Here is a 144,179-nt window from a genome sequence, read left to right on the forward strand (position 1 = left end):
CTCACCTCTTTCCCACTTTGCCTATATTTTCTAAAAGAGAAGTTCCCTGGGATATTTAGTTCCCAACCTTGGTCACCGTGCGACCATGTTTCAGTAATGGCTACTAGATCAAACCCATTTAACTCTCTTTATGCCATTAATTCATCCATCTTCTGAATGCACAAAGCATTCATATACAACACCTTTAATTTTAACTTTTTCCCCCCTGATGTGCTCCTAGTCACTAATGCCCTATTACCTTTGTTAAACTCTGTCCCTTCCTGCCACACTGCTTGTTTTTACCCAAGTTGCTACTCTGCAGCTTTGACTTTTTTTTTTTTTTTTTTTTTTAAGACTGACAAAATTACGTTTATGTGAACCCTCCCTCCCATTAGTTTAAAGTCCTATCTACCGCCCTAGTTATTCGATTCATCAGGACACTGCTCCCAGCCTGGTTTAAGTGGAGCCCATCCCAATGGAACAGCTCCCTCCTTCCCCAGTACTGTTGCCAGTGCCCCCTGCTTCCCACACCACTCTTTCAGCCATGCATTTAACCATCTAATTTGTTTGTTATAAATTGGATAGCCAGGTGGTGAAGGATAGAATACTAGAGCCTAGTCTTCAGTTGTTTCCAAGCCTTTATTCACAGAGCTCCACATTACACCTATCTCACACACCAGATTAGTTCTCTTATAAATGGATACAAGAGTGTTCCCAATTGATATGCACCACCTGAATACAATTAACATTGATATAAATCACACAAAATTAACAGATTCCCTTCTCTAAATAAAATTAAACTTTATATAATACAAGCAAAAATTTTAATCAAAAACTTCAGTACTCTGTACGACTTATACTATTCAAATCATTACATTGTGAGGCAACCCTTCTCCAGGACCCTTAATAATGTTTTCGTACATGTACTTTTTAGTAAAACAATCCGACAGTTGATGGCTTGAATCCACTCATTTAATTTTAGAGATGTCCTTTCTCTCCAGCATTTGATTCAAGCCACAAAGGTCAATCCATAATCTTCTCACATTTTTCATTGTGGGATAAAGTACACTCTATGAATGATAGTATACCCATTGAATGTTATGTCGACAATCTTCAGTACTCCCATTGTATAGGATGTCAATCAAAACATTTGCCAAATAAAATCCCATATCCACTGCAGCGACAAGAGCCATTGTTTCAGCAACCAGAGTACTTTTAACAACCTTTTTCATTTTCTTAGCTTCCCAAGCTAAAGGACAACATTTCACATTGTCACACCTAAGAAACACTATGAAACTATCTGCACTAGAATACCCATCTGGAAGATTAGCATGTGAAGCATCACTGAAGTTAACAAGCTTCTTTTCTTTGGGTCACCTAAAGATGGGAACTTAAGTACGCATTTATCTATTTTTAATTTTTGTAATGTTTTATTTGCCCTTAAAACATTCTCTACCATGGGGTGCTTAGTTGAAGTATTTAACTCCAACACATTAATACTAACATCTGGTCTAGTCAGAGTGCATAATCAGTTCAACTGACCAATCAAGCTTCGTAATTGTTCTGTCTCTTCTTTAGCGATATCACCACCTTTCTGGTGATGACCTAGTACGATTCACTGGGACGGGAGTAACACATGAATATGTTGCTAAAAAAAGCCAAGAAGATTTAAGATTACCTTTCCAGCAGTGGGAGAATCCACTCAAATATCTGTATCACCGAGTTTCTCTTCGAAACCCCTAGCTACAAACCTCACTTAAGCCTTATAAGAGACATCAGAAAGGACCTTTTCAGTACAAGCCCATCCAGGCGACAAAGCTGGTTGACCCTTATCTGTTACCTCAGCATAAACTCCAAATTCTTACCAACTATCTAACTCCCTTTGTTTTGCCTCATGCATTTATCCTCAAGTTTATTGGCAGCCACCTAAAACTTCACGATCATGAGAACTTTTGCTTCTAGTTCTGTTACGTGACTGTTCTGTGGTCTTTGTTTCATTGTCTGACCTAGTCAAGCTGCATCTTCTACTTCCACTTCTATGTCTGTAGGGACTACTACTGTGAGATCTCCCTCTTTCATCTAGTTCACGATCGTTTTCTGACTGAGATTCACTTCCGGACTCCCTATCATTACTTGTACTCTCCACTCTTACCCAGTTCTGCCAGTCCATGGACCTTGCTGCATGGCTATCATTCTGAACACAACCAAAATTTAAAGCTACCAGAAGCTTTGCCTGTGCATCCCAAAATTTTCACATCCCACCATTCATTAGTCCCCATTGGAGCACGTCACCCGTGTACCCGCTTTGGGCAATTGTTCTGTGGATGTGTTTCTTGATCACTGACATTACCACTGTCCAGCCCTTGATCTACCTCAGGAACTTCATCAAAAGAATCATGAACATCTGAGGCACAAGGTGCCTAGTTTACTTCTATCAACTGCTGAGTCCGAGATTTTATAATTAATCGTGAGGAATGAACATCAGTTTGATTGCCATGTTGGACAATTACTGTCTTACCATCACAACGTATTGCCTTACCAGGTCCTTTCCATTCCTTATGGCCCTCTCTTTTATAGTATACCAAATCTCCTGAATTGAACTCTGTCTCAGATGGTCCAATATGTGCCTCAGTGCTCTATGAGTTTTCTGATACCTCAGCCTTGATAAAAGCCTGTCTCCCTGCATACATAGCATTTAAATGCTCAGAAAAAATGGCACCTTCTAGAGCAGGAGGCTTATCACAAAGAACAAGGTAATTTGGGATTGTGCCCATAGACTAGTTGGTAAGGATTATATCTTTCAACCATCTGAAGAGAATTCTTCGCATGAACTGCCAATACCAGGGTAGTTGACAAGTTACACACTGCACGATCAGCCAAAATGTTATGCACCATGATATCAATCACAGCATGATTCCTTTCACAAAGACCATTGCTAAAAGGGCACTCAGTTGCTGTATTCATGACAATTATATTCATATTCTTACACATATCCCTGAACTCCACATTAGCAAATTCACCTCCATTAAATCTGTCAAAAACTTTGCTGGTGTCCCAAGTCCAGTCCCAATCCATTTTAATCAAGAATAACCTTCTCCTTACTATATATTAATGGAGCAATACTAAATCTCATAGCCAGGTCAATAAAGTGCATGAAAACATTTCTGTCTTTGTCATATACCTTTAGATCCATGGCAACTACCTCATTAAAGTTACATGCTAATGGAACCCTTACAATGGGATGTGGGGACATCAGTCTATACTTGAGATTTCACAGTTCTCACGAATCCAATAGCCTCGTATACACATCAACTACACCTGCATCTTTCAGCAGGATCTTTAAACATTGACAAGTAGGGTGGCAAATTGTCTACACAACTTTAAGACAGTTTGTTTCTTTTCTTTCTCATCCTTATCACCTGATGCCATTAATAATTGCCTAACATGCTGATGAGAAACATCAGGTTTTATTAACAGATATAATAATGACCAGGTAAACTGCAAATCAACCAATTTGCCAAAAACAATTGCCTCATGTTCTGTCAAGTTTCATTTTTGCCTTTTTCATGGAAGGTTTACCCAAAAGCATGGGTATCTCTCTGGAAACTATATCTGTACTTATGCCTGGAGTAAGCCATTTTATCTTACATGGAATTACCACTGAGTGACCTCAAGGTATTGTCATCTCCAAATCTAAAACATGTCAAACTTTTATATTCCTTAACCTTGCATCAATCCTCACTACTTAGTGAATCAAGATAACATTTTAAACCAATCTACCCCACATATAGTTGAAATACATGCACTATTTAACACCACATAATTAAAAGAATCTGCAATTAATACATTCATCTCAGGATTAAAACTCCTTGTGACCAGTATAATCTGTTCATAGTCATCATTATCTTCAATCTCTTCCTCATTATCCTCTTCCTCATAAATCATTTCAAAGACCCTGCATCTTTGCTCTGGGCAATTCACCTCAATGATACTTGGAGTCACATTGAAAGCATCTACTGATTTTTCCTTGGGCATTCGTGGAATTCATTTGCCAGTTATTACTATCCCAATTTTGTCTTCTGTTGATATAACTGGATTTCCTGTACCTACTTTCATCACCAATCTGGCTGTCTTTAATTCTTCTGTCATATTGACACCTACATCCAGTCTCTTGAAAATTTTGAAACCTGGATTGGCAACTGTGTTTAGTGCTGGAACATTTCAAAACCTGGTAACCACTGAATCTTCCATTCTTTGCATCATAGCAGAAGACCCCATTTGTTCCACGAAGGCTGAAGGGAATGACCATTTCCCCAGGAATTTTTTTAAGGCAGCAGCCATTTAATCCAACAGCATTTCCTTTTCTAAGAACTGTCATCAGTTAGGACCAGTTGCTTGTCCATATGACACCTTAGTCCAATCTAATAATTTAAACACTATTACCAATCCAGGGATTTCCAATTGGTACTTTATACAATGTTAAATATATACAATATACTCTTCCATTGAATGACCATCCATTTTCCAAAATCTATCAAATTCTGACCAGGCCTCATAGGCACTTAAAACAGGTCATCTTTCTTGTAGATTCAATCCAGAAATTCTATTGGAAAGGTAAAATCTCTATTATCCAAAAGATCTGCATCCATCTCAAAGTGATTTTACTTCATTCAGGAAGCAACAATGCCAAAGCTATGCTTTATTTTCTCTTTGGCAGAGTAGTAACCTGTGACCACATATCAACCTCATTCTTCCACAGTTCAAACTCCAAGAACATCAGAGGGAAATCATACCTTGACAATTTAAACTTGCTTTCTGCTATTTTCCACAATGGCCACTAGACTTTCAAGGTCTCGGTCTCCTCCCCCTCCCCCCCAAAAAAAAAACCTGCACCCTGCTACCATGTTATGCTTCCAGACCTTTATTCACAAAGCTCTACATTACACCCAGATCAGCTCTCTTATAAATGGATACAAGAGAGTGCCCAATTGATACACACCACCTGAATACAATTAACACTAATTGATATAAATCACATGGATACAATTAACATGTTTGTCCCTAAGACAATTTGCATGTGACTCAGGTAGTAATCCAGAGATTATTACCTTTGAGGTTCTGCTTGTTAATTTGGTCCCTAGCTCCTCAAACTCCATCAGCAGAACCTCATTCCTAGTTGTACCTATGTCGTTGGACCACGACAACCGGATCCTCCCCCTCATGCTCCAAGTTCTTTTCCAGCCGCGAGGAGATTTCCTTAACCCTAGCACGGGCAGGCAACACAGCCTTCGGGACTCCCGATTGCAGAGAACACTATCTATCTCTCTGGCTATACTATCCCCTACCAATACCACATTCCCTTTTACTCTCCCCACTTGAATAGTGTACTGTACCATGGTGCTGTGGTCAGTTTGCCCATCCTCCCTGTAGTCTTTGTTCTCATCCATACAGGTAGCAAGAAGAACATTTTTGAAGATATCAATCGCATCTAATAAAAATGCCTTCTTTGTCTTTAACTGTTAATCTCCTTATTAGCTGGATGAACATATCCTGGGTTTAGTCTGATTATTGTTAACATGTTAAACAGGTACAATAATACTCATCATTATGGCCACATTTGGTTGCCATCTTATTTTAATGCAGGTCCATCCCGAATAAAACTTCTATATTATCAATGTATTTTTTGGTAAAATTAAGTTTACTGCATAAATGTTTATTAAGCAGATAACATACGTGAAATATGAGAGAAAGAAAATTCAACAATATAAAGTAGCTGGTAATATAAGTAAAAAATATGGGGATGGGCCCTAAAATATTACAATAGCAATCAAACTTTTGCTCCAGCATTAGTCTAGATAGGAAAAAATGTTAGTTTGGAGTTAATTCAATTAGAATGAAAGTAGCATTCAGTATTATGTTGTGCAAATAAATATCATTACTCTTCCTTTCATTGCTTCTGATTGCAATAATTTTTAACTTTCAACATGCAAGTCAGTAAAATTATGCCTTCCATGTTATTTTAACTTAATACAAATTAAATTTATTCAACAACACCACTAAAGTTGATGCTTCTGTCACATCTCTTGTGTGAAAATCTTCTATTGCAGTCACATTCAACTGGTAAGCACAATTAGCAAGGCAATAGTTGCAACTATAGTCACATCAGTGCCATTTTTCTAAGAACAATCCAGAAACTTCTATTAGTATAATGGGGTATTTTGCCTTGAAAAATTTACTTAAGAGCATATAAATTGATGGCATTTTAATTCATAATATGGTCAATAATTTGTAAGCACCGAATTTACTATCCTGGCAAAACTGTGGCTAAGCACAGTGGGTGAGGGTAGGCCACAATGAATTATGCAATCTAAGATCTACCATCTATTTTCAATCAATTCCAAACATGATGAAAGCTTGTTCATAGAGCTTGGCCCTTCAGTCTGGCACTGTCTCTCACACTCTTTCCTCATGCCGGCACGCTCTCTCCTTATGTAGGTGCTGTTTTTATTTCTCACTGGCCTTGAATTGTTGCTCCCTCTCTTCCTGTAATCTGCATTTCTCTTCTCTTTGTTGCTTTCGCTCTTTTTCTACCGAATGAAACCCTCAATCCTTTAGCTGAAATTCTCTCTCTCTCACTATTTCTTCTGCCACTAATTGCACTATTTCAATTTCTGCCTCTTTTGATTTGGTTGACAGTTTGAGATATTACTGTTATTGATTTCTCTTTACTTTAAGGTTTGATCATTTTAAATTGCTTTGGTCACCAGTGCAAATCACTACCCAGGTTGCTGCCACCAATGGTTACTCATTTTGGCTTGTTCTGGGGTAGCGGGCTGACTAATACTTGTTTTGGTCATTTAAGCATCGAAACAGATCAAGGATTACAGCTTAGTCCGCACTAGTCTTACAATAAATTGCTTAGGCTTTTCTTTCAACAGACCATCCTGACTGACTGACTGGCTTCTCTCTTTTTTGTTACTTCTGACCACAAGAAGTGGATGGGCTGTCCCTCCGAATTCTTCGCCGTTCAGTGATTTGCCAGTGGTCCTGTCAATAAAACTGACAACCTCCTCCCCCTACCATGATAGGTCATCCCAACAATTAAATGTATGGATATTCGTAGAAAAAGCTTGAGACATGATAACGAATTACTGCCCCGATCAAAGTGGAAACAGACCTTCAATGTCTGGCTCATAAACATATAAAGACCTCTTTGTCTCAGCAGCTGCAGCATATGAACCCATTTTAATTTAAAACACACTACTTAAATGTAACATTTCTAAATCCTTTCTCTCGAAAAATGGTCAAAAAAAATCCCAAAATATGACAAATACTAATTAGTAGCTGCTCACATTTTGTCTAGATTCTGAGTATCTGTTAATACCTAGGCTGTGTACAATTCAATTTACACCTAGAACAAAAGTCCCTGGGGCCAAATTTCCAATCAGCCCACTCTGCCACCAAACGTGTGGTGCAGTGGGCTATAAGTTTGCCCACATTGTAGCTGCAAGGGGCAAGTTTACTCTGCAACTGATTGTGCTATCACTGTCCTGGGAGTGGTTGATGTTGATACTGATGGCTTAAAATGGTAAAGTATTCCATTCCCAGTTCTAACGTCACTTACTTTGATGAACTAATATGAGTCTATTTTAATCCTATCAGTGACAAATCACCTTTACAGTTTTCAGAATAGAGTCTGATTTTTTTTAACCTTCCAAGTTTGATAAAAATTATTTTCCATATGCTTTTAATACTGACTGTAACTAGAACAAGAAAAAATGCAGAAAGATACATGCTGTTAATTGGAAAAAAACTGGCATGAAATTCGATTGCTCCCCTCAATAATTTAGCTATCCTTTTAAATATGGATAGAGGTTTTATTATGACGTTCAAAATGAGTATCAATTGATATGAAGTGGAAAGACATAAATTTGAAGAGCCTGTTAGTTTTTGAGGGGAAAAAAGTAAATTTTCCTCTTCCTATTTATACCTGTAACTATATTCATTGACAACTGATTCATTTAGTTAATCATTTAGTATGCAGCAACCAGCAAGTTAGGGGCAACCATGACAACATAAGAATTTTTAAGAACAAGAAAAAGCCATTTGACCCAACAAGCTTGTACTTTTTTGATTGAACTCAATCAGATTCACTTACCTTCTCAGCAAATCTTTTAATTGCTTCTATCTCCAGAGGCAAATCTACTTACATCATGATTCCACTCACTCATTGGTCTTCCTTAGTTACTTATTCTACGACTCTGTGTGAAAAGTTTCACTTGACTTATATCTTACTCCTAAATTTATTTTTTAACTTCTGTTAAACCTTTACTCTAGTAACAATTTTCCTGGATCAACTTTGTTAATCCTATTCATAATCTTGTGACAGTGACTGTGAATGGGATGCATGATCTCTCCTTATCCTCATTGACCTCTCTGCAGCCTTTGACGCAGTCGACTACACCATTGCTCCTCCAATACCATTCCTCCATTGTCTTGCTCGGTGGAACTGCCCTTGCTTGGTTCCACTCTTACCTATTTTATCATATCCAGGGCATCTACAGTAATGGCTTCTCTTCCAGCCCTCATACCATCACCTTCAGAATCCTGAAAGATTCCTTCTTTGACCCTCTCCTCTTCCTCATCTGACCCTTGGTGACATCATCCTCAGACACGGGGTCAGCTTCCACGTGTGTGCTGATGACACCTTACTACATCTCTACGACAGCTCTCTCGTCCCTCTACTACCTCTTTGCTGTCAGAGTGTTTATTCAGCATCTAGCTATAATTTCCTTCAGCTAGACATTTGGAAGACCAACGCCATCATCTTTAGCCCCTGCCACAAACACCATAGCCTTGCTAATGACTCCATCTCCCCTCCCCGACCACTGTCTCAGGCTGCACCAGACTGTTAGCAATCTCGGCATCCTATTGAACCTGAGCTGAGCTTCCGACCCCATATCCTCTCCATCACAAAGACTGCCTACTTCCACCTCCATAACATCACCCGCTTCTGCCCTTAGCTCAGTCCATCTACCGCTGAAACACTTATCCACGCCTTTGTCATCTCCAGATGCTCTCCTGGCTGGTCTCCCATCCTCCACCCTTGGTGAACTTAGCTTCTTCACCATTGGTGGCCATGTCTTCAGCTGGCTAGGTCTCATATTCTGGAATTCCCTCCTTAAATCCCTCTTCCATCTACCTTCCATCTCTTCCGTTAAGACCCACCCTCCTTAAAACCCACCGCCATCTCTCCTATTATCTCATTCTTTGGCATGGAATCAATTTTTTTATTACATCTCTGGGAAGCACTTTGGGACTTTTTCTACATTAAATGTATATAAATGTAAGTTGTTATTGTTGTTGAAAACTTCAATAAGGTCAACGCAAAGTTCCTTTCTCAGCTAGAGATAAGCCAAACTTATTTTACCTTTCATTGATTCTTGATAACCCAAATCATCTTGATTGCATGCCTCTCTAAAGGGCCGAATGCCACTGAATACATCACAAGAACAGACTAACATATTGATATAACTCCAGGTAGGTAAAGTTTATGTTCTGTAGGGGTGGAACTGGAAGGGGTAGGCCCCAGCAGTTCCTTGATCAGAAAGGTGAGATATTATTGGAGACTGAATGGTATGCTTGGCTAGCACATTGTCCGTAACCCTGGGACCTGGGTTTGAAACCAACTCACACTGACTGGACGAAAGTTTTCTCTCTGCTGGCTCTAAAGGGCTAATACAAAGTGAGTTTGGGCCAGTGGTATGGTTGCTCAGAAAACAACTGCCTACAGTCCATCATAAATTTGCATTATACTGGCAATTGGAATAAAAGAAGATTCGCTGGTCCAAGTGGAAATGTTCATACTGGTGCAACGGGTAGTGGTCTTCTGAGATTGACTTTGACGCAGAGCATAGGCAGCATCATTGTACATCTGACACATTTTGCCACAAATGCCATTAACCTGTTAGATGCAGAATGATGCTGCATACACTTTTCACTAACTGAGATCCTCAGTTGACTCAGTGGGAAATGAACTAAAAGAACATGAAGGGATCCCAATCAAATTTTCCTCCTCTCCCTCTCAATGATCCAGCTGAAACTAACAAAATTGCTGTCCAGAAGAAACCAATTTGTGGTTGACAAATAACACTAGATTTGAACTTAAATTTCCTGGTAACATTAATATTGTAGTTATGAGTCAAATATAATTATTAGTATCATCATTATTCTTGAAAAAGCGGTCCAGCATTTCTTACGGTATGAACTATACTCTCAGATAGTTTTAACCGGGAAATCTGAATTTGGTTATCGCAAAGGTTTCGGACACTGGGGGTTTCAGATTTACAACGTCTTTACATTACTGATGCTGATATAAATTTGCTTAGGTATTTGTCTTTTTATCTTTCATTTGTTGACACCTGACTTAGGTTTTAATATACTTCAGTTTGTTTCGCCATTGCTTCATCGTCGCTGGGTCAAAATCCTGGAACTCCCTACCTAACAGCATTGTGGGAGAACCTTCACCACACGGACTGCAGCGGTTCAAGAAGGCGGCTCACCACCACCTTCTCAAGGGCAATTAGGGATGGACAATAAATGCTGGCCCTGCTAGCGACGTTCACATCCCATGAACGAATAAAAAAAAAGTTAATGATTTTGTCTGCATCAATCCACAATTTCAGACCATTCACTGCAAACAATCACCACTCCGGAATAATTGTGCTCCAGGTCACATTTGGAGAACTAAAAATCCAGGTGGGTAAATATCAAAGTGTGATATTGTGTTACTGCAGCATATTTGAATACACTGTCGTAGTTAATTGAAAGAAGAAATTTTAAATGTGTGGTTTCAGTGATTTAAAACTTTTAATTGGATGCTTCCTAGAATGAAAAATACAGCACAGTATTTGATCTACAAATATTACTGTTGCACAAAGGTGATAAATACAGGGATAATTGATTTTAATCAGATTTCTGATTGTAAATTTTTTTAAAAATCAAAAATATTTTTCACGCTCTTTTAATCTGTCTTTGGAGCTATTTTCTGAAATGGTCACTTCTAAAATATTAAAATAACATGGCGTTTCATGTGTATTTTTAATATTTTGGACGTGGTAAACTCGTGTTGTTATATGCGTATGAGATGAAAAGCATTTCAGACATGTTAATACACTACAGCTGGAATTCTATTTTTGCTCCCACAGGCATTAGTAACTACTGAGCTTAAAGTAAAAGGACAACTCTGATCAGTCTGCGAGTAAACCAACTGTACTCAAATCAGTCCCACTTGGCAGACAAATCGTGCAAAGACCTCTTCGGTGATATAATCAGAATGTGTTCTCTTCGTTGAAATCTATTGCTTAATGATGTGTTTTTAAAAAAAATACATCAAGGAATACGAGGATTTAAATTCTCTTCCACTTGCACCACTGCAAAAAATGTATTTGTTTTGTATTTTGCAATGCAGACACATTTTATTACAACACATACTGATTGAATCTGATCTCACCATTTGATGAGAGGGATCTCTTTTGCAGCCCACCACGAAGAAGCAAGAGCAGCAAAATTAATAGTCAATCCGCAAATTGCTAAAAATAGAACTACCAAAGCAGTGAGATACAACGTACCACCAAACCAACTTCATTAACTTAAAGATGGCATGCCCACAGTGACTGCTGCCAAATAGGATGCAAACAATGCTTCAATGTGAGAGAACATGCATGGTGTCCACAACAGTGCAACTTTAAAAAAAAAGATTCAAGTTATACTTTACACTGAAATAGTTCATTCCTCCAGACCCCTTTAAAGCTCTAGTGCTGCATAAGACTTTCTCTGCAGCATCTAGGCCATGCCATGGGGCAGATCTTTCCCCAGGCGGCTGGCCGGTGGAACGTGCCGGTGAGTTGCTCGATAGTCCTGCCGGGCGGCCCGGCCCATTTTGAGGACTGGGTCATATTTGTATCGATCTGGCGGACTGCAGCCAGAAACCGAGTGCCCCGGGCAGCCCGCTGGCTCCTGGTTACGATACTACAGAAAAACTTTCTAGTCACATAATCGTTTAATTGCCATATTGAAAAATGTTTCAGGTGTTAAACAGAGTTTACAGAGTATCCAGCATGACATTCCATTCTTCCTTACAATATTTCAGCAGTGCCAGTGAGATCTGCGCATTGATTGAGATCCACACAATGATAAATAGCCAACAAATAAACCACCATTACATTAATTTCATGACAAGTTTTTGGAAATATCATTCTAACTCAATTCTCAACAACTTCATGTTAACTGTTCCAATGTGATAACAAAGGTGTTGCTAATGGAGTCACTGAAACTGTTCATGAAGTGATTGATGGCTAATGGTTTATAAATAATGAAACCACAAAAAAATACTATCTGATAATAAAGGCACTGATTTGAATATTGTTATGACTGAGCTTGCAACTTTAGAGTTATATTATTATTCTTGGAATTTAAAATAAAGCATTAAATCACTTGATCTTCCATATCTTAACTCTTGATGTACACAATAAACAGGAATTGTTGGCAGTACAAATAGTGGACTAATTCTTTAAGGGTTGATATAATGCTTACACAATGTGCATGCTGCAACACAAATTCAGAACAGAAATGTACCCAAATTTCATTTTCCGAATGTAAAAGGTATTTTTTGGTTAGGAAGCTGCAGGTCAGATTGTTCCAACTGGACAGGGCTTACACTGTGAAGGGGTCCGACTTCATGCTTTGAGCACTGAATCTGCAGCTTTTCATCCTTCATGTTTTTTCCAAGAACTGTAAGACAAACAGTATTGATCCGTACTGATAATATCTTTTTTCTCAGCATTATTTTCAAACTTTGCAAAGACTATGTATTTGTCTGCTTTGACAAAAATAGAGAGGATTAAGCCTTGCTTTCGAGGACATTCAGCTTCATGGGCTTTGAGATTGTGAGACCAGGCCATCCCTCGGTTCCAGCTCGGCCTGATGTCCTGTTCATGGTGCACGCCATTGATCAGTCGTTGTCTGAGGAGGAGTAGACGCACAAAGGAACATTATACTGTGTTTTTCCTTTCCCTCTTTTTATTGTAGCTCTATTGGGAGAGGGTAGTCCTTTGTATAAATGCTGTGTAATACCCATAGATATGGCCTGTAAAAGGTGCAGATTTTCGTTGTCTTTTGCGTAAGCAAAATTTGATCATCTTGCCTTTCTTTAGGCAGTATGGGCTGAATTCAGCTTTGTGGATTGACACTGAGCAGTAATAGTTTGTCTTGAATTACATAAAAATTTTGGGCATCTGGTTGTTCTTCGAGCCAGCGCGGACACGATGGGCTGAATGGCCCCCTTCTGTGCTGTATCTTTTCTATGGTTCTATGGTTCTACTATACAGCAGAAATTAAATAAGCACCATTTAGAGGGGCTTGATTTTCAATTAAATAAGTATTTATAGATGGTTGATCATGCGCCTTTTATACAATATTTTGTAACTGGTGCAGCACCATCATTTAGCACTGAACTGATGCCAAAAGTACAGTGTAACTTGATCAAGAGAGCATTGTTGCTGCTATTTACAAGGAGATCTGAATCAATAATGAGGTGCATCAACAGCAGTATAAATGCCGCTGCTGTGAACCTGCCATGAAAGTTAAGGTTGGAAATCTTTCTTAAAAAATCCTTGCATACACAACTCTAGTAGTACTCCACTTTCTAATCTTTGACAATCGCTGACTACTCCATCACCTCTTTTTAATTATAATGATCTTACTGGCAGTTGGGGGTTAGTGAGCAGTGCTCTGTACATTTGTCTGAGGTTGCATGTTGCAAAACTCTCTTTTTTTCCCACTCCACAGTGGTAGTAGCAGACAGTTTAGAAGTCACTCCTTGCCCATATTGCTGTTAAAACAAAATTTATGCTATTGTTGCTTAGTGCAGAATAAAAGGAGTATAAGTTCGTTTGATAATATTACAACATTCTGTTGGCACATTCCATGCAAAAGCAAGGATTCTTCAGGTGCAAACGTATTCACAGTAACAACTTTGAATTAGAGGGAAGAAATGTAGAGTCTGCAACACCTGCAATGTCATAAAAATTTGGAGCATCTGGTTGTTCTTCGAGCCAGCACGGACACGATGGGCCGAATGGCCCCCTGCTGTGCTGTATCTTTTCTATGGTTCTATGGTTCTACTATACAGCAGAAATGAAATAAGCACCATTTAGAGGGGCTCCAACAAACTTGAATGAAGTGAAAGATAAACAATAGAAAATAAGAAAAATGGGAACTAAAAGATCAGGGAGTTAATCTGGATGGGAAGAATGAACAGAGTAAGAAAGCTATAACAGTAAACATATGTTCCCCCACTCCCCCCTACAAAAAAATGGAAGATGCTGCTGGAATCCTTTATGCAAATAAGCGGACAAATGACGTGAAATTTAATACTGACAAATGTAAAGTATTAAACACTCGCAACATAATTTGTGACATAAGTAAAAAAATAATGGAATTAAGTCAGTCGGGATAGACTCAGAAAGAGGCCTGAGAATAATACTGAACATGTAAACTCTGTCCCTCTCCCTGGCCACTGTCTGAGGCTGAACCAAACCGTTCACAACCTTGGCATCCTACTTGACTCTGAGATGAGCTTCGGACAACATTTCCGCCCCATCACCAAGACTTCCATCTCTGCAACATCGCCCGTCCTCATCCCTGCCTCAGCTCAGCTGCTGCTGAAACCCTCATCTGTGCCTTTGTTACCTCTAGACTTGACTATTCCAATGCTCTCCTGGCTGGCCTCCCATCTTCCACCCTCCAAAAACTTGAGTTTATTCGAAACTCTGCTGCCTGCATCCTAATTCGCACCAAGTACCGTTCACCCATCACCCCTGTGCTTGCTGGCCCACATTGGCTCCCGGTCTGGGAACACCTTGATGCTAAAATTATCATCTTTGTTTTCAAATCCCTCTATGGCCTCACCCCTCCCTATCTCTGTAACCTCCTCCAGCCCTACAACCATCCGAGACCTCTGCGCTCCTTCAATTCTTGCCTCTTACGTATTCCCAATTTTAATCGCTCCATCATTGGCGGCTGTGCCTTCAGCTGTCTTGGACCGAAGCTCTGGAATTCCCTCCTTAATAACACTCCTCGATAACACTCCTGTGAAGCTCCTTGGATGTTTTACTACGTTAAAGGCGGTATATAAATGCAAGTTGTTGTTGTTGTTGTTGTTGTTGTTGTAGTAGTAGTAGTAGTAGTAGTAGTAGTAGTAGTGGTAAAGGTGAATATCAAAGTTAATACATCAGTAGGATTTAAACCCAGAAAAATGGAATACAAGTCCACCAAGGTTACACTGAGGCTATACGGTTCACTGATCAGATCACATCTGAATGCATTGCTGGTCTCCATGCTATAAAAGGAATGTGCAGAGAAGAGCACTGAGAAGGATTCCAAGTGCAAAATAGATGAGCTATTCAAACACAACTGATATAGCTAAAAAATTACAGCGTAAACAAGAGATGGTTAAGGCGGGATTTTGTTAAAATATATAAAATATGAAATTGCTTCGATAGAATAAATCCTGAATATTACAAGAAGGCTGGTGGATCCATAGGTCATAAATATAAACTAGCGAAAAGTGAATTTAAATCATAAATCTAAAAGATTTTAGAAAGAATCTCTTCACAGAAAGGGTGATAAATATCTGGGATAATCTTCTGGGCAAGGTAATGGAACTTTAGGGGCCTTCAAAATGCAATTGGATGCTAGGCTGGAAGAGTTAATACAAGAGGAACAAGCTTCATTGAATCTTTTCTCATCTTTGAATTTTCCCATGTTCTTTGTCCCCCAAATGTGCTGCTGATTTTGAGCTGACTTGTTAAGCCTGTCTCATTTGGAATGAGACTCATTCGTTTGTGGATTAAAATGTCACCTACTTCTTACTCAAAGTAAATGGATTTTGTTTAAATGGATTTGCAGTCAGTCTCACCGGCCTTGATTTTTTAGCTTGCATGCACATTACGATGCTGTGCCACCAGCAACCCTGATTTAGAGGTGCTGAAGTGGTGGTTTTCCCAGACCTCTCTGCACACAGCAGCATCGTAGTATGTATCGGGAGCACTGTAAATAGCTGCTTCCAGTGACACCAGCCACCATTTTCCAACTCACAGGTCCTAAACTCAGCTCAGCACCAAAATTTCTAAACCACTCCCTGGGCTCAGACTCAATAAAGGAGAATTTTCACAGAATGTTAGAAATTACAGCACAGGAGAAGACCATTCGACCTCTGGTGCCTGGACTGTGCTGGTGCTCTCTCCTGTAACCCCGTTTATTTGATCCCAGATCATTTTATTTTGCTCCCTTTCAAATACTTATCCTAATCCCTTTTAAATGATGCTGTAATCTCTGTCTCAACAGCTACTTTTGGTGAAGCATCCCATGGTCCCATATCCCTCAGTTCAAAAACTTTTATGCATTTAAATTTAGTTAGCTCCGTTAGATTTAGCACAGTTATGGAAAAGGACAAAGATAGAACAGGAGCTAAAGTTCTCAATTGGGGAAAGACCAATTTTACTAAGCTGAGAAGTGATTTAGCAAAAATGGACTGGAAACAGCTACTTGAAGGTAAATCAATATCAGAGCAGTGGGAGGCATTCAAGAGGGAGATTCAAGGGGTTCAGAGTAAACATGTTCTGACAAAATAAAAGGGTGGGACTGCCAAATCTAGAGCCCCCTGGATGTCAAGGAGCATCGAGGGTAAGATAAGGCAAAAAAGGAAAGCTTATGTCAGACACCGAGAGCTCAATACTACAGAAAGCCTAGAAAGTATAGAAAGTGCAGGGGTGAGATTAAAAAGGAAATTAGGAAAGCAAAGAGAGGGCATGAAAAAATATTGGCAAGTAAAATCAAGGAAATCCCAAAGATGTTTTATAAATATATTAAGAGCAAGAGGATAACTAAGGAAAGAGTAGGGCCTATTAGAGACCAAAAAGGCAACCGATGTGTGGAGGCGGAAGATGTTGGTATGGTTCTTAATGAATACTTTGCATCTGTTTTCACAAAAGAGAGGGACGATGCAGACATTGGGGGTGATTTTAAACCCCAAGAACGGGTGGGTTGGGGATGGGTAGCAGTTGAAAGTAGTTGTTTTTTTGAATCATAACTGCAAAATTTTCAGACTTTGCATTCCCAATGCAAAACCTGTACTTTTCTGCGCCGACGTTAAACCCGGAAATAAAGCCGGGTTGCAGTCGCGACCCAAAAAACAATTATTTTCAACTCCCACCCACCCCCAACCCACCCGTTCTTGGGGTTTAAAATCACCCCCATTGTAGCTAAGGAGGAGGAGTGTTAAATATTGGATGGGATAAACATAATGAGAGAGGAAGTATTAAGTACATTAGCTTCTTTGAAAGTAGATAAATCACCAGGCCTGGATGAAAAGTATCCCAGGTTGTTAAAAGAAGCAAGGGAGGAAATAGAGGAGGCTCTGATCATCATTTTCCAATCCTCCCAGGATACAGGCATGGTGCTGGAGGATTGGAGGACTGCTAACTTTGTACCATTGTTTAAAAAGGGAGAGAGGGGTAGGCCGAATAATTACAGGCCAGTCAGTCTAACCTTGGTGGTGGGCAAATTATTGGAATTAATTCTGAGGGACAGGATAAGCCGTCATGTAGAAAGGCACGGATTAATCAAGGACAGTCGGCATGAATTTGATAAGGGTAGGTCGTGTAAGACTAACTTGATTGAATTTTTTGAGGAGGTAACTAAGAGGGTCGATGAGGGTAGTGTGTTTGATGTAGTCTACAAGGCTTTTGACAAGGTCCCACATGGCAGACTGGTCAAAAAAGTACAAACCTATGGGATCCAAGGGAAAGTGGCAAGTTGGATCCAAAATTGGCTCAGTGGCAGGAAGCAAAGGGTAATGGTCGATGGGTGTTTTTGTGATTGGAGGGCTGTTTCCAGTGGGGTTCCGCAGGGCTCAGTACTAGGCCCCTTGCTTTTTGTGGTATATATTAATGATTTGGACTTAAATGTAGGGGGCATGATTAAGAAGTTTGCAGATGATACAAAAATTGGCCGTGTGGTTGATAGTGAGGAGAAAAGTTGTAGACTGCATGAAGATATCAATGGACTGGTCAGGTGGGCAGAAAAGTGGCAAATGGAATTCAATCCACTGAAGTGTGAGGTAATGCATTTGGGGAGGTCACACAAGGCAAGGGAATACACAATAAATGGGAGGATATTGAGTTGTAGAGGAAGTGAGGGACCTTGAAGTGCATGTCCACAGATCCCTGAAGGTAGCATAACAGGTAGGTAAGGTGGTTAAGAAGGCACACTGGATACTTTCCTTTATAACATTACAGGAAGGATGTAATTGCACTAGAGAGGGTACAGAGGAGATTTACGAGGATGTTCCCAGGACTGGAGAATTTTAGCTATGAGGAATGAGTGGATAGGCTGGGGTTGTTTTCTTTGGATCAAAGGAGGCTGAGGGGTTATTTAATTGAGGTGTACAAAATGATGAGGGGCCTAGATAGAGTGGATAGGAAGAACCTATTTCCCATAGCAGAGAGGTCAATAAGCAGGGGGCATGGATTTAAAGTGATTGGTAGAAGGATGAGAGGAGAGCCGAGGAAAAAAATTTTCACCCAGAGGGTGGTGGGGGTCTGGAACTCACTGCCTAAAAGGGTGGTAGAAGCAGAAAACCTCATCACATTTAAAAAGTACTTAGATATGCACTTGGGGTGCTGTAATCTGCAAGGCTATGGACCAAGTGCTGGAAAACAGCATTAGGCTGGGTGGCTCATTTTCCGCCAAAAGCGGACACGATGGGCCAAATGGCCTCCTTCTGTGCTGTAAATTTTCCAAGATTCAATGATTCTACATCCCTTTACTCTATACCCCCTCCCCTCCCACCAACCTCTTGTTCAATGTTGACATTGGCCCTTTTTCAATCACTAACTCCCCTTGCGCATTCCACAGCCCCTGGGTGGTCGACCTAAGACGGACCGAACGACTTGTCTCGTCCCTAATTCTCTTCTGGTACAAAATGTCATGATGTGGTACAAAATGTAGCAGTAAACTAATTAAGCTGTGCTAAATAATGCGGGTGATTGCGGACCAAATGAATGTCCTTTGAAAACCTGTAAAAGTGATGACGCAGCGCTGATGTTGACGGATATGAAAGCCAGTGGCCACTTCCTTCTCACAGCGCCGCTGGTGTAGTGGTATCATGCAAGATTCCCATTCTTGCGACCCGGGTTCGATTCCCGGGCGGCGCATAGATTTTTGCTAAAGCTGCAATATTTTTGTCTTGGTAATTACATTGTTATTATTTTTAAATAATTGTGGCAAAATATTCGCTTTTGTAAATTTATGTTTGGAGTAAATGCTAGATTTTTTTTTCAAACAGGCACTGGGATACCCACAAGAAGGGATCGAAGATTGGAGCCGGACAAAACAGAGGTGAGAAACGAGTGCACCGCCCTCACCAGGCGGCCATGGGAACTTCACTCAAAAGTCCTGGACTTGCAGGAAAAATGCTGTCATTCTCCCACAGAAATTCGACGTTTCTCTGTATACAACCAATGAAAATATGGAGACAAATTGTTTGCTACATTATTAGAAGCTTCCCCTCCCCCCATCTATCTGACTGGGATTTTACCTGCTTGGTGAGTTGTGAAGAAACACCATGACTTATTATCAATTTTCTGGTTGGTGAATATACCATCACCAACAACTTATATTTATATAGCATCTTTAACATAAAGAAGTATTCCAAGGCACCTTTCAGATATGTGTAAGGAAAATGGACGCAGAGCCAGTAAATGAAAGATTAGGAGGGATGACTTAAAACGTTTCAAGGGATGGGTTTTGAGAAGCTTTTTAAAAGAGAGGGAGGTGGAGGTGCAGAGACATTTTGGAAGGGAATTCTGGAAAGTAGGACCGAGGTGGCTGAAGGCTGTTGGTGGGACAAAGGGAAAAGGGAGGTACAAAAGGCCTGAGAGGAGCAGAGTGTCGGGTACAGGTGCAGGGTATATAGGGATAGATTGCAGAGATAGGTTGGGACTAGGCTGCAGGATGAATTAAAGACAAGGACGATGATTTCAATTTTAATATGTTGCAGGATAGGGAGCAAATGTAGATTAGCAAGAACGGAATAATGGGTGAGCAGAACTTAGTGCAGGACAAGGTGCCTGTGGCAACATTTTGGAAAAGTTGGAGTTAATGAAGATGGAGTAGTCAAGACTAGAGATAACAAATGCATGTATGAGAATTCAGCAGTGATGGGACTGAGGTATTGGTAAAGGTTGTCAATGTTTTTTTTATTCGTTCATGGGATGTGGGTGTCGCTGGCAAGGCCGGCAATTATTGCCCATCCCTAATTGCCCTTGAGAAGGTGATGGTGAGCCACCTTCTTGAACCACTGCAGTCCGTGTTCTCCCACAGTGCTGTTAGGAAGGGAGCTCCAGGATTTTGACCCAGCGACGACGAAGGAACGGCGATATATTTCCAAGTCGGATGATGTGTGACTTGGAGGGGAACGTGCAGGTGGTGTTGTTCCCATGTACCTGCTGCTCTTGTCCTTCTAGGTGGTAGAGGTCGTGGGTTTGGGAGGTGCTGTCGAAGAAGCCTTGGCAAGTTGCTGCAGTACATCCTGTGGATGGTACACACTGCAGCCACTGTGCGCCGGTGGTGAAGAGAGTGAATGTTTAGGGTGGTGGATGGGGTGCCAATCAAGCGGGCTGCTTTATCCTGGATGGTGTTGAGCTTCTTGAGTGTTGTTGGAGCTGCACTCATCCAGGCAAGTGGAGAGTATTCCATCACACTCCTGACTTGTGCCTTCTAAATGGTGGAAAGGCTTTGGGGAGTCAGGAGGTGAGTCACTCGCCACAGAATACCCAGCCTCTGACCTGCTCTTGTAGCCACAGTATTTATTTGGCTGATCCAGTTAAGTTTCTGGTCAATGGTGACCCCCAGGATGTTGATGGTGGGGGATTCGGTGATGGTAATGCCGTTAAATGTCAAGGGGAGGTGGTTCGACTCTCTCTTGTTGGAGATGGTCATTGCCTGGCATTTGTCTGGCGTGAATGTTACTTGTCACTTATCAGCCCAAGTCTGGATGTTGTCCAGGTCTTTCTGCATGCGGGCTCGGACTGCTTCATTATTTGAGGGGTTGCGAATAGAACTGAACACTGTGCAATCATCAGCGAACATCCCCATTTCTGACCTTATGATGGAGGGAAGGTCATCGATGAAGCAGCTGAAGATGGTTGGGCCTAGGACACTGCCCAATGTTGTAGGGATGGTGGAAATAAGCAGTCTCAATGATAGATGTGGGTCTAAAACTAAACTTAGGGGTAAAACAGGATGCCAAGGTTGTGAATGGTCTGGTTAAGTCTAACACAGAGGGCAAGGAGTGGGGAAAGAATTAGTTGCAAGAAAATTGAGTTTGTTGTGGGGGCTGAAGACAATGCCTTCCATCTTCTGGATGGTAAGCTGGAGGAATTATAACACACCTAAAACTAGAGGTTGGACAAGCAGTTTGACAGCACACAGACAGTTGAGGGAGTTGGTGGAGATATATTTGGGTTTCAGTGGCGTACATGTGGAAGCTGATTCCATACCTGTGGATGTTTTCACCGAAAGGTAGCAAGTGGAGGAGTGGGGACAAGGATAGATTCTTGGGGGACTCTAGAGGTGATGGTACCAATGGGAGAAGGCTGAGAAGCCATTGATGAAGATAAATTGACTACATTTGGATAGTAGGAATGGAACCATGCAAGGGCAGTTCCACAAAGCCTGGATGATGGAAGAGAGATGTTGGAGGAGGATGGTGGGTTAATTGTGTCAAATGCTGCAGAAGGATAAAGAGGGATAAGGCACCATGGTTACAATCACAGAGGATGTCATTCATGATTTGTTTAGGATTATTTTGGTGCTGTGAGTGGAAATTCTGAAGTCCATATTGATACATTACATTAACTTAAGCTGTTGTATCTTCAGTTTGCAATTTCAGTGAACTGTGAGAATGTATAAAATAAGAAAGGGCAGTTTATTCTTCCATTCTTTTGTTTAGATCCTCTTTTAGGATCAATACTAGCACATAAGAATCTCCAAATATATAGGAACAGGAAGAGCTCCTTTCTACTCTCCAGACATGCATCCAATTGTCATTTGAACCCATTGATACTGTTTGCTTCTGGTAACTTATTTCACAGCTCTATTGCCTTTTCACTACTCTATTACCCTCTAGTTCTTAAAAAAATCTACTTGCCATCTTTTGTACTTCTGACTTCCCGATTTTTAACTCTTCACCACAGTGAACAATTTGCCTGGATTAATTTTGTCCTTCTAATCCTCTAACACCACATTTTTCACCACTTGTTCCCTCCACCTTTGACAGCCACGACGCCCCCCCCTGGAATTTTCTACCATATCAGCTTCCTCCCTGCTTTAAAAAACCTCCTCAGAACCCTCCTTTTTGGCCATGCTTTTGGTTCCCATCCTTGCTTCTTCATTTTTCCCACTTTTTCCTCATGTGTCCATAGTAACCTTCTTATTGTAAATTGCTTTGAGATGTCTTCAGCATGTTAGGAGCACTATAGAAATGAAAGTTATTGTAATTTTGTCAATTCTTTGCATAATCTTGAAAATGTCAGTTAAAGCACCATTTGGCTTTTAGACAGCACTTCAATTAGCTGAGCAATACTGGGCTCATTGACACTTTAGATAGATGGGCGGTAAAGTGTTCAAAAGCTCGTATGCACTGATTAGCTGTAAATTTCATCCTTCACAGGAAATCAAAAATACCAAAGTATGGATGTTTAAGTAAATTATTACAAGTGCAAAGAAGGCCTGTATTAACGAATAAATTAATTTAAATATAAATTTCAATTCAAAGTACTTGAATTGTAGCTTACCCTTTGTTTTGATTTAAAAACTTAGAGGTTGGTTGCACACATAAATAAAAACGAATATTTTGGTTCTAATGCTATAGATCTACAGAATAGTTTTTTAAAATCCAGAAATTGCCATGTTAGTGAATTGGATGTAGAAATCTGTAACTCTGCTTAATTTCCATGAGACATGGAATAAGTATTTTGGAGACGATTCCCGGTTGACCAGGTTTCTGAGCTGGTAAAACTAACAAAATCCCCATTGAATGAACCCGTCAAACAGATAATTGGAGTAATTAACATTTCTTTTTGTTGCTGCTAAAATAAACGGGAAATAACAAAATTAGCAATGGCTTCTAAAAACAGAAAATAGCCCCACAGTTTTGTACTAAGACTCTGTAAAACAGCAGTACAAACTGTTTTTAGACACTTCAATATCTGAATACCACTTTTATAGAGAAAGTTGGTTAAATAATATTTTAAAGGAGTAAATACATTCTCGAAAATCTCTTGTTAAAACTAAGATGGTAACAATAAATGTGGTGCCAGATGTGATCGATACAGTAACCTTATTAAATTACAGCGTTCTTTATTCGCTCCTTGTCCATATAAACTTGATTGTGATCCCATGCACTTCAGTGTTGATACAGCGTTTAACTGAGGTCCCAGACATTCGCATTGCAGTTCCTTCACTAACACCAGAGGGCGGGGAAAATGTATATGTCTGAACAAACATTTTTTAAAAAAGATTAACACTCTGGTTTCTAAAAAAAATAACACTCTGGTTTCTAAAAAGATTAACACTCTGGTTTCTAAAAAGTGAAAATGTCCCCCATAGTTTTGTATTGAGACCCCAGGGGTAAAACAGCAGTAAAATCTGTTTTCAGACACATCAGTATCTTCAACAACAGCGAGTAAAACTGCTGAATACCACTTTTACAATGTATTGTAAAGGGATAAGGAAAATAGCTGAAAATCTCTCATTAAAACCAAGATAACAATAAAGGGTTTATTTCTGACCGGTGAGGCTCTGATTGTGTCGTCCCCGAGACGCTTAAAATCAGAAGGTTGATGCATACGTGAGGGGGAGAGGGAGAGGGCGGGGGCGGGGGGGGATTAGAGAGGGGTAAAGGCGGCTGGGTGGGGGGGGATTAACAGGTAGGTTCTCTGTCAGTCCAGGTGAGTGGAGACAGTGACGACATTGGTACGTGCCGACGTGTGACAGAGGCCACTGAGTCTGCGTGGCGTCCGCTCGCCGAGACCCGCTACCCGGCAACGGGGGAAAAGATACATTCGCTGTGAGCAGGAAGCGTGGCGCCGCTCGCTCACTGCCGATGGGACCAGCCCATTAAAAGTACAACAGCAAAAATCTCCCAAGAGTCGGTTGCTGCCCTGTTGGGGGGAAAAAAAGTTCAGATTAAAACGGTTTTGACATCCGCTGTCACCGCTTTGAATGACAATGTATGATCTGGACGCCGGCGGCGAAGTTTCCGAGTTTAACATTTACTCTGCTTCCAATCAGACCTGCCTGACTGGCGACTGCTCGGCACCACCGTGCGGTTCGTGTTACACCTGCACACTCGAATTGAGACTCGTCTCCGCCAGGCAATGGTTTCCCCGAACGGGGGATTTATCCAAACAGCAATTTTTAACAGGGCTGATCCGGAGGATTGGCAGTTTGGATCTCCTGCAGCAGGTCGACAGACTCCTGCAACCAACGTTAGGCAAAGATTTCACCCATTCCCGATCGCGTAGTAACCCGAGCCTTCCCGAGGATATGAGTACCCTGAGCTCTGATCGTGCGTTAAATAAGGTGGCTCTACGCAAATATATATTTGAAACTTGGGAGTGGTTTGCTAATAGCAGATACTGGACAAAAGCAAACTACATGCTGGGGTTGCTTCAGATGTGTGATGTCAAACTACTTCATGTCATTGGTAATCTGATCCGAACACTTCTACTCAGGAATAAAATCCCTGATTTCCGTGAAGCGAAAGGTGAGAAATAACGATCTCTGAAACCCTCACAGATTCATTGAAATGTGCAATATAACAGTGATCATTCATCACTTCCAAAGGCAGGGAAACAAAGGGCACCAGTTAGTCGCCATCTCCTTTCAGCATTGATGTAAAAGTTTATTGTGAATCAAAGCTGTAGTGAGCACACTCCAGAAACAAAATACATTTTTGGAGGTTTATTAATTTTACCAAATGTAACTTGTAAAATAGGTATCCATGTAGAGTTTGTGCTTCTATTAATCTCTCTTGTTTGTGTGTTTCTCGTTTTTCTCCGCTGTTTCTGTATTTCATTATTTCTGCTGCTCGGTTATAGTTTCTCATTTTCTGCTGTCCTGTCCCAGTGCCACCCCGTACATAACGGAATCTAATTTAGGTCACAGTTGAGGGATTGTGTGCAGTTCTGGGCACCCCATTATAGGAAAGATATGAGAGCCACATGAATGCGGTAGCAAATATTAACTAGCATGATTCTAGTTATGAAGAAAGGCTTAAAAAATTAGGACATTTTTACTGGAACGGAAAATTAAAGGGGGAGGGGAGAATCTAACAGGGTTTCAAAATGATGAAATGTTTTGAGATGGTAAATAGTGAATGATTGTTTCCATTGGTTGGCAAATCAGTAACAAAGGGACATAAAGCCATGATTATTAAGAAGAATTAAAAAATAAATTAGATTTTTTTTCATAGAGGGTTATTAAAACATGGAATGCTTTACCACAAGTGCCTATCAGAGCAGAAACTACATCATAATGTAAAAGGGAACTGGATAAATATTTGAAAAGAAAAAAATGGAAAAGGATACAGGGAAAGAGCAGAGTAATGGGACTAGAGTAGATAGTTCCAGTTGAAGACCAGCACAGATTCTGTGGACCTAATGATCTCTTACTATGTTGTTATTTCTATGATTCTATGCAAATGAAGTACAACACAAGCCTCCGCATAAACAAGTTTAGACATCTTGTTTCATTTACTTATCTTTCAACTCATGATGGTTGACCAAGTTGGTTCCAGGTTCTCAGTGTTCCTTTGTTTCAATACATTTTCTGTTTGTTTACTAAGAGCTCCTATCACCCTTTGTGCACAGATTACTCAATGTTTGTCATTCTACTTTAGTACAACAGTTGGTTGCTATGGTTTTGACATTAATCAAATTCTGATACTGGAAACTTCCATATGTGTGTCCACAGAGGTTTTGATTCAACGGTAAGGTTCACCACAATAAAACTCCAAGACCGTAAAACTATGTAAACTAATTAATCATGGAGGGATTTTGTGTAACCCCACAGTCTCTCTTTGTTAATGCAGCTTGACACACATAACAGGAGGCATGTAATTATAGTTCCATTCATTATAGTTGGTTTGTATTGTGTGCATGTATTCAGTATGGGGTTGGTTAGGTCAATGTGTTGTATGCTACACAATGCTAAATACCACAAATGCCAAGATGCTATACAGTTGTGACAAAATGTTGAAACAGAAAGGATACACTTAAAAACTCTCACTCCTTTTGGTGTGCCCGAGTGTAATACAAAATAGTTATGAAAGAGGTTGTTATGACAGTATTATTTTATAGATGTTCTGTATAAGTAAGGAAACGATAAGGAAACTATAAAATATACCCCTTACATGACAGGAATCGGTACAGTATCAGAGAATCTTATATGAGGGAATTTTGTGGACAATATATGAGAGGCTTGTAAAGGGATCAACTGTATTAGTTGTCGCCTTGACTGTGGATTGTTCAAATGAATGTCACCAAGACATAATTCTGATCCTCACACAGTCACTTCTTTAATAAGCATGCCCAATTATTGGCAAGTTTTTATCTCTTCTGATCTATTGCTCGGAATAAGATTCCAGTATAATATATATTTTGATTTATAACAGGGGCCTGCCTGTGTAGTAATGGGGAGGGATGCACATTTCCTGTGAAAGAATTTGGAAGTAAGGTTGCTAGATATTTTCAGAGATGGTGTTTTTCATTGGGTCCTTTAAAACAAATAGAGGATCATTTTCAACTTCGCTGCCTACCAAGCACAGACATCACACTCGAGATGCCATTCATTGGTACAGATGCAATGTCATCTTAAAATGCAGCATGCTTCTGAACATTTACTGACATAATTAAACTCTGATTGTCTTGAGTCTATGTTTATTTCACATCAATTAGACTTTGCAGCCGTAAAAGGACACAGATGCACCTTAGCAGAATAACAGGCAGGAATTTGCTGGAGCAGGGCATCTCGCGGCGTGCCCAGTTAGTCAGACTTTTTTCTGCACCCTTCAGCTCAAAAGTTTTTTGCCCTGGAAGAGTGAGCTGAAATGGTGTGGCGAGGGCAACTGGGCATCTGGGACCTTGGTGAATGACGGGACCAACAGTGTATCTCCTTAACCATTGAGATATAAGGATTGAGAAATAGTGGAAGGACTGAGGAGGAAGGTGAATTAGAGTGGGTGAATTCAGTGTCAAATCAGGTACAGAAAGAGAACTAAAGAGAGGGAAAGAAAGATTGTTTTAAGAGAGAGAGAAAAAAGAGAAAAAAGAGACAAAGGAAAAGTAAGAAAAAAATATGTAAAAAATTTAAATTTGACATTTTAAAGTTCTCCAACTACAATTCACTGACTGAAGGAATGAGACTCCACACTTGTAATTGTTCACTTTCTGGGCTGGAGAGGTTGATTGGCAGTCATTAACAATTATCACGTCGTCAAAAGTGTGCCACTTCCCCCCCCCTAAGCCACCAATCTAAACTTCCCCCTAAGGTTACCCCCTGCCCTAGCCCTGAACTCACATCTTTCTCTAGTTACTTTCCTATCTCCCCTCATGCCCTCTTCGAGCTCATCTTGACCATAAGACCCACCTCCTGCTCCCTCGACCCTATTCCCACCATACTGCTGACTACCCAACTTCCCTTCCTGGCCCCCATGTTAGCTGATATTGTTAATGGTTCCGTCTCCTCAGATACTCTCCCCCTCTCCTTCAAATCTGTCGTCAACACCCCCCTCAAAAAACCCACTCTTGACCCCTCTGTCCTTGCAAACTACCGCCCCAACTCCAACCTCCTTTTCGTCTCCAAAGTCCTTGAACGTGTCGTTGCCTCCCAAATCCGTGCCCATCTTTCCTGGAACTCCATGTTTGAATCGCTCCAAATCAGGTTTTCACCCCTGCTACAGTATTGAAACAGCCCTTATCAAAGTCACAAGGGAGATCCTATGTGACTGACCATGGTAAACTATCACTCCTCCTCTTTCTCAACCTGTTTGCAGCCTTTGACACTGTTGACCACTCCTCCAACGCCTCTCCTCCATTGACCCAGTTGGGTGGGACTGCGCTCTCCTGGTTCCATTCTTAGCTATCCAGTCATAGCCAGAGAATCACCTGAAATGGCTTCTCTTCCCACTCCCACACTGTTACCTCTGGAGTCCCCCAAGGATCTATCCTTGCCCCCCTCCTATTTCTCAGCTACATGCTGCCCCTCGGTGACATCATCCGAAAACTCAAGGTCACATGTATGCTGATGACACCCAGCTCTACCTCACCACCACCTCTCTTGCCCCTCCACTATCATTTGTCACACTGCTTGTCCGACTGGATGAGCAAAAATTTCCTCCAACTAAATATTGGGAAGACCGAAGCCATTGTCTTTGGTCCCTGCTGCAAACTCCGTTTCCTAGCCATCGACTCCATCCCTCTCCCTGGCCACTGTCTGAGGCTGAACCAGACCGTTTGCAACTTTGGCATCCTATTTGACCCTGAGATGATGACACATATCCGCTCCATCACCAGGACCGCCTACTTCCGCATTCATAACATTGCCCGTCTCTGGCCTTGCCTCAGCTCATCTGCTGCTGAAACCCTCATCCATGTCTTTGTTACCTCTAGACTCAACTATTCCAGTGCTCTCCTGGCTGGCCTCCCATCTTCCCACCATAAACTTAAGCTCATCCAAAACTCTGTTGCCCATCTCCTAACTTGCACCAAGTCCGGTTCTCATCACCCCTGTGCTTGCTGACCTACATTGGCTCCTGGTCCGGGAACGCTTAATTTTAAAAGTCTCATCCTTGTTTTCAAATCCCTCCATGGCCTCGCCCTTCCCTATCTCTGTAACTTCCTCCAGCCCTACAACCCTCTGAAATCTCTGCACTCCTCCAATTCTTGCCTCTTGCGCATTCCCAATTTTAATCGCTCCACCATTGGTGGCCGTGCCTTCAGCTGCCTAAGCCCCAAGCTCTGGAATTCCTTCCCTAAACCTCTCCGCCTTTCTACCTCTCTCTCCTCCATTAAGACACTCCTTAAAACCCACCTCTTGGTCACCTGTCCTTATGTGGCTGAGTGTCAAATTTTGTTTGATAACGTTCCTGTGAAGCCCCTTGGGATGTTTTACTATGTTAAAGGTGCTATATAAATGCAAGTTGTTGTTGTTGTGTTCAATTCTGAGCACCAGACTTTAGAAAGGATGTCAAGGCCTTGGAGACGATGCAGAGGAGATTTACTAGAATGGTACCAGGGATGATGGACTTCAGTTATGTGTAGAGACAGGAGAAGCTGGAGCTGTTCTCCTTAAAGCAGAGAAGGTTAAGAGAAGATTTGATAGAGGTGTTCAAAATCCTGAACAGTTTTGATACAGTAAATAGGAGAAACTGTTTCTAATGGCAGAGGGGTCAGTAACCAGAGGAGAAAGATTTAAGGTGATTGGCAAAAGAACCAGAGGCAATATGAGGAAAGATTTTTACGCAGTGAGTTGTTATGATCTGGAATGCATTTCCTGAAAGGGTGGTGGAAGCAGATTCAGTAATAACTTTCAAAAGTGAATTGGATAAATACTTGAAGGGAAAAAATTCACAGGGCTATGGGGAAAGAGCAAGGGAGTGGGACGAATGGAATAGCTCTTTCAAAGAGCCGCACAGGCATGATAAGCCGAATGGCCTCCTTTTGTGCTGTACCATACTATGACACTATGATAATTCTGTCTGTTTGCTCCTGCATCTATTCAATTGAATTCAACCTGTGCTTGTTTTCATGTGTCCTTACTGAGTGAGTCTGGGAGGAAGCTGGGAGATAAAATACCTGTTCCAAATGACTAAAAAAATGCATTGCTCGTTTGGTTTGGCATATGCATTTTTATTCATTACTATAGTCCTTGCAGGAATAAGAATGTTTCTTGAGCAGAGGAAAAGAGTGCTGAAGTTTCAGTATTTGTACTAGCATTTTGCCATCTTTTTCACGTGCTTGAGAGATATCCAGAAGTACAACTTTCATATCTATTCATTAATAAAATAGAGTATAATAAGAAGTAAACATATCTGGATGTTAGAACTTAGGCAAACCAAACAAAAATCTTATCTTGCAGTAAATTCTCTACAATTTCAGTGTCAGAATATATATTGCTTTACATGTAACACACACGATGCTTGATATATAGGCAGATATTGCAAGGCAGTGCTGCTAGCATGGAGCCTCATTACATGTGAATAAGGATGCAGAATTCTGACTACATTGTTGTAGCCCTATCTCTGACCTGCACTGGCAGCAAAGCCTTGCCGTTTCTGCTCTAAAATGTTAAATCAGTTTAAAACATCATTCTGACTTCATAAATATAATGCTTACTTTCTATTTTCATTAAAGCATAAGAGATATTTTAATGTAGAACCTAGAAAAGAAAACTATGCAGTGATAAAGATAAAGAATAATATGCAATGATAAAGATAAAGAACAGTAAATTTGGAAGATGCATTAAAACACATATTAAGTTAATATAGATCAATTGTTGCATCAGCATATGGACAGAAACTTTCCACAAAAGTGTGCAACGTTAATTAAAAGTATATCAATGTAAATACACCTGGGGTTCTGCAATCCTATAAGAGCCAGTACTAATATTGATATTACAATGACCTACTGAGTACTTGACATTACATCCTATTCAAGGCATAAATGTCGGTCTTAACAATACATAACTCATTTCAAACAAATCATTGTTTAACAATTATCTGGACAGAATTTTTTTTTATTCATTCATGGGATGTGGGCGTTGCTGGCAAGGCCAGCATTTATTGCCTATCCCTAATTGTCCTTGAGAATGTGGTGGTGAGCTGCCTTCTTGAACCACTGCAGTCCGTGTGGTGAAGGTACTCCCACAGTGCTGTTAGGAAGGGAATTCCAGGTTTTGACCCAGCGACGATGAAGGACGGCGATGTATTTCCAAGTCAGGATGGTGTATGACTTGGAGGGGAACGTGCAGGTGGTGGTGTTCCCATGTACTTGCTGCCCTTGTCCTTCTAGGTGGTAGAGGTCGTGGGTTTGGGAGGTGCTGTTGAAGAAGCCTTGGCGAGTTGCTGCAGTGCATCTTGTAGATGGTACACACTGCAGCCACAGTGCGCCGGTGGTGGAGGGAGTGAATATTTAAGGTGGTGGATGGGGTGCCAATCAAGCAGGCTGCTTTGTCCTGGATGGTGTCGAGCTTCTTGAGTGTTGTTGGAGCTGCACTCATCCAGGCAAGTGGAGAGTATTCCATCACACTCCTGACTTGTGACTTGTAGATGGTGGAAAGGCTTTGGGGAGTCACGAGGTGAGTCAATTGCCGCAGAATGCTCAGTCTCTGACCTGCTCTTGTAGTTGCAGTATTTATGTGGCTGGTCCAGTTAAGTTTCTGGTCAGTGGTGACCCCCAGGATATTTTTGGTGGGGGATTCGGTGATGGTAATGCCATTGAATGTCAAGGGGAGTTGGTTAGACTCTCTCTTGTTGGAGATGGTCATTGCCTGGCACTTGTCTGGTGCAAATGTTACTTGCCATTTATCAGCCCAAGCCTGGATGTTGTCCAGGTCTTGCTGCATGCGGGCATGGACTGCTTCATTATCTGAGGGGTTGCGAATGGAACTGAACACTGTGCAATCATCTTATTTTATGATGGAGGGAAGGTCATTGATGAAGCAGCTGAAGATGGTTGGGCCTAGGACACTGCCCTGAGGATCTCCTGCAGGGATGTCCTGGCGCTGAGATAATTGGCCTCCAACAACCACTTCCATCTTCCTTTGTGCTAGGTATGACTCCAGCCACTTGAGAGTTTTCTCCCTGATTCCCATTGACTTCAATTTTACTAGGGCTCCTTGATGCCACACTTGGTCAAATGCTGTCTTGATGTCAAAAGCAGTCACTCTCACCTCAACTCTGGAATTCAGCTCTTTTGTCCATGTTTGGACCAAGGCTGTAATGAGGTCTGGAGCCAAGTGGTCCTGGTGGAACCCAAACTTAGCATCGGTGTGCATCCACGTGCGTGTTTCAATGGCTGCAGGAAATGAGTGAATAGAACTGGGGAACGAAAAAATTGTGAAATTGTGTGGTTTAGAGTAGCAGGCACAGGCCAGTGATACCACATATTTATTGGTGCCGATTAACTCTATTTTTAAAATTAGTTTAAGCATTAGAAAATTAGAGGATTTTTTTGAATAATTAAATGAAGCAATTCATTGCCTACAGAAATAACTATTTCTGCAATGTTACCACAAGGCATCTCCTTCTTTTGCAATTTCTGCTGTCAAATTACAAGTTAACCTATGCCCTGAATCCTTGAGTACAGTAATTACTGCAGTGTCGGATGACTGTTTAATACTAAATCCTGAATTTGCTTACTGCCTAGCAACAAGCTGCATAGTCACAAGTTTGTCATGTCCAATTCTAAAGCAGAGTATCAAATTCCAATTATCTTCTTATTTTGGAACGGCTGGTCAGTCACTGGCTCTCTTTTATAGATAGCTTAAATAAAAACAAGGCTGTCCAAAAAATTAAACCACTTACCCCAATCTATATGCAAGGCTTCCCTTACAAATTGTTCTAGAAAAGTCTATTAAACATAGAGATCCTCTAGGATCTACAGCATGTCATTAATAATTTTCTATCGTACTAGTGGAGCACCAATATGCCACTTATGGGAACAAGGCTGTGGGTATGAGTCTCGTGCGGTTGGATGTGAGGGGGTGGTGGGGGTGGGTGGGGTGGGGGGAGATGGAAAACAGTAGGCTGGGACCGAGGCTCCAGAGTGAAGCTGAGCCTCAAGTTGAGATCTTGGGGGGCTTAGAGTGAAGAGACAGAACATCACTGGGTATATCTGCATGTATGGACAAACCTTGAATGTAGTAATTAGAAAGAAAGAACTTGGCATTCATAGTGCCTTTCATGTCCTCAGGACGTGCCAAAGTGCTTTACAACCAATGAAGTACTTTTGAAGTGTAGTCGTTATTGTAATGTAGGGAAATGCGACAGTCAATTTGTGCACAGCAAGGTCTCACAAACAGCAATAAAATAAATGACAAGATCATCCGTTTTTTTAGGTGATGGTTGAAAAATAAATGTTGGTCAGGACAACAGGGGAACTCCCCTGCTCTTCTTCAAATAGTGCCATGGGACCTTTTATGTCCACCTGAGTGAGCAGACAAGGCCTCGGTTTAAGGTCCATATTCATATTCTGTATAAAAAGTCAATATTGTCTGAAAGAAAAGAAATTGAAGTATTTTCAGTTCATCATTATTGTATTAATCCCTGTTAATGGAATTACACACAGTAAAACACTATATAATGACACTGGTCTAGATAACTGACAGTAGAAATTTCAATGAAAATTAAATCAGTTTCAGATGAGGGGAAAACAAAGCAATTCCTGGACTCGGATTTTAAGAAGATAGAAGAGTTGTCAAGGAGATATTAAGAGCAGAAACTTCCATTATCCGCATTGCGATTGTGTAATTCGACAGTGCTGTTGTGTTTGCTGTAAATTAACAAAAATAATCCTTGAGCAGTTAATGATTAGAGTCCTTGTATGAGGACCGTTAACATTTATCTGTTGATTTCTCACATTGGTCATGAGAGGAAGTACTCAAAGTGGTGTATAAGATTCTACAGTTTGCTGGGGACTAATTTGATGGGTTTGAATTAGATGAAATTGGAGTTTTTTCGTCAGATCAGAAAATACGACAGGCGTAGTTAACAGTTTTTAAATCTCAGCAGCTGAAGGTAAAATCTTGTGTCACTATGGTAATTATAGAAAAAAGTATTGCTGTTGAGTAGCCTGAAAAAGTAAAGCTCAGACACTATAAATATATAATTGTAGATGATATTTTAAGACTTCTTTAGACCGTAAGCACAAAAGACTAAAGCTTAGAAATCACTGTTTGCAATATTGTGTTCATATAACATTCCCATGTCAGCTATTTTGATGGAGATTAATGCCTTGGTTAAAATATTGGACAGAGGAATGTCATATGAATGTGTTAAGCATCTGCTAATATCACAAACAGTGATTTCTAGGCTTAGAATTTTAAAAATATAAGCTGTTCTATCATGGAATGGTTTTGTATTATTGTTGAGATGTGCCAGTTTAGAAGTATTTGAAATATAAAAGCAAATGAATGCCACAATAGAATGTGTAGTCACAGTCAGAGAGTATTGTGCTATAAGTTCTGAAACCTTTGATGTCACAGACTTACTTTTATGTTTCTTTATATTTGTCACGGTTAGAAATGAGAACTGAAGAGCATTCCAATTAAATCACTCGTACATCTTTAACACTGGAACTTGAGAGCTATGCAAATCAAAAAGTAAAATATTAAAAACAATCTTTTAAGAAAAAAATAATATGTTCCAGATAAGGCCAAGACATAAATATTTATATGATCATATTTTAGAATTAAAAAAGTAGAAAAGTTATGTTGCAGATAATGGTAGATGTTGAAGCATCAGTCAACTGCAATAAACCTCTGCCCTAAAACAAGGATTAAAATGGTTGGAACCAGTGTTTTGTAGGACCTGTTATTGTAATTAAACACACTCATAGTGTACTGGGATAATACGTTTTGAAATGACAGTTCTGCATAGCGTCAAGTCATTTGTCCATGTTAAGTACACTTAATTTTAGTAATTCACACATATGCAATTATAGCAAGTCTTACAAACATAATTACTGAAGGAAAGATGCCATCCCTTCAAAGATCTTTAACTGGTTTCTATTCTCTGCACCAGCTCATGACTCAGTTTAGTAACCCCTGATTTCAGACTCTCCAGTAAGACCAGAGTACTCAGATGTCACACACCAACAATAACATGGGTAGTGTAGTTACAGCACAAGCAGGTGGCAGAACATTTTAGAAATATAACTTAAGTAATTCTTTAGGATTATTTTTGTTTTTGCAGTGAACAAGAAAGTGACAGAGAGAAAGAGAGTAACAGAATAAAAGAGAACCTGAAAAGGTCAAGAAGCAAAAGGACACTTGGAGTTTAGTTTGAAATCTGTTGGGATGTCAGACTGTTCTATTGTGTAGTTTCCAACACTTTGAGCAATTCACAAACAACGTTTCACTAATTCTGTTAAATTTATAAATTGCAGTTAAAGCAAGTAGCTATTGTAGAAAAAAGTCTGTGTTCCGCTTTTATTTATGAATGGATGCTGCAGTGACATATTGAGGCATTAACCCCCAATGACTGCAGGTCACATATTCACAGAGCTAACATCTTGTTGCTGAGCTACTGAGTTTTGATAATTACAGACGAAATGCAAAAAAGACAAGTAGATAACAGCATCTTGGCACAAATTCTCCCAATTTACCAAATTACTTTTCAGAAGTTTCACAAAATGATTTGTTTTCTGTCAGATGTAACTATGAAAAAGTAAATCAAGGACAAGTTTGAGATTTGATTTCCATGTACTCAGTTTCCTAGATTTAATTACCTAGCATCAGTTTGTGGAATGTGGAATAATGGGTGTGCAGACTCATCCAGTTACCCATGTCATTATGGGGAGACCAAATCATGGTTCCTCTAAGCGTACCACATTAATTTTAAATAACTTGCTTTTAAGATATATATGGGCAGGTTACCACAGTCCACTTGATCATCACTCCCTGGCATACTGTGGCTGCAATGTCACTGGATCATAATCCTGGGATTCCCTACCTAATAGCACTGTGGGAGCACCTTCACTACACAGACTGCAGCGGTTCAAGACGAAGGCTCACTACCATCTTCTCAGAGCAACTAGGGGTGGGCAATAAATGCCAGCCTTGCCAGTGACACCCACATCCTGAAAATTAATAAAACAAATGACAGATTTCAACCTAATAGAGCCTAGAAGCAGAGGTGTATAAGGGAACCAAGTTTATGTAAGTAACATTTTAAACATGCTGCAAGATGGAATTCTACAATAAGTTTAATACTGTTAAGGGAAGGGGAAGGAAGATTGCTGTCTCACTTCACATTTTGAGGTATTACAGTCTTTTCAGTGAGGTAATGAGATGTGGTCTGCCACTATAATTGCCCGGTAATTATCTTCCAGGCATGTTGGAGCCAGGGCTGCTTCAGACCCATTCTCTGTAGGTCTTTAGATTTTTATCTGTGGTGAAAAATTGTGCATAATTAATTAGATTCACATAAGGAAACAGCAGAATAATCCAGGCTCTGGACAATTCACATACCAATGAAACCTCTTGTTCTTTCACGCAATTAAATCTAACATTTTTTCAATAAAATGTAAGGTTTTTGTTCAGTGTTTAGGGGAGGTACAGAGTAATGATTGTTTCCCTCAGAGATTAGATGTGGAGTTGAATTTATAACTGGTCTTTCACAAATTCTCTGATTTGCTTGCAGAATGGATCATTATAATAAACATTTTGAACATTCTAAGAAAGTTCCTAAATATCATAAGAAGTGCTGGCTTACAGCCTTATTATAATTACTGAGGCTGGTAAAATCCCTTTCAAACATTTTAGACCCTTTAATGTACCAGTCTTTAGGCTATTTTTCTTTTAATGAAAGTGGCAGTACTTTCTGTAGGTCTGTAATCTAGGGAACCACAATAGGCAGTGCCACCCACCCCCCCTCCCCCACCAACTTCGTGACGACACTGGCTGCTGTTCAGAAGCCTCCGGCTTGGTGATGTCACTCGGCCCCTGCCGGGACCACGGGGACCACGGGGAGTGCAGTCGGGAGGGGACCAGGGAGTCTGTAATTGGGATGGCTCAGGAATCGCGGGTGTTGGCAATGGGGGTTGGGGTTGGGGGTGTCGGCAATCGGGGAGCTCTGAAATCGGGGGCTCTGAAATCGGGGGGAGGTCTCTGAATGAGGGGCGGAAATGGGCGGTATCTGAAATCAGGAGGGTTCAAGAGTGGGGGAGAAGAGAGGGAGACTGGGGAATGAGGCTCGGGGGAAGGGGGAGACAGGTAAATGAGTGCTCAGGGGGAGACTGAGGAATGGGGGATCAGGAGAAGAAAGGGAGACGGGTATGGGGGCTCGGGGGAAGAGTTGGAATGGGGGCTCAGGAGGAGAGATGGAGACTTGGTAATGGGGGCTCGGAGAAGAGATGGAGATTGGGGGATGGGGGCAGATGGGGGATGGCGGCTCGGGGAGCGAGGAAGACTTGGGGGATTATGGGATTGGAGGTCAGAGAGAAGGTGATTAGGGGTTAGGGGATTGGGGCTCAAGTGGGGGAGAATGGCTTGGGGCTCAAGCGGGGAGTGGGGGGAATGGCTTGGGTGGGCATGGGGGCCAGCATTTCCCGCAGAGCCAGGAGCAGTAGTAGCAGCCATGTAGTGAGTGGGAAAGGCACTGAGAGAGGAGCAGCCAGTAAAGGGGTAAGTGAAACCTGGGGAGCTTACTGTGGGTAAATAGTGAAAGATTACTTCCACTGCTGGGGAATGGGGACTAGCGAATGGAAACCAAGGATTCTCACTGGAAGAAACAAGGAGGAAGGGAGGAGGAAAGTTCTTGAACTGAGTGCTATTAGTCCGTGGGATACTTCACCACCGGTGGTTATTGAGGTGGAGACTAACTTCATTTCAAAGGGAATGGCATATATATTTGAAAAGGAGGGAAAATAAAAAGATGTTTGTGGAGGTGGGGCGGGGAATGGGGTTAGAGGAGAGACCGCTAGCACCGGAGGTCGAATGGCCTCCTCCTGAACTGTAATTTCTATAATTCTATGAAAACCCTCCTTTATCGAGTCCAAGTTTAGGGAGTAGTTTAGAAATGTTGGTTTTGAGCTGAGTTTAGGACGATGTGCCCTGTGAGAAGTGCCCCAAACACTGAACCCACTGCCCTGTGTGCGATCTCTTGGTTTGATTCAGGTCAGTCTGTGCCGCCTGGTTTTAAAGTGTGAAGTCCAAATACAGATCGGTTCTGACTGAGGTTCCCAGTTCAGAGTTATCACCTTCACATGGAACCGGAGTCCAAACCGGAGTCCACGGTGATAGGGTGAGAGATGGGGTCTATTAATAGAGGCATCGACTGGGGAGCCTGACCGCACCTTGTGCAGTGCAGGGGGATTCTGGCTATGGTTTCAGGGTGAATATCAGTGGGTTATAGGATTACTACTAGTTACAGGTAGTATATCAGGACATTACACTTAATCAAAATGTAACTGGTAATAATATCAGTGAATTATTGTATTACTGTTGGTTATGAGGGGGATCTGAGTGTTACCACTTTACTATTAGTTATCAGTGAAATTTCAGGGAGTTACCATTAAATACTGGTGGAATCAAAGTTCCTTACACCTCTGGTTTTCCTTCTGCGAATCGTTCCCCCACCTTCGGATTCCCCTCTTCCTCAGCCTCAGTTTCCCCTTTCCCCTGCCTTTGGTTTCCTCTCTTCGCTTGTTGACGGGTGGCTCCTGGTTCTTGGAACTTGTTGCACAACAGCTGCTGGCCCAAAACCACAAGTAGAAATTCTCAACCATAGGGAACCCAACCGTTATAAGGTAAATGCAGTAACGTTTGTAGAAGTCATGTGATCAAACATCACATGATCCCCCAGATGTCATTTGGTCACAATGTCACGTGATCAAACCTCCAGGAATGTCTCGAACCAGAGTTGGCAACCCTAGTTGGGGTAGGGAGGGAGAAAAGAGAAACAAAATCAGAGGAAAAACTAATTTCAAGCAATCCACCCCATGTGTCACAAATGGTGCAGAGACCATTATGAAAGCAAAAGGTTCACATCTGGGCAATTTTCTTGAGATTATTTGAGAGTTAATACTGAAATATATCGACAGGGACATTAGCTCTTCTTTTACCTTTTCAAATTTATGTCAGATTTTCTTGAGCAATTTCTTTTAATGTTTAAATAATCAAAATTAAACAAGGTGTACACATTTGCAAAAAAAGACTTGCTGCAAAAAAATGATTGGAACCATCTTCCAGCCGTACACTTTCTTGGCAAGAAACTTCAAGTGGCATAGTGTAATAAATGTATTTGAAAAATAAATATTTGTCAGCTTATTTATTTGGTAAGATTACTGAATGAACTTTATGTTTCAGGTATGGATCATGATGACGACAACATCTCACTGAATGAATCGATTTACAGCTTTAAGACAGATGAACATCCAGAACTGCAGCAGCTGGCTGAGATCTGGCCTGAATATACAATTGTCTCCCCTGCTACAGCTCCAAATAGCTTGATCGTTCAACCAGCACAAGGTATCGGTGAGAAAGTTTGAATAGTGAGACCTGAAAAAAAAGAAAAATGGGTCCCAATTTATACGACGAGATTGGGTTTCACAGATCCACCAATATATTTTTCCTCATTCAAGAGTGAAGAATTTTGCATTTAATAGCTTTTAAAATGAATTCAATGTTTGACAGTGAGAATCACAGTTAAACATATGATTTGGAAAGTAGGGCCTAAATTTTAACCCGACCCCAGCCTGCCACCAAACCACACATTTCTGGTTTTAAGGAAGGCGGGTCGAGGGGTGGGCAACCTGCCCGCTCTTAGGAGGTGGGTCGGTCACTGAAAGCTTTCAAGGAGGCTGCGGGTCTCCATTTTTAAAGCTTTTTTATTTTTAACCCCTGGGGGCCGGGATTCCCGAGCCTTCTGTTTTACGCAGCTGGGAGGAGGCGAGAAGGTGAAATTGTAGGTAAATGCCTTTATACCACAGCTCGTGGGCCCAGAGGAGCCGGAGTGTTTCCCCCAGGCCCAACAAGTCTACCTGCAGTGACCCCCCTGATGATCCCCGACCCCGACCGCCTCCTCCCTGACCGACCCCCATCTAAGACCTACCTGCTTGCATCCACTTCCTTCCTCTTCTCCTGTCCAACTGACGGCTGGCCTGTCGGGCGGGAAACCGACAAAAAAAAATGTCTTCTGGGTTTCCCGTCAGAAATTCGCCCCCCCACCCTCTTCCCTGCCCCGGGTTAAAATTTAGGAGTCCATTCTGACTCCCAGGCCTGATTTACAGGAGCGCAATACTGACTTTGAGAAGACATCATGAAGAACAAGGTGCTGCAGTAATAATAACTGTCCCTGGATAGTTTTAGACAGTTTAATAAATACCAGTGGATTTCCCATGCCATTGCTCACAGGTGTCCTCATTGTAATGTTTAGTTGCTAACTTAGCTTGCCCATTTAAGAGCACTGCTTCAAATAGGCAAATCCAGATAATTGTAACTACAGCATTTATAAAGTGCTGAGGTCAATCAGAGGGCAGTGGTAAGTGCATGTAATTTTTAGGCTCCAGGTGACAGACTAACTTTTTAAAAGTTGTTTGCATCTGTAATTAAGTGTGAAATTTTGAAGTATGATGTCTAGTGTGACATCTGGAGTATGACTGATGCACTAGAATCAAGAGTGCGTGGCTAAACTTTAATGTTGTTTCTATGCTTAATTAATCATATTTTTCCTATGGTGCTAAATTAGAATGGGAAATATTCATTGGGTACTCAGTGTATTTGTTTAGATCTAACTGTTGGCAATATTTACCAGCCAGGGCTAAAAGCTTCCAATAAATTTGTATTAGTACTAGAATAACCTAGAAGCAGTAGTACTATAGAGGATGAAATCTTACTGTCAGTATGACCTAGCTTTGCACAAATGATTCAAAGATCATATTTTGCTTAGTTGCAGCTTCGGCTAAGAGTCATCAGGCAAAGACTGGATTGGCGACAAAGAAGAAACACTCGCCGAGGTGGAAAGTAGATGAGGATGTCCACACTGAAATTGAACATCCAGCTGCGATAATTGTAACAACATCTTTCCAGGCTACCTCAGGGGTCACTCATTACAAGGATTTCCTCCGCTGTCTTCCTGTTAACCTGGCAAAATTTATACTTGGTGAGAGCTGATTTTTTTCAGGCAAAAACCCGGTTGGATTATTTGCTCTACATGGCTTGGGAAATGTGTATGCAGTAAGGAAAAAATAATTTAATAGAATTAATTTTTGATTGGGGAACTACTACATTTTTAAGATAGAGTCCACTGTAATGCAGTACAAACAATGGTTTGCATTTAAATGACCCAAAAGAGACATACTGATACAATGTTTATATTTACAATATTAGCTTGTTCTGCAAATGATCTGGGTAATCTGCTTCAAATCACTTTCTGCATTTAGAGTATAATTTTGTGAGGCTCTGGTAGTCATGATTGCAGATCAAAAAGCCTGATTATTTCTGACACGCAATCACGTCCAGCAAAATTCTGCATCGTAATTTCATAGCAGAACTCTGCTGTACTAAGAGCATGTTATTTCCTGCTCACACTTTATTCTGGATCATGAATCAAAAAAATTTTCTTGATGCATTTTTGCGCTCAAAACAATGTTCATTGTCATATTGCAGTACGATTATAGTTTGCATTACAGAGAAGTTGGTTGATACTATTTTGAGGTGCAGCAGTATTGACAAATCAGAGGGATTTACACTGCTGTGCCATACTGCTACGACTGCTACTGGTTTCATACTGGTATAGCATTGCAGGTGGTGTATTGGTGAAGTGGAATAGGTAGTCCATTTCATTTGGCCTCTCTTCTCTTTCCCCCCCACCCAACACACTCTTGTTACCTCAAATGTACAGTCTCATGGCCATGCTGAAATCTGGTATAACTCAGCCATTGATGCCTCGAGATTGTGAGGGCCGATGCCACACGCAGGGCCTCACACCCTTGCAGCCACGGGTCGGATATTGGGTGTAGGACCGTGTGCGTCAGATTCCTGCCACGCCTGATTTTATGAGATGTTTTGGGGCCAATGAATAAAGCTGCATTTCTGGCATGTAAAGCCTCATTGGAATATTTAAATATAATGTATAAAATTTACTTGCTGGAAAGTGTTATGAGTTTGGGTGGACCTCTGGCCACAGCGCCTTGTCCATAAAAAGTGGGTGCACCAGAGTGTTTGGGAGCTCCCATGCTCAAGGAGGCTTCTTTAAAGTGAGAAAGTAACTTGTTTTTTGCAATTGTACCTTTGGCTGCATTTGCTGCATGTATTAGTTGGGTATGCTGGGTTGGGTTGGGTTTGCATTCTGTCCACCAATGCCCCCCCCCTACTCCAAATCCAAATAAGAGTTATTCTCATTATTCTTGGTTACTGCCGACTTTACTTTTACAAAGAGGTGTGAATGGGTATTCCTTTGGCAGTTCCAAATGCGGCATGTAATTGAAAAGAGCAAGAGGAGTTCGTGAGGAGCTAACAAATCTAGTTGCAAATGATCTCAGGTAAATTGGTCACACCAGTCGCTACATGGCAGCTGTCTCTGGACATGCCAGAGGACACTTCTCTATGCTGCCTCTGCTTCACAATATAGGTTGGCACAAAGTAGTGCCATCTGCTGCACAATGACCTGCAAATAACATCAGGATCAAAGAACATTTTTCCTGTAGAAGGGAAGGTTACCACAGCATGAAGCTTTTATGCTACTACATCTTTCCAGGCTACAGGCATCTGCCACATCAGGGAAGTGGCAACTAGTATTTTTGCAAGAGGTAACACCTTCATCACTTTTCTTGCGGACGGAGGCACCAGCTGGACAGAACAACGACGATATCGGGCCTGTAATGAGGAAAACATCCCAAGACACTTTGCAAAGGGGTAGGAGAAAAAAGTTAGATAAAGTAATAAGTGAGCAAATGCCGAGCTATGGACCTCAATTTTAACTATACCTGCCTGGCACATATCAGGCAGGAGGTCATTTAAAATGGATTGGGGGACTTATCCACTCCTTTCCTGCCCCAATCTGGCCAACTGAAATTTTAAATTGCAGGCGGCAAGGACACCCCCCCTAAGCTGGTGGGGTCCTCTTCAAATATGAAGGTCAGGCTCCAATGATGCCATTTAATCTGAGGCCTGAACGGTGGAGCCGTGATGGTTCCCCTGCCAGGGACAGAAGAGACCCAGCGAGGTAAGTTTTGAAATTTATTTTTAGTTTTCTTGTGGGCCAGGAGGAGCAGGTGTGCTCCCCGGGGCCCCACATGTAAACCTTGGGCCAATCCTGCCCGGGTTTTCCCTTCTCCACCCTTGAGGGGTATTCCCCTCCCTGAGCCCTCGGATGGACATACCCTGTGCCAGCGACCGTTCCTGTGGGGCCCCGGCAGCGGCCTTCTGTTGCCTGAATTCCGGCTCCCACCTGCTGGCCGGACAGTCATTTCTGCCGGGTTGCAGAGACAGGTTGATATGAGCTGAGGCCATGAAGGGATTTGAAGATAATGAGGATATTAAATTTAACGGCACCATTGCAAAATCAACCCCAAGAGGAAGGGGCTGCTGAAAATGCACGTGTGAACATTCACAGTTGAGGCTCACAAATGAAAAATGGCAGTTTGGTGAGGTACTGGATGCCACTGGTGCCCATAGAACCCCAGAAAGGAGTCAGTGGCTTCAGAATAGGACAGGAAAAAATAAGCACAAAAAAACTTTGCATTCCATTTCAAAAATGATAAATTAATATACACTTAAAATGATGAATCTACATAACATATTAACACATTACAGTCAGTTTGTGCAAGCACAAAAAAATATTAGTTTAAATGGTTACACTTCAAAAGATGTTTTAAAACGTACTTCATGAGTAAAAATTTCACTACCACCATTGGTTCGATTAACATTTTTAGAACATGTTGCTCACCATAAAATCATGTCATGTGTGAACAACAAATAAAGGAATTTGCCCGCTGTATAACACAGTTTCACATGTGGAAGGCTGCACTCTTTTCTTAACTAAAGCTCACTCAATGCACTGCAAACTACCTTAATAAAACAAGGAAAACGAGATCCCTTGAGGAATCAACCAGGTTTTTTTTTAATTGGTTCATGGGAAGTGGGCGTCACTGGCAAGGCCAGCATTTATTGCCCATCCTTAATTGCCCTTGAGAAGGTGGTGGTGAGCCGCCTTCTTGAACCACTGCAGTCCGTGCGGTGAAGGTTCTCCCACAGTGCTGTTAGGTAGGGAGTTCCAGGATTTTGACCCAGCAACAATAAAGGAACGGCGATATATTTCCAAGTCGGAATGGTGTGTGACTTGGATGGGAACGTGCAGGTGGTGTTGTTCCCATGTGCCTGCTGCCTTTGTCCTTCTAGGTGGTAGAGGTCGCGGGTTTGGGGGGTGCTGTTGAAGAAGCCTTGGCGAGTTTCTGCAGTGCATCCTGTGGATGGTACACACTGCAGCCACTGTGCGCCGGTGGTGGAGGGAGTGAATGTTTAGGATGGTGGATGGGGTGCCAATCAAGCGGGCTGCTTTGTCCTGGATGGTGTCGAGCTTCTTGAGTGTTGTTGGAGCTGCACTCATCCAGGCAAGTGGAGAGTATTCCATCACACTCCTAACTTGTGCCTTGTAGATGGTGGAAAGGCTTTGGGGAGTCAGGAGGTGAGTCACTCGCTGCAGAATACCCAGCCTTTGACCTGCTCTTGTAGCCACAGTATTTATGTGGCTGGTCCAGTTAAGTTTCTGATCAATGGTGACCCCCAGGATGTTGATGGTGGGGGATTCGGTGATGGTAATGCTGTTGCATGTCAAGGGGAGGTGGTTAGATTCTCTCTTGTTGGAGATGGACATTGCCTGACAGTTGTCTGGCGCGAATGTTACTTGCCACTTATCAGCCCAAGCCTGGATGTTGTCCAGGTCTTGCTGCATGCGGGCACGGACTGCTTCATTATCTGAGGGGTTGCGAATGGAACTGAACAGTGTGCAATCATCAGCGAACATCCCCATTTCTGACCTTATGATGGAGGGAAGGTCATTGATAAAGCAGCTGAAGATGGTTGCGCCTAGAACACTGCCCTGAGGAACTCCTGCAACAATGTCCTGGGGCTGAGATGATTGGCCTCCAACAACCACTACCATCTTCCTTTGTGCTAGGTATGACTCCAGCCACTGGACAGTTTTCCCCCTGATTCCCATTGACTTCAATTTTACTAGGGCTCCTTGGTGCCACACTCGGTCAAATGCTGCCTTGATGTCAAGGGCAGTGACTCTCACCTCACCTCTGGAATTCAGCTCTTTTGTCCATGTTTGGACCAAGGCTGTAATGAGGTCTGGAGCCGAGTGGTCCTGGCGGAACCCAAACTGAGCATCGGTGAGCAGGTTATTGGTGAGTAAGTGCTGCTTGATAGCACTGTCGACGACACCTTCCATCACTTTGCTGATGATTGAGAGTAGACTGATGGGGCGGTAATTGGCCGGATTGGATTTGTCCTGCTTTTTGTGGACAGGACATACCTGGGCAATTTTCCACATTGTCGGGTAGATGCCAGTGTTGTAGCTGTACTGGAACAGTTTGGCTAGAGGCATGGCTAATTCTGGAGCACAAGTCTTCAGCACTACAGCTGGGATGTTGTCGGGGCCCATAGCCTTTGTTGTATCCAGTGCACTCAGCCGTTTCTTGATATCATGTGGAATGAATCGAATTGGCTGAAGACTGGCTTCTGTGACGGTGGGACTATCGGGAGGAGGCCGAGATGGATCATCTACTCGGCACTTTTGGCTGAAGATGGTTGCAAACGCTTCATCCTTGTCTTTTGCACTCATGTGCCGGACTCTGCTATCATTGAGGATGGGGATGTTTACAGAGCCTCCTCCTCCCGTTAGTTGTTTAGTTGTCCACCACCATTCATGACTGGAAGGTGTAACTCAGATATACCTGGAATAGCTTAAGGTGCCACTTACTGGTTTCTGGTATGTTGCGGAATTGGGAAACCCATTTTGACGCAGCCTAGTGGCCAAATTTAGGCTCGTGTTGAGCATAAATAGGCTCGTGTGGAGTATAAACACTGGCATAGACTGGTTGGGCCGAATGGCCTTCTTCCGTGCTGTAAATTTTATGTAAAATTTAGCAACTGCATTACTGCATAAAGAATGCGCTTTCTATTTGGCCAGAGTTGTAATAACACTTCTGGTTATTCTTGCTGTCAGGCTGTTGCCATGTTTCCAGATGATTTTGGATATGAACTTCTAATTAGCTGTTATTTTCCCACCTCCCTCAATGGAACACTCTAAAACAGTGCAACACTCCATCTACTGGCCCAACTAAAAAAGACAGCTCTCCGCCTGAGAGCAAGTAAATTTGAATGCCAGTTGAGGCTGGATCGGAGCATGTGACCTCCTGGCACTTTAATGCTACCCTGCCTACAACAAACTGTTCATCTGAAATTATTGCTCACTCATGATTCATCAGTGAGGGTAGATTTCCATCACCGTTTGTCTTCAATGCACTGAAATTGAGGTGAGAATGGAAGAATAGTGACTGAGACTTATGTCTGTCTGAAGATAACTATCATTTACACATCTCAAATTCATTTCCACTAAAATTTATCATAATCGGATTGCTTACCATGGAAATTGTCTCAATTCCAGGCACGCTAACCCCATTTCACAGTTTAAAATCTGCAGGAAGTTTATATCCAGACGCATCTTACAATTAGTTCCTGCTTTAAATTTAAAAATCTCTAATGAATTAAATATTTGTTTCTATTAGGTTTTCTAAATAAAAAAACTCTCAAAAACTGCATGTCCGTTTCGTGCCACTGGTGTTATTTGGCAAAGGATATCACTAGAGATCAATTGGCCCTCCAATGCATTTTTAATGACGTCATGAAGTTACAGGTATCATTAACAGTATTCTTTATGTATGGTCAGATAAATTTAACATTAAAATTCCTGCCATCTGTCCCTGTTGTTGCTTATAGCTTTCACTGTGTTAAATCAAAGCCGGTTTGTATTTTCTGCCTACAGTAAGATGGGAACCCACCTGGTAGTGAGGTGCTCCATCTCAGAAGGATGAGATATTAATTAAAAAAAGATCTTATTTCAGTAATTGGTTGTGAGGTGTCTTGAAATCGTCGCGATGCTTGCAGTCCTGGCTGTACTGTCCTCCCAGCAGCATCAAGTGGACATCTGGCAGAAAATTGTGTACTGCTTATGATATGCCATCAGTAACAAAGCACAATTATCTACATAGTCCAGCACTGCTTGAGAACATTAGTTTTAATCCAGTTTTAATTTGGTTCTGATAAATGATTTCAAAAGAGAATTAATAAAAGCTTTTGGGTGTCAAACTTTAAAATATTACAGTCAGAATACTCAGATCATCCCATACCTAGATTGTGAAATTAATGTAATTGTGTAAAATGTCACTAAAAGCAAGTTGACAGATTGACAACCTTAGGCTAAATTTATACACCATAAAATCCGATCCTATGTGCAAACTTTTAAGACCTGTGAAAATGGAGTTCTACTCCTGGATTATCATAAAAGTCACAAAATTTACATGCAGAAAAATAGATTTGTGTTGCATTTTGCTTTGCCCATTTCCTCCACCCTCCATTTGCTGCAGTGCATTTTTTTGCACTGTGCTGTGGAGAAGGGGGCAGACATGGAGCATCTATGGGACTCAGCCTCTGACAAAGCTATTTTATTTTCCAAAAGCTGCATACTCTCTGCAGTTACTGCACCCCTTCATGAATATTGGCAATACATAGTAGAATATATCATTATTTTTTAAAGATGGAAATTTATGTTTTAATTGAAAAATTCCCTACAATTTACTCTTGTCTGAGAGGAAAGTAATGATCACAGTATTTGCGCTGTGCTATCGAAGACCATTCATGCCTCATTTACTTCATACGGTTGCCTCTGATAGCAAGCATGTAAGATAAACAACCCAGCACCAAAGCAGCCAGACACTGAAACCCAAAAGCTTTGGGGGCAGCATCATGTGTGCCTCAGAATGGCAGAAGGCCTATGGGCAGCAAAGGTAAATGCCAGCACTTGCATCGGGACCCTCATTTTGATTCTGGCCCCACCTGTTCAGACCAGCAGTCTGCTTTTGCATTGTTGACTTGTGCAGAACTTTTCCTGACACCAGGGAAAATCCACAGCCTGTGTACAGGATTGTTTTAGAGTTGCGTTTTCAACTCACACCTGTTGAAAGCCTTGCATAAACATAGTTTTGCTATTTCTACTAAATCTGTCCCGCAATATGAATGGGGCGACATTGGTGCCTAGGAAACTACTTCCATTGCAAGTAGTTCCATAAAGGAATTGGAGCATCAGATGCCCCTTTGGAATTATAGTGCAGTAACAGGAAAGTACAGCAGAAATCCAGTTTGCAACACCAACTAGAATTAAATAAAATGGAGCCTCAGGTCATAATGAGACCTGGCGCACTGGTTCACCCAACAAGCCAACAGATTACTAAATTCATCTCATTGGAGAAGTGAGTGTGGATAGAGGAAAAAGTAGAATAATGGGTACAGCATTATTTGTTCACCTCTGGGATCTGGGTTTGGCTCTAACCCACATGGGATAGGTTTCCTCTCTCTGCCAAGTGTAAGGGCCCTATATAAAATAAGCTTGGGCTATCTCAACCTGTATGTCCACAGCACAAAACTGCACATAAATTAGCCGTTCCAGTCAGAGAATAGGATGTTGGCTGGTGTGGAAACGTGAAAAATTCTTAGAAGCTTAGAGAGAGTTTTACTCTGCATTTGGCTGTACCATACTTGACCTGGGAGTGCTTGATGCTAACACTGGGTACTAAAAGAGGAAACGTATTCCATTTCTTTGCATGGACATCCTTCGTCTTGATGAGTTGAATATATTTGATATGTATATAGAAATGTGTTGGGGCCTATTTTCAAAACAAAATTGTGAATGTTTCTAGCCCCATTTTCCCATATTGACTTGCAAAACTAGTTTCTTGTCTAAAGGCTATTTCCAAAGTCACAATGGGATAGTGATCTTTTTATGGAAGAATGAGAGTACTAGAGTATGAACAGTTATGGGACAAATGGCCTTTTCTAATCCTTGGCCTTCTGTTGTTTATAAGGTGCAGTTTGTTCTGAATCTCTTAGAGCAATGGAAACTCATTGTGAGGGATGTTAACAGCTCCTATTATTCCTCTGCAAGTTTTTTTTAAAATCTAGATGGTAGACATTGGAGATGTCGGTCTGGGGCTTTTTCTGAGGTTAGCAGAATGTCTCCAGTGGATACTTATATCATTTCCATCTACAATTTTAATGATAAAATCCAAACCTACGAATTTTTTTGAAAGAGTTGGAAATGTGCTGAAAACACACTTCCATTTTTTTTTGAGGTAGCTTTGAAAATCGGCTCCTTTGTGATAGGCAGCAAGACATTTTTTTTGATACAATTGTCTTTACCATAAAAAATGAAAGGAAATAGGTGACAACACAAAAATGAAAACAGCGGAAGATGTAAATAAAGAAATGGAACAAAAAGATCATGAAGTAAAGCGAAAAGGGAGAGGAGAGAAAATTAGAGGAGAAGAGAAAATCAGTAAGAAAAAAGGAAAGGGAAAGGAAACAGCCCTAGAAGCATGCATCAGGCAACTAGAAAATAAAGATGTACAGATAAATAATAAGAAAAACTACAAGAAGAAGCTTGACACAAAAGTAGTGCAGGTATTTATGAGAACTGACCTCTTAGAATGATAACTATACGATATAAGGGGGTTGTATTTTCCACTTAGCAGAGTGTGGAGATATTTTCATCAGTAACATCATCAAATTGCCACTTTTTAGATGCTTCTGCAAATTGTAACAGCTAATCCTTTTCAAGTATTTAATGATATAAATAATTTGGGCACAAGCCTCTTGATCGTGGCTGTCTACCAATGCTTCTAGTGTTGAAAGAGGAGTGCAAAAAGGGGAAGCAGTGAGTAGTGTAGAACTATTGATATTTGTGCTAAAAGAAATATCTCTGTCCTTTTTATGGAGCAACCTGAGTAGAGCAGATAGCATGAGTTTAAATTTCCAGTTAATATGTATGGCCCCTGCCCTCTCGGAAATTTTCCTTGCTTAAATATAAACCGTTCTACTGTGTGCTGTATGGAATCTGAAGTTGAGCTATTTGTGCTGGAAGCCCTAAATTGCCGAGCAGCCATTTATGTTTCTGGGAAATGTACCTATATTTCAAGAACACAATACTGCCTGGGCTGAAATTGCTCAAATTAGTGATGCCATGTCACAGGTTGAGCAGAGGTGGAGCAGATTATAGAAAACATCTGAATGATGAAAAAGGGGCTAGAAAGGACAAAAATAGGCAAGTTCAGAGTCCTATTAGAGAGTGTCATACATGAAAAGCCCCCGAAAGCTTGTGGGATTAAAAATAAAATCGTTGGACTATAACTTGGTGTTGTAAAATTGTTTACAATTGTTAACCCCAGTCCATCACCGGCATCTCCACATCACCATATTTACTGGCATAACCTCCTCCCAGTTTGTTACAGTACAAGTGCCTTTAATTAGAGTCCAGTTGGAAATAATGATTGTGCTTATCGTGAGGTAGAAAATGTAAACACTGGTATAATTACCACTCAGAATGAAATATATCACTTTATATCCAGCACTGGTGCATATAAAATTATACAACTGCTAAATGGAAAATCCAACCTAAATGTTGCTCAGAAATAAAACAGCAAGACTGGAGACATCTGTCTTTTATATTCTGGATATTTAATCTTCTTATTTAAAGGAGATAAATGAATTTAGAAAAAGTAGCCAGGTATAAAAAATGTAGACTTTTGGATTAAGGCAATGGTAAATAAGTAACTTTCAAACCCTGCAACTAATGCTGGTTCCACTCTTACTAGACAATGTTTTGCATTTAACCATGCCAGCTAACTCTATAAGCTATTTGTTTTTGAAACAGTGGACGTTTGTACTTCCTCAAAGCATTTAATGAGATTTAGCATATTATTGAGATTGAAGGATCAATCCATGTAGAAGTGAACCTCCATCTTTGAAAAGATAAGTTATCAGTGTAAGTGTTCACAACAAATAAAACATTGATAAGTTACATGAAAAAAAGTAAAAGAAGATTAGCTCCCTGCGGCTCAAACATGTGAATTAAAATACTGAGTCAGCACAAATACCATTTTTACGAATTGCATTGAGTATAGTTGATAAACAGTGGTCATTTTTTTTTAGGAAAGATTATATGGAACAGTTTGGAATTGTTCCATTATCACTTGCTATGCGAGTGCTAATACAAAACCAGCTACCCACTGATCTATGCTCTCTAGATGATTTCAAAGAAGAATTATTACTCAGCAGGTTATGCAAATGATCATAATTTTCAAAAATAAAAAATAGGGTAATTACTTGAGATGAGCTATTTACTTTAATATTGTTATGGATTTTAGTGGAGAGCAGTAGTTGGTATATAGAAGATGTAAATTACTTCAGTGATGTGGTAGCACATTGTGGTGAGATGTGGGTCTATGCTTGTATTCTCATTTACAAGTATCTTACCTTGACTGGGCTGTCTGGAGGAGACACTGGCTAAGGTCTGAGTGGGTCCTCATAGAGTGAGGGGAAAGATCTGAGCTTGTACCATAAGCTCCCAGTGTTTGGTTACGAAATGCCATTGACAGTAATGTGAGGGCAGGTCATTTTCCCATCATGGTGCGGAATTAAAAGGAGAGAAAAAAATAACATAAAAAATAAAGAAAAAGATTAATATGTAAGTTAAAAGTGGAAAATACTTTAATTGCGCAGTAGGTCCAGTAGCATCTGAAAGGATGAAAGATAGATGAATGTTTCAGGGACAGACTCCTTTGAGCAAGCTTTTTACCCAAATATCCAACTATCCTTTCAGGCGCTGGTGAATCTGCTGGCTATTTCCAGCATTGTCTGTTTTTATTGCAGATTTCTTTAATAAGATCTAAATTGAGAAATAATATATTTTAAAGCATATGTTTTTTTCCTCACCATATTTGTTTTATAGGGAACAGCACCTCAAAATGTTAGCATTGTATATGCAAACATCTGTTACATTGCAGTACCAAGAGTAGATGACAAAGGATTCGTCTTCCCAACACAAAATTTAAAAGAAAAGGTACAGAGTTTTGCAGAAAAACATGACAACAATGAAGTGTATTTGCCTAAATTGCACATTATAAAGGGAGATGTCTATGTACGTACTGTAGATCTCAGTGCTCCCTTGTGGTTGTGCTTTATGCGTTAGCACTGCTGATCAGAATCAGCCTGGGGACAACCTTTAAATAAAAATTTCTCTTCAGTGAAATGAATAGGAATGGAGGGAGCAGACAATGCAGAGCAATGAAATTTCCTTTTAGGATCATTTGCAATTTGCTAACAAAAACAATTGATTTTACCCAGAAAATGTTAAAAGGAATCCATAGCGGTTTAAACAGGTGCACAGAGCGCTACTAAATGCATTTATGCGTAGGCTAATAGATGATTGGACATGAAATAGGCAATAGTTAAATCAAGGGGGCCTGAGTGGCCTTCAGTGACATCAAGCCCGTAATGCTTCATTACTGCCACTGGCAGCCATTCTTTATAACAGAGGTCATATAGTGTTTATATTTAATCAGCATGATGGGATTGTCTGTGCAACCATGGTTGTAAAAAAAATGACCAACCTCCCAATCCATCAATTTGAACAAGAGGCATAAAGTGTAAAATCACACAGTTATTCATTCACAACAGATACATCTGTTGGGTCAGTTGGGATATCAACTAACAGGTAGGGTTGTTTAAAACATTTCTACTAGCTAAATACACACTTTTCCCATTGCTGGTTGTATGATACACGTGTATAGCTGGATTATTCACTGTGGCTTTACAGTTACAATGTTAAAGGGATATATTTTTGCTACCTCAGTTGGTCAATTTCAGTGCAGTGAAGGAACGACGGCTACACACAACCACCCCTTTAAATCTGATCTTTTTAGCCAGGTGACAGGTGGAATACTCACTTTTGAAATAGCAAAAAAGCACCAAAAACTACGAATAAGAAATAATTTCTTTCTTTTAAAAAGGTAGCATATTATTATTCCCTTTTTCTCTTTCTACATTTTATTTCAATACACCAAATATTACAAGCAGATTGTAAGTTGAAACTGGAAAACCGACAGACAGCATTAACAATGACTGGGATATGTATAGCAATTCCAAACCATATACTTGCATCACCATCTAGTGGTAAGTCATTGAAATGGCTTAATATTGGATTCAAAGCAGAAGATGAACTGGAAAAGAATTGTTTCAGTCCTTGTTGCCCCCAAAACACGCAAGGCCTAAAAAGCATCACAGATGAAGCAAAGATAACAATTGAAAAATAAATCTCAGAAGAAAAAAAATGTTATCAGCAGTTTTAAAAAAAAATTCTCTCCTTCTCTTTAGATCTCCCCATATCACAATTCATTCTGCGTTGGTAATAGTGTGATCTACTCCAGGCTTCAGCCAGTGCCATTCATGAGTTAGCTGCTGGGAGGTGCAGGACAGCATTTGACATAAATGAAATAGAAGTCCAAGAAAAGCTAAAGAAGCTTAAAACAATTAAATCTCCAGGGATGGCTGGAGTTTATCATTGGTTACTAGGGAAGACAAGGGATTAAATTTGTATGGCATTAATAATCACTTTTGAAGGAGTCAGTGAAAACTGGGAAGGTCTTAGTTGGTCATAAATGGACTAATATGGTCTGAAAAAGCAGACACAGGTTATTACAGACCCATTAGTCCTTCATTACAACAACAACTACTTACATTTATAAAGCATCTTTAACGTAGAAAAATGTTCCAAGGTACTCCACAGAGGCATAATCAGATAAAAATGGACACTGAGCCAAAGAAGGACATATTAGGAGGGGTGACCAAAAGCTTGGTCAAAGAGGTAAGGCGGGTGTTAAAAGGAGGAGAGGGAGGTGGAGAGGCAGAAGGATTTAGGCAGGGTATTCCAAGAGTTTGGGGCCTAGGCAGTTGCTGAGTAGAACAATGGAATCGATCAGGCATAAACTTGATTACTTGTTTGAAACCTAGCAAGAGCTTAGTGAGATGCCCCAGAGCTCAGTATTGGATCCCTGACTGTTTCTAATTTACATTAAGGACTTGGATGCAGGAACTCAATGCAAACTGATCAAATTTGAAGACAGTTGAATCTGAGGGGGAACTAAAATGTGAGTTACAAAGTATGTAAGTGAGCAGATCAATGGCAGATGAAATTTAATACAGACAAGTGTAAAGTATTGCACACAGAAAAAAAATAATGACAACAAAAGTACTCTATGAATGGTGTTGAAATAGCTAAAGATGAAATTGAAAGAGATCTAGACTTAATGCTCAACATGCCCATTTGCCTTGGAACAGCAATCAACAATGCAAATAGAACATTGAACTACATAGCCAAAACAGTACAGTATAATTTGGAAGAAGTCTTGCTCTAACTGTTTGGTCAAATCGCACCTTGCTTACTGTGTCCAGTGCTGGCCACTTGGACACTAGGCATTCAAGCCCTGGAGGCAGTTCAGAGAAGAAAGAAAGACTTGCATTTATATAGCGCCTTTCACGACTTCAGCGTTTTACACTCAATTAAGTACTTTTTGAAGTGTAGTCACTGTTGTAATGTAGGCTAATTCCTACTAGGCCCTTTGCTCTGGAATTCCATCCCATAACTTCTCTGCCTCGCTATCTCTCTCTCCTCCTTTAAGACACTCCCTAAAACCTACTTCTTTGACCAAGCTTTTGGTCACTTGTTCTAATATCTCCTTAGGTGGCTCGGTGTCAAATTTTGTTTGAAAATCGCTCCTGTAAAGTGCTTTGGGACGTTTTACAACGTCAAAGGCGCTATATAAATGCAAGTTGTTGTTGTTGGAGGACCAAGTTATCAAGGAAGACTGAAGATACATGGGCTTTTCAGCCTTTAAAGTAGTTGATTGAGGGGTGATCGATAGGCAATCATATAAGAGGTATATGTAAGATAGTAAACGGTCTAGAAAAGGTGGATTTTGCTTTTGTATACATTGCAAAGCTGTTTTACCACTTCAAATAGCGGGCAAATCGCGTTAACACCACTATAAGAGGTGGTGACTGTACATCATTTAGTGAGTCAATCAAGACCACTCAAATGCACCCATGAACAGCCGGTGACAAAGATCTGAAAGGAGTCAACACCCCACATTCTTGCCTGAGGAATGGTGCATGAGCAGGTAGGAGGGTGGCTAAAATGGGGACAAAATAACAAAACTGAAAAGAGCTCAACATTAAAAAAAAATGACACTAAATTATTTCTAGGCCTACAGGAAGTTCAGAAAACAAATCCATAGGACAAATGGGGCAATAGTGGTCAGCACAAATCTAATACCAATATTAGAAATTCTCTTCCTCTACCAGAGAATCATTCTTATCTACAGCCTAGGTAATGTTAAAGTACAGTAACTGGTGCCAAAGATTAAAAAATAAATGGCTTTATAGCAGGCCCAGGCTTCTTGCCCATGGACCAACAGTAGGAATTAAGAGAAAAAAGCAGGAAAAAGGCATCCTACACTAAGGCCAGCAGTGCAGATCCCCATTATCAACTGTAGAAGAAGGTACAGACATAAGCCACCTCTATGATTTAATCACTTCACCAATAAAAAATTTTTTTTCCATCCTCTCCTCCAAAAAACCTCGTAGAAAAAATTTAAATTCACGTATTGCTACCTGACTGCATAAATAAACATCATTAATTGAGATGATGTTGTTCATATGCTATTTGTTTGATAACGTTCCTGTGAAGCACCCTGGGACGTTTTACGACGTTAAAGGTGCTACTTAAATGCAAGTTGTTGTTGTTGATCCATACTGATTCCAGTAAACTGTTATTCTTTGCAAATGTGCAAGGTATTAAATAGGTTAGATGATAACCTGGTTCCCATTAATGTTATATGTTTCATGTTGACCATAGCTTATGTCTAAAGAAATTGAGTGAGACCTGAAATGTTGATATATTATTAAATGTGCTGATGTGTTTACTTTTACAGTTGGGATTAGAAGCATCATATTCTGGCATCCTGACTGACTTGATACAAATGGAGGAAAGAAATATCTATTGTGGTCCTTACAATATAATAGTCATCAACAAACAGTATGTGGAACATGTAATAACTATATCAAACAGAAAAGTTTTTCTTTCATTTATGACTCTTTTAATAATTTTAATCAAATTACATAGTTGCAGTTAAAAATAAAACACGGAGACCTTGTTTTATCAGAAACGTTACACAGGGTGATACTTCCATAAGTTTTCACTTAAATGTTGTGGCACCAAAAAGGCCAGAAGTGGTTTAATGTTTATATTGGGTAGGCAATGCAATGCAATTTGAATCCAACATCCAGCTGGATTTTTCAGTGCAGCTTAACAGCTGATTCATATCAATTTGAACTCAGAAGTTATTGCCAAATTCACTATGCATATTATTGAGAAGCTCTCCGTCGAATAAGATACTCAGATCTTTAACCCTTTCACTGAACACTGTTATTTGTTACACGGTGCTATCAGGTCATCTTAATATTGGGAACTTCTGTGAAAATAATGCATTCAGTGTATTCAATACTGATCAAACCCAAGAGATAATCCAATTTCCTGAAAGAACATTATAAAAAAAGCATTCTGTATATCCTTGGATTGCACATTTACACACAATTTTCTGAATAACAAGAAATTTATTCTCACTGTTGGCCACTAAATATTTGTAGTTGACAATCATTTTTTTGTATATGGCCCAATGGGGAGAGAACAGAGACTTGCTTACTGGTATTATAAAACATAAGCTAAAACCTGTGCAAAAGAGACAATGGCTTCCATGTGATAAGTCTCATTGGGTCGAGTTGTTTCCAAGGTGACATGTCTGGTGATGGAAATTTCGAACCAAGGCATTCCTTGGTACAAAGTTCATACCCATGGAAGACTAGGACTAAGAAAAGGCCAGTAGGTCCATTCAGCTGATCCTGATTGAATTTGGGTTCTTTGAGGGTGAGTAGCACTCATGGGAAAACAAAATAAGAGAAAATGAGGACAATCATAGAATTAAAGGACACTGTGATAGCTAATGTATAACCATTCCTGTTTTTAATTGTTCAGTCCGGACCCTAACAGGGTAATCCATTATAGTGGTGGACAAATGGTAGCCAGTGGCTCATCAGACAGAAAAATAAGATTTTTGGATATCAATCGTACCAAAGACATTTCACTTATAATACAAGGTCATGCTGGAAGCATCAAGGCACTGTTACTCTGTGAGAAGCGAGGTTTTGTACTTAGCGGAAGTTATGACCTCAGCATCAGGTGGGAGTTAAAATATTTTCTTGCACGTTTCTTAGAAAATAATTGGCTCCTAGGTATGAAATACAATAAGTTTATAAAAAAGATTTTTTTTAATTGCCCAATTTTAGACGGTGGAACTTGAAGTCTGGATCATGTATGAACATCTATCGTGGTCACACGGGATTTATTACCTGCCTTAAGATGCACAAAGACAAGTTTGTATCAGCTGCAATGGACTTTCAGGCCAAAGGTTAGACAAACTGCGGGGGTAATTTTAACCTAATCGACCGGGCGGGAAACACACGGGATTGGGTGGAATGCCGGTTTTATACCGTGCTCAATATTCCTCTCCATTCACTTCAGTGAAGAGTAAAATCAGGCAGGATGTAAAACCAGCGTTGCACCCAATCCTAACAGTTTCCCGATGGATGGGTTAGGTTAAAATTGCCCCCTGCAGGTGGATCTTATAAAAACAAGCTATTGCATCCCTGAGTTCTAAAGAAGAGTTCTACCCTAAGCATTAACTTGTCTTTCTCTTTCAGACATTGGTTGTCTTGCATTTCGAGCAATTTCAGATTTTTAGCCTTTGCAGATTTTTCTTTATCTCTCCTGCATTTCATTTTTCTTCGCTGATATTTCTTCACATTGTCAAAAGATTTCAGCGATTTCCTGATCAGTAAATAATGTAGCAAACAATGACTTATTCTGATTCAGCAACACACTTAACTAAGTAAATTGGAGAGGCACTCCATAAAATATAATAATTAGAGTCAACTTTAACATCTTACTTTATTTTGGCCATTCTGTTCTTTTTATTTGAATATTTTTGACTACACAGTGGATGCTGTTTAAATATTCAGGGTGGCTGACTTGGGGGTTTTGCTGTATACAAAACATTGTGAGTGAGATGAATTTATACACAGGTAAGAAAGCAGCCAGGGTAAATGATTGGAGTTAACTCAGCTGCCTCACACCATCAGGTGCATTAGCTCCTTCAAACTCATCCCCCTGATTATATTACTAGCATGCACTGTTAAATGTCAAAACATACTCCAAAGAAAGTCAATAAAAATAGAAAAAAAAACATTGAAGTTAATGATAATTGTTTATAACTGTTTGATTTTTAAAAGGAGCCCTGATACTGAGTCTATCATGGCACTTTAATCGGGGCGGAATTTCTACCCTTATTTAACAAAACGCTACTGTTAAAAATGATTGACATTGAGCAGAGAAAGGTAGTGTTCCAATTTTTTCATGTGCCTTTGAACCCATAAAGTATTCATTTTAAGTATACAGAGGTTAAAGAATGATTGATTTATGCCATAACAGATGTTTCCATGCATGATCTGGCCAAATAACTCTGGTCAGAGATAAAAGTGCAGGTGAATGGTGGTTTAATGCAGACATGGACTGTTCGTACCACAAGCTTCAGGCACTTCCAAATTTATTCATACTTAACTTCATAGGGGGCGTTAAAAGCATTGGGGGCGCTTCAATGCTCCTGATTATATCACCTCCCTCATGAAGAGACTAACCATCATCTAGAAAATTCCTCAAGCAGGATTTAATATTAAATCACCATGGATTCGCAGTTTCAGATTCCATGATGTGCTACTAATTTCAGCAATCTGAAGTTCAAGCAGTAAGCCTGGTTTTATTTCTATACAGCAGCTGATGGTAAATCTGAAGACATGTATTCACTATTTGTATATATTTTTTAGATTAAGTAGTGAAGATGTTGAATTTTGTAAACATCCAATCAGTTCAGGAGCTCATTGCTGAAAGTAGTCACACTTCGGGCTGAGCTGGTTCTAATTATTGTTGGTGCCGGGAGGGTGATAGGAGGGGTTAGATTTCAATAATAAGAGTATAGGGTACATGCCCCAGTCTCTACAGCTAAAGTTACAATCTCTGATATATGAACATTATTTCCATAGTTTCAATACCAATTATGTCTCTATTTAGCATCTACTAGCGCCATTAATCCAGCATTTAAAATACTTAATACTCACTGGAATTCTAATTTAAAATTTAGGAAAAATATGACATTTTGCAATCTTAAAACTAATCTTATTACATTTTGTATAACTCAGTAACTCAATGAAAAACAAATGATCATCACTGAATCACTGTCTGTACGCTGTAAGTATGTAGTCTTTACTTGGTTGGGAGCATCAGTGGTGCATAAGCAAATATAAAGCCAGCAGGGGTTCCATTAAACCTTACATTTTACCCCTCACCTATCACACATCATAAAATGTAGCTTTAACAGATTATGATGTTGGATCTGGGTTTTAATAGTGCTGGCTGACAGACAGAAAATGTCATAGCTTTATATTATTTCTGTATATATTTTTAATGAATACATGACCTGAGGAAACCACAAGATTACCATATGAGAAATCAATTCTCTGTTTTCTCCCATTGTATACGATCCTAATCTAATGAAACGTATCTAAATTTTCATATTTTCAGTTCTGCACACTTCTGAATTTAGTCACTCCATTATGTAATTTCAGGCAATGATTCAAGTCTAATCTTTCACATTGAATCCTCTAATACAATGTGTGCTCATTTTAACATTAGTCACTTTTGTATTGTCTTAATTGGCTAGCTAATCAATGATACAAATGTAGAACATCAGCTATTGTACTATTGCACACCGTCTATGGAAGTCCCAGTCAATGTGAAATCTTGTTCAGAGCAGTGCATTTTCTGATGAATATTGTTTGTTCGTAATGATTCTACTGGACGTAGTAAACAATTGCTTATCGATAATTAATGCACTTTATAATGTGTCCTTTTTATTTGCCGTCAGTGTGGAACCTTGAGAAAGGAAAATGTATCTGCAGCTTCAAACATGAAAAGCCAGTTCTGTCGGTGGCTATCAGTGAGATGTACGTAGTGAGCAGCTGTGAGAAAGGACTAGTCCATGTGTGGAACATAGCACCTCCTTCATTAGTCAAGGTATTTAGACCAGTCTAGTGTGAAGTTACTAAATATACTATCACCGAGATCTCCAGATCCCTTTCTTCTTCAATGCCCTGTCCTTCCTACCGAGGAAACATAATCCCAGTGGAAGATGGGGAAAGAAGGATTAATGCATGGGCTGTGCCTGTAGCTGGGAAAGCATCAGAAGGTGAGATCAACTTATCCCCATCCTGATCCACCTTAGCCGAGGAGAAACAGGGATCAGCTGTCAAACATCCTTAAGGACCATACGCTCCCAAACTTCACCCAGACCAAGTGCTCATTGAGATCCCTGTTTGGTTTAACTCTCCTGCCAAGGAATGAACTCAGCTCTGTCAATGCTCCATATGTAGTGCTACTCAAATGTACACAACCATGTAAGATCCTCATTGTGTGTATCTGCAAATACCAGGTAATTTGTGCAGTGGTTATGGTAGTCAAGGGACAGCCACAGGGGCAAATTTTAACTATTGGGTGGCTGTCGGCGGAGTGTGCCGACAGTACCTCAGTAGCATATATGGGGTTGGCTGCTGGCGCCAAACAGGCATCCTGATGCAGCTCGCGGCTCAGAGCGGATGCATATTCCGGCCAGGAGAAAAGATCTGAGGGGTGGGGTGCCAATCATGGGGGTGTGGGAGTGGATGTGGTAGCCCGGGCGGCAATGACCCACATTTTTCTTCTAGGTGAAAGGAGTTAAAATCTCCCTCAGTGTGTGGAAGAGTGAGCCAGGTATGGGAGGATGGAACTAGATGGCAGATGTGAACATTTCTTTAGGCATGGGATCGGTTTCAAGAGTGTTCATCCGTTTTCTCCTCATGACTTTGAATTAGGTCTCAGATCTAGGGCTGAGAAGGGTCCAGACCAATTCAAAGTTAGACAGGTTTACTTTATAAAAGATATGCCAGGTAAAGATAAATTTATATATAAATCCAATGTCCTTAAGTGGTGTAAAGCTAGCAGCCTCCATAAATAGTGTCCTAAAATACAGTCAAAGCAATTCAGAAGAAAAGAGTAAAAAGTGTTCTTTAGTATGAACTGCATCTAGAAATGGAGACAAATTTTATTAAAAGTATATTTATCTGGTATACATTCTACACTATTCACTATGCTAAGTATAAGCTTTGTCAAATGATTAACTCTGTTTACAATTCATTCTGTATCCTTTTGGCAGGGTTGATGCGGTCACACTATTTGTTTCAATTGATGTATTTTCCTTTTTGATTATTCAGGTTTTGACTGGTCATAGAGGCCCAGTCACTTGTGTGTCTTTTGACCAATGGCACTTGGTCAGTGGAAGTAAGGATGGAAGTGTTATGGCCTGGAGTATGATTGGAAATTTTAGTCAATGTTTAATGGCTTTCTATCATCCACAGTAAGTAACTTAATTGTAAATAATACATCAATAATACATGCTTATTCCAAACCCTAACATTAAAAATGACTTTTGTCAAAAAGGCTGAAAAGCAATCTTGACAATTTTTCTCCATGTGTAACAGATTAGATTTAAAATCTATTGCTTTGCTCAAGCTTCAACACAAGATGACAAATTTTTCCATCTTTAATTAAAGCATACGGTATTTTGATTTTACACCAGTTTGGTTCTCTAATTTAAATTTCTAATGGACACATAAATCTCAAAGCAAGGGTTTACTGTAATTTGAACAAGCCATTTGTGTGTCCACTGTGAATTCCTGGTTACACCTTCGCTAACACACCCGGTTGCCTGCAAGCTCGTAAATGGGGTGATTCTTCACAAACAAAAATAAACATTCTTGCTGAGCGAGTGTGAATCCTGCCCAGACCCCCACATGTATAAATGTATTTTTGTATGTAATAGTGTGAATTGTATTTCTGAATGTAATATTTTTATGTTTGTCAGAAAATCCAACTCCAAGGAATTAAGGGGATAAACACAGGTCCCTGAAACAGGCTTCTGATCACTATCCAGTGGGATGCTGGTTGAGGACAGGATCAGGCTCGGCAGTGATAACATCCATGGGGGAAAAACCTGCTAATGCTCGCTGTTTAGACTCTCACATAAAGAATGATCACTTAAGTGATGTAACAGCCTCTGGGCCCTTAGTGCAGCCCGAATCAATGCCTTCAGGAGAAATGGGAGGGAGGGAATAAAATTTCGGGGTGGGTGGTATCAATAAATTAGAAAGATACCGATTACATTTAAGCAGGATATTTCTCGAGTACTTTTCATGATACACTAATGGTCTCCTGTGGTATTACTGAGACAATTTTTTTTAAAGTGTGTCTCCATGTACTTCTCTCTCACCCTTAATTCTTGTGTTCCACCCAGCCCTTCTTTTCCATGTCTCTCACATTCATTCTTTCTTTCATTGTTGTCCCTGTTTCCAACTCATTTTCACCCTTCCCATCTTTTTTCTGAGTCTGTTTCTTATGTTTTCTAACTCCTCCCTTTGTCTTTCAGAAACATTTCTTTAATGATTTACTCAATTTGTACCTTTTACCTTTTTCGAAGGACAAAGCATGCAGCAAGATGGCAGCCAATGTGCAGTTGGGTAGTGGGTAGGCAGGGCCTTTGGTCCTGGCCAAACATGATCTTACTCTCCATTTCCTATGTCCTGGCAACATGGTCTCTCTCTCAATACCCCAATGGACTGTCTCTCTCTCTCTTTTCACCTTCTCCTGAACTGTGTCTCTACTCCCTTCAACAGGGTCTCATTTTCTCTCTTCTCCCTCAGTAGGGCCTCATTCCTTCTCTCTTCTGCTGATACGGTAAATCTCCATCTCCCACTCAATAGGTTTATCATAATGGCCTCTTTCCCCTTGTACCTTCCTTGAGCAGGGCCTCACTTATTTTCTCTCATCATCACTTCAACAGGATATCTTTCTTTCATGTTGTTCCTCAGCCTCAGGAGGGTCTCCTCTGTTCAACATGTTTCATTTAGTGCATTGTTGGTTTCACTAATAAACCAATCAAATCTCAGAAAAGCAACACATGGACAAATCAGACCAGAGGAAGATTACAATTGAAAGAATTATCATTTTCTTTTAATATATGGATTTTTGCTATAATGACAGCATGGCTTTTCAAGACCTGAAGACATTGTGATACTCTGTTTTAAGATATTCTATATTTCAACACTATAAAATGCCAGTTGGAGATGTTAGAATCCTATTTCTAGCCATGTTGTCCTCTAGGTGGGTTCTGTGTGTACATCTTCTTTACCTCCGAGTGATCAGTGGATGCAGAGATGGAAAGATTAGAATTTTCGACCTACGCAATGGTAACTGTCTAAGGGTGATGAGAGCAAATGGCCGTGGCGATCCAGTGCTTTCCTTAAACCTTGCTGAAAACAGGTCTGTATGTAGTAAATTTTCAGAAACTAAAAATGTTACTTAGGGGGTTGTTAGAATCCTTACTTACTTTTGCCATTTGTCGTGGCTATGAAATAATTAGCAATTGCCACCTCAGAGCATGCCAATATCAAAAGAGGTGAGTCAACACTCTGCCAAAACCAAACTAAGCTTCATATCTACTGAATGTCCATAGAATGTTTTACCATTTTATTGGAATGCTAGGATGGCAGGGAGAAGGAAATTTAACAATTGTTTCCGACCTTTCTTCTGCAAACTTCTCATACCATATGTCATCACCTTAAAAATAAGTCAGTTAAAATGTAGTCATTTGATCTTAATATCCTGTCTCCACTAACTGTGTTAACCTTTGTACTGAAATTCTTTTGTAATTTTTGTTATTGACTTTTATCTCTCCAACGTTGCCACGACTATTATTTTGGCATCAACTTTCCGAACAATTGGGATAACCCAGCATGCAATTAGTATAGTACCACAGTAAACAATATTATCCTTTAGCTAAAAGCAGTGATTGATTTTGGACTAAAACTAAAGCAAAGTACTGTATATACTTCCATATAAGATACCCACATACTAGACAATTGTCCTTACTTTACAGCCAAAGAACCTGAAAAAAGTCTATGACCCACATATAAGGCCCCCTATCAGACAACACAGTTCTCCAGAGAGCATGGAATTTGATATTAATGCAGTGTTTCCCAAACTATTTTGGCTCCCACCCCACAGTAGTGAAGGTGAGCACTCTCGCGCTCCCCCCACCATAAATGTAAACATTAGATATTTGTTGAAAACTTACAAAACATAAAACAAAGTTCAATTAATCACAAATATAAAAATAAAACACACTGTTTTCCTGCTGGCTTCTACCCTTCAAGTCTTTTCTGTAAAGCAGCGTTTCCCAGACTTTGGGGCGCGTCCCCTGGCGCGAAGAGGTCGGAAAAGTAAAATATTTTCATAAAAAATGATGTTGAGGTGTGCTCCAAAGTGAACACTTTTGCCATGCTCTCTACAACTACATGTCTAGCGGTTTGGGACACCGCCTTAGATTGCAATAATCCACTCGTGACTGGGGAAGAGCCATGAAATGGCAATGACATCGTTCTGGCAAATGACCAATGGGCTGTGTGTGTGGGAGGCAATTAGAATAGCCTACCAACACTCACTGCCAAGGCTTACGTATGAATAATTCTTTTGTATGTTAACGTACCCACTTTGGTGAGATATTGCATCAGGTGGAACTGTACTTCAGCAACAAATCAACTCATGGAGGGAGCAAAGGTGACACAGCAAATGTGAACGGCTTCAGCGATGTCATGGGTCATTAACCATAGATATTATGTGCCTTTATTAAAAGATTTATATACTGTATATGAGACTGGGAAGGTTGGGTTTGTTTTCCTTGGGAGCAGAGGAGGCTGAGGGGGGACATGATTGAGGTGTACAAAATTATGAGGGGCACAGATAGGATGGATACTAAGGAGCTTTTTCCCTTCGTTGAGGGTTCTATAACAAGGGGGCATAGATTCAAGGTAAAAGGCGGGAGGTTTAGAGGGGATTTGAGAAAGAACTTTTTCACCCAGAGGGTGGTTGGAGTCTGGAACTCACTGCCTGAAAGGGTTGTGGAGGCAGGAACCCTCACAACATTCAAGAAGCATTTGGATGAGCACTTGAAATGCCATAGCATACAAGGCTACGGACCAAATGCTGGAATATGGGATTAGAGTAGACAGGGCTGATGGCCGGCGTGGACACGATGGGCCGAAGGGCCTCTATCCGTGCTGTATAACTCTATGACTCTATATGCTTGCATGTAAGCCTTGAAATTGGGGGTTGAAAGTAGGGAGTCATCTTTGGTGGATGATACTGTAGCTCACTTTGGGGAGCACATTCGTCGGCTTCAGGCCCAGTTCCTGTCTGCACTCTCTGTTGCTACTGTCCTTCCTGAGGCTCTGAGTCTCGCATTTCTCTCAGGTGTCCCGTCTCCTGCTTCCAAAGAGTCCTTTGCTTTATCTCATCCAGTGCGAGCACTTGGATATTTGCTGCTTTGTAAGAAATGTGTGTGAAGAATTGACCTTTTTTTCATTCGTTCATGGGATGTGGGCGTCGCTGGCAAGGCCAGCATTTATTCCCCATCCCTAATTGCCCTTGAGAAGGTGGTGGTGAGCCGCCTTGAACCACTGCAATCCGTGTGGTGAAGGTTCTCCCACGGTGCTGTTAGGAAGGGAGTTCCAGGATTTTGACCCAGTGACGATGAAGGAACGGCGATATATTTCCAAGTCGGGATGGTGTGTGACTTGGAGGGGAATGTGCAGGTGGTGTTGTTCCCATGTACCTGCTGCTCTTGTCCTAGGTGGTAGAGGTCATGGGTTTGGGAGGTGCTGTCGAAGAAGCCTTGGCGAATTGCTGCAGTGCATCCTGTGGATGGTGCACACTGCAGCCACTGTACGCCAGTGATGAAGGGAATGAATGTTTAGGGTGGTGGATGGGGTGCCAATCAAGCGGGCTGCCTTGTCCTGGATGGTGTCAAGCTTCTTGAGTGTTGTTGGAGCTGCACTCATCCAGGCAAGTGGAGAGTATTCCATCACACTCCTGACTTGTGCCTTATAGATGGTAGAAAGGCTTTGTTGAGTCATTCGCCGCAGAATACCCAGCCTCTGACCTGCTCTTGTAGACACAGTATTTATGTGGCTGGTCCAATTAAATTTCTGGTCAATGGTGACGCCCAGGATGTTGATGGGGGGGGGGGGGGGGAATCGGCGATGGTAATGCCATTGAATGTCAAGGGGAGGTGGTTAGAGTCTCTCTTGTCAGAGATGGTCATTGCCTGACACTTGTCTGGCACAAATGTTACTTGCCACTTATCAGCCCAAACCTGGATGTTGTCCAGGTCTTGCTGCATGCGGGCACGGACTGCTTCATTATCTGAGGGGTTGCGAATGGAACTGAACACTGTGCAATCATCAGCAAACATCCCCATTTCTGACCTTATGATGGAGGGAAGGTCATTGATGAAGCAGCTGAAGATGGTTGGGCCTAGGTCACTGCCCTGAGGAACACCTGCAGCAATGTCCTGGGGCTGAGATGATTGGCCTCCAACAGCCACTACCATCTTCCTTTCGTGCTAGGTATGACACCAGCCACTGGAGAGTTTGCCCCCTGATTCCCATTGACTTCAATTTTACAAGGGTTCCTTGGTGGCACACTCGGTCAAATGCTGCCTTGATGTCAAGGGCAGTCACTCTCACCTCACCTCTGTTGTCCATGTTTGGACCAAGGCTGTAATGATGTCCGGAGCCGAATGGTCCTGGCGGAACCCAAATTGAGCATTGGTGAGCAGGTTATTGGTGAGTAAGTGCCGCTTGATAGCACTGTCGACGACACCTTCCATCACTTTGCTGATGATTGAGAGTAGACTGATGGGGCGGTAATTGGCCGGATTGGATTTGTCCTGCTTTTTGTGAACAGGACATACCTGGGCAATTTTCCACATTGTCGGGTAGATGCCAATGTTGTAGCTGTACTGGAACAGTTTGGCTAGAGGCACAGCTAGTTCTGGAGCACAAGTCTTCAGCACTACAGCCGGGATGCTGTCGGGGCCCATAGCATTTGTTGTATCCAGTGCACTCAGCCGTTTCTTGATATCACGTGGAATGAATCGAATTGGCTGAAGACTGGCTTCTGTGATGGTGGGGATATCGGGAGGAGGCCGAGATGGATCATTCACTTGGCACTTCTGGCTGAAAATGGTTGGAAACGCTTCAGCCTTGTCTTTTGCACTCACGTGCTGGACTCCGCCATCATTGAGGATGGGGATGTTTACAGAGCCTCCTCCTCCCGTTAGTTGTTCAATTGTCCACCAGCATTCACGACTGGATGTGGCAGGACTGCAGAGTTTTGATCTGATCCGTTGGTTGTGGAATCGCTTAGCTCTGTCTATAGCATGTTGCTTCCGCTGTTTAGCATGCATGTAGCCCAGTATTATAGCTTCACCAGGTTGGCACCTCATTTTTAGGTACGCCTGGTGCTGCTCCTGGCATGCTCTTCTACACTCCTCATTGAACTCAGGGTTGATCCCCTGGCTTGTTGTGAATGGTAGAGTGAGGAATATTCCAGGCCATGAGGTTACAGATTGTGCTGGAATACAAATCTGCTGCTGCTGACGGCCCACAGCGCCTCATGGAAGCCCAGTTTTGAGCTGCTAGATCTGATCTGAATCTATCCCATTTAGCACAGTGGTAGTGCCACACAATACGTTGGATGGTGTCCTCAGTGCAAAGACAGGGACTTCGTTTCCACGAGGACTGTGCGGTGGTCACTCCTACTAATACTGTCATGGACAGATGCATCTGCGATGGGTGGATTGGTGAGGATGAGGTCAAGTAGGTTTTTCCTTCGTGTTGGTTCGCTCACCTCCTGCCGCAGGCCCAGTCTGGCAGCTACGTCCTTCAGGTCTCGGCCAGTTGAGGTGCTACCGAGCCACTCTTGGTGATGAGCATTGAAGTCCCCCACCCAGAGTACATTCTGTGCCCTTGCTATCCTTAGTGCTTTCTCCAAGTGGTGCTCAACATGGAGGAGGGACTGATTCATCAGCTGAGGGAGGGCGGTAGGTGGTAATCAGCAGGAGGTTTCCTTGCCCATGTTTGACCTGATGCCATGAGATTTCATGGGGTCCGGAGTCAGTGTTGAGGACGCCCAGGGCCACCTCCCTCCTAGACTGAATATCACTGTACCACCACCTCTGGTGGGTCTGTCCTGCCGGTGGGACAGGACATACCCAGGGATGGTAATGGAAGAGTCTGGGACGTTGGCTGAAAGGTATGATTTTGTGAGTATGGCTATGTCATGCTGTTGCTTGACTAGTCTGTGGGACAGCTCTCCTACTTTTGGCACAAGTCAGATGTTAGTGAGGAGGACTTTGCAGGGTCGACTGGGCTTGGTTTGCCTTTGGCATGTCCGGTGCCTAGTGGTCCGTCCGGTTTTATTCTTATTATGACTTTTCGCAGCGAGATTTTACAACTGAGTGGCTTGCTAGGCCATTTCAGAGTGCGATTAAGAATCAACCGCAGTTGCTGTGCATGTGGAGTCACATATAGGCCAGACCGGGTAAGGACGACAGGTTTCCTCCCCTAAAGGGCATCAGTGAACCAGATGGGTTTTTACAACAATCCAGTGGTTTCATCGCCACCATTACTGATACTAGTTTTTTTAATTCCAGAATTTTATTTGATTAATTGAATTTAAATTCACCAGCTGCCGTGGCAGGATTTGAACTCATAACTCCAGATTACCAGTCCAGTACCATAACCACTGTGCTACCGTTCCCAGTACCTTGTTGTGTTTAAGATGTGACATGTCAGGCTTTAGATTTCAAGGCTGAAGAACTTGCCTTTGTGGTTGTTTTTCTGACAATACTGCTTTTGACTGTGGCTTCCATCTTTAAAATAGACAATGGGACAGGAGAGACAGAACAATGTCGGTGAGCAGAGTGTTTTAAAACCCACGTCTTTAAGAGAAATGGGTCAGGTGTAGAAAAGGTTATATTTGGCCACCACAAAGCTCAAATAATGAAATTAGGAGAAAGAGGGCAAAGATAATGGGTGGGAGAAGGGAAGACAGGGTAAGTGGAAATAAAATATCTTATTTTAAATTGTTTGTGTTTATAATTTGTAATAGGATTATTATTGTAATAAAGCTACAACTAATATTTGAGTAGCTTTATTACTGTAATATTAAGTGTTTGTTTCTGCATCGCAGTGAGCAAGTTGAAAACGTTAAGATAAATGGCTGACCCAGATACAATGAAATTTCACTGCATCCATTGGCAGTCATTTTTTGGCCAATCTCTCTGCTACTCTCCATGAGTTGATTTATGCTTGGGTGCAGTTCCACGTGATGGGATACCTCACCAAAATGGGCATCTTAACGTACAAAAAGAATTATTCATATGTGAGCCTTGGCTGTGCGTGTTGTTAGGCTATTCCACTGCAGCGTGCATCATAGTCAAGCCGCGCACACACATTTCCAGTAGAGGTCAGTAGATAATGATCAGGAGCAGGAATGCTGGGCGACTTCCCCCTTCCTAACCCAAGAGCTTTAAAACTATTTATAGGTCCTTTCTACTTAACCCAGCTGAAATCAGATAACTCAGCACAGACAGGATATCAAATTAGGAATCTTCCTGATCTGTTTAGCTCAGCTGTTCACTGAGCTGTCAGCAGCCTACGAGTTAAGCATGGATATTTTCATGGCCATGCAAATTTGGAGGTTGACCTTTCATAGATAGAATCATTTTATTTTGTGTCTCTGGGGATGACTGCAGATTCCTCTGTTTGTGTTATTTAGGATTGTAATAAACACCATCTCCAATGTGGTGCAATTTTACTTTGAGGAGATTACATGGGATTACACAGCACCATCACCAATTATTACAAATATAATGCAACAAGACCCATTTAAAATGGCACCACTGAGGAAACAACCGTACAGTTATGTTCGTGCCCAGCGCATGAGAAGAATTGGTTCAACCAATGAAAAGATCTACCATAAAAAGGAGAATGTTACAGAACAGGGTCTGTCCCACCATGCACGTTTCTTGTCAACCAGATACATGCAGGCGGCGCAAAGTAAGTATTTTCAAAAAATTCTAAGACGGTTGTTTAAGTAATACTAAATAAAGGTTATTTTTAATCTCATGTAGAACTGTGGGACTAGATTTCTATGATTCCCGGTACACAGAAAGCTTAACGCAGTTAAGCAAAGATCAATACAAAACCAGTTGAAATGTTGAATGATATTACTTTGCAGTTAGTTCCTTGTAGATATTATTTTCCTTTCTGTTATTCTTTGGAAGGGATTCAATCAGATTCCATGAAACTTCTCAACTTGAGGGCATTTCAGCATCACCATCAAAATGCAACGCACATTGACCTGCAGTCAGAATTACCTTCAAAGCCATCCTCAACAGGTTGGGTCTCCAGGAGCTCAGAAATGCTCAGCCAAGAGAGTTTAAGATGAGATACACAGTCCAGAATTGGTTATAGTGAGATATGTCGTTGAAGAGGCTTCATGTCTTTTGATATCTTTCTACTTACATTGCAAATTGGTACATTAAATATTATTAATTTTGATTTATGTTCAAATACTTTTTAGCAGGACATATAAAAAAATTGTTGAGTATTTTTCTGTGACGACATTCTCCTCTTTCCTCCTCTTGGATCCATAGCCACCCACTCGTTCTTTGATACCTCCCCATTTGTACATTTTTCACGCGTGAGCTATGATTTTTTTTTAAAGAAGATGGAAAGGTTTTCATTTTATTTTGTAATTGTTGAGCTGTACAGGAATTTACACACTACCCCAGGTCACTGTAAATTATAGAACAGAGTACTTATGCTTTGTTGGCAACACAGTACTTATGGATACATACGTTGAGGGTCCTATATACCTGTACAGTTCTTCACACTGAGGCAGGGATACCAGCAGGAACATTCCATTTCAGGGGGCTCAAATCACAAAGGGATAGTGAGGGTCCTGTTGGGCTGGTGCTTGGCTATCATGTGGTCAGATGAACTGTGGGGGAATTTGTCCCTTTCGCTGTTGGTCGAAGGATCCTAAACATTTTACAATTTGATCAACTCACCGACTACTTGTTCCTTGATTATGATGGAGTGACCATCCTCTTCGGGGATGGCCAGCTTCAATGGGAAAGGCAGGCATTTCATCAATGGGATAGCAACCCCTTTGTCTTTAGATGAGATTGAAGCAGCGCAGGTCTGCCCACCCAGTCCGATTAAAGTTTGGTTTGCTAGAGGGGGTGGTGGGGGGAGGGGGGAGGGTATGAAGAGATGGGTTTTGTGCGGAAAGGCCACATCATCTGTCATCTTATTCCTTTTGAGTTAGGTTTAGGATTTTTTCCTTCTTAATTGGATAGTTGAGCCCTCTGACGTTCAGTGAAATATTTTTATCAGCCATATTTGAAACAAATTTGGCTTATTGCGTTTAGAGTGGCTGGAATGGGCCCTGTGAAGTTGTCTGCTGCTCTGGGATACAGGCTTCGAGAGTGGGTCCCCCATGTATGACAGGAAGGGAGCCCTTGATCAGAATCACTAAGGGTGGGGGTTCAATTTCTGAACTGCCATTGCCGGGTTCTCCTGCCCTGTGCATTAGGCTTTCTATTGGCCTGTTAGGCTGTTACTGCATTAGTAAGTACGAGTTATACCTCTCAGGATTGTATGAAATTGAGTGATTCCCCCTTCCCCATTACAAGGTTACAGGTTAGGGGATTAATCCCTTCCTGTTTTCCAGGTAAGGGAGTAAGGATGAATTTCGCTCCTTGATTCCTTTGTTGCACCTGGTCTTTGCCCTGGAGGAAAGACGTGGCTTTGGGGGTGTCTAGGAAGGATAGAGTGTCAGCCATCAGGATTTTTAGCTTGGCAGGGTACAGAATGCTGCAGTCAGTGGCCTGATTCTGGAGAGTGGCTTTAATGTTGTTGAAGACCATACACCTCTATTATAGTTCAGGGAAGAAATCTGCAAAATTTGAAATGCGACAATCTTATTGGTTCAACTCTTTCTTGGTTTGAGCTTGTGCCAAGATGATTTCATTGGATTCTAAGTTATGAACGCCTTGGGTGTTTGAGTGAATGGGAGTATCCTATGTGTCCTACTCAGTGTTAGGTCTGTTTTGCTATTGAGGGCCAGGAAAGTTACAAGGGTATTCAGGATAAAGGGAATGCATCTATTTTCCCCCGGGTCTTCAGGGATGCCAATTCTAAATATGATGACAGAACCCGCAGTTGTAAGCAGCCTTCATTTGCTTGTTGGCAAGAGACAAACTGCCTGTATGAGGAGAGGCAATCAGGGAAGGGAGCTGTTAGTGGCTGTTACAGAGCTGAAGAATTTTACCAGGTTCAGGCTTCTTTGGTGTCTGCAGTGAGTGAAGGAGTCAGAGATCGGTGTAGGGCACATGGCTGGAAGATGTCTGTTGGCACTTCAGAATTCATACTTTGACTGTGGCTGTGTTCTTTTACAGTGAGCGGGCAGGTCAGCTGTAGCATTGAACATGGATCCTGCTGGCTGACAAAGGAGCAGCTGACTTTTTTTTCTGTTCGGAGGTTACAAGTTGGACTGAGAGGCTACATTTTCCAGCACCTGGGTCTGAGCCTAGCATGTCTTTCGAGTCTTGGCTCTAGTGTCGGAGGTCTGGGCAGGGAAGGGGGTGCTGACCTTTTAGGGTAGTGATCCCCATTTTTTTGGGCTGATTCTTGAGCCACTTTATAGAGTCTTTTAATTAATTGGGTGGGCTAGCTAATTGAGTGCTGAGGAGAAAGGAAAATTTTAAGTCAGTAGCCAGTCAGAGCTCCTTGTTCAGGCTGCTTCTCTCATCATCACCTAACCAGAAATCTCGTTTGAGCCTTGACGATGTACATCATCATAACTGAGCCTGATCCTGTCACCACTAAATGTTCATACATCACAATTCCAGCAGGGGAATCGATCATTGGCTAGCGATCAGGAACTGAAACGCTGCCAATTCCCCCCCCCCCCACTTCCGTAAATCGGGATGTTGAATCCAATTGTAGCACTCGTACTGCCACTCTGACTTACTCAGCATAGACTGGGGAACAAACTCTGTGTTTGTGTTCGTGTAGCATAAATGGAACTCAGCCTTCCCCAACGTAACAGCAATAAATACATAGCTGCCAGTCGTATGGCTGTGAAAATAGAGCTGACATTCCATCATTCAATGCTGTATAAAAATAGCATTAATATGCTCTTTGTCGCTTTGCTCTCTCTTTTCCTTATCTTTCTCTCACTTTTTTTTTCTCTCCTCACACCAACACCTGGTTGTGGCATTTGTTGGTGCTAATATTTTCTTTTTCCCCTTGCTCTGAAAAGAAGAGAATGCTGCAGAGGCAGTCCTATCCCAGAATCCACAGCACAAGTAAAAGTACTCCAATAAAACTATAGGGCCTATAGATCACCTGCGATAAGAATGCTCAGAGAGCCCCACCTATATCTTAATCTATAATATTAAAAATCTTATATCTGTATGCACTTCCTACCAACTTTTCCAATTATAAATTCTTACGTCTACATTTATATATGTAAATTTGTCAGCTGTGGCTCAGTTAGTAACACTCTCTCCTCTGAGTCAGAAGGTCGTGGGTTACAGCCCCAATTCAGGGACTTAAGCACAAAATCTAGGCTGCCACTCCAATGCAGTACTGAGGGAGGGCTGCACTGTCTGAGGTACTGTCTTTCGGATGAAACGTTAAAGCGAGGCCCCGTCTGCTCCCTCAGGTGGATGTAAAAGATCCCATGGCACTGTTTCAAAGAAGAGCTGGATAGTTCTCCCCGGTGTCCTGGCCAATATTTATCCCTCAACCACCATCACTGAAACAGATTACCTGGTCATCATCACATTGCTGTTTGAGGGACCTTGCTGAGTGCAAATTGGCTGCTACGTTTCCTACACGACAACAGTGACTACACTTCAGAAATACTTCATGGGCTGTAAAGCGCTTTGGGACATCCTGAGGTCATGAAAGGCTCTATATAAATCCAAGTCTTTCTGTTTTATTTCTTTTAATCACACCTTCCCCCAAGTGGAGCTGCAGCAGCATAAATGATACACGACTGTTAAAATGGGCTGGGTTCCTTGCTGCACCTCCTGGTCGATCTGCCCTTCGCACCACCATCCGGGAGTTCAAATTCCCCCATGTATTTTATAATGGTAATATAAAAATAAGGGCTGAATGTATGACTGCGTACCCTGTTCCAATTATCCCCTGCCCTCTAACCTCATTTCACCTAAAGACTAGGGGGACAAAATCGCTCCTGAAATAACGGAGGAGCTCAACAGCGCTCACCGTTTTCAATGGCGAATCGAAGGAGCAAGCCCCCGCGTTTGCACATGTGCACTGAAACACGGAAATCGTGAACCTGCTCCTATTGGTTCACTGGCGATTTGACAGCTGCGAATTAACATCGTACGCTACAATCATTGAAATCACTGAAAAATCGCAAACTTGCTCAGCTGCCCAGCAGGAAAGTAAGTAACTACACCACCAAAAGGTATGCTTAAAAATACCAGGTCCAAACTAAGTTTTAAAACCACGCTAACTCTTTATGACTACCAAACAACTAAAAATTAAATTTTAAAAATGTGGAGTCTCATATTACTCCTTATTTTAAGCTTTTCATCATTAATTGAAAATTTTTTGCGTCTTTAATTTAATTCAATTATTTCTTTGGCTTTTTATATAAAAAATTTAAAATTTTTTTTTGCAATGACTTCCAGAATACTAACCTTAAATGAATGAAGTCTGCTTGCCTGCTTGCGGGCGCATCTTCTATTCTCACGGACATTTCAATGCAAATCAACTTACCCTTTCAGAGGCTGGGTTGATAGAGCACAATTCTTTAAAAGTTCAAAATCATGCCAGTCAATGTCAGAGAGGCCGCAGTAAGTACATTCGTAAATTTATTTCGCAGGAGCTAGAGCGATCGTTGCCACACTGCTCTGCGCAATATTTGGTCTGAATTCCCCTTGTGCAGCACTATGAGAGATCGATTAGTAACAGAAAAAGTGTCCAACTGCAACTCCTGGAATAACTGGTACACTTCATAGAAATTAATTTTTCACCTCTGGAATCACTTTGTCCAGGACATTCCAAGATGCTTCAACGAGACCCAACTTGGCAAAAGAACCAAAGGCGACATGAGGAAAAACATTTTTGACACAGCGAGTAGTTATATTCTGGAATACGCTGCCTGAAAGGGTGGTGGAGACAGATTCAAAAGGAATTGGATAAATACTTGAACGGTAAAACTTTGCAGGGCTACAGGGAAAGAGCAGTGGAATGGGACTAGCTGGATTGCTCTTGCAAAGAGCTGGCACGGGTGCAATGGGCTGAATGGCCTCCTTCTGTGCCGTAACCGTTCAGTGATTCTATGAATTACAGCACAAATGATTTCCTGTCAAGAGGAGTTGGCATTTGTTGAGGGTCAACGTGTATTTGTGCTTTGTAAGGGTAATACAAAGTACAGTTAATGTTATCATCATCCCGTAAATTACTCAGCAGATCTTTCCTTAAAGTTGGGCTCAAGAAGCTGCAATATTAACGTAGAGATGAGAATACAAGGATGAAACAGATTATACAAAAGGTTTGGGCTACAGTTATTCCAAGTGTAAAAGGATTGTGCATGTTTTCCGTTATTCTCATTGTTTCTCTTCTTTTATCTAAAGCATTCTGATGCATTGCAACATAATGCTATAACTTTTTTTGGCCTTTGTATAGGTAAAAGGACTGAATCATTGTCAACAGCTTCTAGATTACTATCAGCAAGTGAGCAGCGTACATTAAAGCGCATTAAAAAACATGGGCTCTATAGACCCAGAACTCCAGACCAGATTTATATGACAGTCAATGCTATCCAGAATTCACTCAGATTAGATGAAACAAATATACACACTCTCTCCAACATTTCAGTTTCAGAGGATTGGGCTCAGCCTTTCCGTCCTCTTGAAGACACAGGGAAAAGTCTCACTGATACAGCAAAAAAGCACAAAGTCAACATCAGCAGCATTTTTGATGATGTTGAACCAACAGACAAATATACTGATGTCAAAACACCCATCACTGCTTTTGAGTTGAAAGACAAAAAACTTAATCAGAAATATAAGTTTCACAGTCTCAACACAAAGTGTTTTGAAACAAAACCAATGATTACGCGATCAAAATCTACCCTAGGCTTTGCAGACCCTGTCCAGTTTAAAAGTCAAAAGAATAGGCCCCAAACTGCACATGAAAATCTAGCTAAGAAGACGAGCCACATAACAACTGGTTCAAAAGAAGGAATCCAAGCCAAAAGCTTTATGATTACAAGTGCTGAGGGATGCTCAAAATGTGAGAAATTGAAGTTACAGCAAACACCAACCATGGATCCGTATCGAAACAACAGTTGCTTCAAACTTCGTACAGCAAAACAACAAAAGGAATATGCAGAAAAAATAGTCGTAGAGCACAATGTTAACCAGCAAAGAAAACAGGAAAAGGGCAGAGCTAACCGGAAGGCCTGGTAAAAGAAAGCCAAAGTACCTGAACTTGGGCCTAATTCGCATATATGAGCTGATGAAATCTCATGTTTTAAAGCAGTTCGTAGATACAGTACATATTGAGTAACGGGTGTAGTAAATCTTTTGCCTACTGTATGGCTAATTTTATACATATGTATGTGCGTGTCAACTCCTGTATGTGTACGTTCGATTTTGGCGAAGATGCATAAGTCATCATACAAAGAAGTCAGTGTTTGACAGCAGACAACTTGTGTTGCGATGGAAGGATTATACCAGAATGCAGTTTCAAATACGATTCACCAGTAATGCAAACAAAATTTGCATGTTTCTCCATATGTTTAGTTTCTTACTTAATGCAAAACATTCCTTCTGATATACATTATGCATAGATGGAGTGTAAATTAAATATTGCAATCTACGACGTATCATCTAAACATTCTTATTCAAAATGGCTATCAAATAAACCAATCATTTCCCACAGCTCCAATTGGCTGTGAAGTGACTGCAAGAAAGCTGATAATCACAGTGTCGTCGACTCGATGCTGGTACCCATTGTCGATGCAATCTATAAGTGATGAACCATGAATAAAATGTTTTTAAGCAAAACATGTAACTAAATGTGGGAGAGTTCAACTCATTTTCCTTTGCTACTAAGTCCTACAGATGAATATTAATGGTTATAAATATAAGGTAATGCATATTGAAACAAGAAGTATGAAATATACACAATGAAGGGGTCCTGTTTAGGAAAAGTAACTGAGAACACATCTAGAATTGAACTGTTGCTGATCTCAAAGTTAAGAACACACTAACCTGACATTTATTCACTGACACTCTAGAGAAGGGGGGGGGGGAAAGGGGAAGATATGGCATTGACAAGCCGATTGGGGAGCAAGATGACGCAACCTCAAGAGTATTTTAACATGTCAAATTGGCTCTTTTTATAAAAGGTTAAATATCTTCTGGGTGATCTGGGCCATGGCTTAGTTTGGGTTCTGCCAGGACCACTTGGCTCCAATCCTCATTAGAGCCTTGGTCCAAATATGGACAAAAGAGCTGAATTCCTGAGGTGAGGTGTGTCTGCCCTTGACATCAAGGCAGTATTCGACCGAGTGTCAATGGGGATCGGGGGAAAACTCTCCAGTGGTTGGAGTCATACCTAGCACAAAGGAAGGTCGTTGTGGTTGTTGGAGGCCAATCATCCCAGTACTAGGACATTGCTGCAGGAGTTCCTCAGGGCATCATCCCAGGCCCAATTATCTTCAGATGCTTCATCAATGATCTTCCCATCAAAAGTCAGAAGTGGGGCTGTTTGCTGATGATTGCACGGTGTTCAGCTCCATTCGCAATTCCTCAGATAATGAAGCAGTCCATGCCCGCATACAAGACCTGGACAACTTCCAGGCTTGGGCTGATAAATGGCAAGTAACATTTGGGCCACACAAATGCCAGACAATGACCATCTCCAACAAGTGTCTAACTATCTCCCCTTGACATTCAATGGTATTATCATCGAATCCCCCACCATCAATGTCCTAGGGGTCGTGATTGACCAGGAACTCAACTAGACCGGCTACGTAAATGCCGTGGCTACTAGAGCAGATCAGAAACTGGTTATTCTGCAGCGAGTGGCTCACCTCCTGATTCCCCAAAGCCTTTCCACCATCTACAAGGCCAAGTCAGGAGTGTGATGGAATACCCTCCACTAACTTAGATGGGTGCAGCTGCAACAACACTGAAGAACCTCGACACCACCCAGGACAAAGCAGTTCATCCACCACCTTAAACATCCACTCCCTCCACCACCGGTGCACCGTGGCGGCAGTGTGTACTATCCACAGGATGCACTGCAGCAACTCGCCAAGGCTTCTTCAACATAACCTCCCAAACCAGTGACCTCCACCAGCTAGAAGAACAAGGGCATCAGGTGCATGGGAACACCACCACCTCCAAGACTGGCAAGGATGATTTGTAGACTTAGGCCTCCAAATTATGAAGGCAACAAACTAATCTTATTTTTGATTGAGAGGGGTTTTTAAAATGTTGAAGGATGCATAAAAATGATTTAACTGGCAGAACTGGAGGACAAAAAGCATAAGATGGTAGTGGTTGTTGGAGGCCAATCATCTCAGCCCCAGGACATTGCTGCAGGAGTTCCTCAGGGCAGTATCCTAGGCCCAACCATCTTCAGCTGCTTCATCAATGACCTTCCCTCCATCATAAGGTCAGAAACGGGGATGTTCGCTGATGATTGCACAGTGTTCAGTTCCATTCGCAACGCCTCAAATAATAAAGCAGTCCGTGCCCGCATGCAGCAAGACCTGGACAACATCCAGGCTTGGGCTCATAAGTGGCAAGTAACATTCGCGCCAGACAAGTGCCAGGCAATGACCAGCTGCAACATGAATCTAACCACCTCCCCTTGACATTCAACGGCATTACCATCGCCGAATCCCCCACCATCAACATCCTGGGGGTCACCATTGACCAGAAACTTAACTGGACCAGCCATATAAACACTGTGGCTACAAGAGCAGGTCAGAGGCTGGGTATTCCGCCTGACTCACCTCCTGATTCCCCTAAGCCTTTCCACCATCTACAAGGCACAAGTCAGGAGTGTGATGGAATACTCTCCACTTGCCTGGATGAGTGCAGCTCCAATAACACTCAAGAAGCTCGACACCATCCAGGACAAAGCAGCCCATCCACCATCCTAAACATTCACTCCCTTCACCACCGGCGCACAGTGGAGTGGCTGCAGTGTGCACCATCCACAGGATGCACTGCAGCAACTCGCCAAAGGCTTCTTCGACAGCACCTCCCAAACCCGCGACCTCTACCACCTAGAAGGACAAGGGCAGCAGGCACATGGGAACAACACCACCTGCACATTCCCCTCCAAGTCACACACCATCCCAACTTGGAAATATATCGTCGTTCGTTCGTCATCGTTGGGTCAAAATCCTGGAACAGCACTGTGGGAGAACCTTCACCATACGGACTGCAGCGGTTCAAGAAGGCAGCTCACCACCACCTTCTCAAGGGCAATTAGGGATGGGCAATAAATGCTGGCCTTGCCACCGATGCCCACATCCTATGAACGAATAAAAAAAACAAAAAGCATAAAACAAATAAGCTTCAAACAAGAAATTCCATGAGATTGAAAGGAATTTCTCATCCCTCCCCCCACCACAGAGCAGGGACTATGTGGAATACGCTCCAAGTTAAAGCAATTAATGCTGTATATTAATTTCTAAAAAGAGCTGAATGAAAATCTGAATGGAAATGGGATTGACGATTATATGGATCAGTACAGACACATAAGAACATTTTGCATGCAATATGATGGTTCTTGAGTTGTTGGGATCGCAGAAATGTCCCACCAAGGAAAGCAACTGATCAAGGATGCATAATTGAAGATTTAAAGGTTAGGCAGGCATGCTACAGAATTTTGCTTCATTTATCTGTAGGGGGAATCTTTGCACAACCTTCCCTCAGGAGTCTGAATACAGTAGAGTGGATTGTACATACTTAGCTGAAGAAGCAACTGACTTGATGGGCTACATGACCATTACTCCAGGCTTTCTTATGTTTGTTGAAAGTGCCCTTGGAATCTATTCCTTTCATTTTGAAGCATTTTAGTCAGGATACATCAGTTTGTATTCATGGCAAACTACATTTTCCTAAACCTACTCAATGCTACAGGGTACACTAGCCTCATCATACACAAAGAAAGGTGAGCTAAAAGCTGGATCTGGTACTGAACAGTAGCTTGCACCAGCTGGGTTTTTATATTAAAAAGGTCAATTGAACAACAAAAGGAATAAAGATTGTATACTTCCTACAACGTGAAGTTTTGGCTTTTTAACAGTTTATATCGTGTTGTGTATTGACCAAAGACCTCTGCCAAGATGTTTACCATTAATACAAACTGATGTATCCTGACTAAGATGCTTCAAAACGAAAGGAATAGATTCCACTTGGTTTGGCATTTTCTTCTTTTTCTGCCTTCCCACATCCTGTTCTTTTTTTAAAAAAAAGCACACAGCATTATTCTACTGCAAGAAGGTAGGTAAACAGCCAGTCGATAACACAACATTCTACAATCAATTAGAGTATATTGAGCATTGTGAGGTCAATTAGCAGGCATTTTTAAAGTTTCTGTAAAGTGGAAAAGACTGGTTTTCTTTTGTACTTCAACTGTGACATAAATTTGTATTAGACAGTGTGACACCTGCAGTGCGTCAAAATACAAAGCAAAATGTTTCAGAATCTATTCTTCATCTGTGTCAAGTCAGCTGATTTCAGTTGTGGGAATAAAATTTGAGACTAGCTTGAATCCTAGAATAGCCAGTTGCAAAAACCATGGTTCCCACATCTGAAATCAGAACGATACAGTTTTTAAGTCTGTTAAAAATAAGATGTTTAATACAAGTACAGCTAAAATATTTAATTGATATTTTTAGTTTCAATTGTTCTTTTGTTACAACACAATAGCACATCAAGATTCATCATACACAGTATAGAGTACAAGTACATAAACTTGATAGCAAATGAACCTCAGACTAGCATGCAGATAATCATACAGATTATTCAGGTATACTGCACTACTTTCAATTTTACTACCACAGGTTTATGGGTTACTATAGCTAGCCTACCATCTTACACTCTTTCAGCTCATCTAAAATTCTGCTACCCATACCTTATCCCACACCAGGTCCTGCTTACATTTTTCCCCATTGCCTCCAATTTGAAACACTCATCTGCAGGCTTAAATCCCATCTTGGTCTTGCCCCTCTCTAACCTCCAGTAGCCCTACAACCATCCTCTTCAAACTCTCTACTCCCTTTACTTTGGGCCTTTTATGCATCCTGCCCTTCACACAGCAATGCCCCACATCCTGGAATTCCCTCCATAAACCCCTGCACTTCCCCACCTCCTTAAACCCACTTTTTTGACAACCCCTCCTAATATCTCTTTTGTTTCCACACCAAGTTTTGACTGATGACACCTCTGTGAAGCACCTTGGGATATTTCACTACCTTAAAACACACTATTATAAATGCAGAGTTGTTGCATTTGAAGAACAAAGAGTTCTCTGAACGCCCTGGCCATTCTCCCTCCCTCCCTCCCTCAAGCCAGCACCAGGGCAATAAAAAAAAACCTCATTATAAATCTCATTGCCGTTTATGGGTCCTTGCTGTGTGCAATTTGACTGCTTTTTTTTTTGCCTTAAATGCATTGACCGTGAAACACTCTGGGACCTAAAAAGCCCAAGCCCTGGACTCTGACTGACCCTCAACTCCTCCTGTTGCAACTCTTAGAACGTTCGCTCAGAATTCAGGAACATCTACGTTCCAAAATGGAACGTGATGTGTCCGATTCCGAGCGCGCGCCTGCGCACACCCAGCCCTAGTCCAGCCCGCCGCTCCCACCGCCCCCGGGAGGGGTGGGCAAAGGGAAAAAAAAACAACCATCAGCTTTTTCCACCCCCCTTTTCCCCCCTCTCATTTATATTTAACATCCGCATAAACGTCACTGTCTTTTCTGGCGTGCCCCCGGCCGTCCTGCGGGTCCTGAGCGGTAAACAAGTGACACGTGGTGAGGAAGTGCTGTCAATGGCGGAGCGGAGTGATGATGCGGCAGGTGAGGGGGACACCGGGCCACCCTGGGGGGGCAGGCGGGCGGACACACACCCACACAGAGAGACAGACAACACCCCCACCCCACCCCGCGGGACTCGGCACGGCTCCGATCCTGATCCTGATCCCCCTCCACTCCCCTCAATGTACCCGGCCCCGGTTCCACTGATTTCCGCTTCTCTGTTTCCAGGAGTCTAGCGATGACGCGGAGGACGTGTCGCTTTTTGATGCTGAAGATGAGGGGCAGCGAAAACCGAAGAGAAGGAAGATACGGTAACGTGGAGGGGCCCGGGATCGGGGCTCACGGCGGGGGCCGGGGCCGGGATCGGGAGTGTCAGCGTGCAGTGGGGATAGGGAGGAGAGGGAAGGATAGGGGGGAGGAGAGGGAGGGATAGGGGGGAGGAGAGGGAGGGATAGGGGGGAGGAGAGGGAGGGATAGGGGGGAGGAGAGGGAGGGATAGGGGGGAGGAGAGGGAGGGATAGGGGGGAGGAGAGGGAGGAGGAGGTTAGCCCTGGAGGGGAGGGGTAGGAGAGGGTTAGCCCTGTCGAGGAGGAGGGGGGGGGGAGTAGCCCTACAGGGGTGGGGGGGGGGAGGAGGGAGGGTAGCCCTACAGGGGAGGGTAGCCCTACAGAGGGAGGAAGGGAGGGTAGCCCTACAGAGGGGGGAAGGGAGGGTAGCCCTACAGAGGGGGGAAGGGAGGGTAGCCCTACAGAGGGGGGAAGGGAGGGTAGCCCTACAGAGGGGGGAAGAGAGGGTAGCCCAGCTCTGTAGGGGCAGTGGGTTATCTCTGTCGAGAGGGAGTCACAGCTAAAAGAGCCTGATATTCTTGAAAGGTGAATTCAGGGTTTAGAAAAATCAACAAAACAGAAAATGTCATGTCTGCGTCATGTTAAGTGATGTGCAGGGAGGTGAAGAATGCAGTTCAGTTGGGTGAGTTTGGATCCGCATCAGTGTCCGTGTGATCAGGATGTCATTGGGATCGCTCTGCCTCTATTCTGAATATTGGTCTTTTTTTAGTCTTGCAGAGTATTTTGTGGAAAATGTAGCAAATGTCACAATTGGTCTGAAAGTGGCCTGATCAAGCGAGTGAGAAGTAGATTCGAGGCTGAAAGGTTCTTTTAGTTTACATTAGCCCAGCCCTCCGATCCGATAACGTATGAGGCAATCTTAATGCTTGTCCTGCTTCCTGCTTCATTGTGTGATCAGTGAGAAGAGCTCTTTGCCAAATCAACATTCTTAATAGAAACCTCTCCCTACCCCAATATTTTTAGCTTCATTAAATACAATACGTTAGAAATTTATAAATTTTTCAGGAAATACAACAACAACTTTAATTTATATAGCACCGTTGACGTAATAAAACATCCCAAGGCACTTCACAGGAGCGATTATCAAACAAAATTTGACACCGAGCCACATAAGGAGATATTAGGACCGGTGACCAAAATCTTGGTCAAAGAGGGATGTTTTAAGGAGCATCTTAAAGGAGGAGAGAGAGAGAGAGGTTTAGGGAGGGAATTCCAGAGCTTACGGCCCAAGCAGCTGAAAGCGCGGTCACCAATGGTGGAGCGATTAAAATCAGGGATGTGCAAGAGGCAAGAATTGGAGTAGCGCATTGATCTCAGAGGGTTGTAGGGCTGGAGGAGGTTACAAAGATAGGAAGGGCCGAGGCCATGGAAGGATTTGAAAACAAGAATGAGAATTTTGAAACTGAGGCATTCCCAGACCGGGAGCCAATGTAGGTCAGCGAGCACAGGGGTGTTGGGTGAACGAGTTAGGATAAGGGCAGGAGAGTTTTGGATGAACTCAAGTTTATGGAGGCCAGCCAGCAGAGCATTGGAATAGACAGGTCTAGCGGTAACAAAGGCATGGATGAGGGCTCCAGCAGCAGATAAGTTGAGGCAGGGGCGGAGACGGGCGATGTTAAGGAGGTGGAAGTAGGCCGTCTTGGTGATGAAGCAGATATGTGGTTGGAAGCTCATCTCTGGGTCAAAGAGGACTCCAAGGTTGTGAATGTTGGAGGAGGACCCAATAGTGCTTTATGTGCTCCAGCCAGATCTGGTGATGAATGACTAAACCAGTTGTCCACCATCAATGTTCAAGTCTGCGTCCCTTGGACTTAAGGAAGTGGAGATGAGGGCAGTACCGGGGGAACGACCAGGGTGAGAGAGAATAATGGTTTTAATGGGGACAAGGACATCAAAGGTGGAGGTGAGGGTGTGATTGAGCAGATTGGTAGCTGCAGAAATGTCATGGTGAATGGAGGGCCAAAGGCTAGACAGATGGAATTTGAAAGTGCCGTCGTATGTGACTAGGGGGAAGAGTGTTTTCAAGGGGTGAACATCGAAGGAAGTGGGGTTGGGAGGGGAAAGGGGTATGTGGGCGTAGAGGGATACAAGGAAGTGTTCAGAGATGGCCATATTTGTTATTGACATGATGGCAGTAGAGAGGGCACGTGAGATGGTAAGGTCGAGGGGATGGCTGTGAATATGGGTTGTGGAATTTATATGGAGGGAGAGATTAAGGGAGGATAGGAGGGCAGTAAACTTAGAGGAGAGCATGATGAGTTGAGATGGAGGTTGAAATCACCGAGGATGAGAAGTTGCTCGGTGTAGAGGCTGAGGGAGGAAAGCAGTGACGGTATCTCAGTGAGAAACTTGGGTGAGCGGTAAAGAATGAGGATTTTAAAGGAGAGGTGAGAGGGGCGAAACAAGGTGAGATGTTCAAAGGAGCAGAAGGTGTCAGAGGAGTAAGGGGATTTGGTGATAAGGTCCACACTGCCACCATGGTGGTCTGGGCAGGGTAAGTGGTGGAAGATATAGCCAGGCGGGGAGGTTTCATTACGGGGGAGGTGTCATTACCCGTCAGTCAGGTTTCCATCAAGGCCATGATGCCGATGCAATCATCCACAGTAAGCCCATGGATGGCAAGGGCCTTGTTTACAAGTGAGCGGACATTCTGGAGGGAATTGTGGAGAGGGGCAGTGATAGCCGATCCGCTGTTAGAATCTACAGGTTCAGCGCTGGGAGGGGTGAGTGGGACGTGAAGGAGCCTGGCAAGATTAGCCCCCAGCGGGCGAGCTGGGCAGGAAAGTCAGTGAGAGAGCAGGATGGAGCAGTTGGGTTTGCTGCTCGTTTACTGTTTAAAACTTGTCTTTGGCTCTTGTTAGTTTGGCTTGGGTGATCAGCAGTTGGACATCTTGCACATGAAAAGTTTTATAAAATTTTGACTCTAAAGCAAAATGTGATCCTTAAATAAATATTTAAACAACATATTATCCCTATACTTTTAAATTTTGAGGAGATTATTTTGTAGGGGTGATTCCATGAACTGGTGCTCTCACGGGGAGCACGATGTGGGAAATTGCGGGTACACAGCCTGTGACTTTCCATCCATTAATTTTAATGAGATGTGCTCCCTGCAAGCAGTTGCTCCCACTGGTAGCACTAGATCACGGAATCAACGCCATATCTAAATTTCAAATGTGGCGTGCAGGGATTTGGGGTATAAAATGGTTACTTTTGTTCCACTACAACTGTAGAGATTATGCATTGATAACTGTAGTAACAATGTAAATGTGGCCTGAATCCCACCACACCAGAACGAAGCAGAGCGAGCTTCCTCGGAGGAAGGAATCTGACTTCACTTTGCTTTGGAGTCGATTCAAACCGTTTACATTCCATGTTTAACATTGGTGCAAAATGGTTTTGGCTTTATAGTGATGCTAAACTTTTAGTGCGAATGCACCCTAAGTTGCTGTTGTTTTAATCCTAAACAGCCAACACAGTGAAACTCTGTTGTACATAATGTCATCTTAAAACAAACATCATAATGCATGGTTTTAAATATCCTTACAGTTGGACCATTATACTGGGAAAACTTTTTATAAAATAAACTTACTCTGGTAAAACATGGAATTATTCTTGCAGGATCTCTTGCTTGTGTTGCAATAAATTACATAAAGCTGGAGAAGCAATCTGAATGAAGCCTTTTAACTTGGAACAATGTTTAAGTTTTTGAAGATTAAGCGACACTGTTTTGCAGTATGCACAACAGATACTGTGACGCATATAAAAATGATATTTACTAGAGTTGTTTCTCCAAGAAACCTGCTGTGATATCCCTCACTAAAGATGACATTGTGCTGTAGTTGTGGTAATGTATTGTTAGAAATCAGCAGTGGGTTTACTGAAAAATAATTTCTCTCTTCTTTTTCAAGGCATCCAGTGGCATGCTTTTTCCATCTGTTTTTCCGAATTAGTGCAATAGTTGTCTACACTCTTTGTGAGTTCCTGAGCAGTAGCTTTATTGCCTGCTTTGTGACAATAATTTTGCTCCTATCATGTGACTTCTGGACTGTAAAAGTAAGTAACTTTTGAAACACCTAATGTAAGCTGTTCAGTAGAGGGAAATTGTCTGGGCCATGTGTTGTGTATTATTGGGTACACAAGCCCAAACATTGCTACTGTATATTTGAATTGATGAAATGTTTTAAATCTTCATGAAGTAAATCCTCAATGTACATTCAGCTGAATGTCCACGTCGTGATGTATATTTTTATTATTACTATACTTGTACAGCATAAATTAATGTAACAAACTTGATCCTCCAATTATCCTGCATTGTTTCTATCTCTGGTCCAGAATATCACTGGTAGACTACTGGTGGGGTTACGCTGGTGGAACCAGGTTGATGATGATGGAAAGAGCCACTGGGTCTTTGAGGCCAAGAAGGTATGCTTGACCAAAAGTTTGTTCCTTTGTTTGAAGATGAGACCAAAATAAGCTTGTGTTTGATGATCTGTAAACCACATTGGGTACTTGGTGTTCATGTGCCTTGATATTTGGGCAGCACGGCTGCTGCTTTATAGTTGGTCTGACTTGCAGAGAGGCTGGTTTACTATCAGGCTACAGGCACTGCTGCGAAATAAACTTGTTCTGCTTTGTTAAAGCGAACAACTTGCATAGGACAAAGCGGCCCCTTACGGTGCTTACACAATATTAATAGTCAAAGTAAATTAATATTGAAGTAAACTTTAATCTGAATAAGTAGAACACTAAGATTAGAAAACACATCTTGTAAGTAGTAGTTTAACGGCTATAATGTTTAGGTATAAATGTATAAACTAATTACAGACATATTTATTGATATTGAGTGTGAAAGCAGAGAACCTGTTAAACCAAGGCGACTAAGTGTATGTCCAAGACAATAGTTGCGTTGAGTTGTGTTCTGAGGGAAAGAGTAGAGCGATTAGTTATTCTGTTCTAATTAAAAATGTGCTTTCTGAATGATCTTCATAGCCTTCAAGTAAAGGGAAGAGAGCCTCCTCCGAAGCCGAATCCAAAATCTTCTGGCTAGGATTAATCATCTGTCCCATTATATGGGTCATTTTTGTCTTCAGCACTTTCTTTTCCTTTAAACTGAAATGGTTGGTAAGTTCTTGATCTGCTGCACAACAGTAATTCAGTGGTTTGGACTTTTCTTACAAAAATCATGTTGATAATTTTTTTACAGACTTACATAAATGTAAGCAATGCAAATAGTTTTCTAAATTTTGGGAGTTTAAACACAAGTTGTTGTAGTTGTGCCACTCTAAATGTTCTTTTAAAAATTCATACCATTCTTGAAATAAATTAAAAATGGCCAAGGGGCGGGGGGATGAGGGGGTGATAGGAAAGGACAGTAACAGATGTATTCCATGCACAGTTTTGCAGAAGCAGTGGTATGAGGTGGGGATTGGATTGTGTCCATGGGATATTCCTTTCAATTGTTCTTACTACTTTCTTTCCCTCGGAACAGGCAGTGGTTATTATGGGTGTTACGCTGCAAGGGTCTAATCTGTATGGTTACGTAAAATGTAAAATGGGAAGTGGAAAAAATCTAACCAGTATGGCTACCTCCTACTTGGGCCGGCAGTTTTTCAAGACGGTGAGTTAATTCTGAGACTCTTGTTGCTTCACAACATTGTAGTGTTTCCCAAGTTTGGGAAGTTTACTGTATTTTTTAACTCATAAAACAATGTATACTTTTTATTGGACAACTCAGGAGGCATAATATCACTTTAGTTTGAATCATACAATACAGTTACTAGAACCTGCTGTTCATTTGACAGATTTACCTTCATTTTACTGAACATTAATTTTTGCCTTAAGTGCGGAATAAAAATTTCCTTCATCTTGGGGGTTTGAATGTCTTACAAACTCTTCAAGATTTAGATGCCTTTTAATGCCCTCCAGTTGATGTGTCATTCTAGATGTGTTATAGTCTGGACATAGAATACCTCATTAATGATATAAAAATCATCATTCACCCTGTCTGAATCTGGATCACACAGAGCCACAGCCAGCACAAAAACTAACCAAAAGCAGAAGAATATTTAGAATCAGAAAAAGGCCAAAAACATCTATCCCTTTTTTGTAAATGGCCTCACATACTTGCTTTTTCACTTCTCTCAATCCTTTCTCTCTCTAGAAACCCATCTAGTTGTCTCTTGAACCTATTAATACTTGTCTGCTTCAATGGCCTTCCCAGGTAACATATTCCACAACTTAGTTGAAAGGTTCTGCGTGTCTTCCCATCGTAAGTCTAACTTATTGATTTTAAAATTTACATTTGAACTCTTTGATATTGTCAACGGTTTGCCTGATTGTCACTGTCACCATGTAAAATTGAAACAGAATATATTAACAAATGGGGAGGTGACTTTAAAGCTGTAATCCAATTTTGAGATTAGGTTGTCTGTTTTCATTTAAGCTTTTCCCTAGTGGTTTGATATCATTTGAACCATTACCTTGCATTCATTCCCAGCTATCCATTATTTTTCGAAGTACACTGATTCTTGCTGCAATGGATTACCAAATTAGCAAAAAGACTCCCATCCCTCTAATTCTGCACAGTTTATCAAACATAATGAATTCTAAGGCGAGGTGCTAGTTATTTTCAGATGTTGCTAGATGTTATTATCTTGCAGTGCTGTGCAGAATTTACAGGGAGAATTTGTTCTCCGAAGAACTGCAGGTCCCCCAACATGAATCTGCTTAATATCTCAGCAGAAATGCTTTGAAGCCTTTTTGAGTCGTGACTGGCCTTTGGGGCTTTCACATTCCATGTGTTTCTGTGACCGTCCTCAACAGGGAACAAAAGTGAAATTTGAGACATTTACAAAATGGAAAACATTTCTGGTTTTAAGAGTTTTCGGAATTGTCAAAATTGTTTCCTGTTTTCCCTTCGTGCTTGAAGGTGGTGATTGGTGCCGGGTTCCGGTTCTACAGATGCTGGCAGCCCCTTCTCGTGTTACATAAGTGGCCAGTCTTCATTTTCCAATCCTCTACAGGGAGCTGGATCTTGACTGTTACTTTTTGAGACTTCACTCCAGATAGTTCTCTTGTGCTCAGTGCCAAATACTGAGAGTGTGGGGGGAGGGGGGCGATTGCTCCCGACAAACCAGAATCTTAATTTGGATGTGCAGTGTCTGCCCAATAGCATTGACCAGGGGCTAAACATAAACTCTTGTTATTCTAATACTTACTGGAATTGACATGGGCCTTCTTGTCTTCTAGTCTTTGGTTTGTGGAAGAAGAAACACTGTGTCAGACCATGTAACTTTGGGTGTGAGCTACCATTAAAGTTTATTAAAAGTAAAATGTTGACAGTAGAGGCAAATCAACACATCAGATTTCACTCGATTTCATAACTTTTAACTTGTATCTCCTCGGTTACAAAAATAAAAAGATGCAATGCTTTGCTGTCACTCTTAGCATTACTAGACCTGGATCAGTGTCTGTGACATAAGTCGGTAAGTGAGGTTTCATCCACTAATATAGAGTCTCCAACTTCTAAGAAGAATTGGCAGAAAGAAGCCGAATAGTTCTTTCTGCCTGTGCAAGAAATCGTCACTCAACCCTTGCCTCCGAGGACCGTTTCAGACCTCAGACTGGTAGGACAGGTTACTTGAGATCGAAGCAGCTCTTGGGAATGCTATGCAGTAATCAAAATATGCAATAACACCTGCCTGGCTTTTGCACAGAAGAAAGCTAACTCTGTTAGCCCTGGCTGTTAGGAATGACAAACTGGATCTGAAACATAGTTTGAAATGATCAAATAAACAAATCAGAACAGTTGAGGTGATTGCTTACAGTCACTGCCTTAACTAAAGGCAGATCGACCTCCTATAGCATATCCAGCCACACCTGAAGAATATGGATTCTCTCTCAAGCACATAACTAAAGGCTGCAGTAAGCAGAGTTGAAGCACTTAAGTATTAAAAATACAGTAGTTTAGAACTTCAGCTTGTTCTTTGGTTTGGAGTCAGGTGTGGTGGTAGCGAAGGGACCAGAATCTGCCCCTTCACTGGAGGAACTGAAAATTCTGATGGAGGGAGGGAAATGGACACTTCTGCTGCCCCAATTCCCAACTTCAGTGTGGGGTGTGTCTGGAGGTGTTCTTGGGATCTCTTGGGGATGTCATTAGATGTGCTGCCCAGTGCAATAGATGCCTGCATAAAGCCATTCTGGGCTGCAAGTGGGTCCCACCAGAAGGAATTCAAACAACAGTCGATCCCAGAGAGATCCATTGCTGTTTGATTTGAGGACCTATATTAAGGGAGCGTCACTTCATGTGGTTATAACCAGAGATCTGTTGCCCTGCCGCTCCAAAATCCTGCTATTTATGCTGAGTGGATGCCCTTGTAATGCCACTACTCGTGCAAGCGCCTAGCCCCAATACATTAATGATCCTGTTCCTGGGATTTGGGACTGAGTCACGATGGGGGCCAATGTGGATGGAAGTTCCGCCCTGCAGTATATCTGGCACCGCCAGAATTTTTACCCTGGAATCTTTCTTGGATTTTAGTACGACAGATTTCTTAACCATCATAGTGGCTGCATCTGACATCCATGCATACAAACTTCCAGCACAGGTTGCTGGATTCCCATCAGGAGTGAAAACACTATCCACGCCAGTTTTGTTGAGGTTAATTTTATCATCCGCAATGTTGAGATCACCTAACTCAGTGCAGGCCAGGGACTGAACCATGGGCTGTCCTGGTCTGCATGACTCAGTACCATGTCACACAATACTTTTTACAGTCCAAGCCATAAAGCAAAGACCAAATTCATGTTTTTACGCCAAAATCATGCTATCAAGAGTTGGAGGATTACAATAGTTCTTAAAGCTGATTACTTTTTCACTGATATATACATGCAGAATGTGCACTGCTTTAATATGGTTAAAATGGTTTTCAATTAAACCTCTCCAACTCCTGAATCAAGACTTTGACATTGTGTTGACTGAATCAGGTCAAATTCAGATGCGTCATACAGACTGCATTCAAAACCATTTCTGAATTGATGTAATGTGATTACAAACTGGGAGATCAAGGTTTCAAATTATAATTTATGGAGAGTATATTTAGATTTATTGCCGCAACAGCAGTCCATTAATCTAGCAGCTACAGTAAGTGGGTTGTTCTCAGCACTCAAGGGAATGCAAAAGGCCTGTTTAATCTACATAGACAAAAAGTAAATGACCTTGTCTGGATGCATCCATGACTTTTCGACAACAGCAAGATGAATAATGTGTATCTTTTTTGTTAGCTGACCAGAAAAAAAAAATCTGTACAGCTCCTATTCAAAAGGATCATCTGGAGCGTGTGCATTGATATCTTAATTATGAAAATGGTGCAGTAATTGATCGGTCATGGTACAGTGATGCTGTCAGTACTGGGAGATCAGCATGAGGTCATGTGCAGCATCCATATAAAATGGCTCAGTTTAAAACCTTTCTGGTTTGCACTTTGTGCTGTCTGGTTGATGGTGTCTCAAAATGAGTACCATGTGCATTACAGCATGGAGGTCACCTGATAATAGTGCCGATTGATGCAATATTGACACCAAGAGAACATAGAAAGTTTGAAAAAAAAATTTAAATCAGAAAATCTGCCCCAAGTTAATCTGAATAGTTTGTATCTCTATACAAGGAGGATACATGTTCCTGTGTGAGTCTGATCTATAGCTGTGTGAATTCATCTAATAAATCCTATTTAATAATGTAAGTATTGATCTTGCAAATATATAATTAAGAATTTGTGTGCTCTTTTTGTGGCTGCCTGCATCTGGTATCTTGTCATTTGCTGCTAACTGCCACAAATTGTACATCCTTTTGCCTACAGTTTTAGTTGTTAAGCAGTAGCTTTGGCACTATAAAAGGAAGCAAATGGGAATCTGAAGTACACAGTGTCCTTGGTTTTTATTTCTTTGAGTGAAGAAGTAAGCTATTGATAAATTATAATGCACACTGGGTATAGAATGCCCCAGCAAACGTTCACTTTTTTTCTAATGATGAACTTAAATAGTGCCACTCCAGGAACAAAATGGAACAAAAAAAATCAAATTAACTTTTCTTCCACCAACTCGTGCACACACATACAAAATTGAAACCATATATTATAAATGGTAATGTACCAGAGAGTGACTTCCAGGCTGTAATCTGATCTGACAGTTCAGATAATGGTTGCATACCTTGTGGGTTTCACTGAAATAGCTTCATGATGTCGTGGTCAAAGTGACTATAATGCTATTATCTAATGATTGGTATGCTACTAAAAATGCATAGATGGTTAGATTATGATAGATTGCTGCATTTAGGAAGACCAACCAGACTACTTGAGCATCCTTGCTCATATAATTCACTTCTTGTTTATCATTACAGGCAATGAAGAAAGAAGACAACACAGAATCTTAAAAGAAGGATGGCATTTTGGAAAATAAACTTGACGTGGCTTTTGTATTGAGAATTTTGAAACTCCTATTAATGCAGAAGACTGGCAATTTTTTTACATATTCCCCCCCCTCCCCCCATTAATATTCAAGGTCACATTTGGAAAAAAAATTGGGAAAAACATTGGAAAAAAATTATAATCATCTCACAATTTGTAGTTTTTCTTTCTTTCCATTAATTATGTATCAGGAAACTGTTGTTGTCTGCCTCAACTCAAGCTGATTTAATTGTATGTGATTGAGCATGAAATGAACCTTTGAAGCAAAATTTAATTTTAGAATCATTCCAAATTGATAAATTGATGTAACTTGTGTAATTGTGTTTGTGTTTCGGGGAGGGGGAGATGTGCAAGGGGCGGGGGGGCATCCTCATCACTCCTGGTTTGGGTGGGGGGGGGGGTCAAGCTCAAGTTTAACTTTTACAATAAACATAAAAATGATATGTTGGTGAAGGAATGAGGTTTCGAAATGGTATGTGCTTTCTAATAAAACATTAGTGTGAGAGATCTGTGAAACCTTTGAGCTACTCTTTAAGGTGGAATTATGTGGCTCAGAAAAGAACATCCTTTATAAACGATCAAAACTGCAAAAGTAAAATAGATGAGATAAAGCACTGGTAATTTTCAATTTATAAAGTATAGCAATAAATTCATGTTTAAATGCATGACAGATTGTAAAGTGGACAAAATTTACTTTTGTACAGATGATGTTCATGGAAAGATTAAAACAGTATTTGGAAAATTTTTGAGTGTGATTGAAGCTATTAAGATTTAGCTGGTTGATAAAACCTCCCGAAGGATGATGATAATCGAGTCTCAGCCGAGATGTAGCCTAGAAAGTAGTACCAAATACTCACAAAGTAAGTCAACGTGAAGCACTTTGAGATGTTTCTGATGAGATATGATAAGGAGCTGTATAAATAGAAGTCTCGTTTGTGTTTTCATACCACATTGAAATGTTGCCATCTGACGTGCTGGTCAGTATGCACCCTGCTGGAGCAGGGCACAAATGTACATATCCAAGAGTTGGGCTTTGGATTCTCGTTTACATATATGAAATAATTACAATTTTAAATGAAAAGACCCATCACTCAACATCTTAATCAAGTTTGCAGCAGACTGCAAATTATATATAGGTTCTAATATTCTTAGCCCACATGATGCAGCCATCCAGATGATGTTTAATGAAGTTTCTACAGCAAGCAAGCACTGGACTGTGTTTAGACAGCAAGCTTCTGCAATGGAGGATAATTGTGTGTTGCAGTCAAGCACAGAAACTAAAATAACCCTATTTTTAAAATAATTTTAAACTTATCACCACAACATGAAGACAGAATAAAAGGTTCTGATACTTTTAAAATACTGCTGGTAAGCATGTGTAACGTCTGTACTGTATTCAATTGAATAGTAATGAACAGAACCATTACTCTTGGTATGTACAGGAATGTGTATTTTATAGAAGAAAGTTGGCTCTTGTTTAAGATGGGAAAATGAAACTGTCCAATTCTATGGATGTCGGATCATGTTTGCAGTGTTGTAGACCATAATGTACATTATAACCAAGAGTTTGTGATTTAACCTTCTGATCTTATGATTGTAAATGGCTAGGTTATGCCCATAAATATATCTTGGTTGTGAAATGTGTTGGGACATCCTGAGGACATGAAAGGTGCCCAACACATGCACTGTTCAACGCTAACGAATTTCCAAGAGGGGACCTTAAACAGGCTTTCGGCCACTCACATGCAAGGGGGCCTATTGCCTGTTTAAGGTGGCCACCAATAACGCCAGAATATCGTCGGACAAAAATGTTGCGGGAAATAGCCTCATGAAATTGGACTTTTTCGCCCGTTTTGTGCCGGAAAACGAGGTCTAATTTCACCTCCGCTCATACGTTGGCCGCACCAACAGAGACTAAGGAGATGAAATTCGATTTTGGTGTGGCGCAAAATGGGCGCCAGTGAATCGGCAGCCCGTTTTACACCCTGCCGGATTTTCTTCTCCACTGAAGCCAAACTTGAATGAGATGAATGCAGTAATTATATCAATTAAATATGTGATTGAAACCTAGGTTAACTGAGATTAAAAATTTTAATGGCGAGATTAATCATCATTAACTTTTAAAAAATCGCTTGACTGCCCTAATTGAAATGTATACTCAGTTCGTACTCAGACTGCAACACTGAAAATTTCAGATCAATGGTCACAGCTTCATTTTTGTTCTTTAACTGGGATAGCACAAAATCAATTAAAAAAATAAGTTGCACAAAATTAGAATGGTGACACTGAAGAGTTACAGTGCATTATGGCTTCCTTTTGTTTGGATTGTAAAATGGCTGCAAATGTCTAACTTGATTGTGAGGGGCTGCAATCATCTGAGACACTTATTGCTGAGGGCACATCAGTTATTGGAATAGGCTGCATTTTAGAAGTCCTATTTAACTCTTACAATGTCTGAAAAAAAGTGTGTGAACAAATTTTATTGCGGTGAGCCTAATGTAATTTTTGTTGTTTAGTGATGTATATTAAACAGAGTGTTGCTGGAATATATCACTGATTCTACATTGAGCACATGACCCCAAACACTCTATTGCAATCTTGTAATATGAATTGGATTTCTACTCTTAGTGTATAGCCAGGAAAAGTACTTCAATAATTACAGATAAATTGTACATTGCTTAAAACAGGAGTTCAGGGTAAAAGTGCTGTTATATCTTATTTCCACCAGAGGGCACTAAATGATTAGATTCCACTCCCAAGTGTCCTGGATAAGTGAGAAACATCAAGTGTGCAACACAACAGGGATTGTAGATTAGAAACAAACTTTCCAAGAATATGGCAGTACATTAGTAGTTGAGCAAACAGTTATTAAAAAGAAAACAGGTGCAATTTTTATTATTAGAACTGATGTAGTAGTTGGAACGCCTTATCCTGCAAACAGCCTTGATAACTGCATTCCATCATTATAAATATACCACCACTTCTTAATTGGATAATCTTTTTAATTTATTTCCAAACAGAGCATTAAAATGTACTGTTATGGTATTGTTATTTTTGAATTGGTTACCAACAGTCTACCAATTTTACTAATTAAAAAAAAAAGGAACAGTTATTCAGGAGTTATAAAAGAAGAATTAACATGTTGCATATAATTGACCTCTTTCAAATTCAGTTACATCATCAGGATAGAAATTGCAAAGTGCATTGCACTGTGTTCTAATGCCCCAAATGCTGTTGTCTCATTGCACTATTTCAGGAGGGCAGTAGATTTTTGCCATACAGTAGTAGAATTACTTTTATTTTTCAGTGTGTGCTAGAAGGGGTATTGCAATCCATGTGTTCTGGAAACTGTTCTTCATTAGGTGAAATTTTAATGCCATGTGTGCAGAGTCTAAATTGTCTAACAGAGCCATTGTCAGTATTTCTAATGGTGGCTTCTGCTCTGCATTCTGCACAAATAAGTTTTGTGGTATTTTTAGACTTTTTATAACATACACGTCTCAACCTAGCTCACCCGGCCCACTCTTCTGACTTCAGATGAATGCTCATTCTCTGCTCTCAGGCTCACCATTAAATGCTCCTGCTCTTTGAAATGAGCCTCCAAAACCAGTTCACCTTACTACCTTCCTTCAAATGCCTCTTTAAAACTTTGTGCTTTAACTCCCTCCCTAAATCTCTCCTATGTGCTGTTCAATGTCCCTTTTGTTTTCTATGTGATATGCTCTATATAATTGTACATTGTAGTTTAGGGATTTGAACATTTCTGTTAACACATACACCGCTGGATTTATATTCTTAATTTATAAAGAGTGGTTGCTGCATCACTCGTGGCTCAGAAACACCTGAAACTGGATGTACCTCGGACAAAAGATATTTCGAAACCTCTATAGTTTGCAAATACAATGCCAGGAGATGCAGTTCATACTATGTATTGTGAATTCATTTTTTTCTATATAATATTTTTTTGAATACTAGTCGATCTCTTGTAGGTTGCTCAGGGAAAAAGTTTTAAAAAATACATCTCTCTGTATCAGTCTCTGTGTCTTCCTGTTTCTTTCTGTTTTCCACATTTTCTCTCTCTTTTGGCCTCTGAGCCCCTCACACACAATCTCTCACTGTCTATTATGATTTCAACAGCCCATCCTTTGCTCTTTGAAAGAGTATTACACTGGTGGAATAATTGTCAAAAAATACAATACTTTGCCCATTTCAGATTTAGACACTGACCGTGAATAGCATGGACACTGGTTCCTGCTCTCTCACCACTGCTTTCCTGCCACCTGACCCCGAATAGCATCTTTTTGGCTGCCTTGTGTGTTGTGGAATTGATTGTGTGGCTCTGGTTGACCTTAGGTTTCATATGGGCAGGATGAGTCAATAAGCAATGCCGTGGGAACTCTACAATCTTCAGTATTATACGAAATTATATTCACATAGACACAGAGATACAAAACTTTGACTCATACCAATGGATCTCCAGTAGCATTGCTCATGGGCTGAAAAAGAGGTCAGGCCGTGTGTGTCTGGTGAGGCCAGGTATGAGGAGGTGGATCCTGGCAGATACTGGTTTGATGTGTGTGGGTGGCGGGTCTGGTTGTTGGGGAGTCGGGTTGATTTATAAAAGAAAAGATAAATGAAAATAAAACTGGGACCGGAAGGGGAGTGCAGACTGGGGAGGGTGCCAATTGGAGCATGAGTTCAGGCTCCTTAAATCATCCACAGCTTGTGGAGGCCCAGGTGTCTCTATTTCCGCCTGTAAATGGAGCCTGGCTGGGGAGTATCACAGTGGCTGCATCACAAAGATTTATTTTTGCTGCAATGTGATTGGGCAGATTTGGTTTTTTTGGGAGAAAGGTTTTACATAATATGGTTGTTGAGTATAGAAAATAACTGCATAAAACCAATCAAAATCAAGAAAAACGCAGAGACAAGAAAATTGACACCCTGGCTTATAGATGGCAGACACTAGAAATTTTAGAAAGTTCACACACAGTTCAAAGCACCCATTACAGTTATACTGACTAATAACTGAAGCAGGTTTTCCTTTCCAGTCCTGAGGAAACAGGGCTGGATTACAACACTTTGCTCATCATCTTTGAGAAAAGTTGCTCAGACTTCTGCTATAGAGGCTTTGGGCTCCAATATATAACAGGCTGACTTGTCTGGCTTCAACATGCTGGGAGATTGGATGGAGAGAACCATTATACGTGGCTTTACTGCCCTCATGGCTGCCGAGAGGACTACTTCCATGCACATCAGTGGACATGCTGAATAAGGACATAGCCGGAATGGGCATCGATGAGGCTGCTGTGCATCAGGACGAAGCCATATCGGCCCAACAGCCAGGCACCTCAGCACCAGTTGCAGGGTTATCTCAAAGAGCTAGAGGACCACCCCAATCCCAATAGCTTCCCATTGAAACCCAGAAGCCCGCTACCTCACTTAACTTCTTCTAGTTCCTTCCCCAGCGGGAGGGGAACTAAAAGACATGCATCCTTTTCAAAGGGGAAAAACCAGGCACATGAAGACTTGTAGGAAAATAAATTGCTTACACTTACTTTCAATTTTCTCCAGAGGGTTCACTTCTGATGGTGCAGAATAAAGTAGCAGCAGATTAAAAGATGGACATTCATGGTATTTGAGGTAGTGTAGAGCCAGTTGTGAGATTTATTGGGACTCTGCATTGTGCATGTGTGGACGACATTGTTTGTGTATTGGATCAGCCGCTTACCAAATATGTTGAATAGATTCCACATAGGATTCATTTTGGCTGCAAATGGGGTTCAGCTGGTTTATCTTCGGTCTTATTGTCCTTGTCTGTCAATGCACCTCAACACAATATTACCCATTACTGTTCATGAAGGCAATGAGATTTACCGTCGGGGCCTAGATGGTTACATGTATGCCATCCATAATGCTTTGCACTTTGGGGAAACCCTGCCACATGGAAAAAGTGCAGTGCCCTTTCGTGGTGCTGACAGCTTTCTATGGAGAATGTTCACCTTGGCAAACAACAGATCACCTGCTGTATACACATTGTTGATTGCCATCAGTACAAAGCTGATTTGCCATTGGTACAAAGCTGATTTGGCTCTGAAAAGTTAAAACGTGCCTCCCCAGCATTGGCCATTGAATATAAGTTGAGTGAGCACACAGTGCATATCTGGCAAGAAATGTGGGAAATTGTTCCTTGTGATGATTTAAACTAATTCGAATAATTCTGGGGCCCTTAATGATGTTAGAGGAACACATTCGGCACATACTTTCTATCATGCTTCTCCCAGGGAAATGCAACTCTTATTAAGTCACCTGCCTGCCCTCGTTCCTTCGCAATCATTTTAAAATTAAAAGTAGGCAGAATGATGTTCCTGGTACTTTGCCAGCCTCACTGTTTTGAACGTGGTTAGGTTGAGCATATTCCAACGCGCGTTTCTGACTACCTGAAGCCTGATTCGATTTTTCTCAGGGAGTAACTCACTATCACTGTGGCCTCCGTGACTCTCTCTGATCTGTGAGTAAACTAGGATTGCATTCCCTTGAAGCATGTGGTCTTGCAACTCTCATGGAGTCTGGCTAACATCAGGGTTACACTTTATTTTGGAATCTGGATGAAACCCAAAATTGCCTCAAATATAATCTCTGAAAACAATGTTCAGTTTATGAGTATTGAATTGGTGCCAATATAAATGAGACCCACTTCAAGAGCTAGTTTTATGTTGATACTCATGAACCTGTCTTTTCTACAACCCCCATTCCAATAGCTTCACCCCCTCTTTGGTTTATTGCTGACCAATGCCACTTGCTCCATCTGTTTGTTGTGTCTGTTATTCTGGGAAGGAAAGGAACCTATAGAAAAATACCCAATACTACAGCAACTATAAGAAGAGCAGGGGAGTTCTCCCGATGGCTTGGCCAACATTTATCCCTTAGTCAACATCACTAAAACAGATTATATAGTCATTTATTTAATTGCCGTTTGTGGGAGCTTGCTGTGCACAGATTGGCTGCCACGTTTCTTACAACAGTGACTACACTTCAAAGCACTTGGCTGTAAAGCACTTTGGGGCATCCTGAGGTCGTGAAAGGTGCCATATAAATGCAAGTCTTTCTTTCTATATGTTAAAAAAGAGTTGAATAATAGTTCTTTTTTATTCCATTGTTATTTGCATAAAGGATTCCAACCCTTGTATAATGTTTACAATGTGATATTCCCATAAACAGCAGACTAAAGAGATTTTTTGTAAACGATACATAGAATTTATGAAACTCCCCACAAATCTATCCTCCAATTCCTCAAAATTGTACAACTAGCTGGCAGCGGAAGCATTACAAACTAGGCCTCTGTCAGCCTATTGGAGCTGAAGGCATGATGGGGGTCTATTGGAATCAGACACTGTGAGGCAGGGGACAGTGAAATGTGGGACAAACACAGCTGATGGTCACATGACATCATGTCAGTCATCAACTAAATTGAATCAAGTTGCTAAAAAAAAATCTGACCTTCTAGACTTCATGTATATTATGATGTGGAGATGCCGGTGATGGACTGGGGTTGACAATTGTAAACAATTTTACAACACCAAGTTATAGTCCAGCAATTTTATTTTAAATTCACAAGCTTTCGGAGGCTACCTCCTTCGTCAGGTGAACGATGTCATCGTTCACCTGACGAAGGAGGTAGCCTCCGAAAGCTTGTGAATTTAAAATAAAATTGCTGGACTATAACTTGGTCATGTATATTAGACCACAACCCTCAACAATCTTAGAAACTATCCACAATTTTCCATTTCCCACAGTCTTTCTCCTTGGGGCCTACCAAAGTGACACAGATAAACCAATCAATTTAAGCTCCAATTATATAAATATTTCAATAAAAATCACAATTTGATTATCTATATCTCCTTAACGTATCAGGCAAGATAGAAACTGTTCTATCTGAATCTTTATCAAGTACAAATGCAACAATAATTACCAAACACAGATGGCCAATTTTTATCTGAACATTTCTGCTATCCACTGAATTTCCAGGGATCAGCTGCAGGCTGTTGCCCAATGAACCAGGGTGGAGTTACATTACAATAATGAACCGCATTGACTTATCAGAATAACACCTCCAAACACGCAGAGCCCCGACAACCGCTATCTGCATACTTACAGCCAATCCAGATACAAGAACTGACCAAAATATAAACGCCTCCATATAAAATTATATTATGTAATATATAAATAAATAATGACAAATACAAGAGAGCTGCAGACGATGGTCAGAACTGCTTAAACACGTCATCAATTTACTACCTTGTAATAACTCCCGAGCATCCATTATTATGCGGGTAAAATGTACCAGAAAGAGAATTTAAGATAATTTGTATTAATACAAATGAAAGATAACTACTTGAAAATCCATGACGTGTATATGTACCAACATGTTTTCTGCACAACTTCAATAATTTTGTTGTAATGATGACAATTTTTGTTGTCAATTTCCACCACTCCCCTCTGCTCCTGAAGACCGCTTTTCCATCTAAATCCACAGGTGCCAGAAACTCTGTCCAAAAGGCCGTTCATCATGTTTGAGTCTGAACTGCGAGTGTCAGCAGGCTATTTGACTTCAGCTGACATCATAGCAAGCTAAATGTAAAATTACTAGGACTTGCTAAGACTGCTAGCCAAATTGGCCGCCAAGTTTCCTACATTAGAGGGATGGAGGGATATGGGCCAAGTGCAGGCAATTGGGACTAGCTTAGTGGTATAAACTGGGCGACATGGACATGTTGGGCCGAAGGGCCTGTTTCCATGTTGTAACTTCTATGATTCTATGATTACAACAGTGATTACACTTCAAAAGTACTTCATTGGCTGTAAAGCACTTTGGGACGTCCTAAGGTTGTGAAAGGCACAATATAAATGCAAGTCTTTCTTTTTTTCTTTATAGAAGCTATCTAACTCTTCCCAACACACGTCAGTTATACACTTGTTCTTGTCAGAGCTGCCTTTAAAGCGGAGGAAGATAAGCTCACAGGGTAATTTTGTGCCATGCTTCTAGGGGTAAAGTACTGCCAGTGGAAAATGCAAATGGCTGCTGCTACCTGGGTTAGGGTCAGCTCCAGACCTGCATGTATTGGCCAGCTGTGCGATTTTCATATTGCTAACCTGGATGGACTTTCCTCTGCCATCTGCAAAAGTCTGCAGTCAGACTCAAAGGTGACCTTTGAGCAGTGGCTCATGTACAAATCCTGCATTGTCTCCAGCCTCTAAATCCACCCAACAATATATATGGGCTGAATTCGGAACATGGGCAACTGCAATGTGTTGCGGAACCATCTTCATTGCATTATAGGTGGGTGCTAATTGATAAAGTGACATGTGCAATGTGTAGCATTGTGATGTTAGCATTATAATGTTCCTGCATGATATGTGGCAAACTGTACTGAGGGACAAAAAATGCTTTGTACCACACACATAAATGGGGAAGGTCCATTGGGAAGTTGATTTCCAATGCTGTACCACTCTGCACAGTTATCTGCTGTGTCCTTTATTTGTTCCCTCTAGTGTTAGTTAAAGTATTATTCTCAGATGCAGAGATATGTTAAGGAAAGCAATTTTTAAAAAGTCTTTAAAAAAGGTCACTAATTCTATTTAGTTAAGTTTGAAATGATAAAACTGCACTGCTGTTCCAATCAGATATTTTTAGAATGAGGTTTTAAGTTACAGTATCCATTTTAAAACTGTCCTTTTATTTTTCCCCATCTTCCTCTGAGTGCAGTTTGCAGGCAGCTCCCTCCAGCTAAGAAGGTCTGACTGTGGTATTCTCTGTGCCATTGAACTTCTGTGACTGACCAACAGGAGGTATAACTTGAACAGGGTTATGAATCAAAAGCAAGATACTGCGGATGCTGGAAATTTGAAACAAAAACAGAAAACGCTGGAGAAGCTCAGCAAGTCAGGCAGCATCTGTGGAGAAAGAAACAGTTAATGGGCCCGATATTAGGACGGAGGCGGGTTGGCAGCGGGGGGTCGACTGGGCGCGTGGGTTACGCGCCCAGTGAATTCGGGGTGCTCCGCACGCAATCTCAGCTTAATTGAAGGTACTTACCTTGGCTTCCGGGTTTTGCACTGGAAAGCTGCGCGCATCATAGGCTGTCAGCTGGAGGAGCCCTATTTAAAGGGGCAGTCCTCCACTGACTGATGCTGCAGAAAATAGGCAAAATTACAGCATGGAATAGCCCAGGGGGAAGGCTGCTCCCAGGTTTAATGATGCCTCACTCCAGGTCTTACTGAATGGGGTGAGGAGGAGGGGGAGGACAGAGATCTTCTCCCCGGCGGACGGGAGGAAGTGGCCTGTCTCTGCCACCAAGGCCTGGCTCGAGGTGGCAGAGGAGGTCACCTGCACCACCAACATATCACGCACCTGCATACAGTGCAGGAGGTGCTTCAATGACCGAAGTAGGTCAGCCAAAGTGAGTACACTTACTCATTCCCCTACACTCCATCTGCCACATCACCGCCCCCACCCCACATCTCCTTCTGCACTGCCAACACTACTCTATCACATCACTCCTCACACCCACTCAAAGCTCATCCTCATCTTACCTGCACTTACTCACCTCGCCAGTACTCATCCCACCACTACCAATCAACCCAATCCTCATACAATCTCATGGCTCTATCTCATACTCACCCTCTCATGTATCTCTTTCACGGTCAGCCTCACCCAACCTGCCACTACCTGTGCTGCAGCCACAGAGCATGCATCACATATGTGCAGTAGGAAGCGTAAGGCAAACATGTCGTGAGCATGAAGGGGATGCACAAGGGTGTTTGAGGGTTTGTCATGGTTTTTACTTATATTTGATTTCTGATCAACTCACATAACATATTATATTGTCACCACTACTGCCACAACTTTGCAAATCTTGTCTGGTTTGTGCAATAATGCCCATTCCTGAGGATCACTATGAAGACCCACAATTGATGGCACCCATTGTGTCACTGCAGAGTGGGTGTAGGTTTATTTGCAGGGCTCTTTTGTGCAGACGGCTGAGAGACGTCGGCGATGTCCCCGGTTGCACCCTGGAAGGATGCGGAGGAGAAGTTGTTGCGGGCAGTGGTGACTTTGACAGCGACAGGTAAGAAGATGGTGCTCGAGCCAGCCGGGAGCAGCTCGGCATGAAGGAGGCTGCAGATGTCCACGACTACATGTCGAGTGACTCTGAGCCTCCATATGCACTGCTGCTCAGAGAGGTCCAGGAAGCTGAGCCTTGGTCTATAGACCCTGTGGCGAGGGTAGTGCCTTCTGCGACGCATCTCTCTCTGCAGTTGCCCTCCCTCCTGCTGTGCAGGTGGATGTGTCACAGCACTGTGTTGTGGAGCTCCACGTGTCAGAGGTGGATGGCGTGGCCGGCGAGGCTGGTGATGCTGTTCGTCCTCCGAGGAGGTCATGACTGCAGCTACGGCGGCCCCCATCTGGAAGATGTACGTTTGAGGGGGTCCGCAAGGTAGTTAAATGGGTCTGGACACCAGGGTAAGTGTGCAAGTTTGTGATTTTTATTGTTAGGAGGAGGGTGGTGGAGGCCGAACTTTGTCCAAAGTGACAGAGTGGTCTCCTGCAATGAGTGAGGGTCTCTCCCCACTACCTGTCAAATGGACCTTTGCAGCTGCCACAGGCTGATGGCTGCAACACGTCCATTTCAACTGGGAGTGTTTCCCCCAGTGTGGGAAACAGTCCCTGCTGAATTGAAAATCCCACCCCTCCTAAAATATCATGTCAATCAGATCTGCTAATGGCCTGAAGTATCTACTTAATTAGTTTAAGTGGGATCCCGCCGGCTTTAATTGCTGGCGGGAGTCCCGCATGCGGGGGCTGCGCGCGCATGTCAGCGCGTCACTGGGGAACCCAGAAGTGGGCGGGTTGGAGCCGGGCTCCGGACCTGCCCCGGAAATCCCCGATTTTTGAAGCCCCCCCGCCACGAATCCGCCGGCTCGGGGGTCTGAAAATTGAGCCCAATGTTTCAGGTCGAAAACCTTTAGTCAGAAGTGGAAGATGTTAAAAGAGTTAAAGTTTTCGAGCAAGTACAGAGCGAGGGAAAGGAGGGGAGGGAGTGGGGCGGGGGTGGGGGTGGAGAAAAGAACAAAAGGGAAGGCCTGTGATAGGGTAGAGGACAAGAATGATTAAATGACAAAAGGGATGATGTTGCAAGGCAAGGATGATGGTTTTGGAACAGGTTGAGAAACAAAAGATTGATCAGGAGTAGCTATAAATGGCAGCAGCAGAACCATTACCAGCACCAGCTGACCGAAAAAATGGGAGCAGTGGTTATGATCTGAAGTTATTGAAATCAATGTTGAGTCCAGAAGGTGGTAAAGTGCCTAAACTAGTGCTGCAATTATTGAAAAGGGTTACACTACCAACAGATGAGGTGCTGTTCCTCGAGCTTCCGTTGAGCTTCATTGGTACAGTGTAAGAGGCCAAGGACAGAGATGTCAGAGTGGGAGTGGGAAGGGGAATTAAAATGGCAAGCGATCGGCAGGTCAGGGTCACTCTTGTGGATAGAGCAGAGGTGTTCAGCAAAGTGATCACCCTTAATCACTCTTGCCCTCTACCCTATCATAGACCTTCCCTTTTGTTCTTTCCTCCCTCTCCCCTCCTTTCCCTGGTTCTGTACTTGCTTAACAACTTTAACTCTTTTAACATCTTCCAGTTCTGACGAAAGGTCTTTGACCTGAAACGTTAACTCTGTTTCTTTCTCCACAGATGCTGCCTGACTTGCTGAGCTTCTCCAACATTTTCGGTTTTTATTTTTAATCAGCTTCTGAGAATTTTTTCTCCTCACAGCATAGAATGTTCAAAGCTCAAGGGTCATTTCAGTCAAATCGAGGCAAATATTATAAAAATATATAGCGACTATATAAGAAAGTCAGTCACTAAATATAAGATAGCCACTAATAAATCCAATAAGCAATTCAGGAGAAACAACTTTAACCAGAGAGTGGTTAGAACATGGATCTCGCTACCACATGGAGTAGTTGAGATGAATAGCACAGATGCATTTAAGTGAAGCTAGATAAACACATGAGGGAAAAAGGAATAGAAGAATATGCTAATAGAATCATAGCATGGCTACAGCAAAGGAGGAGGAGGCCATTCAGCCCGTCGAGCCCGTGCCAGCTCTTTGTAAGAGCAATCCAGTTAGTCCAATTCCCCTGCTCTTTTCCCGTAGCTCTGCAAACTTTTTCCCTTCAAATATTTATGCAATTCTTTTTTGAAAGCCCTGATTGAATCTGCTTCCACCTCCCTTTCAGGCATTCTACTCGCTGCGTAAAAAAGCTTTTCCTCACGTTGTCTTTAGTTGTTTTACCAATCATCTTAATCTGTGTCCTCTGGTTCTCGACCCTTCTGCCAGTAGGAACAGTTTCTCTTTATTTACTTTATTTAAACCCTTCATGATTTTGAACACTTCTATCAAATGTCCTCTCAATCTTCTCTGCTCTAAGGAGGACAATCCCAGCTTCTCCAGTCTATCCACGTAACTGAAGTCCCTCATCCCTGGAACCATTCTGTAAATCTTTTCTGCACCCTCTCTGAGGCCTTTGCATCCTTCCTAAAGTGCGGTGCCCAGGTTTGGACACAATACTCCAGTTGTGGCTGAACCAGTGTTTTATAAAGGTTCAACATAACTTCCTTGATTTTGTACTCTATGCCTCCATTTATAAAACCCAGGATCCCGTATGTTTTTTTAACTGCTTTCTCAACCTGTCCTGCCACCTTCAAAGAGTTGTGCACAAAAACCCCCAGGTCTCTATGTTCCTGCGCCCCTTTTAGATAGGATTAGATGGAGTAGGGTGGGAGGAGCCTCGTATGGAGCATAAACACTGGCATAGACCTGTTGAGCTGAATGGCCTGTTTCTGAACTGTAAATTCTCTGTATTAGTGGCAAAAAAGAATTACGATTCAAATTTGCAAGTTTCTGATTTGGAAATGAGTATCCAATCACTCACATCACTCAAATACAGTATGCAGAATAAACTAGATACATAACAAAAACCAGTGAACCTTCAGTACTGTACTGTAGTCACTCAAGTAATTTAATCCCAACATCCATCCTCAGATAAATCCTGACTGAAGGTAATGTAAGCCAATTTAAAAAACATTAAAACATGTACATTCGGCATTGTGATTACAGTAAGAGAAAAAAGATCTGTGAAAATGGATTGTAATTAATGAATGTTAGTGAGTACCCTTCCTCCAGATTTAAGCCATTGATGACAAATATTCTAGTGCTGCAATTATTGAAAAGGGTTAAACTACCAACAGTAGTATCAAGTTTCACTTCCATGTCCGAGTGAACTTTTAAGAGTTCTTTAATGCTGGCTGTAGCACAGTTAAGTGATAATAAAGAAGGATTATTACTTATCCTATCAGATCCCCACAGTCTGCATTCAGATTAATTCAGACTTTAAGTTTCAGGATCAGATTACATCTCCCTCCCGAATCTGGATTTTGCTAATTGGAATCCCACTGAAAACATTAGTGTAAGTACATGTATACTTCCCAAAAATTACTTGTATGGATAATAAAATCAGCTAGCTCAGAACTATCAATGAAACTTATTTTCTTTTCATTGAGGCATGTCACTGTGTACAGCATTGGCAACATATAGTAGCACAAGTCGTTATCTCCTACCCTCCCAATATTACAGAAAATATTATTTGGATTAACAAACTTCTGGACATTTATTACAGGTAAGAGGCTTATTAGCTGTTTCAATGTTAAAGGATCAATAGAAGAAGAACTTGCATTTATATAGTGCCTTTCATGATCACAGGACGTCCCAAGGCGCCTTACAGCCAATTAAGTACTTTTAATTAAGTGTAGTCACTGTTATAGTGTAGGAAACACAGCCAATTTGCGCACAGCAAGGTCCCACAAACAGCAATGAGATAATGATCGGATCATCTGTTACATTGTGATTAGCTATCAGTTTTCATTACCGTTAATAAAACTGCATTTTCAGGAAGTGCATGTTTCAAGATCATGCATTCCTGTGATTTTGTAACAGATCATTAAAATGGATATTCTCCCATTTTTTTGGAAGAAAGGAAAATGTAGCCCAAGATTCTCTATCAAAATGAGTGATAATCAAATAGCCTCCTATATTGTACAACAGCATCACATGAAGGATGCATTTTAGCTACAACACTTTCTCAAACATAAAACAGTGCAGCTTCACTTTATTGTCTTGTCAAGATATTTTAACAAAGCTCATTCCTCCACCACAGTTTAATTTATTCAGTAACATTTGCAGAGCAAAGATATTAATTTCAGATACCAATCTGTGGTTGTTCCAAAGATTCTGATCACTAAAGTGAGGCTGTACTTTTAAATCTGGAATCAAACCAATTACAGTTAAAAAATAATGGGATAAATTTTAATGAGGAGCCGGGAAGAGGGTGAGAGGGGAGGAAATTCCTTACGGGAACCCCGGAAGTACGGGTTTCACGGACATCCTTACAATTTTGATGTAAGGACGTCTTTAATTTTGTTTCTGCAGGTTTCCCACCCGACAGACCAGCCAGATTGATAGGCTGGCCGTCGGTCGGATGGGAGAGCAGCCAGAGAGTGGATGCCAGCAGGTAGGTCATAGATGGGGGTGGGGGGGTCGGGGGTCATCGGAATGGGGTCAGGTTATTGGGGAGTTAGGGGTCATCGGGGGTCAGTCATGCAGGGGTTGGGGGTCAGTGGGGGGTCAGTAATCGGGGGTCAGTCACCAGGGGGCTCAGTTATCGGGGGGTTGGGAGTCATCGGGGGTCGGCCATCAGGCTGGTGGTCATTGGGGGACTCATCAGGGGCTCAGTCATGGGTGGGTCGGATATCGGGGGGTCGGACATCATGGGGGGGGGACGTCGGAGATCGTGGGCAGGGTTCGGAGATCGTGGGCAGGGTTCAGAGATCGTGGGGATGGGGTCGGAGATCGTGGGGATGGGGTCCGAGATCGTGGGGATGGGGTCGGAGATCGTGGGGATGGGGTCGGAGATCTTGGGGATGGGGTCGGAGATCTTGGGGATGGTGTTGGAGATCTTGGGGGTAGGTCGGAGATCGCTGGGGGGGAGCCGGAGATTGTGAAGGGGTCAGAGATCGTGAGGGGTGCCAGACATGGGGAAGGGGCCGGCCGATCGCGTGTGTCAGATAGTGGCAGGTAGGCTTGTTGGACCTGGAAGAAATACACCTGCTCCTCCTGGCCCAAAAGCAGTGCAATAAAGGCACTTACCTGTTGATCCGGGCTTTCTCACCTCCTCTTATGTGGTGAGAATCAGAAGGCCCGGGAATCCCGGCCCCCAGAGTTAAAAATAAAAAAGCTGTCAAAATGGAGGCCCGCAGCCTCCTTAAAAAGATTTTGCTGACCGACCCGCCTCCTAGAACGGGTTGGTAGCCTGCCCCTCGACCCGCCTCCGTTAAAACCAGAAGTGGGTGGGTTAGAGGCGGGTTTTACTTTTTTTTTTACGATTTTTACCTTCCCTCGCGTCTCCAACCATCCGATCGTAGGGTTAAAATTTACCCCAATGAGTGAGCATCATGGTTAACAAAATGTAAGTGATCAAAATAAAAATCAAAACATGCAGATATAGTGCTTCCTTAACTCTCCCCTCAGGGCTTCTCCTCACCGCACATTGGATTATCCGGGTTGAAGATATATCCATTATTTCTGAGATGTTACTTATTTTCTGTGTCAATGTCTTTACAGTGTAATTTATGTTTCAAGTAGTTTTCCAGGCGGGGGAGTATATATTTTGTGGCATTCAAAATGCAGCTGGATTCTCTGATAGGAATGTTAAGGTACTAGTAGAGTGAGTTTCAATGGGCTTTTCTCACCCTTAACGACATTTAGCAATCATGCCAAGAACTACAAGACTAGTGAAAGAGGAGAATTGGCAGTTTGCAGATCAAGTGTTACTCAACTAAATAAATTGAACAGCATTGATAAAAATGACACCCTGCATAAGTGACGTTAATAGAGAAATATTTGAAATGTGAGGAAGGTACAGACATCCCTTCACCCAGAAATATCACCGTAAATAGCAATCTTACTCGTACATTTAAATATTCCAAAAATAAAATTCTCCCTGTACAATATCCTCCTCTCCTGATGGATTTGACTCATGCTGGAGTACGGGATTCTAGATTCTATGATTTGACTCATGCTGGAGGACGGGACCATCGGTACCTCACCCAACAGCCATTCTTTATATGAGCCAATATCGTGTCAGGTGACGAGGGGTATCACAGCCTGCTCTTACCCGACATCCACATACACACTTTTCAATCGGTATCAGAGTGGGAATCCTGGCTGATGTTTCTGCACCTCAGCACATGGGTATGCAGACTGATTGGAGCGCATCTATCACTGATTCAGCTGGAATCAATTAACTGAGCACAACCCAGCGATCACACTTAAGGCAGAGTTTGGTTCCACACTTGACATTGCCTTTAACAACTGAGTTATTAAAAGCCCAAGAAAACATATTGGCCCCGATATTAGCGGGGAGGGGGATTGGCAGCGGGGGTTGAAGGTGCACGTGGCAAACCCACGTGAACCAAACTTACTGTTTCCAGCGCGATCGCACGTTGATTGCTGATGATTAATGTCCTCTCCGGGATTCGCGCCCGACAGCTAGCCTGATTGACAGGCTGGCTGCCGTCAGGAGCTGCCAGGCGGTGGGGGGGGGGGTGGGAAAGAGAGAGAGCCAGACATCATTCGGCGCTGTACTGGAAGACCAGGGGGGAGGGGGAGGAGGGGGAAGATCAGGGGGGAGAGGGGAAGATTTGTGGGGGGGGGACATAGGGGGACATCGGGATGGTGAAGAGGGGGACATCGGAGCGGGAGACATCGAACATCGGAGCAGGTTTCAAAGGTAGGTGCATTTAGTGTTTTAACGTCATTGCATGTTTTTTTATTTAATTTATTTTGTTTCTTGTTCCCTGATCCGGCCCTTCATGCCTGGTTTCACCAGGCGTGAATCAGAAGCGGTGGGCAAGCCGCCCAGGTAAGTTAAAAATCTTTCGAATGACTTACTCTGTCACAGGTAAAATGCCTTAAGTACCTCACATTTGGCTCTTTAACTGTCTTCCCGCTGGCTTTAATTGCCGGCGGGACTTCTGGTTTCGGGTCGCCCGTGTGCACACAGGTGGGTCCCTGGGAAACTCGGAAGCCGGTGGGTTGGAGCCGGCTTCTGAACGCAAATGCCTCCTAAAATCACCCCCATTATATTACTAGAATTTTGATATTGTGAAATGAAGCAGATTAGAGGTTTGTACGTAAACCCCCATAAACAGTGCCTAAATTGTCAACAAATACATATTTTAAATTCATGTGATCGAATGCATATGATACATTAAAAAATTAAAACATTTTGTCCAATGTAAACTAATTGACACTTGTGAATAAATCAAACTGCTTAATTGCAAAGAGTAGTTTGATATTATTAGAGTTATGAGGATTTAGTAAAAGAAGAAAAACTAAAACCAACCTATTGAACTTAGAGAAGCATGACTGCACGAGAGAGTTTCAGGCAGACTCCGTGCTACGGAGAGCCAGGAATAATCTCTTCTGCAAACTGCGCTGAAATGGCTCTATGTTGATTGCCAAGAAAAATTTTACAATCTTATTTGGCATTTTTATTCAATTTTTCAGTTTTGGTTTTTCAGTTTTAACTGGAAATATAAATAAGTTGAAAATCATACTGTGCAATTTCAGTAACAAACATACCAATGAGTCTATCAAATTCCCCCGGGTTACACCTTTATGAACAATAGATGACCAAGGAATTTCATTCAGATGTATTAAGATGGATGTTGCTAATATCACACAGCAGGATTTCAACCCATGATTCTTTTTTAGCAGCAGATGTGCTGACGTCATCACACTGCCAACTGTGTCTGTTATGATTCAGGCTCACTCCAGATACTTTACTCATGCCCAGTGCAAAAAGTCCACTTCCTGTGAAATGAAATGTGACTTTATGTGCAAAGTAATCTAAGTTCGCGTGCCCTGTATGAACAGGGAACTCTTTTATTGTGACTGGATGGTTTATAGGAATTTTACTATTTTTTTATTCGTTCATGGGCTGTGGGCGTCGCTGACAAGGCCAGCATTTATTGCCCATCCCTAATTGCCCTTGAGAAGGTGACAGTAGTTCAGAAAATGGATAATATCAGCTACACCAGGCACTTTTTGTAAACAATTAAATGCTGAACTAGACTGTTCATAACCTCCACATCCCATTTGACCTGAGCTGAACTTCCGACCACCATATCGTCTCCATCACAATGACCGCATACTTCCACCTCTGTAATATCGCCGGTCTCAGTTTATCTGCTGCTGAAACCCTCATCCATGCATGTGTTACCTCCAGACTCAGCTATTCCAATGCCCTCCTGGCCAACCACCCATCTTCCACCCTCTATTAACTCGAGCTCATCCAAAACGCTGCTGCCCGTATCCTTACCAGCACCAAGTCCTGCTCATCCATCACCCCTGTGCTCGCTGACCTACAGTGGCTCCTGGTTCACCGACGCCTCGATTTTAAAATTCTCATGTTCGTATTCAAATCCCTCCACGGCCTCGCCCCGCCCCCCCCCCCCCATCCCTGGAACCTGCTCAAGCCTTACACCCCTCCGAACACTCTCCGTTTCTCTCACTCTTGTCTTTTGTGCATTCCCCAACTTCCTTCGGCCAACCATTGGCGGCCGTGCATTCAGCCGTCTAGGCCCTTAGTTCTGGAATTCCCTCCCTAAACCTCTCCACCTTTCTCTCCTCACTTAAGATGCTCTTTTAACCCTACCTTTTTGATCAAGCTTTTACTCACCTGTCCCAATATCTCCTCCTTTGGTTCTGTGCCAATTTTTGTCTGATTACGCAGCTGTGAAGTGCCTTGGGACGTTTGACTATGTTAAAGGTACTATATAAATGCAAACTGTTGTTTTTGGTTGATCCACAGCAGCAAGCATTAAGAATGAGATATTGAATTCAGTCCAAAGCCCCCCTCCCCTTTCCCTAAGAGTTTGGAGCCAGTCCATGAAGAATTAAACAGACAAATCAATCAGAAGAGATACTTTGAAAACTTCCTTGGAGACTTTGCAAATACTTTGCAAAAAGAACTAGCAAACTTATTTAACAGCAAACCAACAGATTTACAAACTTTGCAGGAATTACATAGGCCAATGGAGCCACATTCATGTCAAACAAAACCAAACTGCTGGTATTTGAAATGTCCCGGATTTTTACACTCAAAAAACCAGCCTTCCTTTGAAGGTCACTCTGTGAGACAGTGATAATGGGGGTCATTTTAACCCCCAAGAACGGGTGGGTTGGGGGGGGGATGGACAGTAAAAATAATGGGTTTTTGGAGCAGGACCGCATCCCCGCTTCAAAGCACCCACTTCCGGGTTTGAACCAGGAAATTTTGGATGCACACGCACAACAGACAACCGGACGTCCCGCCCCCACTTAAAGCTGGCGGGCCGATACTTAAAGGGGCAATGTACCTTATTGCGATAGTTGAGGTACTTAATATTTTGTGTATTACAAAGGTAAAACAACTTTAACCTTACCTGTTCAGGTTTCCCATCGCTTCCGATTCACATCAGGTGAAAGCAGGCGGGAAGGGCCAGATCCATGAGGTGAGTGCCTTTATTGCACTGCTTGTGGGCCCGGAGGAACAGGAGTGCTTCATCCAGGCTCAACAAGCTCACCTGGCATGACATGATCCTGCCATTGGCCGACACCCAGCCCCCACTCCCCCCCGACCTGATGCTGGACCCCCCCCCAGATCTTATCCAAGGCCCACCCGAAGTTGTCCACATCCCCCCACTTCCCCCAACCCGATTTCTTCCAGAGCCCACAATCTCTCTCTCTCTCCTTACCTCCTCTCCGATTCACGGATCCTTTCCCTCCCGACAGGCAGCCAGCCTGTCAATCTGGCTGCCTGGCACGTGGGAAACTCAGAAGCACAAATACTTACCTTCATTTGAATTGTGATCGTAGATTGCGATGCACTCATTTGGCTTCCGGTTTCTCCATGCAAATACCTAAAGATGGGCTGGGTTCCCAGCTCCAAGCTAAAATCATGCCCAATTTGTTTGAACAATGTCAATACACCTGACAAACCTCCAAGTAAAATGGCTTGAAGATGATGGTCTGTGCGTTTTTGTTTCAATACATCCCACTGACACATGGCTCAAAGCAGCACTTAACTCAATTGTCCCTCTTTGGATCACAATGAAAGCATTCGCTTTGATTGGATTATAGCGATTGTTTTAAAGTACAGCATTCACTTAATGAGTTTTATCACAAATATACTTTTGTATTAAGAATCCTTTGTCCCTTCAGAGAGGCATCAAAGGGGTGGCTGAAGTGTTGTTCCCCCCTCCGTGATTTTCAAATGCTAGCCACCCATTTTTCAGGCACAAAATTTCTCGCATCTTGTGTCTCTCCAGCCAATATTAGGGTTTTTAAATGAATGTGTAACTTCCATTTCGAGTGTAAGATTTTAAAACTAAGAAACCCAGTAAAGGCAAAATAAGGAACCATAGTCAAAATATTCCACGTTTGGTAACACACTCTGTGTGCCCATATGGTGAAATGTCTTATAAGGTACTAGTCCAGATGATAATATCTTTAGCACTGGAAGTTAGCTTCTACACTTCTCCATGAAGAACATCCCACTCTCATTAAATGACTAGCTCAAAAGTCCATTGAACTTCGGTTCCTGACTTCAATTTATGTTGCATCTTATGCTTCTATTAAGATGTGGCAAATACCTCATTATTATGAAATTCTTGGCTCCCAAGGATTATGTTACACTTAAGGTGGGTGTAGTTAAGTCATACAATTAGCTGGTGTGTCAAATGTCAGTGAGCACTGTACCACTTTATTATCCCCTTCAGGCAGCATCTCATAGAAAGCTTCCTGAGGTAACTTGCACTTGTACTTTTCTACCCCTATTTAAGGAAATGCACCAATGTTTACTCCCTAAATATTCTGAAAATTTATTTTAGAAAGTTGATGATTTAAGTGGGGTTTCCAGACACTACAAAGATACTCTGTACAGGCCCCACTGCCTCAAGGCATCCATTGGCAACGCAAACGGTCCAACTCAGGAGCAACAGACTGCACATGCTCGGAAAGAGAGGGTTTTTTCTCCAGTGTAAATTAACTGAACAACAAGAAGCTATGACAGACTGTTTTTATTTAGTATTTATCAAGTTAGCACGCGTTCAAATTTTTCATGCTTGTATAGGCTGTGTTTAGTTTTTGACAGTGCAGAGGGGAAATGGTTCCAGGGAGGAAGATTCCAGTTCTACCATGACATGTCACTCAGCACCCTGGAGGGGGAGTCAGCCTCACAGAAAAACAAGAAATTGAATTAAGCAGTTGGTAATGAGTAAGTCTTCTATGCATCAATGAATAACAATGTGTAGAACATGAAGAATAGAGGCATGTCATAATCTGTTCTGCATAGATTCTTCCAACATGCTGAAGGCAATTGTCATTTAAGTAAACTCTGAGATTTGGATTAAAACAGCTGTGTGAAGACAATACCTGGAGATCAGATATGAGATTTGATGCCCATATATCCAGTAGTCAGTGCCTATCCTACAAATCCCCCCTCCACCCAAGCTCTCCATTCCTCTCACTCTGGCCTCTTGTGCATCCCCCACTTCCTTCGTCCCACCATTAGTGGCTTTGCCTCCAGTCGTCCAAGCCCCAAGTTCTCCACCTCTCCACCTCTCTCTCCTCCTTTAAGATGCTGCATAGAACCTACCTCTTTGACCAAGCTTTTGGTCACCTGTCCTAATGTCTCTTTCTTTGGCACAGTGCCAAATTTTTGTCTGATTACGCTCCTGTGAAGCGACTTGGGATGTTTTACTACGTTAAAGGTGCTATATAAATGGAAGTTGTTGTAATATTAATGATTTGGATGTTGGCATAAGAAGGATACTGAAATTTCTTGCTGATATCAAATTAGAGCCACAGCAAACTCTAAGAATGCAAGAGATTGCAGAAGGGCGTGCATAAATTAATGGAGTTGGCAGATAGGTGGCAGATCCAGTTCAATGTCAAGAGTAGGATTTTTTGGGGCAAAGAATAGTTAAAGGAAGTATACCCTAAATGGTAGGACTCTTAACAGTGTGGAGGAACAGAGAGATCTAGAGGTCCATATAAATATATATAGATCTTTAAAAGGTGGGAATACAGTAAGAGAAGGCAAATGGATTCTAGGTTTTATACATAGGAGCATTGAAGGTAGAAGCAAGGAAGTGATGTTTCAATTAGTACAAGGTATTGATTAGAACCAATATGGAGTTTTGAATGCAGTTTTGGGCACCCCACTATAGGAAGAATATTAGAACGATGGAAAGGGTACTCCAAAGATTCATGAAAATGGTACCAGGAGTTAAAGATTATGATAAAGGGCTAAAAAAAAGAGTTTTCACAGGGATAGGAGGTAAGGGGGAAATCCAAAAGAGCTTTTTAAAATTATGAAAGATTCTGAAAGGGTAAATACTGGAAGATTGTTTTCATTGGTTGATGAATTAGTAATAAGGGGCACAGACTCAAGATTACCTCTTAAAGAACAAAGGGGGAAGTTAGATGATTTTTTTTAAACACAAGAGGGTTATTAGAACATGGAATGCTTTCCACTAATGGCTGTTAAGACAGCCTGTAACATCATTTAAAAGAGAACGTGATAAGTATTTGACAGAAATAATAGAAAAGGATACAAGGAAAGTGCAGGGAAATGGGATTAGAGTAGGCTGCTCCAATTGAAGTGTTATCACTGGCACAGGCATAAGGGTCCGAGTGGCCTCCTTCTGTGGCTGTACGTTCTTTGATTCTTTGAAATGATTTATGAAGTTGGTTAAAAACTAAGTGAGAAAAATGATGGACCTGGTTAATATGACCCATTTGCTACAGGCACCTGCGCCTTGATGTCACTTTGGCTGGATTAGCAAAGTATAGTTTGTTCATTGTCCACTTTAACTCCTGCAAATTTTGTGCGCTTTGTTATCCAAAGTACATCTGATGTGAATATCAATGTTGGCTGAACTACCATTGTAAAATTAGTGTCAAAATGTACTTTTATATATTATCGTTGAGTTGAAAGCTAATGTTTCTATCTTTAGGATGCAAAACAACTGCATGTGTATGTTGCTGATAGATATCATGGTGGATGGATCAATGAAAGGCTAAAAAATAATTAGCATGACTGCTGGTTATGCACATCGGTATGCTTAGTTTTGAAAGGTGTCCAATGTCGTAGGAGAGGATGGTAGTTATGAGATACGGTTAAAATTTCATAAAGTGTTGGTAAGTCTTTTAGTTTTTAAATAATAGCCCCAGTTGTAAAATATAATATTCATATTCAGCAGTCCCAAATTCAATAAAAGAAAGAACTTGTATTTATATAGCGCCTTTCATGACTTCAGGACATCCCAAAAGTGCTCCAGAGCCGCTGAAGTACTTTCAAACTGTAACTGCTGTAACATAGGGAAATGCAGCAGCCAATTTGCACACAGCAAGGTCCCACAATCAGCAGTAAGATAAAAGACCAGATAATCTGTTTAGTGGTGTTGCCTGAGGGATAAATGTTGGCCAGTGCACCAGGAGAATTCCCAACCCTTCTTCGAATCGTGCCATGGGATCTTTTACACCCACCTGAGAAGGAAGATGGGGCCTTGGTTTAAGAACTCATCTGAAAGACCATCGCCAACAGTGCAGCACTCCCTCGGCACTGCACTGAAGTTATCAGCCTAGATTATGTGTGCAAGTCATTAGAATGGGGCTTGAAACTGCCTCAGAGGTGAGCGTGCTCCCTTTGAGTCAAGGCTGACATGTACAGGCTTCTAAAATTTGACCTTAAATTCTCTTTTTAAGTGAGTGGAGTTGGTTCTTGTTCATTAAATATAATATGTTGTGGTAGGGGTGGTAGAGCACAGCATCGAGATAGTTTGAAAATGCTCATTTTCCAAAACAGGCATCTGATGAGATCAGCACCAAACCAAATTCTCAACTGGAATTAAGCAATTTTAGCCTCATTCTGAAAGACATATTTGGTTGGTCCACTTGAGTTCAACATTGGAGAGAAGGGGTGAAATTAAGCATTCCCTGTGCACATATTCATATCCTTATTATGTGCCCAATGGGAGGTTTCTGATGTAATGCAATTATTAGCTGGCAACTGAGCCATAGCTAAAAGAATTTAAAGATTTATTATTTTAATTATAATATTAACAAAATGGAGGGAAGTTGATCTGTATTCCTTAGTGATCTATATAGGGGATGCATGCATATTCCTTCATGGTGAATTTGAGGAAGTTGACTTCTGTGTGGAGAGTTGTGTCCATATTCAGCAGTAATATTATGGAGGTGGTAACTAAATTCACCACCAATCATTTAAGGAGGAATTACATCTATATTTCTCAGCAGGTCAATGGGGCAGGAAAATCCCATCCATATTCATATTCCCTGGCAATGTGGCAGCGGTGTTGCTTCTGGTGGTGGCGGGGGCCTGTCTGTATTCCATACTCATCCATTGTTTTAGAATGTTGCACTCACAATCCTTGGTGGTTTTGAGAAGGATGGATGAGGGAACTATATCTGTGTTTCTGCTGTTCTTGAGGAGATGTGGACTCTGTTTCAGCACTGGACTTTGTGAAGACCCGAATTTGGGGTTTTCAGAAACCATAAAAAAAGCTAGATGCTCTGCTTATTAATTAGTTCAAAAGTTTGGTTCAACTCTAAGAGTTTTCAAAATGACTAAGTTGTTAAGTCCATGTTTATAGAAATATGTATGACTCTAAATGTGGCCATTCTTCATGGATAACCCAGGCCCAGGCCCCAATATTTAAGTGGAGGCGGGGAGGGAATGGGGTAGCGTGTTTGCGGGGAAAAACCCTGAAATCCCGACAACGCAGAGGTCATGCTGAATTTAACGGCAGGATCTCATTATCATTTTTTAATTACGTTTCCTGCCTGGCAGCCGGCCAGATTGACAGGCTGGCCTGCTGCCAGGCGGGAAAGCCTACAAATAGACCCGCATCTCCAGAGTGAGTTACTCAGAAGCCCTGAAACCCGCTGGGGTTAAAATGGAAGGAGGAGTGTTTGTCAGGTTACCCGATTTTTTATTTTTAATCGCCCTCCCTGACCCTCTCCCACCTGTTGTGGGGGTTTAGAATTAAGTTAGATGAGAAAAAAATCAATTTGTGAACTAATAAACCTGATGAACCATTTTAAAATTATTAAGCTAGTAAATTAGTATTTATGTATGAGGATTTACTCAACCAATCATCAACCAACCCAGCATTCCCATTTTCAAAAAATGGTTGCCGAGAGGAAATGAAGCATTTTACCATCTGAAGTATTTTTTGCTGCTATTGAGAGGGCTCCACAGATATACAGCAAAGCAATTTGAAGCAAATCATTGTGTGGGATATATAGAAGCTTTTAAGTTTTTGGCTGTGGTACTTCCATTTGTGTTATATAGTTGGTGGTTTGTGAGTAGTAAAAATATTTTGATATACTTGCAGATTACATTTTAGAAAGATTACTCAGAATTGACAGCAGTAAGAATATACACTGATCTGCACCTGCTGTGAGGTGGAGACCGGGTGCATTTAGCAAATTGTTTAAGCCAGTCAGCATAGTTTTCCATTATACAGTACATACTGGAACAGTCTCTGGCTGGCAGGGGAATCAACTCAATAACCCCTCCCAGTGTGACTGAGCTGACTAATCCAAGAGGAATGTGCTGCAGCAACTGTAATCATGGTAAAGTGACTCATAGTTTACACACATAGTAAACTGCGGGCTAAGTGCTGTTAATTTAACATTTAAAGAAATAGTATCCATTCTATTGCCCTTAGTAGGTTGGGATTATAGTTTATTACAGTATTACACACCATCCATGGGATTTCCTGCCAGTTAACTGGAAATGATTTCTCATCAAAAACTTGCAGTAATGTTAACAATTAATCATCCTTCTATGCATACATTTCCACTGAACTCAATATCCACCATCGGCTCACTGTGGCTGCAATATATTCGATCCATATGATACACTGCAGCAATTCACCAAGTTTACTTTAACATCTCCCAGCCCTGTAACCTCTACCACCAAGGGTAAGAGCAGCAATGTCATGGAAACAACATCACTACCAAGTTCCCCTTCAAGTCACACACCATCCTGACATGGATATACCTCTCTGTTCCTTCATCACTGCTGGGTCAAAGTCCTGTAATCCTTATCTAACACTGTACCGGAAGCACCATCACCACAAGGACTGCGGTAGTTCAAGAAGGCCCACCACTACCTTCTCTAAGCAACTAGGGATGGGCTATAAATGTGCACTTGCCAGTGACGCCCACATCCCATGAACAAATAAAAAACATTCTTCACATATCGGCATGGAGTCATCTTTGAAAAAAAAGAGCCAAAATCAAATATGAAACACCATAAACTTGACAGTGTAAAAACAGCACTGAGTGATTTTGAGAGAACCAGGTAATCTTGGGGGCTGGTGATAAAGCACCTGATGTTTTTTCATGAAAATAGTCTGAGTTGGACATGTGCATGGATCGAAGCAACAGGATGATCCAGATGAATGGACTGGTCTTTTCTTGTTCCAGTCTTCTTATGTTCTTATGATGCCATCTGAAACCCCTCAAATAGATTATTTTGCATTCTCTACGTATAGTTGGTTTTCTGCCTGGATAAAGGCTTAAACTTATAAGCACCTTGGACGACAATCAGGAACAAGAGCAATCTTCCTGCGGTCCCTATTAAATGTAAATTACCTTTACAATCATATTTAATGTTGCTACAGCTAGCTAATTAGCTTCTCTGCCAATACTGTGCTGCCTGCTTTTCTATTTTTCCATTTAATCGCTGTAGAGATTCAATCCAGAATCACCAGACTTTACTTAAATAACTCAAGATTCTATTTAACATAATTACATTCTTTTAGCTCCACTCCCCGCTCACTGCCATTTTGAGTAATCCAGAAAAGGACCAAAACAAGGTTAATATTAAGAAGAACTTGGAAATAAATAATTTGGATGTTCCATCTATCATGACTAAACTGGTGAAAATGGAAACATGTTGGGCTTGAAGCAAAAATCCAAATGTTATTACTGGATTGAGTAAATGTGAGTGATGTGCCCATTACTCATTTTTTTTTCCAAAAAATATACTTTATTCATAAAATTTGCAGCAATACATACAATACAGTTGTCATATCACATTCCAAACGTACACAATACAGATTTTACAATTTGCAGGTTACATCAAGTACAGTTCAATGAACACAATGGACATAATTACAGTTCATGACACTCTAGGGTGCCTCATTGCAATACACTCAATACACATTTTTGATAACAGGTACGTTACAGATTCTTTCCAGGTTCATTACAGATTCATTACAATTACATTACATCAATTAGAATTTTACATTCTGCCCGAGGGGGTTTTTCCCTGATTGCAGCCCCTCGGTATACAGTGGCGGGAAGGCTCTAAGCGGTTGCCTTTCCCCACAGAGCCTTTGCGGCGGATGTGCCCATTACTCATGGACCTTGACTTAACTTCAGGCCATTAGCATAGGGGTTTCCCTCTCGTACCACCTCACGCAGGGCCAGTGAATGTGTCTTCCTCAATTAGTCAGCCTTTGGCATTCTCAGTCTTCAGTGATATGATTCCTGTTTAGTGAAATGGGGCATGATTTTTACTTGGAGCCGGATACCCAACGTATCCGCAGATATGCACATGGGGAACCCGGAAGTGAATTGAATGCGTCGCAATCTGCGACCTGTCAGCAGTGAAAGGAGCTGCAAATCAGAGGGGGAGGTGGGAGGGAGAGAGATCATCGGCACTGCAAAAAATCAGAGGCGGGGGGGAGGTAGGGTGTTGTGGACGACATTGGGGGTTCCAGCCAGCATTGAGGATCGGTGGGGGGGGGGGGGGTGGGGGCAGCCAGCGACGACATCGGGGGTTCATCTAGAATTGGGCATCGGGGGGAGGGGGGGGTCCACCATTGGGGTGGGGAGAGGGTGTCAGCCGATCGCGTTCTATTGGCCAGGTGAGCTTGTTTTTTTTTATTCGTTCATGGGATGTGGGCGTCGCTGTCGAGGCCGGCATTTTTATTGCCCATCCCTGATTGCCCTTGAGAAGGTGGTGGTGAGTGGTCTTCTTGAACCGCTGCAGTCCGTGTGGTGAAGGTTCTCCCACAGTGCTGTTAGGAAGGGAGTTCCAGGATTCTGACCCAGCGACGATGAAGGAACGGCGATGAAGTTGGGCCTGGATGAAGCATTCCTGCTCCTCCGGGTCCACAAGCAGTGCAATAAAGGCACTCACCTCATGGATTCGGCCCTTCCCACCTGCTTTCACCTGACATGAATCGGAAGCAATGGGAAACCTGAACAGGTAAGGTTAAATTCAGTTAAATTTTCCAATACACAAAATATTAAGTATTTCAATGAAATACATTGCCCCTTTAAGTATTGGCCCGCTGGCCTTAAGTGGGGGTAGGACTTCCTGGTGTTTGCTGTGCACATATTGACAAACCTGCCTGGGTTAAAGTGGATGCGTGGAGCCAGGATGCTGTCCTGCTCCAAAATATCTACTATTTTGACTGCTCACCTGCCCCCAACCCACCCATTCTTGGGGGTTAAAATTACCTCCATGATTGCTGTTTTTAAGATTCTGAAGAGACTTGATAATGTAGACCAAGACGAGCTATATCACCTTGTCCAGAACAGCAGAACCAGAGGACGTGGCCTGCTCACGAAGGGGGGTAAATTCAAGACTAATCTGCAGAAACATTATTCCAGCGAGCGAGTAGCCAATCTATAGAACAGGCTCCCTCGGGAGACGGTGGAAGCACGTGGTGTTGATTCATTCAAATGCAAATTAGATAGATTTCTTTCAGAAAATAATATTTTGGGATACAGTATACGAGTATTTTGAGACATGATATATGTAAGTGTAGCATGCTTGGGAGGAATGGCAAGGTTAAATTCAGTTAAGTTTTCCAATACACAAGTGACTTTGGATCTATGGTTCCCAAAGCTTTCCACCAAAGGGGTTTTCTTTGCCTCATGTCTGGGTCTGTTGTGGACTAATTGATAGAGATTGATTGCTATGATTATTCAACAACTCCATCATTGTTACATTGAATTTTGCAGCATAGAAACAGACCATTTGGCCCAACAGGTTTATGCCAGTGTTTATGCTCCACACGAGTCTCATCCCACCTTACTTCATCTTACCCTATCAACATATCCTTCTATTCCTTTCTCCCTCATGCACTTATCTAGTTTCCCCTTAACTGCATCTATGCTAATCTCCTCAACCACTCCATGTGGTAGCGAGTTCCACATTCTCACCACTCTCTGAGTAAAGAAGTTTCTCCTGAATTCCTTATTGGATTTATTAGTGTCAATCTTATATTTATGGACCCCAGTTTTGGATTACCCCACAAGTGGACACATCTTGTCTATGTCTATCCTATCGAACCGCTTCATAATTTTAAAGACCTCTATCAGGTCACCACTCAGTCTTCTCTTTTCTAGAGAAAAGAGCCCCAGTCTATTCAATCTTTCCTGATAGTTGTACCCTCTCAGTTGTGGTATCATCCTGATAAATCTTTTTTGCACTTTCTCCAGTGCTTCTATATCCTTTTATAATATGGAGACCAGAACTGTGCACAGTACTCTAAGTATGGTCTAACCAAGGTCCTATATAAGTTTAACATAACCTCTCTGTTTTTGATTTCTATATCTCTAGAAATGAACCCCAGTGCTTTGTTTGCACCTTTTATGGCTTTGTTAACCTGCATTGCTACTTTTAATGATTTGTGAATCCATTCACCTAGATCCTTTTGCGCCCCACCCCATTTAGATGCTTACTTTCCAAGGCCTTCTTACTCCACCTCACACATATCTATATTGAAATTAATTTGCCAATTACACGTCTATTCTGCAAGTTTGTTAATGTTGTATTGTGCAACTACCAGCATGGTAGAAGGCAAACTAGATGGACCTTGATCTTTTTTCATCTAGCAATTCCTATGGTCCTATACAGTAGTTACTGCTTGAGTAATGCAGAATTCAAGCTAAAGTAAAGGAAATGATTGGTAAGGTTTTATGTTACAACTGTGACAAGTATAATGCTTCGGCTAGTGCCTTTTCCTGCCTCCAATATAATTGGCAGGAATACACATTTTTTTCCAAGTGGAATGACTGAACTGTTCCACTCTGCTTCCCCCTGTACGGTTGGACAGGGTGTCCTTTGTGGTATTTCCTGAGAAAACTCAAAATTGCTAATTAGAAATGTGACCTTGTGACACAGACGTGGTAATAAAGATTTTGTTTTAAATTCACTTTGTGTCAGTGCCATATACATCTTTTTTCCAAGTCCTTGGTGGGTAATTTATTTTAGTCCTGGTCAATTTATACAGCCAGAAGCTAGGTTTGAAACTAAATATGTTTTTCTTCACAAAAACACTATGTGAGACAGAGGACTGCTGGACTAAAAATGCCAGAACAGTTACAATTCCAACAGTCTCTGTTGATTTTTATTTTATTCCAATCTAGAACTTTGAGAATCGGGGTCCAAATAAAATATAAGAAGATTAAAGCTGAGGTCGATAAAATATGTGTTCAACATTCAACATTTTTTAATGTTGTATAATGGGACATTCTGTGCTGGAAATTTCTAAAAACATGATTTTTAAAATATGTGGCTTGTTAGAGCCTATAAGAAGAAAAAATAAAATTAATTACTTATAAAAAAATGAATATTCAATATGAATTCATTTTGTGCCAAGTTCTCAGTGGTTACTTTCTGAATGCTGAATGCATAACCTTCTCTCATAACAGAATGAATCCTTTTGTTGGACCAAAGACTAATAGTGATCTTGTGCTGTGGTGTGGATAAGGAACTCTGGTATCACTGCACCATTTCACTTCAGCGTCAAACTTCTTGTGTTGTTATTTCCACACCTATTTGCCCTATTTTCTCCCCTGTGCCCACATTATCCTTCTCAGTCAGAATGGTGGAATGATCGCCTTGACCAGTTTCAAACCCACAGATGATTCAGCTGAGACTGGTGAAACCTTTCCTTCGAAAGAAATGTGAACCTCGGATGTTCTTTGTAGAAGTTCAACATTCTAGCATTGTAGTTACTGTGCCAACCCTTGTCAAATTTACATAGGAACCATCTCACAAAATCTTTGCCCCATCTTAGTTCATCCATCTAGAAAGACGCAACAGTCCCCCCCCCCCCCCCCCCCCCATTGTAGCATCCAGTTATTCCTTTTTATAATTCCAGGTTTTTTTTTCACTCAGTAGTCCAATCCATGTGTTGATCACTCTTTGGGGGTAATTTTCACCTTCACTGCTTGGGTTGGAAACCGATGCAACAAATTGCCCGCCTGTTATAGAACTCGTCTGAGTTTCATTTCTTTGATGCCAATTGGGCAGGTCAAATAAGGGGCAGACGATTTGCTCCACCAGTTTACCACCCAAGCAATGAAGGTAAAAGTTACCCCATTTGTGTGAAGAACAACTTTTTGATAACAACCCTAAAATTGACTTTCACTAGTTTGAACCACTGTTTCCTTGCCCATCTCTGGCAGTTTAGTTGAAGTCATTTTTCTGATCTCCATTTTCTATACCATTTACAATCTTCTATACTTCTGGAAGATCATCTCTCAGAAGTCTCTTTTCAAGGCTGAAATGTCCAAATGTTTCCAGTTTTTCCTGAGACATCTAACAGTGGCTCTTCTCTGAACTGCCTCCGATTCTTGAATGCCTCCTTTATGTTTCAGTAAAAAGATCTGAACACATTTTTCAAGCTGTGTTCTGATCACTGTACAGTTTGAGCATGACGTCCTCTGACTTGTACTCTATTGTTTTGGCTATATAGTTCAGAATTCTATTTGCTTTGTTGATTGTTGCTGGCAGTAGTTGGATATATCTACTTGGTCTCTTCCAAGTTCATCATTAGCTATTTTGAGACCTTTCATGAAGTATGTGTGTGATACATTTATCCTTCCTTATAAAATTTAATTTAACATTGTTCCACCCAACTCATTTTGTGTTTCTCAAGAAATGTAGTAAACAATGTGGATGATAGTAACGGACTTCAGGAGGACATAAACAGACTGGTGAAATGGGCAAACACATGACAGATGAAATTTAACGCAGAGAAATGTGAAATAATTCACTTTGGTAGGAAGAATGAGGAGAGGCAATATAAACTAAATGGTACAATTTTAAAGGGGGTGCAGGAACAGAGACCTGGGGGTGAACATACTCAAATCTTTGAAGGTGGCAGGACATGTTGAGAAGGCTGTTAAAAAGACATATGGAATCCTTGGCTTTATAAATAGAGGCATAGAGTACAAAAGCAAGAAAGTTATGCTAAACCTTTATAAAACATTGGTTCAGACCCAGCTGGAGTATTGTGGTCAATTCTGGGCACCACACTTAAGGCAGAATGTCAAGGCCTTGGAGAGGGTGCAGAGGAGATTTACTAGAATGGTATCAGGGATGAGGGACTTCAGTTATGTGGAGAGACTGGAGAAGGGATTGTTGTCCTTGGAGCAGAGAAGGGGAGATTTGATAGGTGTTCAAAATCAAGAAGGGTTTTGATAGAGTAAATAAGGAGAAATTGTTTCAAGTGACAGAAGGGTTGCTAACCAGAGGTCACAGTCAAAAGAACCAGAGGCGACATGAGGACATTTTTACGCAGTGAGTTGTTATGATCTGGAATGCGCTGCCTGAAAGGGTGGTGGAAACAGATTCAATATTAACTTTCAAAAGGGAATTGGATAAATACTTGAAGGGGAAAAATTTGCAGGGCTGTCGGGAAAGACCAGGGGAATGGGACTAATTGGATAGATTTTTCAAAGGGCCAGCACATGCACGAGGGACTGAATGCCCTCCTTCTGTGTTTATCATTCTATGATTCTATGATGTGTACCTCCTCCAATCTAGTATGCTACATTTATTGTTCTTAGTGTGACCTCCTCTAATCTGGAGATGAAACAAAATTTGGATGATGGCTTATCTGAATATCATTCTGCTAACCAGTCTGACCTTCCTCTTGGTTCACTACTTCAACTCTCCCACCATTCCAATTACTGACCTCTCTATCTATGGCCTCACATGTTGTTCTCAAACTCATTGCAGGAACTATATCTTATTATCTTCCTGGGCACTCTCCAAGCCTCTGGTCTTACCATTGACTTTAGCAACGTCAGACTTTAAGCTATCTCTCCCATTTTTTCAGGGACATTGGATTCTGGGGATGAATAGCAGGTCGTTCAATATCTGGGGGATGGGAGGGTGATGTGGGTCTGCATTCATCATCATCACACAGTTTTGGAATTGATCTGCATGTGGAGTGTTGGTCCTCCTTTTCTTTTATAATGTTGGGTGTGTTATTTCAGTACATTGTGGAGTTCAACTTGGAGCTGGTGAACCTGGTCACCTCTTTGTCCCATTCTTGGCCAGCTCCACCAGGCTGCAGCAGGCATACGGCGGTCTGGATCTTCCGGGAGCTGATGATGTGGTGCTTGTTGTAATGGGCCAGGCGGGAAACCTCACTTGCGATTGCGCTCAAAAATATCGTTCACAAAGGAGTTCATGATGCTTATAGCCTTGGAGGAGATGCCGGTGTCGGGATGAACCTGATGGAGTAACGCTCCTTCCTCGAATTTCTCTGTTTCTTGCCACCCTTTGCTGGTGCTTTATTCACGGTTTCTTGGTGCCCTTCTTGGGAGCTGCTTTCTTCTCCTCAGGCATTTTCAAATTTAATTCCAGTGTTGGTAGTTTGCTGTTTTCACCATTTTTAAATTTTTATTTCAGATTTCCAGCATTTCAGTTTACTAATGCTGACAAACCTGCTGCTATGTATCTCCAGCATGTTCTTTTTTAATCTAATAAAATTTACTGCCATTTCCTGTGACTTAAATCAATTAATAGCAAGCATCTGTAGTTCAATTATTTAAATCATAGAATCATAGAAAATTTATGGCACAGAAAGAGGCCTATCGTGTCTGTGCCGGCCGAAGAGTCACCCAGCCTAATCTTACTTTCCAGCACTTGGTCCGTAGTCTTGTTGGTTACGGCATTTCAGGTGCACATCCAGGTACTTTTTAAATCAGTTGAGGGTTTCTGCCTCTACCACCTTTTCAGGCAGTGAATTCCAGACCCCACCACCCTCTGGGTGAAAACATTTTTCCTCAGCTCCCCTCTAATCCTTCTACCAATTACTTTAAAACTATACCCCCTGATTACTGACCTCTCTGCCAAGGGAAATAGGTCCTTCCTGTCCACTCTATCTAGGCCCCTCATAATTTTGTACACCTCAATTAAATCACCCCTCAGCCTCCTCTGTTCCAAAGAAAACAACCCCAGCCTATCCAATCTTTCCTCATAGCTAAAATTCTCCAGTCCTGGCAACATCCTCGTAAATCTCCTCTGTACCCTCTCTAGTGCAATTACATCTTTCCTGTAATGTGGTGACCAGAACTGTACACAGTACTCAAGCTGTGGCCTAACCAGTGTTTTATACAGTTCTAGCATAACCTCCCTGCTCTTATATTCTATGCCTTGGCTAATAAAGGAAAGTATTCCATATGCCTTCTTAACCACCTTATCTACCTGTCCTGCAACCTTCAGGGATCAATGGACATGCACTTCAAGGTCCCTCACTTCCTGTACACCTCTCAGTATCCTCCCATTTATTGTGTATTCCCTGCCTTGTTTACCCTCCCAAAAAGCATTACCTCACACTTTTCCGGATTGAATTCCATTTGCCACTTTTCTGCCCACCTAACCAGTCCATTGATATCTTCCTGCAGTCTGCAACTTTCCTCCTCACTATCAACCACACGGCCAACTTGCATCATCTACAAACTTCTTAATCAAACCCCCTACATTTAAGACCAAATCATTAATATATACCACAAAAAGCATGGGACCTAGTACCGAGCCCCCTGGAACCCCACTGGTGACAGCCTTCCAGTCACAAAAACACCCGTCGACCATTACCCTTTGCTTCCTGCCACTGAGCCAATTTTGGATCCAACTTGCCACTTTCCCTTGGATCCCATGGGCTTATTAAGATCTAAAAAAAATCTTATATATTAAAAATATTAAGATCTAAAAAGAGATGTTTGCATGCCTGTGTGTATGGAGAATATTTATATTCAAATCCAGCATTCCACTCCCATTGGCTTCAGAGAATTATTCCATTTAGTGTAGGGGTGAATTTCTGAGCCGACAGATAAGGGGAAACATGGCTATTGTCACCTCCAACCACTCCTGCACCTCTAACTTGCTCCTGCACACAGCGGATATTCCACTACTTACTGTGGCTGTTGCACTTGGATCAGCTGAGGAAATGTGGCTGGAGAATAGTAAAAAAGCACTCACTCTCAGGGAGATGATATTTCTTTTTTCTCTTTTTCTTTTAGGTCACATTTCTTCATGCAACATACAAACCCCCTGCATGCACAGTAGCCTGAGTCTGCTGGAGGGTCACAGGAGCAGTGAGGGGAAGCTATGGCTATGTTTTCAAGTGCATAGGTTATAGAACGAAAAGCTGTTTGTTGGTCTGGTTGAAGAGTTTATTTGAGTCTCAGACCAAGGCCTGAGGTGGGTCTCAGCCAACTTTGAGATCAAGCAGAGCTGCTGAACTTGCAACATTTGCTATTCAGCAAAGTGAGCATCTGATTCTGAGGTCTGTTTGGAATATTAAGCAGGATATTAGACAAATAATTAAACAGATGAAGTAAAGTACTGACAATGTCTTAAGATCACAAATCATTCCAATCATTTGACTTGGTGACCTGTTTAAAAACAGGCTAAGCTGATAGTTGACCTGTAAACAGAGGGGAGCTGGTTGGGGACGGGGGATGAGTCTGAGTTGGAAGTGAAATCAATTGTGTACTTTCATCAGTGATAAATCTGTATTGTCATTACGCTCTGTGTCCTGCCTTTTGTCTGTACAACGTGGCACCAGCTTAGTAGAAGGGACTGGAAATCTGTGGAACTGATTATTCAGGGGAGACGCCACTGGCCTGCCAGTTCAGACTGATGATACGTGCAACTTTAAACTGTGCAATGTCAGATTATAAACACAAATTAACTTGTTTCATTACCTTCAAGACACCGAGACAGAAAACAACCTCTTTATACCCTGATAGTTACTGTTTAATACACAGTACTTCCTTAAACTTAAAATTCCAGCCATTATTTTACTGACTTCTCTGTCATTCTTTGATAATTATAGCCATTTGTGTCCATGCTAGAAAAGCTTTGAACAGGAAATAATCATAGCTGGAGTAAAATGTCTTAAGGTTTATTGGCACACTGTTGGAATGTTATACTAGGTAAAGAGCCAGACAAGGAAAAAAATCAATTACTCCAAATGTTAGAAGAAAACATGAACATTTTAGAGTCAAATCACAATCCCCTCTCCCTCTGAACACCTGGAGCAGTACAAGAAGGGAAAACATAGGGTTTCTGCATCTGATTTACAATGTACTAAGATAGTAAAGAAAGAAAGAACTTGCATTTCTATAGCTCCTTTCACGACCTCAGGACGTCCTAAAGCGCTTTACAGCCAATGAATTACTTTCTTGAAATGTAGTTACTGTTGTAATTTAGTAGAGTTTGAGAATAAAATATTTTTAAAAACCTAGCATGAGTTCCAACTGGGGATAGTTGTTGGGTGACTAAATGCAGATTGGGTGATCGCTTTGTTGAACACCTCCACTCAGTCCACAAGTGTGACCCTGAGCTTCCGGTCGCTTGTCATTTTAATTCTCCGCCTCATTCCCACTCTGTCCTCGGCCTCCTACATTGTGCCAATGAAGCTCAGTGGAAGCTCGAGGAACAGTACCTCAACTTTCGATTAGGCACTTTACAACCCTCCGGACTCAACATTGATTTCAGTAACTTCTGGTCATAATCGCTGCTTCCATTTTTTTGGACAGCAGGTGATGGTAATGGGTCTGATGTTACCATTTACAGCTCCTGTAGACCCATCTTTTGTTTCTTTACTTGTCCCATTACTACCCCCATTTTGCTTCCCACCATCATCCCTTTCGTCATTTAATCAGTCCTGCCCTCCACCCTATCACAGACCTTTGTTCTTGCTTCCTCCCCATCCCTCACCCTGGCTCTGTACTTGCTTAAAAACTGTTAAATCTCAACCTTCTTCCAGTTCTGACAAAAGGTCATTGACGTGAAATGTTAACTCTGTTTCTCTCGCCACAGATGCAGCCTGACCTGCTGAGTATTTCCAGCATCCACAGTATTTTGCTTTTGTTTTAGTGATAGTTGTTGCTTATATTGTAATATGTTACTTTCCAAAATTACACCTTAGTTTTCATTTCATCTATCCTATTCTGTTCTATACCTCACATTGAATTCACACAGTTTCCCATTCTACTTCTGTGTACCTAGACAGTGAGTGTTTTCAAACTATTCAACTGTGGGGGAGCACCAAAGCCAAAATTGATCCTATCCCTACCCAATGTTCATAGATGGATGCTTTCCAGCAGGGGGTAATCCGATAACAATCCTGGGACACTGGCTGATTTTATTTCTCCCCCCTCCTCATCCAAAGAATGATGAAAACAGTGTGGGATACCACACTGCCCTGACTAAAATCACTTAATTTTAGTCCACCTCTTAAACTACTAATATCTAAACAGCCAGCTGCTCCTCTTTATAGACTAGTTTGCCAAATCATCCCCACGTTATAATCCAACCAGCTTCCTAAACAACCACTAGTATCTGTGACACATGCAATTAAAGAGACAGTCAGCTGCCTTGGTGCCTCAGTGGGTCAATGAACTGTATGATGTGCCGCTGGGCCATGCAGACTGGGAAAATCCCTGGTTTGAACTGGAATCCAGCTGAATAAAGTGATTTTACACAGGGCAGTGTGGGATACTGCACTGTTTTCATCATTCTTTGGAGGGGGAGGGGGGAAAATCAGCCAGTGTCCCAGGATTACTATCTGATTACCCCTGCTGGAAAGCATCTATCTATGAACATTGGGTAGTGTTGTGATCAATTTTGGCTTTGGTGCTTCCCCTACAGTTGAATAGTTTGAAAACACTCACTGTCTAGGTACACAGAAGTAGAATGGGAAACTGTGTGAATTCAATGTGAGGTATAGAACAGATTAGGATAGAAACAGAGGCAGGGGAAGAAAATTGGGGAATAAATGAGTGTAGCTAACGATTTTAAAGGGAAAGTTACACATAGTATTATATTACATAGGAACAGGAGTAAGCCATTCAGCCCCTTGAGCCTGTTCTGCCATTCAGTTAGATAATTGCTGATCTGTATCTTAACTCCATCTACCTGCCTTGGTTCAATAACCCTCAATACCCTTGCCTAACAAAAATCTATCAATCTCAGTTTTGAAAGTTTCAATTAACCTAGCCTCAACAGCTTTTTGGGGGAGAGAATTCCAGATTTCCACTAATCTTTGTATGAAGAAGTGCTTTCAAACATCACCCCTGAACAGCCTAGCTCGAATTTTAAGGTTATGCCCCCTTGATCTGGCCTCCCCCACTAGAGGAAATAGTTTCTCTCTATCTACCCAATGAACACCTTTAATTATCTTAAACACCTCAATTAGATCACCCCTTAATTTTCTACTCAAGGGAATACAAGCCTAGTCTATGCAACCTGTCCTCATAATGTAACCCTTTTACCAGTATCATTCTGGTGAATCTGCGTTGCATCCACTCCAAGGCCAATATTTTTCCTGAGGTGCGATGCCCAGAACTGAACGCAGTACTCTAAATGGGGTCTAACCAGAGCTTTATATAACTGTAACAGAACTTCCACCCCTTTGTATTCAAGCCCTCTTGAGGTAAAGGCCAACATTTCAAAGCCTTTTTAATTATTTTTTGTACCTGTCCACTTGCTTTTAATGATTTCTGTACTTGGACCCCTAAATCTCTTTGCTCCTACACAGTTCCTAGCTTCTCGCCATTTAGAAAATACTCTAATCTATCTTTTTGAGATCCAAAGTGGATGATCTCACATTTCCCCATATTTAACTCCACCTGTCACAATTTTGCTCACTCACTTAGTCTATCAATGTCCCTTTGCAACTTTCTGCTCCCATCTATTTACTGTGCCACTTAAGGTGGCATTGTCAGTAAACTTGGATATATGGCTTATCTAAGTCATTTATAAATATACTGCAAAGCTGAGGCCGCAGTACTGATCCCTGGGGGACGCCACTAATCACGTCCGACCAATTGGAGTACATACCCATTATTCCTAGTCACTGTCTCCTACCTCCTAACCAATTCCCTATCCATGTCGATATGTTGCCTCCAATTCTATGTGCTCTTTTGTCAGCAGTCTCTTATGTGGAACCTTATCGAAAGCCTTCCAGAAGTCCATATAAATAACATCCATCGACATTCCCTTATCGACCACGTTAGTTACCACCTCAAAAAATTCAACTAGGTTCATTAGACATGACATACCCTTCACAAATCCATGCTGACTCTCTCTGATCAGCTCATGTTGTCCAAGTGCTCAGTCACTCTGTCCCTAATAGTAGATTCTAGTAACTTCCCCACAACAGACGTTAGACTAATAGGCCTATAATTTCCTAATTCATCTCTCTTACTCTTCTTAAATAGTGGAGTGATATTGACAATTTTCCAATCCAAGGGGGCAATTCCTGAATCGAAAGAGTTTTGGAAGGTCATGACGACAGTATCTACAATTTCCTCACCTACTTCTTTTAATACGCTAAGGTGGAAACCTTCAGGTCCTGGAGATTTGTTTATCTTTGGTCTCATTATTTTCTCCATTACCACTTTTTTTACTTATATTAAATCTAGCAAGTTCCTTCCTTTGATCTATTCTTACTTTTCCTCGTAGCTCTGGTACTTTATCCTCATCCTCTACTGTGAAAACTGATACAAAGTAAATATTTATCAAGTTTGCCATTTCCTGATTTTAAATTACAATATCACCTCCATCAGTCTTTAAGGGGTCCAGATTACTTTTTGTCACCCTCTTTCTCTTAATATACTTACAAAATCCTTTAATGTTGTCCTTGATATCCCTCGCAAGTTTTTTCTCGTATTCCCTTTTTGCAGCTGTTACTACATTTTTAGTATCCTTTTGCTGTTCTTTCTATCTCTCCCAGTCCGTGGAATCTCTTTGCATTTGTATATGCCCTTTCTTTTAGTTTTATACTATTTCTCACTTTCCTTGTTGACTAAGGTTGTTTAATTCCCCCCCAAGTCACACACCATCCTGACTTGGAAATATATCGCCGTTCCTTCATCGTCGCTGGGTCAAAATCCTGGAACTCCCTTCCTAACAGCACTGTGGGAGAATCGTCACCACACGGACTGCAGCGGTTCAAGAAGGCGGCTCACCACCACCTTCTCAAGGGCAATTAGGGATGGGCAATAAATGCCGGCCTCACCAGCGACGCCCACATCCCATGAACAAATTTTTAAAAAATTACACAAGTAGAGCTCTTGCCTGTTAGGGGTATGTATAGGTCTTGTATTCTACCACATAATTCTTTGAACACCTCCCAGTGTTTGTCTGCAGTTTTATCCATTGATAGTTCTGCCCAGTCTATTGTGGTCAATTTTTGCCTCATCCTTCCAACATCTGCCTCACCTAAATTTAAAACCTTTGTTTGTGACTCACCCTTCTCCCTCTCAAACCTAATATCGAATTCAGTAATGTCATGGTCACTGTTAGCTAGGGGCTCCCTTACCATTAGATTATTGACTAATTCAGGCTCATTACTCATCACTAAATCTAATATGGCCTGTTCTCTTGTTGGTTCAAGAACATATTGTTCCAGAAAGCTGTATCGAATATACTCAAGAAATTTGCCGCTTTTGGAACACGAGTTGCTCTGCTTCTCCCAGTCTACGTGAAAATTAAAGTCTCCCATTATTACTATTTTGTTTTTGCAACAAGCTTCTGTGATCTCAGTGTTTACCCGTCTCGCTACTTTATCACTGTTATCAGGAGGTCTGTAAACAACTCCCACCAAAGTCTTGCATCCTTTTCTACTCCTCAATTCTACCCAAAGCATTTCTACTGCATGCTCATCCTTACTAGTATTGTAATAGTGTCCTTTATCAATATTACTACACCTCCTTTCAAATTTCCCTGTCCTTTCTAAAGACCTTATAACATGGTATATTTATCTCCCAGTCGTGCCCAGCTTGTAGCTAGGTCTCAGCGATGGCCACTACATCATACCCTTTAAGCTGAATTTGCGCTTCTAATTTACTTGTTTTATTCCTTATGCTACACATGCATTTGTGTATAGAACTCTTATATGGGCAACAAACTCTACCCTGCTCTTTTGTCAGATGCTGTTTTTCTCACATATTTTAACTTATCACACTCCTTGTTTTTCATTACTCCTGTTGTATTTTTTTCAGTTATTTTATTATTATTTCCTATATTTTTTGCTGAACCTGAAGTATTTATATTACCTTTAACACTATTGTTACCCACGGTTATCTAACTATAATATATTAACATTCTTAATGTCTGTGGGCACTTCCCTTTTACAAAACTGTACTTCCTGTTTACACATTTTCTAATTTTGTGTCATCTTTTCCATTATAAATTCCTACATCCACATTCATAATGCAAACTGCCTATGTAAACTTGTCATACACTCTCACATCAGTGGCGGCACTGTAGAGCATCAGTTTTGCATCTCCCAGCTTCTCAATCTGTCTGCAGAGAGAAATTCTTATGCTCCAACCCACTCAACCTTTCCACTTACCAAATTGCCATAAGTTTTTCTAGTTGAGTATCAATAATATATCAAAGTATTATACAAAATTAAGGACAGAATATATAACTTTAAAATGGGGACTGAATTATATCTCTGTGTCCTGGTCTAATTATCTGCTGAACTCTAACTGAGTTTCATCTAAAGACCACACTTGTTCTTGATCTTCATATGCTTTACAAAGTGAAACTTGGTTGTTTGTTTGGGCATATTTTGTCAGCTTTTAGCAGTGGACCTAGACAGAGAGCTATACAACACCTGTGCCATGGGCCATGACACAACAAACATGCAGAACAATCTATATTCACTGCAAGTCAGAGAGACAAAATCAATTTGCACTATGTTTATTTAATTTCCTGTCAATAAGGCTGAAAGTACACTGCATGAAGAGAAAGATTACTGTGCTTTTGTGTAAACTTAACAGGTCTCTTTGACCCACTGACATGATTACTAACACTGACACATGGCCAGCTTGCATCATATGTGACATATGCGCCACAATGTCAAATATTACAGTACAACACCTTGTGCTATTTATCACCCACTACAATATTTTGTCAGTGTTCCTAAAGTTCTTTGGTGCGTCACAGCTCTGAAAACAAACATAATAGTGCTGGCATTCAAATACAGGGATGTGTTTCCTGCCAATCCAATCCACCTTTCATAGACAACCATCAAAAATTACCATTCGGGTGAATTATACTTTAAAGACAATGAATCGCTCAGCAAGTCATCTTAGCCTCAACTTCAATGCATTAGAAAAGCCTTAAAAATATATGGAAAACAGAGGCAACTCATTCCTTAGACGAGTCATATGTTTGGATCACATACAATGCAAAATTTCTTTCATGTGCATCACATGTGATCCATATTTGTTTCTTTGATCTCTTTTAATGCCACATTTGATAGGGAAGCTTGCCAACATCTTGTGAAAAGGAACTACCAAGTTATATTCTTACTATCTGTTTTGAGCCTGAATATGGTTCAGTAGAAGCTGACAGTATTTTCAATTGCCTTAACAAATGATTCAACATGAAACTTAGATATATTTTTTAAAAAATATTTTGATTCTGTTGCACATTTACTAGCTTTTAATGGCACGTATTTCCAAAATACATGACCTTAGAATTTATTAATTATCACTTTGGTTCATTATTCCTACCAAGTGCAAAGCAAAGGAACATTAGGAAACTGACCTGCAGATCGGAAGTCAACAAGTTTAAGTCCCAAAGTTCCCTGACACTCAGATTTACCCACCCCTCGGTTGAGTATATTTTGTCAGTCATTTTCTTGGATGATAGGTGCCTCAAGATAAGAGAGGGGAATGGAATTTACTTCCTCTGACTTGCTTAACATAAATCATGCCTCATGTTGGCCAATCAAAGAATAGAATCAATAACTCAGATCACCACATCTCAGAAGTCTTCCAGAACTAGGACAAAGGTACAGATGTAACAGTAAGTGGTCATCATTGATTAAATATGAGAGGATAAAAATAAAGATATGAGTATATATGATTATAGACTAAAGAATATGAGGAAGTCCAATATTTCTTACTACTTGCATTCCTTTAAAGGAGAGGTGGTTAAATGTTGACTCAGCTGGTGGTGATCTAGGTGTTTGGACCAGCCATGTGGGCTCCATTCTTGCATTGGGAACTTGAGCCCATACTCAATAAGAACTTCCAAGTGCAATATTAAGGGATCATTGCAGCTTTGAAAATAATAATTATAATCTCATTGAGTATTTGAAAGGTTGAAGGTAATGTTTCCATGGGACTAATTGCATAGAACAGGATTAATGGTCCTGAATCATACTCCCCCCAAGAAAACCCTTAGTTCCCCTCAGGCTCCAAAGTTAATGACCTGTGCATTATCATTGAGTTGCCCTGGTTAAATGTTTATTGAGTACATCGACTTGCAAACCACAAAGGAAATGCAAATGAAAAATGAAAGCTGCAGTTCTGAATCATTAAACGCTGGTACCAGTATTTATGAGAATTTTTATATTTTTGCCATTCGATGAAAAAATAAAAAATACAATAATGTTGAAAAGCTGTCCCAAAGATTTATTTTAAACCCATATGTCCTTTTTCCAACACTTCAAAATACCATTTTCCAAAACATTGCCAAATGTTGTCTATCAATGGTCTGCAAGGGCTGTCATTTCATTAAAAAGGCACTGAATCGGAATATGCAGCTTTACATATGTTAGTTTTAAGAGTGAGCACATTGAGTTTCAGACTGAACACCCTTACAGATGTTACTGAATAACTGTGCCTAAACAAATCTGCTCTTAATTAGAATACACTATACTTATTTTATTCTGCAGTGGAGGTCTGACCAGATTAACCACAAGTTACTAAAGAAAAGCTTGATGTTCTTAGGAATTTGATCTTGTGAGGGGTGAAACTACACAAATGATCGTATACCTTTGATCTGAACAGAGGATTGTCAACAATCTTGGGTAGGTCTTTTGGGATTAATGTGTAATACTACCAGCTTTCAAAATATGTAAGCAAATCAAAACACACACCTTGGTTTGCAACCTAGCAACATCGTGGTTGCTTGTTTCGAATTATATGAGGGCTAATTTTATTTTGGAGAGTCATAGTTATCTTCTGCTTCAGGACATGCGTCTTCTGACACACCAAAAGAAAAAAATGTACATTTCGCTCAGTGTTTTACAAATTTCTTTTGAGCAGAGTAATTTCAGTGAGATATAATCTCCCAGATCTTCCATATGTAATGTCATGTTTTAGGATCCTTTAGGTTTTTGCAATAGTTTGTACAGAGTCATACTGAATAAACAGCAAATTCTTCTTAACTATGGATCTAATGGGGTAAAGTTATGACATCACATATACCTCTAGTCAAGACAAGGCAGCACACAACCATTTGGATTTCAGTAGTACTCTACTGAATCTGAAGAGGGAGCTGTCAGCCTTTAACCATAAACTTGGGGAGTTCGTTCTGTGCCCAAGCCAACTTTAGGACAACTTTTGGTTTTCATCCAAAAAAGGATAAAGTCTGGGATATATTATAACAGACGATGCCACTAAAATTCTAGGGAAAAAAATGAGAATGGAGGGAGCTCACCTTATATTGAAGGGGGTGGGGAGTGGGGTGGCAATTGTGTCATACCGCACATAGCTGTCTTTAAAAAAAAATGCTCCATGGTGTAAAATAGCCTCAGTCCAGAATATGAGGCCAAGGAAAACACAAAATAAGACATGGAAACCTCTGCATCATCGTGTAAAGTTACTGCAGATTGTTAAAGGGAGAAAGGGGTTGTAATAATCTGTTAATATCTGTCAATGGTTTTAGTTTGTAAAAGTAACATACATACCATACCATCAGATGAGAAGCAGCCATATAGTCAGATTCAAATCTGTATGAAAGATATACGAGTATAGCAAACATTCTTTAGCTACCTTGGAGATGTTTGAAGTTTGTAGTTATATAAATAGTTGCAGATGCAAAAATGCTAATTTCCCCCAAAGTCAGTACCTTAATAAGTAGTATCACTTCAGAATTATATACAGACTGAAGAACAATACATTCCAGAACAAGGATGAACTAGGCTGCAGCTGGGCTTGGATAGAGTGCAAATACCTCCTGGCAGTATTTAAAAGTGCACAGTCAGCACGTTTATGCCTGACCATTGTCCTGTTGGGATGTGTGTAATTTTAGCCACTCGGAGAAAATCATAGAGAAAGTAAGTTTCAAGTTCAGGAATTCCACTAGATTTTGTGAGAATGATCTCCCATCTGAAAAAGGCCCAGCTTTGTTTCATTTATATGCATATAAGACTCACCAGCAAAATAGCCCAGAAGGATTTTCAGCCCTTTGGTGCTTTAGATGATCTGAAAGTTACCAATGAATCAGCAAAGCTCCACAAAAACTTTTAGATAGTACTTTTGACCAAGTACATTTTAATTACAAAAGAACTGATGTTATTTTAGGCCATGTCTGTAACAGCGATTATGGCCTTGGAATGGGTATGCCGAATTCTTGCAATCGTGTAAAGACTTGTCGATTGCCTGTCAAGTGGCCTTCTGGAAAACATAACAGGCCACAGCTGCATTGAATTCCAGTACCTGTTCCCTCCCAGTCCTCTGAGTGTTCTCTCCCAGCCTCGGACTGAATGTCTGGTCTGCTTAACTAACATATTTTATCCATTTCAAATGTTTATAAGAATTGCCTTGCAATCTTTTATTATGTATATATATACAACTATAATTCCAAAATCAATAAGAGAATGAAATATAAGTGAACTGTGTTCATTAAACTAAAATTACAAACCTAAAACTACAAAACAGACAGATTGTTTCCATTATCCAATGGCCCCCAAAGGGGGAAGAGGAGGGTCCATGAGAATTCCACAAGAGTTGGAATTGTACTTTAGCTGTTGGCCACATAGGCAGTATTGTTAAGAAGCAAAGGAGTGGGGGAGGAGATAGAAAGAGCGATAGTGTAAAACAGACAATTATGATAGAAGAAATGTTTAAGAGGGCTGATGATGAAACAAGGCAAAAGACCTTCCATTCAGCCCAGCCACTAATTTTATTTTGATAACCTAGTCATGTACATTTTTTTTTCAGTGCGACAGGAACTTGCAATAAATTACCATGGCATTAAATCTTCAGATACCTCCACCCTGTGAAGACTGATGCTTCCCCTAAATACTTTAAGATGTGGAGATGCCGATGATGGACTGGGGTTGACAATTGTAAACAATTTTACAACACCAAGTTATAGTCCAGCAATTTTATTTTAAATTCACAAGCTTTCGGAGGCTTCCTCCTTCGTCAGGTTTTCACATCGTTCACCTGACGAAGGAGGAAGCCTCCGAAAGCTTGTGAATTTAAAATAAAATTGCTGGACTATAAATACTTTAATGGGATGTAAACCTTTTGATCACTGGGGCTATCATCATAAGTCTTTACTTTCTGGGCCTGTTGAACTTTGTATTCAAATTTCCTTCACCAAGGAGGATGATTCTTTTAGGTGGAAATAGCCACCATAATATTCCAGCATTAGCTCAGTTCCTATAAACAGAAGTTTAATTTATCCAGGATATAGAAATGCATGCACATTTACATTTATAGAAGAATAGAGAAGGCTGATCTCAACACAAACAGCATAAATTAAACTCAGTCTAATTAAACTAGCCAACTTTGGGCAGGTTCTGCTTTTTGGTCCAGCGTCAAGATTTCCCTTATATTAAGAAAGAACTTGCATTCATATAGCGCCTTTCACAACCTAGAATGTTCCAGCACTTCGCAGCCAGATTTAAATATTATAATGAAGTGCCCCGCCTCTCCAAGATGGCACACATGCACGTCTCATAATCTGCTGCCGTAAAAATGGCAATGGGCATGTAAGTGGCAGGCACAGGACTCATTCCCTGATTTTTAATTTTTAACCCCCTGCCCACTGACCCTCTCCCGCCCATCGTTGGAGGGTTAAAATTGATCCCCATGTGTCAGCCAATGAATTGCACTGTGTCAGCCAATGAGTTGGAGGTGGGGCGGGACTTACAGCAGGACTTACAACAAACAGTCTATTTTACAGCAAACAAAATCTATTTAAACAGGGTCTCTACGAACTATAGCAAATCGAACTCATGACTAAAACTATAGCAAAGTCTCCCGATCAATGCAGGATTATTTCTCCAGCAAAATGCAGTGAATGGAGGATAGAATGGATACAAATTATGTGCGTAAAATCAATCCCAGTCACTTGCAGCAGTGCAGTCTCCAGGTGTGATTGACGGGGGAATTACCCAATCATCTCCATTCTGGCCAGGACTTGTGGTGTCACTGTATGCAGCCAATTTTGATATTTGCTATCAATAAATTCTGACTTCCTTTTACTTTCTTTCCAGCTGTTTATTAAATGTGAGGCCTTCCCCTCGACTATGGTAGCTTCATAATCTTCCTGGAATGAAATCTAGAGCATCTGGCTCTAAATCTTCATTAATGGAAATGAGAAAATCAACGAGTCTTCATGAATTTTTCATTAACAGCGTGCACATAGAATAGTAAAAAAGACAGTAACAGAAACAGAAAATGCTGGAAACATATAGCAAGATAGTCAGCAACTGTGGAGAGAGCAAACACGTTTATGTTTCGAGTACAGACCCTTCTTCAGAATTGAAAAATAAGAGGCAGATTAATACAATCAGAAAGAGGAAAATATATTTTTCAAAATAACACAGGGAGGAACCATGAGCAAAATGATGTAACAGGTCATCCCAGTCAAGTAATGGACAGAAGCATTAAAACATTAAAGAAACAAAGGGTGTGTAAATAGCTAAGGAAGTGGGAGCCTGAGGAAATGAGAGCAAAGGAGAGAGATAGAAACATGGGGTCAGGTATATTAAAACACGTTTGAAAATGAAGAAATTGCTAAAGTCTGAAGTTACTGAAATCAATTTACAGAGCAAAGGCTTGCAGGATGCATTGGATACTCACTTCCTCCAAATAAAAGGTGTCGCTATGGGAACCCATGTGGGTCCTAGCTTTCCCTGCCTTTTTGTGGGATACATGGAACATTCCTTGTTCGAGTCCTACTCAGGTCCCCTCCCTCACCTCTTTTTCTGGTATATTGATGACTGTATTGGTGCTGTTTCCTGCTCTCGCCCCAAACTGGAAATTTTCATCAATTTTGTTTCCAATTTCCACCCTTCCTTCGCCTTCACATGGTCCATCTCCGACTCTTCCCTTCCCTTCCTCAACTTCTCTCTCTCCATTTCTGGGGATAGGCTGTCAACCAATATCTATTATGAGCCCACCAACTCTCACAGCTATCTTGATTACACTTCCTCCTACCCCGCTTCCCGTAAGGACACTATTCCCTTCTCCCAGTTTCTCCGTCTCTGTCGCATCTGTTCTGACAATGCTACCTTCCACACCAGTGCTTCCGATATGTCTTCCTTTTTCCTCAACCGAGGATTCCCCTCCATTGTAGTTGACAGGGCCCTCGACCGTGTCCGTCCTATTTCTCGTACTTCTGCCCTCACCCCTTCCCTTCTCTCCCAAAACCATGATAGGGTCCCCCTTGATCTCACCAGCCTTCACATTCAACGTATCATCCTCTGCCATTTCTGCCTCCTCCAGCGTGATCCCACCACCAAACACATCTTCCCCTCTCCTCCCATTTCAGCATTCCGAAGGGACCACTCCTTCCACGACACCCTGGTCCACTCTTCCATCACCTTCAACACCCGTTCTCCTCCCCATGGCATGTTCCTCTGCAAGCGCAGGAGATGCAACACCCGCTCCTTCACCTCCTCCCTTCCCACTGTCCAGGGCCCCAAACACTCCTTGCAGGTGAAACAGCTGTTTACTTGTATATCTTTCAATTTAGTATATTGTATTTGCTGCACACAATACGCCCTCCTCTACACTGGGGAGGCCAAACGCAGACTGGGTGATCGCTTTGCTGAACACCTCCGCTTTGTCTGCAAGTGTGACCCTAACCTGCTGGTTGCTTGCCATTTTAATTCCCCTTCCCACTCCCACTCTGACCTCTCTGTCCTTGGCCTCTTACACCTCAGGCGCTAAATTGGGCCGTGTAGCGCCCGTTGTTTCGGCCATCTGAACGTGTCTTAGAGTGCCTGGAGGACCCCCCACCAGTGCTAGTTAAAGGCACCATGCAGGATTTACAGGTTAGTGGCTGGATTATTGCTTCTGGCTGCCGAGACATTTGTAACTGTTTTTGGAGGTCTCCTAGACTTGAATACTAGGACGTGGGGACATAGTCTAACATTTAGGGACAGGACATACAGGAGTGAAGTTAGGAAATGCTTCTACACACAAAGGGTGGGAGACGTTTGGAACGCTCTTCTGCAGACGGCAGTTGATGCTAGCTCACTTGTGAATGTTAAATCTGAGATTGATAGATTTCTGTGAATCAAGGGTATTAAGGGATATGGGGCTAAGGCAGGTATATGGAGTTAGGTCACAGGTCCACCATGATTCTCAATGAATGGTGGAACAGGCTTGAGGGGCCACTGCCACTTGCTGCCTCCTGATATGTGCCACTTTCTCCTGCAAGAAAGCGGGACGTGTGTCTGGGTGATGTGCCTGTCATGGTTGAATAGCTAGTGTGTGTGGCCTGTGAGTTATGGGTGGATGGCTTGAAACAGTAGAAATGTGTAAGGGCGAGAGGAAGCATCTGATTGGAAGAGTTGAGTACTGATGGAAAGAGTTCGTTGGTATGTGGGTGATGGGGGGTGTAGT

General features: G+C 41.5%; 2 protein-coding genes and 1 non-coding gene across 5 annotated transcripts; all 3 read left to right on the forward strand.

Annotated features, from left to right (window-relative positions):
• Positions 1-19,185: 19,185 nt before the first annotated feature.
• Positions 19,186-19,256, forward strand: trnag-ccc (transfer RNA glycine (anticodon CCC)). Its single transcript has one exon. It is a non-coding gene; the product is annotated as a tRNA-Gly (tRNA).
• Positions 19,257-24,099: 4,843 nt separating this feature from the next.
• On the forward strand, positions 24,100-77,224 carry fbxw10 (F-box and WD repeat domain containing 10). 2 transcript variants are annotated; one of them, XM_068004275.1, is made up of 13 exons: positions 24,100-24,871; positions 39,193-39,354; positions 40,775-40,987; positions 46,620-46,747; positions 51,893-52,003; positions 55,932-56,035; positions 57,032-57,235; positions 57,343-57,464; positions 60,033-60,181; positions 61,414-61,556; positions 63,359-63,517; positions 69,878-70,158; positions 70,386-70,750. In XM_068004275.1, exons 1-13 carry the CDS (start codon positions 24,328-24,330, stop codon positions 70,547-70,549), a joined length of 2,484 nt encoding a protein of 827 aa, XP_067860376.1. In that variant the 5' UTR covers positions 24,100-24,327; the 3' UTR covers positions 70,550-70,750. The 2 variants fall into 2 exon arrangements, with proteins under 2 accessions (XP_067860376.1, XP_067860375.1); XM_068004274.1 differs by lacking the exon at positions 70,386-70,750 and adding an exon at positions 75,838-77,224 and having other exon boundaries at positions 24,102-24,871.
• A 4,809-nt stretch (positions 77,225-82,033) lies between these two features.
• Positions 82,034-93,775, forward strand: tvp23b (trans-golgi network vesicle protein 23 homolog B (S. cerevisiae)). 2 transcript variants are annotated; one of them, XM_068004276.1, is made up of 8 exons: positions 82,034-82,262; positions 82,449-82,531; positions 86,479-86,623; positions 86,903-86,992; positions 87,560-87,691; positions 88,059-88,187; positions 90,083-90,195; positions 92,967-93,775. In XM_068004276.1, exons 1-8 carry the CDS (start codon positions 82,251-82,253, stop codon positions 92,971-92,973), a joined length of 711 nt encoding a protein of 236 aa, XP_067860377.1. In that variant the 5' UTR covers positions 82,034-82,250; the 3' UTR covers positions 92,974-93,775. The 2 variants fall into 2 exon arrangements, with proteins under 2 accessions (XP_067860377.1, XP_067860378.1); XM_068004277.1 differs by lacking the exon at positions 90,083-90,195 and having other exon boundaries at positions 82,043-82,262.
• The last annotated feature ends 50,404 nt before the right edge of the window (positions 93,776-144,179 follow it).

Source organism: Heptranchias perlo, chromosome 23 (assembly GCF_035084215.1).
Source record: "Heptranchias perlo isolate sHepPer1 chromosome 23, sHepPer1.hap1, whole genome shotgun sequence".
NCBI lineage: Eukaryota > Metazoa > Chordata > Chondrichthyes > Hexanchiformes > Hexanchidae > Heptranchias > Heptranchias perlo.

Bases quoted from the DNA above. Each gene is read 5' to 3' on its own strand.
- fbxw10 (XM_068004274.1), top strand. From the start codon at position 24,328: ATGACAATGTATGATCTGGACGCCGGCGGCGAAGTTTCCGAGTTTAAC. The intron at 24,872-39,192 runs GTGAGAAATAAC...TTTATGTTTCAG, and splicing joins TGATTTCCGTGAAGCGAAAG to GTATGGATCATGATGACGAC. The intron at 57,236-57,342 runs GTGGGAGTTAAA...GCCCAATTTTAG, and splicing joins AGTTATGACCTCAGCATCAG to ACGGTGGAACTTGAAGTCTG.
- tvp23b (XM_068004276.1), top strand. The intron at 86,624-86,902 runs GTAAGTAACTTT...TCTCTGGTCCAG, and splicing joins GTGACTTCTGGACTGTAAAA to AATATCACTGGTAGACTACT. The intron at 87,692-88,058 runs GTAAGTTCTTGA...CCCTCGGAACAG, and splicing joins CCTTTAAACTGAAATGGTTG to GCAGTGGTTATTATGGGTGT.